Source organism: Gadus chalcogrammus, chromosome 23, assembly GCF_026213295.1.
Source record: "Gadus chalcogrammus isolate NIFS_2021 chromosome 23, NIFS_Gcha_1.0, whole genome shotgun sequence".
NCBI lineage: Eukaryota > Metazoa > Chordata > Actinopteri > Gadiformes > Gadidae > Gadus > Gadus chalcogrammus.
The window spans coordinates 8901845-9046023 of record NC_079434.1 but is presented as its reverse complement, the minus strand read 5'-3'; the positions used below and the strand labels follow the sequence as shown (position 1 = coordinate 9046023).

Here is a 144179-nt window from a genome sequence, read left to right as displayed (position 1 = left end):
ACCTGCACATGTCCTGGTCGGTCACCAAACAGATGAACAGCCTAACTGGCTCCTAGTTTCACTTTCTCACTATTTTTGACGCACTTTTACAATAATAAGAACAATGAAGAAATCAAAATGAACCTAGCACTTTTTATGAGATGTAAAAACATGTAAAAATAGGTTCTATGTTTTTATACTCTTTGTTGACATTGTGATAATGTCATGCATGGTTCCTCTGCATGTTAAAGATTTAGGTCACAAGATCCCACAGCTATGGGTTCTGACTTGGTGCCTGGTTATATAGTGTTGACTTGTCCTGATGGACTTGTCCTGTGTGCAGTGACACCAATCCAATATTCGGCCAGCGGTTCCTCTCTGAAGCCTAATCTGTGGTCCTACTTTTTAGGATTTGTTTAATCGTTGACTTGTTATTAAGTGACCTTTAAGTTCACTTAATAAGTTCATTAAGTGGAGCTCTGTTTCAATAAAACATGTATGCAAATAATGGGCCAAGAATCTCCGGCCTGGTTTGTGTTTGGTTGATAATATTAGTATTTATTAAAAAAATTGCTCAAATCAAATTATATAATTAACTTGTGTGATCTTTCATCAATCCCTACAACTTTAAGGATGATATAGATTGTTCTGCAGGCCATGTTCAGGGTCTGTCTTACTCTAACCACTCTCTGTTTGTGTTTGAAGCACCTACTGTGTGAAGGTCTGGAGTGCCTTTGAGCAAGCGTACGTGGACCATGACCCCTGTCAGGTCCCGCCGCAGGCCTACGATCACCTGCTGTCCATCGCGCCTCCTCTGCCCAAGTACAACTGGGTAAATATCCTGAGCACACTACTACTGTTTCTAACTCATGGTTAGGCTATACCTAGGCTGGTCGTTCATAAACAGGTGTTTTCAACAAATTTGTTCCAATTCCTTGACATAAGTAAGCTATTTATGTTAAGTGAGTCAGCAAGTAGTTGTACTTTAATCAATTTATTGTATTTTATGAGATTATATTATAACTTTAATGCAAACTAGTTTGTACCATATACTTTTTTTTTGTGTTCTGCATGCTTGACATGACCCCCACCCTCTTTACAAAGCAGTGATTACACTGATAAACGAACATAAGCTTTACTAATTATCACATTTGCAAGTAACATTTTGATAATTTTAGCGTTTATATAGCGTATGAATGAATAATTACTGCTCAACCTTACAATGACCTGCTCCCATTTTTAAAAAACTTTAGCTTGGACTAAAAAACAACAACACATTTGGATACAGCCTACACATTTAAAAACACACAACATTCCTGCTCTGACGTTGTGTATCTGTCCTCCGTTGAGAGGGGACTGCGACTGTTACTACCAAGTCTTTGGTAGATAAATATTGATAAATATTGATAAATATTAATAAATCAAACTGCTGATTGGTCAGATTTGTGGTTAAATTTTGGTAATTACCTCACGGCTTTTGGACAGCATAGAGCCAACATGTTGAAAAAAGCGAAAAGCTCCAGTTTTTTCCAGCTACCATTTATCTTCATAAGACTCAATGTAGCAGACTTTAAAAAATGTGCCGCTAGTTCAACATTGACTAGATCCACGATGGGCAAAACAAAAGAATATGTATTTATGATTCTGCTGCGATGGCATCATTGCTTTTATTGTGTCCTGCTTCTGCGTTTATAGTATTTGTATGGCTTTGTTTTATTTGAGTATTGCACAACGGTTCGATTTTTGTCTCGGTAAGGATGTTGTGATGTTGCTGTGTAAAGAGGGCGATCATCACCCGGGTGCTTTACCATAATTACAACACGCGCGCAGGTACATTTCAGTACAGTATATGACATACTGCTGCTGATGTTAACGCTGTTACCAGCTTGCAGATGCCCTGTGAATGCCTTTTTAGCTCGATCGGTTGGTCAGTCGGTTGGGCAACAGAAATACATGGTCGCGGCAGGTAAAGCGAATCAACCCTTGTTTCTATATCATTGCTGTTTTAGTAGAGGCTGTCTCAATGGGTCTGTGTATGCCAGTGCGCTGACTCTGTGCCCGCGGGCCATGTGATATTCCCCTCAACGCTTTTACACGCAAGCTTTTTTTGGTTTAAATGTAGCCTAGTTAATTTGTGTAATCAGTAAGGGGGCCTCACACAAACAGTAGCCTAAGGGCCACTGACCACTTTAGTCTGCCACTGGCGGTCAGTGGAGGAGGATTTTTATAGAATCGAGCGGTGCAGAAGTGCAGCAGTCCTCCCTCCACACGTGCCTGTGTGTGTTTGTGTGTGTGTGCATGTGTATATATTTATGTAGGTTTGTATGTATGTGTGTATATATATATATATTGTGGCAACCCCGATGATCGGCGGCTGAGTTTTTCAAAGGAGACACTCAAACAGGGTTGCGGGTCAGCGATTTTAATTTGTGTACCTCACGTGGAAAAAGGGAAAAACAAAAGAGGCTTCCATTCCATTGAGGAGAGGGAGGAAGATCCTCCTTAACATTGTTCAGAAAAAAAAAAAATTGAGATTGCCCAGACTACTGTAATGAATGAATGCCCTTAAAAACGACTACTTTAATGGCTTTGTTTTTTGTAGGGAGCACATCAATAAAAACACCTCCACTGACTCCCATTCATTTCCCCGAAAGTGTTGGCGGCTAGTGAATAACATGGGGTTCAATTGGAGAGAGGAGGAAATTTCTCAACTGAGTGGCTGTGACTAGCTAAGGGATCTCAATCTCGTCAACGTCTAGTCACGAATAGGCTGGAGCCCTGACCCTGTCTGCGCCAATAACCCACAAGTCTAGGCTACGATAACCAACGAACCCGCTCATTCGTATGCCTCGTTTCCACCGAGCGGTACGCTACTGTTTGTTGGGGTACAGTGCGGCTTTTTTGCTTATAATGCCGTTTCCGCCGAGCAGTGCGGTTCAGTGCGGCTCGCTGATATTGGCTTTCCACCGCAAAAAGTTGGGCACGGTCCCTAAATAAACGTGCTGAGCCTACCTATTTTTCGACACTCCTCCATTGAGTTACCAAGCCGTCTGAAAGGTTGGCGAAAACGTGGAGCTACACCCGCCGTTATTTAATGCACGTGTGTAGTTCGCCAGTTCGCCAAGAGGAGTCGTTCGCTAATCGTTCGTTCGTTCGTTCGTTCAGTCGAGTTTCCGGTAGCACTAACTCCACTGAGTCTGACTCAGCTGAGAACCGTGCAATGGCGTGCATTCCATGATGCGATTTACCGCTACCGGAAACCAGGCTGAACGAACATACTATTCGTGAACGACTCCTCCCAGTTCAGTCGACCGGTGAATCGATTCACCTGAAACTCGGTGGAGGAGTCGTTCGCGAATCAGCCTAGTTTCCGGTAACGGTGAATCGCATCATGGAATGCACGCCATTGCACGGTTCTCAGCTGAGTCAGTCAGACTCAGTGGTACCGGAAACTCGACTGAACTGGGAGGAGTCATTCGCGAATCGTTTGTTCATTCAGCCTGGTTTCCGGTAGCGGTAAATCGCATCATGGAATGCACGCCATTGCACGGCTCTCAGCTGAGTCAGTCAGACTCAGTGGAGTTAGTGCTACCGGAAACTCCTTCGTTCGTTCAGTCGCGGTGAATTCCGGTGAATCGAATGGTGAACGAGACGAACCAACGAACCAACGAGAGAGACGAACCGGTTCGGTTTGTTCGTCCTAAAGACTCATTTATTCGAACCGGTTCGCGAACGAACGAGCCAACACTAGGGTGTGTGTCCCAGACGTTGTTTTGGAGCGGGACCAGGGAGGTGGCCCACCAGGTGTCAGGGGGCTGCTACCAGACACTGGAGGACACCATGCTGGGATCTGTGCTGGATGGAAAGACCTGGTGTGGGAAGCAGGGGAGCAATGGTAAGACACCACTACCATATATACAATACTGGAGTAGGACATGTATATAGTGTAGATATATATAAAGCCCTTTATGTTTAGTCCTGCCAACTTATTTCCTGTTTAATGATCTGGAAACATCTGATTCTCATGCTCTGGTCTGTCTCTCTGCCTCTCTTGTGTCAGAAACGTTCGACTCTGGGTGTCCTGGCTGGACTCAATGTGTGAACAACCCGGTCAGATCCTTCTGGAGCAGAGCGTCTGCTGAGGTACGTCATCACGAGACAGTCGACTCACAATGTTTAGGCCTACATTGGAATGGATAAGATGAGCATAGCTTACCTTGTGTTGTGTAGCACCATTTGAATGCAGCTAACAACGTTCTTTACAAGACAATATCAAGATTCAACTGATTCAAGATTATTTATTGCATATCGTATACAGTATATGGCAGTACAAATTATTTAGTTCTGGTTCCTCGGTCTGGCAAAACGCACAGACACAGACACACACACGGGCATGCACACATGCGCAGACTCAGACCCACAGACAGAAATACACGTACACACTGTGGTATCCCGGGCCTCATTAGGGTGTCTCCCTTCCCCCCAATCAGCACAACGTCTCTGCTGCTTAAGCCAAAAAGGTATGTTTATTCAAACCAAACGAAGTATTCTACTCAAAATAACAAAAACATCTTGGAGGAATCCACAGTCCTGTGACTCCTGTCCATCCGGGTGGAATCACGTCACCAACGAAGACCAGCCTCTCCACGCCCGAGGACCGGGAGACCCCTGAATGCTTTTTAAAGCATGCCTCTCCACCTCCTCCTCAAGTCCGCTGCATCTTGCTGATTGGCACTGGTACCAATGTGCTCATTGGACGATCAGGCTTTCTGACACACCATCCGTTGTACTTATCCTGGATGGAGGGAAGCTCAGATCCACTGATGCGCTGGTTGACTGATAACCACTGCCGTGGCCGCCCCTGGTCATAACAATGCATGTGACATGTCGTGTGGTTCAGTTTGCAGTGGTTGCCTGCGGAGATGCTGCCGTCCTGCTCAACGGCTCCAGAGATACCCCCTTCGACCCTCACAGGTGAGTTACCGCGTTAACGTAACGACGTCTAACACTTCTAAGAGCTCGTAGATTAAAATAACCTGGGCATAGCTTCAGACATTCCCAAACAACAACCACTGTTTGGGATGATTACCAGCATAGCTTGAAGCCATGTTCATTAATGACCTTGTTTAGTGCCTGGCTCGAAGGAAACAAGGCAGGGCTTTTATTTTCTAAACAGGTTTTTTGTTAAAACAGTTCCTGGAAGTCTTTTCTATGTTATCTCAGAGAACTGTTACATATTTAAAAATAATTAGCATATAAGGCAGGACAAAAAGTAGGCATATCGCAATTTGCTCATTCAGGATTTAATTGACAAAACTCCCTTTTACTCCTAGAAAAAAACGTTTTTTATTGGTTTGAAAGTTATGGCCACATCCCCTCGACCGTGTAGACGCAAACACTGAATATATGTTGCAATACAACGATACATTGTTATAAGACAGGTATCTATCATTCTCAATGAGGAAACCTAACTCTTTTTTGGGGCACATAATTTGTAGTAATACTTTTGGCAGCCATCGAAGTCAAAAGTTCACACCCGGCCTAATGAAGGGGGCGCGTTTGTCTGTCGTCCTGGTAACCAAGGACAACGTTGGGTAAGGTTATTTACTAAGATCTCTTAATCCTTCCTAAATATACAAGTAGTTTTACAATTTTACATTCTTTCAAAGGGCGAACTGTACGGATGAATCTTTAAAGAACCTACAGAAGGAACTCAAACCTGGCATCAAGTATATTTGCAAGGAGAAGACAGAGTAAGTGTGTGTGTATGTGTGTCATCATCATAATCATCATCATATTCATATTTTCCCGCCATGCACAGTAGTGGCCTTGGGGCACTCCGGCTTTAACTTGTGGTCCAGCAGTCACAGGAACTGTGTTCTCTCCATCATCATTCTCCTGGCCTGCTGAACATCAATGTCCAACAGCCTCTCTATCCAAGTCCAAATCTTTCTTGACCAAATATAACCTGTTTCTGTAGTTTGCTATTGACTTTAGTCTGCATACCGGACCTACAAATACGTGCTTCAAAACCACCTTGTTCCATCTCTCGAACCTTTGCTAGGTAGCACACCATTGCAGAGTCGTATTGCTTTTTCCCAGCTTGAACTCTGTAATGCGAGATCGCACACACTTATTTAGAAACTTCACTCTAGCAACAGCCCTAGCGGTAGCGTTTATTCCATTAGACCGTTTCAGTTCATTACATTTCTGGAACCAATTCTTGGTGGAGGCAAGATGAGATGTTCTCAGAGTTTGTGATGGCATATTTGCAGGTAAAGCTCCCGACATTTTTTATATTTTTTCCTCAAACTCTCTTGGTCCATTAATCCTTCATCAACATTAAATATCATTGTTTCAGTCTTTTCACATGATATTTGCATGTTTAACCCTAATGGGCAGTAGAGTATTCAGATATGGACTAGTGACTAGGTTCGTAAGGAGGGAAAGAATAAAATGACAACACAAATTATTAACTGGAGCCACAGGTTAACTTTTAGATTAACTGTATTCACCTTGTACGAAAAATTATAAAATAGATTTCAGTGCAATTCAGAATATTCAGGAATTCCACAACTTAGACCCTAACATTAGGTCAGAAACGATTATCTTAAAACACCATGAATTGGCTGAAAATTGTCCATAAGGAAAAAATTAAATATAAACAAAAATAAATTCCTTGCAAGTGTTCCTTTAATTCCCTTGGTTAGGCCAGTTCAGCATACTTTAGTCAAAAAAGGGGAATGTCAAGTCAGAAGTCAAAAAGTAAAAGTCAATTGGTCATGTGTGGCGCTTCAGAGCGCTTTCACCTGATATGCTAAGTGAACAGGAATGGAAAGGAAGGTGGGATCCTCCTCGCACAGGTGATGTCGATCCACTCCTTTGGGGGGGAATAAGGAGGTATCGTCGCTAGCTTGCCACCCCTTCGTCAAGGGGAATCCGAATTTGTTTTTTTTTCCCGATTCCTCAAGGGTTTCCAAGGACTCCAAAAAAAAAAACCTAGCCAAGACTCATAAAACTCCCGGTGCTTGGTCATCAATTCCCTCTCTCTCACTTCGGTTTTGTTTCCCTTCAACTTTCATTCCGTTTTTATGCAGTTTATAACTGGACAACTGTTCTACAATTGACTCGGTGTTCCTCATCTCGTTTACTTGTCTGCTGGTGTAGTGTTACTGGGCTGCGCATTGAGTGACAGCTACGGGAAAAGGCGGGGGCTTACGTCCGATTAGGTCTGTATGCTTAGATACAGCCAATAAGAACTCCATGTATGAGCAAAATCACTGAGGACAGCTTAATAACCAACCGGTAATAACAATATTAAGGAATAGTACAGACAAAGTAAAGAAAGTGGAAACTTTGAGAAATAATTATAGAATATGGAAATAAAATAATCGAACAGCGCCCAACTTTCTACTGGGTTCCACATTCCTTACTGTTTAAAGGTGTTGTTGTAAATGGAGAGAATGCTCTGCTGAGTTGGCAAATATAACCTGATCATCGGCACAGAGAAGTTCTGTGATTTCGGCTTCAATGCTCTCTCTGGGATATACATATATATGTCTGTGTGTGTTTGTGTGTTCTGGGTTCTGAGTTCGAATCCCAATCTCCCCAAATCTGCTCTTTAATGGCATTTCTCCATTCACTGTAGGTCACTTAGGATTTAAGTGTCTCTGAATGGCTGATTCGTAAACAGATGATTTTCCGTGTCTTGCAGGTCTGAGCTCCTCACCTGCAAAAAGAACCAGGACCAGTCCTGTGTCCCCTGCTGGTGAACCACTCATCTGCTAGTCCTATAAGGCTGTGTTCCAATAGTCCTTCTAGAGCGATTCCTGCCTAAATCTCCAGATGTTGTCCTCGACCACCATGCACCTGCTGTTCCAATAGACGTAGTAAGCTAGCAAAAGCAGCCTGAAATAACATTGTTGGCTACAAATGGTTGAAATTGTCAAAATATCAATATTTAGCCACAATTATTTGTTTCAATATGGAGCGAATCAAACTGAATGCAAGCTAATGTTTCAACATTCGTTTTTTTGGTTCACACGAATACCGATTTTATGTTTCTTCTAAATCATGTTGGATTTTATATGAAAACTTCTTTATAGGGCTATCAAACGGGTATCAACTTATTGCTTGTGAACAAATAATTGTATTGTGTAATGACTGCATAAATAATGCTAACAACTTGAATGACTTTAGTGGGGGAAAAAAGCCAGTAAAAAGGATGCAAACCTTTATTTTGGTCTATTTTATACTAATATCTTTTTACTTCTATTTTTATAATAATTATGAATTGCTATTACTATTTTAGCCCCCAGCCTAGTTTAGAATATTTTAAGTCAAGTATGCTAAATTGTCGTGTACATAATTGTGTGAGTCAGCAAATGGACTGTTCTTGATTAACGACAGATATGCAGAAGTATCAAAATGAACACGATCAAAGTGTGACATAAATAGCCTAGACGGATGGGGAAGAGAGTCATGCTACGGGAATTACTGCTCTATTCTTCTCATCATTATTGCTTTTTTACTTGTCTTTTGTGTGCCATGATGAGGAATAGAAAACGCAGAGCCTGGTCGATGGAGGCCATGGTACTTCAATCAAACTCATCTGTTTTTTACCCCAAAATGTGCTTTGAGTTGCTTTCCAGTAGTTTTACATTTGAAACAAAAGTCCACAGTTCGGTGGATTTCCGCATCCATGGTCTGCTGAGTCAAAAGTTTCAGCCTAGTGAGAACGGAAAGTGCCTTTTTATAGTTATCAGGAAACAATCTTTTAATGCAGACATTTCCCATAAGCCAGGGTTCAAGTCGAGGTTCCTCTCTGAAGTAGTGTAGCCCTTAGATAAAACCACGGTGTGACTCTCCCATACACCTGACACAATCCTCCGTTACACCTTTCTGTCGTTCTTTATGAATGATAGCCTGTAGCTGCCAGTAAATGACCGGATGTATCATTTACATCGTTAGGATAAGGAAATTCAAGGGTTTACCAGCCAGGCTTTTGGAAATGGGAGCGGGTCTGGTCCTTGAACCTTGAAGGAAACCCAATCCAAGGTTCAAATAGGTACAGGGCGTGTACTCTCTGACACCTGACCTGGGGCTACAATGGGGGCATGGCCGCCGGTTTGACGTCACAATGGATCCTATTTATACCATACAATGAAGTCACTGCGCCTCACCCTGGATTCACTCACGCACTGGAGGTTTCATTCAGGTTCTAGTGGGATGCGGGAGAACGAAACGGACACGTGCAGTAAGTAGACAGCAATTTCCGACGGTTTTGCAACTTACTTCACCTTTCAATTGTGTAATATTTAGGTAATTGTTTGTCTTTATGAAGTTTGCCACAAAGCTGGTTAGTTGGTTTGGGTACTCGGTCATACAACACGCATGTGAGTCGTTGGTTTTTACACACACACACGTCCATTCCTCAGGTTTGACAGTGGACCTATGGAAAAACAACTGATCCCCGACACCACGAACACAGAGCAAGTGAACCTTTTATATCCATCACTGCTGATCTCAGCATGGTGGGTCAATTATTGTTGGATGGATTGCATATTTCTAGTAGCATATTATAGTCAGAGGCCCTGCTTGTGAACAGGCAAGGCAGGAATCCGCTTGGGGCCCCGGGATGCCAGGTGGCCCCCCAAGGGCTCACAAACTTTACTCTAGAGCGATGACCCCCCCCCCCCCCCCCCCTAAGGGTGCCCTATGTTGTCATTTCCATCAGTGTAGGGGTGCCCAATGCATTGATCGCGATGGGGCCCCTTTTGGGCCCCAACAGACTCTCAAATCGCCACTGCTCATTTCAAACCCCAAAAAAGATGCTGTTAATTGTTTTGTTAACCTCACGACTGAGTGGCAGTTATCAATGCATTTACTTTAACATTTCAGGAATTTAGCAGACAATTGTATTCAAAGCGACAAACAATTTGTCAGAAGAAAGAGAATAAAAAATATATCACTCTCAGTGCAGCACAGTTCATAAAACAAGTGCCAATCACTTACCATTAATAGGTTTACCCATTCCCTGTATACAACAACGATAGCTAGGATAAGATGCTACATGATGCTAAGTACCATTTTAAATTCCAGGATGTGCAACATACAATAAGTGCTTACATAAAGGGCTAGGAAGTTAAAACATATAATAAGTGCGTAAGAGGGGTGTTTTTAGGAGAGTAAGGGAGGAGAGGTATTGGGGGGTAAGAAGGGTGGCTAGGCAGAGTCCAGGCGAACTCTGAACAAGTGAGTCTTGAGTATCTTGGGGAAGCTGGTGAACGACTCTGCAATCCTGATATCTGCAGGGAGGTGAATGTCTGCTATGCGGTGAATGTCTGCTCAATTTTGTGATTTAGAATTTTTCTGTAATTTCCATTCTTCTTTGTTTAGGCTGAGGTTTACAAAGAAGACTTTCCGAAGGAGAGAAAGGACAGGGAGAGGCTCAAGGGCAAGTTTATGGAGATGGAGTAAAAGTACAGGAAGACCAACAGCGAGCTCCACACTCTGAAGTCCAAGGTACCAGATGGATAATAGTTTCAAAATAAAAGCTTGATCAACATGCTTGCTGTCAGTTTCCATTGCAAAATATCATAGTAGTTTGGGATAACAGTTTCATTTTGAAAGTAATGATTTAATGTGTGAAATCAGAAAATGTTAATATTTGGACCGGTTTACATTTAATGAATTATAAGACACATTATAGAATAATATACGTATCAAATTCCCTTGATTCAATTACGATTAATATGTTACCTTGAAAAATGTCGACCTGTCGCCATGTGTAACTGCCTAAACCAAGCCCCCCCAGCGAACAACTACAACACATATCCTCACACAGAGCACCAGCAGTTCTCCCATAAAGACTCATTCACCAAGAAATGCGAATAAAGATTTATTTGAAATGAAATAATGTCTTTGCATGATGAAGATTTGGCGGAAGCCCCATCACGGATCCAGGAAAACGTGTGGACTCGGCATGTCCTGCCAGGACTGGCTGGGGCGGAGCCTACACCCAAAATAATGGGATATAGCGAAAGGGGTGATAAGAAAATACATACCTGCCGTAGAGAAGGGGGCGAGGACCCATCCTGCTTCTGGAAGATAGACGGCATACCCAATGCACAACACATGTTTAGAATCAAGCATATTCCACATAATAAAACAGTTGAGCTTTAAAGGTCCCATGACATGAAAATCTCACTTTATGAGGTTTTCTAACATAAATATGAGTTCCCCTAGCCTGCCTATGGTCCCCCAATGGCTAAAAAAGGCGAGCTGTTCTGCTCGCCTTTGAAAAAACGGAGGCTCAAGTGCGCTGTCTGTATTTATGACGTCACCAAGAATCTCAGCTCCTCCCCTTACTCTTTGAGATTCATAATATCGGCTCACACAGCTTTTGGCCGTGATAATATATATTATATGATATAAATATCTATGTAGGCTATTTGATAATATTTAGATATAGAGCTCCAGGACTCCCGTGTGTTCTAGAATATTTACAGAACACGGCTAAAGGCTGTGTGCGCCTCGCCATTGCGATACATCCACTGTAAACAGAGCGCATGGTACCGTGGCTGCAAGCTGCTCAGGGCCACACCCCCACCCTCCTCCTTGACCCGCCTCGCTCCTCCTCATTTGCATTATAGCTACAGACACCAAAACAGCGCATTTGGGGGAAGCTCAATGTGCGACTGGCTCGGAGTGGCTGTAAAGGCCGATTTAGGGTCGTTTTAGACGCAGAGACGTAAGCACGTAATTTACACAAGGGACTTGTTTTAGACAAGTTTTGATTTACGGTTCCTTTAAGGTTCCTTAAGGATTGCGCGTGTTGCAAGGGGATTCTCCGCCAGAACAGTAGGGGGAGCAACGAACGAATCTGTGGGCGTGGAAGTGGAAATCACTGGCTTGTTTATATTTATGCACTTCCAGTATTTTCGACGAGAGTAGCAGTAGCTAAGTTTAGGTTAGCGGTCTTTTTCCACACTCTGAACAACCGGAAATGTGAGACTCCTGAAAGGATGTGGTTAGCTGGCCAATCACAGTCTTTGCGAGCTGCGTAGGGCCGTAGTGTTTTAGTCGCATAGTCAGGAATTTGGGGCGACGCACTTAAGCACGTAAGGGGGGATATTTTACCGCGCAAGGGGGGGTTATGTATCTTACGTGCTTACGTCTAAAACAGAGCATATATCGGCCTTAACTCTGCACCACGGCTGAATTTCGGGAACGTCTTTGAATACTGTGCGTGATCATTGAAAATATAGGGCACTCTCCGGGGTTGCTGCAAGTGAACCTTGAGTGTTTAGTGTTGAACCACAGAGGTGGTCAACGCACTCTCCGGGGTTGCTGCAGCGAACCTTGACTGTTTGATGTTGTGCCACCGACGTAGTCAACAAACTCACCAGGGTTGCTGCAGCGAACCTTGACTGTTTGATGTTGTGCGACGTAGTCAACGCACTCTTCGGGGTTGCTGCAGGCGAACCTTGAGTTTTTTTTTTTTATAGTCGTGCGTAAAGTGATAGCAATACCTTTCCATACAAGTTACGAAGCCAGATCTTACATAGCTTGAGTAATTAATAACCACCACCACCACCAGAAGTTGCAAGCATGTTAAATGAGTATAAACATTAATTTAACATAAATTACCATGAACATGAATTGCTTGAATCAAATTACAACTTTAAGAATAATGATGATGTACTTTATGAACAATAGATGGTTAAATTAAATGATATGCTTAAATCAAATTGTGAAGATGGAGATTGTGAAAGATACGGTATAAGACCACAGTAGCCTACAGATAGGGCTAATACAGCCTGTGAAGTGTTAACTGACCGAGACAGATGGTCAGTGGATAGTACCCAGTAGATGAGTTGAAATGGGGGAAGCGGCAAATGGAGGGAGACTCATGCTGAAAAGTCCATTTCTCTCCTTCCCTTTTGTGGTGTTGAACAGCTGGGTGCGCCCAGGGGACAAAGGACCTCCTCATCCTGTCCGTTTCGCAAGGTATTGACAGAAGTCTGACACTGAAAATGCTCGGCTGTTTGTTGAATGTGTTGTCCAGTGGGGGTCATTATCCAGGATTGCCATCATCCAGTTCAGTCTCTTTTTCTCTGCTATTGAAGTGATGCACATCAGATCTATACCCAAAACATAGCCAGCTTTCCTTAACAGCCTGTCCAGTCGCCCAGTATCCATCTTCCTAATGATTCCTCCCCACAACAGCATTTGGAGAGTACAATGACAGACTGGCAAAACATCCTGAGGCGCTTGCAGACATTGTGCAGACATTGAAGGACCACAGCCTCCTTTATAACAATAATAATAATAATAATAATAATAATAATAATAATAACTAGAAAATGCATTTCCTGCAGAAATGCGGTGAATGCTGTAATGCAAAGTGAGGTTGAAAATGTGTGTGTGTGTGTGTGTGTGTGTGTGTGTGTGTGTGTGTGTGTGTGTGTGTGTGTGTGTGTGTGTGTGTGTGTGTGTGTGTGTGTGTGTGTGTGTGTGTGTGTGTGTGTGTGTGCGTGATAATATAATTGTATCACGGCCAAAAGCTCTGCGCCTCCGGATGGCCGTATAGCACGGGGAGCTCTGTAGGGATTGTGCTTCGCGCGGGGTTTGTTTACCGGCGTTGCTATGGTTACCTAAATTATTATAAGCAACTGAAAACAATGCCAGTGTGGGTGTCAGATTGACTCGGATGCCGGATCGACTCAGGGTCCTAGATGCGCAATAATGACGCACTTCCTATAAGCGCTGTCTTTTAAATGTGCATGCGCGTTTCATTCATTCCCATGTTGTCCCATGTTCCCAAGTATTAACGATCTCCTTTGTATTCTAATTTATGAATAATAATCGAATGTACAAATTATTGTTGCCTATACTTGGGTAATATATAAAAGAAGAATCGGTTCAGAATCACTGAAGAAAACAGCGACCCACACGCAGACACTTCCGTTCTCCTCCTTCAGAATAAGAGTCCCTAACAGGAACTGGGTTACATATGCATTCATCAGTGCTTTTAGACGTGTTTCCAATGGCTTTGTTTGTGCGAAAGAATGGGCTGCGTTCAATGAAATAAAAACCAAAACGTATTGAGCCTTCGTTTTATGTCCATTGAGCCCCTTTTATAAACAACCCTTCCGGGTTTTGTCCGTTGGCTTGGTTCGATACGTCAAGTGTCGATACGTCATCTGTAAGCGCAGGACCCCGGGTTGATCTGGCAGCCGACTAGTCAATCTGGTACCCACACCGGTGATTCTGAAAAAGTTTAAATGATATCGAAATTCCGTTGAGATATTATGGAAGATACAAGTGTGTAGATTTGATAAATGGTTTGAACGATGGTCAACGGTTGAAAATTGATTTAGTTACGTTACTTCTACAGTTGAAGTACCAGAAGACGGCTCTGTCGTCCTCCCATCGACTCCCATGTTAAAAAAAAGATAATATTTTAAAAGAATATCTTCAAAGTTATAAAATATTTAAAAAATCTGAAAAGAATCGCGCGATTCCAAGCTATTTTAAATATTTTAAATTTTGACTGGTCTCTAGTTGAAAAATTGAGGAAGGAGATAGGTCCCAAAGTTTGTAGAGAATAATAAAGACATTTAGAAAGAAAGAATAAAACCTAAGAAGAACAATAGTTGAGCGCTGCAGGCAGCACTCACCTAATAATAATTTGTATCCTTTATTAATCCCCTTAATTGGGGAAATTCTTTCTCTGTATTTAACCAATCTGGTACTACTTCTATTACACCCGGAGCAGCGCGCAGCCAAGACCATCAATGGTTCAAGAATATATACTGTGAAAAAAATAAATAGGAAAAGGTGACCAAAACCAAACCTTTCACATTAAAAGCTGTGAGGGAGTTTTGAGGTGAGTAACAAAGGAATAAAGTGAATATTTTGGGGGAAATTTGGAAATGCAAAAGTTTGAGGACAGCAGCAGCTGCAATATTTTCAGCATTTATATACACCAACTATTTATGTAATGTGACAGGTGACAGGAGCCTGACGGAAGACTTCCTGAAGGGCTTGATCAGTTGGGCACCAATACCTACCAGTTGGGCAGTAGTATCAGCTGAAACTACCCCCCCCCCCCCCCCCCCCCGTCTAGCACGCTGCTTCTATTATATTTGATATATCTTTTGTATGCGTTTCATTCCAACTCACAACGTGAATTATTCCTCATCATATACTACCATCTACAGGCTAAAACCTGCAACTGCATTTTCATGCTCCAGACACTATTTTACTTCTAATGGAATTTAAAATAAGTTAAATGTGGGCATGTATTGTAACTTGCTCTAATATAAATGGACAGCCATGCAATATATCAAACTCCTCAATTGAAAAATAAAATCCTATAGAGATTCCAACCAACAGAAGAGCAGACAGAACTAACATAGCTTAACCTATTGTATCTCTCCATGTATGATTGGAATCCAACTTTTTATCTCTTTTATTGTTTTTATTGTACTCAGAAATAGCAATAAGCTGACTCATGTAATGCACAAATAAACAATACACTATAAATGAATGCTGTAGAAAATGTTTTACCCCACGTCCCTTTACGGATTCCGTAGATTCGCAATTTATGAATTTAAATATTTTCTGTTTAGTTTCATGTAGTTTTTATTTTGTTTCATTTTAGTTTTTATCAACCCCTCCTATAATGATCATGATATTCTTCATTATTAATTTCTACACTTTTTTATAATAAACTAATAAGATACTTAGTAATCCAAACAGCAACAAGAGGGAACTGTTAATGTCACATTCCTTAGTTTTAGCTAACTATTAGATAATAGCTGTTAGTAGTAGCCATAGTAGATTGTTGTCGCTAACTAGAAGAAGCTATAATAGTAGTTTAGGGTTAGTTAACTAGTAGTGGCTATACTATAAGATAGAATTAACTAACTAGTAGATGTAATTCGTATAGCCCTAACACAACTCCTGAAGTGATAGAATTTTTGCCATTTACTGTGATTAATGGTAATGTGTTTATTCATAATTTTTAACTAACACAATTGTATTATCCTTTATAGATCAATTAATCACATTTACAGCTGGGTCGAATATTGTCCTGTCTGTATTTTTGATCTGGCACAGAACGTGTTTAACTTAATTACGGAGCCCAGCTGTGTCCACGTGAGGTGGAGCCTGTATCCACGTGCGTGCGGAGCCTTTCTGCTCGGTGAACTTCACCGTCTTCTCCAGGAGCTCCGTCTGGATGACTGCCGCTTCCAACGCTGACTCCGGCCCAGTTTGATGACCTGCTAGCTAGGATCGGTGCCAGAATTTCTCGGTTGGATACTAACTACAGGCGTTCCATCTCAGCTTCGGAGCGCCTGTCCATCAGGTGGGTGATAGTTTCATAATTTGTGAGTCAAAATCGAAAGATAAACAGTCTACTTCAGGCTCACCCAGAAGCCGTTTCCATGGTAGACAGCGCCATTTAGTGGACAAAGCAGATAACAGATTATAATGTTTGATATCCTTTGCCGACAATAGTATAGGAAGTCAAATAGGCCTACAATAAATATATAAATTATATTGATCAATTATGACTCCTTCCTTGTAAATTGGGGTTTGTTATAAATAAACGTGGCAAAATTATTGTAAATGTAGAATTTTTACACCTATAGTAGCCTATCTTCACTACAACATTTCATTATATTAAACTAATTTAGCATTTAGGCTAATTTTATATAGCATCCTGTTAATTCCTATAATGAGATGTTGTATTTTAATTTCTCAGTTTCACCCTACTTCAACACACCATAAAGAGTAAACTGGAACGTGTCGTCTGCGTGGTTTGTTTGAGAGGAGTTATCTATCTGTCGACCCAGGCAAGGCGCTGGGGGTAGGGGACAGAACATTAAAACAACATCTTTCTGGCGGGCTCATCTTCCCACCTAGAGGAGGACGAGGACCGAACAAAGACGATGGAAGCCACGCTACGCATCCTAACGAAACAACTGCTTTGATTATCATGTCAATTAAGGACATTCAATTCAACATCAATATTTTGGGAACAGACTCAATAAGGATCAGTTAAAACCAGATCAAATTTTCTTGCTCGTCTAAAAAATCCTTTTTGCCGCTTGTGGATTGAAGACAACAACTCCCACCATGCACAGCTTCGCTGGCCACTCCCGCTGATCTAGATCTCCGCCTATCGGACACCTCGCTTTTCCATCTACCAAGCTGATTCCGCAAGGCTGCTTGAAAATCATTTCACACAACATTTCTAGTGAAGATCCAGTACCTTCCGCCATTGTACTTCAGTTTTATCAACAGCCTCTGTGCTTAGCTTCAGACGCTGTGGATGTTAGTTTCTGCTGGTGAAGTCCCACCCACTGGCACTGCTCTAATAGGTCTGTAGTGTCAGTGGATGGGGGTGGGACTAGTGCTTGTAGTCTTACGAGAATCCTCCCCTCTTACACTTCCTATTTAGCCTACTTCTACGCAAAAATCGTCATATTGCGTCATCTTAAACAAAAAGTGTTGGAGATCGATACGGAATTTTCCAGTCTCCAGAAAATAAGGGATTGATGCACGACCATTCAAAAATATGAGTGGGTTTCTAACGACACAAAGCTTAATGGAAATGGGTGAAGTTTCCCTTTAAGTACTACGTCTGGGTTAGCGGTAGCCTGGCTATTACCAGACCAAGCCAATCGTAGATTGCACGTTGGTCTGGGGAAGCTGCTGTCATTTTCTTCAGCACAAGAGGCGTGATCAACGGGCCTAGTTTAACTGACTCTTTACGCGATAGGCTGCTTGCCGTCGCTTCCCTGTCGTCATTGTGTTAAACCAGCCAACAGCGCGCCAAAGTGAAAAGCCAGCTCAGTGATTGGCTCCCGCAAAAACGAATCGGCAGCAGAAAGAAATGTATTGCTCTTCTGCAGACCCTTGTGCAGGGCAGACTCAATTCGCCGGAAGAAAGGGTGGGGCTACCTAGGCTAGGTTTGCGGTATATTCCTGGGTTTTCTCCGTCCAAATTTTGTGCGTCCAATCAGCGAACAGAGGGAGTGGCTGAGAACAATGACGTTAAAGTCAGCTCTTCTTGACGGATATCTTCACGACGGTGTTTGGTTTGTTACCCTACATGCCCACTGCACCGTCAGTCAACGGACGTGGGAAGGCGTGGCTGACGGATGGGGGAGTAGTCTTTGCAGAGGCATCCGTCAGCCAATCAAATCGCTTCGCCGGGTTCTTCCCGCTTCTTCCTGCTTGTTGCGATGCAAGATGACCCGCTTTCCCGCTTTCCCGCTTTCCCGCTTTCCAGTATCGTCAGAGCCCGAGTCGCATTAAAATCGAAGGCTATCGAACGGGTATCAAGTATTTGCTTGTGAACAAATATTTGTAGCGTGTAATGACTGCATAAATAATGCTAACAACTTTAATAACTTGAGCCAGTAAAAAAAAGCCATTCTTATTTCTATTTCATACTATTTTTTTACTTCTATTATTTTAAGTCAGTACTTCATTATATTTTAAGTCAAGTATGCTAAATTGTCGTTTACTTAATTGTGTAAGTCACCAAATGGACATGTTCTTGATGAACGACAGATATGCAGAAGTGTCAAAATGAACACGATCAAAGTGTGACATAAATAGCCTAGACGGGTGGGGAAAAGAGTCGTGCTGCGGGAATTACCGCTCTATTCTTCTCGTCATTATCGCTTATTTACTTGTTTTTGTGTGTCATGATGAGGAAAAGAAAACACAGAGCCTGGTCGATGGAGGCCATGGTACTTCAAACTCATCTGTTTTTACCCCAAAACGTGTACTGGAACGTGAACGTAGTGCCTTATAATGCTCAATATGTTTTTCTCCTTTATATTCCTCTTCTAGGTCAGAGGCTTTTACATTTTTTTATGAAAAACATCGAAAGACTTGTTTCAATCAAAAAAAAGAAGAAGATTGATTTAAAACAAAATAAAAACATTACTTATTTTACTGAAATCTTTTAAGTATTTTTCATATTATGGCCTGCTATGTTAATTATCTAAGCGTCCATATGACCACAAGGACCCTCACACACGCACACACTTATGGGAAGTCGATGCTTCGAGTTGCTTTCCAGTAGTATTACATTTGAAACAAAAGTCCACAGTTTGGCTGATTTCAACATCCGTGGTCTGCTGAGTCAAAAGTTTCAGCCTTGTGAGAACAGAAAGCTCAAAAACGTCCCTTTTTATAGTTATCATAAAAAAATCTTTCAACGCAGACATTTCCCGTAAACCAGGGTTCAAGTCGAGGTTCCTCTCTGTAGAGAAACATGCCTGTAGTGCAGCCCTTCGAAAACCCCACGGTGTGACTCCCCCATACACCTGACACAATCTGCCGTTACACCTTTCTGTCGTTCTTTATGAATGATAGCCTGTAGCTGCCAGTAAATTACCGGATGTATCATTTACATCGTTGGGATAAGGAAATTCAAGGGTTTACCAGCCAGGCTTTGGAAATGGGAGCGGGTCTAGTCTACTTGAGGGAAACCCAATCCAAGGTTCAGATAGGTACAGGGCGTGTACTTGGCGACACTTGACCTGGGGCTACAAGGGGGGCGACGTCCTACGGGAAGTTTAAGTTGGGGCGGGAGAAAGAAACAGAAACGTGCAATGAGTAGACAACAATTTACGATGGTTTAGTAACTATCTTGACTTTACAATCATGGAATATTTAGGTATTTGTTTTTCTCAATGAAGTTTGGCGCAGAAATTATTATTTGGTTTGGGTACCAGACCATACAATGCGTGTGTGAGTCGTTGGTTCTTACACACGCACGTCGATTCCTCAGGTTTGACAGCTTACCGATGGATAAGCAACTGATCCCCGACAGAACGAACACAGAGCAAGTGAACCATTTCTATCCATCCATCCATCTCAGCAAGGTGGGACAATTATTGTTGGATGGATTGCATATTTCTGGTAGCCTATTATAGTCAGAAGTGTTGCTTGTGAACAGGCAAGGCAGGCAACTGCTTGGGGCCCACAAGGGCCCCCATCTTTACTCTACAGCGATGACTCTTAGTAACTGCAGTGACTGCATCGCCCTCTCAGGACAATTTCAACGACACAAGTTGGAAAACACCCCTAAGGGGGCCCTATGTTGTCATTTCCATCAGCGCAGGGGTGCCCAATGCATTGATCGCGACCACCATTTTTAAAAATTATTAATTATTATTTTTTTTATATAAGTATCAGCCCGCTTTTACCACTTGATTGATGAAAATTATCTGCCAGACTTTGACAAACTGTTCAAAGTCAATCCAATCGCTACATTTATGTGATAAAAAAATTATATTTGATCTCCTGGACACGTCTGCAGTGGAAGAGGAGATTTTGACAGTACAAGCTGATATTGATCTTAAGTCCAGGGCTCATGGACAATTTCGGAACTTAGTCACAAAGAAAAAGTATCGAAACATGAGGAAATGTGCTAACTCCTTGACTGCATGATTTGTCTCTAGTTATTTTTGCCATTCAGCCTTTTCCCACAGGAATATTAGTAAGTTCAAGTTCAAGAGTGTCATTTGGAAGTCTGCTTGAGATTAGCTACCAGCAGCTACTTTCCGGACTGTGCAAGCCTGGCTGACCCCATTCAGTGTGAGTCTTCAAGAGTATGTACTCAATTTATATAAATGAATATATGTTTAGCATTTTTTTATGTAGGTAGATCATTTTGACCTGGTCATTTTGAAAGTAGCTTGCATGCCGAAAAAGTGCGGGCACCCCTGAGCTAGGGCAAGCATTTGCCCATCACATGCAATTGAACAGCAATTTCAGTTTGCTTGCTGTCACTTCACACCTCTGTTAGGTGTGCATTTTATACTGGTACAGGTATGCAGTTGTATTCTTCTATATTTGTATTAATATAGTGCTAACTAATTGATGTGAACACAGACTCTTTTTCAGTGGGTTGCATATTCAATACCTTTTGAGCAGCATTTGCACTAGCCATGGCATGTAAAACTGCATTTGCTAAATAAATACTTTATGTATGGATGAACACTGGCCTTAATACTGTTTTGGTCAGATTATTTATAACATAATGGTGATGAACATTGGTTGGAGGGGCCCCCTAGGAGTTTTTGCCTAGGGCCCCAACAGACTCTCAAATCGCAACTGCTCATTGCAAACCCAAAAAAGGATGCTGTTAATTGTTTTTATTTTCTATCCAATTTGATCCAAAGCGACTCACAATTTGTCAGCGGAAAGAGAAGCAAAAATATATCACTCTTAGTACGGCACAGTTCATACAACAAGTGCCAAGCACATACAATTAATAGGGTTACCCATTCCCTGTATACTACAAAGATAGCTAGGATAAGATGCTCCACGATGTTAAGTACCATTTTAAATTCCAGGATGTACAACACACAATAAGTGCATTCATTAAGGGGCAGGACGTACAAACGTACGTGCGTTAGAGGGGTGTTTTTAGGAGAGTAAGGGATGAAAGGCATTGGTGCGTAAAGAGGGAGGCTACGCAGAGTCCAGGTGAACTCTGAACTCTAAGTCTTGAGCCTCTTGCGGAGGCTGGTGAGGACTCTGCAGTCCTGATATCTGCAGGGAGGTGAATGTCTGCTATGCGGTGAATGTCTGCTGAGTTTAGTGTTTAAGAAAAAAATTGTAACGTCCGTTCTTCTTCGTTTGGGCTGAGGTCTACAAAGAAGTAGTGAAAGTAATGAGTGATTACAGGTACATAAAAATGCATGTACCTATAGGGTACATTCCGGCCTACTCGTTTTACACACATCCTCTCGATCAGATGGCCAAAGTTCTTTCCTTTATCGTCTTCCCAGATCACATGGGCTAAACTCACTTGGGTTTGCTGTGTGTGTGAAATTAAACTGAACTCAACAAACAAGAAAACCGATTGGGATAGTATCGTTGTTGGTGTCTGTCTCCAAGCAGAAAGTTTCTGGGTTCAAACCCCGATGCCCACAGTTAACCATTTGAGGAGGTGGGCCCGGTTCACGAAGCTGTCCATCAAACTTCCTGTCAATATTGTGTAGGCCATAAGGGCATCAATGATGCGTAGAGTAAATGTTGTTGAGATGTTTTCATACCCAGTGTGTGCAAAGCTGGCTTTGCAGGTCATTGCAGTCCTACTCAGCCCCTCCTCCTGTCCTGTCACAATTAAGATTGCTGGCGAGTTTATTCATAATCAAACCGTGCATACAGTCAGTGTCGTGGTGCCTAAATGAACAAATGTTGCTGTGATTGCTGTAATTAAGCGAAAATCATGTTACAGTGATTACACTAATGCAGCGTGTTAGCCTGAACCTGTGATATCAGTCATAGAACTTGATGAAAGATGTTTGAAACAACCCCAACACTAAACTAAACTGCACTCCTGTCATGATTATTAGGTATCCACAAAGTGTCTGTGGTTACCTATTGTTATTCTAGGGTTTATGTATTATTATATTGGATTGGTAAAATCTCATCCCCTGATTGCAAAAAGTTTTTTTTTTTTTTTTTTACAATAGTTGTATTCCCGGTAAACAGGTCTTCAAAAATTCGGGGCCATTTCTCCCATAGGGACCATTTCTGGAGTGAATTCTGATACGTGTTATTAAAGAGCAGGTAGTGGTTGTGGCATTTTGCTCAAGGAGGCCTAAAGGTGGGCTGCAGACATGGGGTTCAAACCCAGAACCTTAACACATGGTTATTATTAAGGACAATATTTGACCCAGCTGTATGGAAGCATATATGTAGCAAAATTCAAATGGCAATGCAATTTGGAATTCCATTATGCATTTGACAATGCATTATGCAATTGTATAATGTAATTTGTAAATACGTTATTCAAAGTGTATTTTAAAATGCAAAGTGACAATGCAATCCTCAATTAAATTTGCAAAAGTTCTAACAATACAAATAGAATAACATTTTGTCAAATTCTTTGAGTTCCTTTATACAAATTGAAAAGCTATAGCGTCCCCGTGATTGCAATCCACTTCGCCACGCTCCGTGTGTTGCGATATTCAAATGACATTTCAATCCGCAAAACGGAATCCAAAACGGAATCCAAAGAGGGAATCCAAAGAGGAATCCAAAAAGTCAATATGCAAAGTGGCAAACGTATCAGCCAATCAGCGTCTGGGCGGGAACTACGTCACTTGCTCGTAATTTCCTTGTTCACTTCTAGTTCGTATGTGTCAGGTACATGGTCACCAATGGTGATTATTGATACGCTCCGAAGTTTGGCCGATGATGTGGAGAACAATCGTGTTGAAGACACAGATGCAGTAGATAGAGTGCGTGTTCTGGGAGATAGGATAGACGACTTATCCTCACGGGTACGTTTTGACACCAGTGTGGTAAACACAAAGATTTCCAAAGTGCTACAGGCACTGGGTGCGAAACATAGGGTCGGGAGACCCACCGTCTCCACCCACTCCTCACCTACAAAGCTCTCCACAACCTAGCCCCCAGTTACCTCTGCGACCTCCTCCAAGAATACACTCCCTCCCGCTCCCTCCGCTCAACCTCTGCTGGACTACTATTTATCCCCACATCACGACTCATTACGAATGGGTGCCCGGTCATTCAGCTGTTCAGCACCCAGGCTCTGGAACTCCCTCCCCCCACACATAAAACAGTCTGACACAATAGAAAGTGACGTAGTTCCCGCTGGTGGCTGATACGTTTGCCACTTTGCATATTGACTTTTTGGATTCCTCTTTGGATTCCGTTTTGGATTCCGTTTTGCGGATTGAAATGTCATTTGAATATCGCAACACACGGAGCGTGGCGAAGTGGATTGCAATCACGGGGACGCTATAGCTTTTCAATTTCAATAAAGGAACTCAAAGAATTTGACAAAATGTTATTGTATTTTTATTGTTATAACTTTTGCAAATTTAATTGAGGATTGCATCGTCACTTTGCATTTTAAAATACACTTTGAATAACGTATTTACAAATTACATTATGAAATTGCATAATGCATTGTCAATTGCATAACGTAATTACTTATTGAATTGCAAATTGCAAATTGCATTGCCATTTGAATTTTGCTACATATATGCTTCCATACAGCTGTCCAGTAAGTGTGATGAATTTATCGATCAATTATAATTCAATTGTGTCAAATTGTTAATTGTAATAGTTTCATATTAGGAATATACACATTACAAGCCATTCATCTCATTTGATTTTAATTTTTTGGAATTACTAACTATTTAATTGCGGCCACTAGAAACTATACAGTTTCTATTAATAATTAAATGTACTACCAGCTAATATCATAGCCACTACTCTCTATCTACCCTACTATTATTACTTATTATATCCACTTTTATAGCCACTACTAGTAAGCTACTTTCTAGGTATCTACTACTCACTACTATTATAGCTACTACCAGTTACCTACTACTATCTACTATTATAGCTACTACTAACAGCTGTTATAGCCAATAGTTAGCTCTACTAACTGCTATCTTCTCGATATTTTGATTGCACGCTTTGATTGATGTCAGCCTAATTATCGTTTTGGATGAAAATGTGTCTGCTGAATGACTAAATGTAATTGTAAGTAATTGAAAACCTAAACAAAAAGATGTGTTTCAAAGTTTTCGTTTTTTATTGGTGCAATTATAGCAGCAACGGGTTCCTGGTCATTTTAATGAACAAAAGTCTCAGAGAGTGTTCCCTTTGATAGCGGTCATCGCCTCTGTCCGTCCATCCGTCCTCCGCTCTTCCTCTGACATTATCTTCTTCGTCGTCGCTGTCGTCGTGGCAACCGTGATTTAACTAAGCTTAATGGGTAGAGTGGAAGTCCGTTGTAAATCGCTTTAAAAGTGCTTTTGCACCGTGCATCGTGAACAGAAGTCATACTTGTAGTACTTGCAGAGAGCAAAGGGGGGGGGGGGATATAACATTGGCAGTTCCCTCTTGTTGCTGTTTGGATTATTAAGTATTTTAGTGGTTTATTATAAATAGGTGCAGATATGAATAATGAAGAATATCATGATTATTATTGGAGGGGTTGATGGCGATGTGCAGTAAAAAAAATCGACATGAAACAAAACATAAAATATTTAAATGCATAAATTGCGAATCTGTACCAGGTGCTACATTTATTGCGCGTTTCCATCAGCGGTTGTGGTTCGGTTAATTATGAAAAGGTGCGGAATGGTTCGCGTTTCCACGAGTTGGGTCTGTCTGCGTCCCGCAAGACGGAGGCGTAACTTGTAGTAGGAGGCGTAACTTGTAGACGGAGGACGCGTAACTTGCACTAGGAGGCGTAACATGTAGTCGGAGGCGTAACTTGTAGTGGGAGGCGTGTCTAGTACTTTTCTAAATCGCGGAAGTGATCTGTATGTAGCAGTGGTGCGCGGGTACATAAATGACCGCAACTCGGACCTCAAATATTAGGCCTTAAATTGACTTACCGTCATGAATATCGGAAGATCCGACTTCAATGAAGATCTCGTGTGAACCGTGATTTACAACGCTTTTTATTTACCGCGAAAAGAGAAAGATCTTGCGTGGACGCGATTTAGAAAATAACAAGTTACGCCTCCTAGTACAAGTTACGCCTCCTACTACAAGTTACGCCTCCGTCTTGCAGGACGCAGACAGATACTATTGGTTTCCACCGCTAAAAGTGGGCGGGGTCCGGACTTAGCCGTGATTAGCCCTACTTATCTCTCAGTACTCCTCCGTTGTAGCCTGGCTGTTGCCAGACCAAGCTCAATCATAGATTGCATGTGGGTCTGGGGAAGCTGCTGTCATTTGCGTCAGCACAAGAGGCGTGATCAACGGGCCAAGTGTATGCCAAGAAATGTATTGCTCTTCTCCAGACCCTTGGAGTAGGGTCTGTCTGCGTCCTGCAAGATGGAGGAGTAACTTGTAATGAGCGTAACTTGTAGTAGGAGGAGGCATGTCTTGTACTTTTCTAAATCTAAATCAAAATGTTCTAAAGTCAGGTGCATTATTTTTATATAAGGCCTAATATTTGAGGTCAGAGTTGTGCTCATTTATGTACCCACGCACCACTGCTACATACTGATGACTTCCGCGATTTAGAAAAGTACTAGACACGCCTCCTACTACATGTTACGCCTACTACAAGTTACGCCTCCGTCTTGCAGGACGCAGATGGATACTATTGGACCCTTGTGCAGGGCAAACTCAAATCAACGGCAGAATGGGCGGGGCTACCCAGTTTACCTCTGTTGGGGTACCAAGCGATGATTGGTCAACAGAATCGTCACTTTCGGGTGACAGATAAAACAACAGCAAAAAACACAGTACCCGCAAGATAATTCTGGACAACGGCGAAAGCTTTGTTTATTGAAGAAAATGGTGCGCAAAAGTTTGGCCTTCTTCTTGGACATCCTACATTGTTGCTCTTAGTTTATTTTGTCGCGTTGTTCTTTTTCATTGGATTTATTAGCAGGTTACACTGTTTCGGGCTGCTATGAGGTCAGGATGCTTACGTAGCTGCCGCGGCTAACGCCGTCCGGCGTAAAACCCAACCCTACCATAAAGGTACTGTTGGCGGTGGACAAGCGAGCCGTAACTGAGCTGCGCCTAACCGCACCTACATTACCGGAACTAATCATTGGCCGATAGCACCCGCCGGTGGAAACGCGCCATTAGTAGCATTGGTTTAGAACAGGTGACACATCGGAACCGAATGCTAACGTGACTGAAAAATGCTAACGTGATTGCTTATACTTGCATGTCTTTACCTTTGAACAGATAAATATGTTAAATACATTCTTTAGAAGTATTTGTAAAATTATTAAAAAAAACTGACTTTATAATCATCATCATCATCCTCATCCTCACCATCATCTACCACGCGGGGAGGAAGAATTGCACACCTTGTGTCCAACCAGTCCGGGCGGCGCGGCTAAGCTAACGCCACCGCGAAGCAGGAGTTGAAAAAAAAACATCCACTTGTCAGAAGGGGGGGCAGGGACTCGAACCCAGAACCCAGAACCCTTTCACCACCGTCGCACTCAGTAGAACGCCGGGTTGGTGTGTTCGATGACGCAGCGTCGGCAGTGGCGCCGCACGAAGCGCAGCGCCTCTGGCGACACCTCGCAGTCCTGCACGTTGAGCAGCTGCAGCTCGCAGCAGTTAGCCGCCAGCGCACGCAGCCCCCGGCCGCTCACGCTCTCGCACGCCCGCAGGCTCAGCCGCCGCAGACCCTGGCAGTACAGCGCCAGCTGCTCCAGCCCGCCGTCCGACACCAGTGGACACTTCCCAACGTCCAGGGACTTGAGCTTGGGGCAGCTCCGTGCCAGGTGCCCCAGGCCGTGGTCGGTCAGACCCTCGCAGCCGCGGGCATTCAGGTAGCGTAGCCGCGGGCAGTAGCGTGCCACGTAGCGCACGCCCACGTCGGTGATGCGCGGGCAGTGGGCCACGCTGAGGTAGCGCAGCCGGCCCTCCAGCCGGGCCACCTCGCGCAGCCCGAAGTCCCCCAGCAGGCGGCAGTCGCTGAGGCTGAGCTCGCGCACTGAAGGGCAGTGGAGCGCCAGGTGGCGGAGCGACTCATCCGTGAGGCGCGGGCAGCGGCGCAGGTAGAGGTGGGTGAGGCGGGGGCAGTGGCTGGCGATGATGCGCAGCCCCTCGTCCTCCAGAGAGAGGCAGTCGCTCATGTCCAGGAAGCTGATGGAGATCTGCTGGCCGTGCACCGGAGCCAGCTGCAGGGACGCCTCCTCGGTCAGGCTGATGCAGGTCACCTTAGAGCAGCCTGTAGGGGGCGCATGGGAGCAGGGAGGGTCAAGTACTTGTACCTTTTCTTTTTTTAATCTGATATTGACTTTTGTTGAGCACGTTGTTTATTGAACAGCAGTTCAAATGCAGGCAGAGCAATGACAATGAACAATGTTCTCAATATTGGGAGATGGTGTAGAACGCTCAACAATAACTAGTTTCCTACTCAAGTCAATGTTCAGCAGATGGTATTGTAAAGTGGAGTATAGAGTTTTGGGGAAAGTTTTATAAGAACCCTTATCACAATAATTATTCTTATTAAATTGGATTATTATTACTGTATAAATGGTCATATGACTTTGCTTTAAGTCATTTTACCATTAACTCAAGAAGCAGTTAGTAAAAGCAGATCTATTCCAGATGGAGCTTGTTTAATTAAATTTACTGCTTCAGTTACGTTCCTGTGTATTCGTATTCAAAGCTTTGCTATGCCATAATAGGCCACTAGAGGGCACTACAGCCAACTAGGCTATATTTGGACAAACGCCCAAACTGAACCAATCTGAACTCATCGACCAACAACTCAGAGAGAACTGAAAAAAAAACGCTTGAAAACAAAAAATAAAAAAGGGGAAAAATTCACTGTACATCTTTTCCAGTTAAATAAATAGTCCTCATATAAAGACTCGGCCCTCCTCACATAAAAACACACTCATTGATTAAAAGGCCTTTTCTTCCTTTTCCAATGAGAGGCGTATTTCCCTTCAGAGTGCAGCACCAAAGACCTGTCCGAATGAACGTTTTATTCGTGTCACTTTCTTAATGAAAGCAGCAGGCCAGACCTCTTACTCTCGCTGAAGAAAGACTTTCTTCTACCAGATGGGAGATTAAGGTTGGCAGAGCTTCCCCCCGTTCCCCTAATGGCTTTACCAGCTTCTGGGGAAAACGGCTGAGAAGAACCCAGAAGAATGACTCTTTGATTCAGAACCCAGACTGGTGACCCAGGTCCCAAGATATGTGTGTGTGATGTAAAACCCAAGCCACTCCTCAAATAAAAGCGCATTAATCTTAATCCTTTAAGGTCAATTCAACAATTGAAGGTGGTTAATGTTTCCTATCTGGTGAGCAGACGAGTTCGGGGGTCTCCAAACGTCCTCTTGTCAAGGACCCCCTAAAATATGGCTAGGGCCCTCCGTCAGCTAAACCAAGACTATTCATATTTTAAAAACAAATTCTCCAAAATACAGCCCTGTAAAACAATGACATCTCTTAAGGTTCTGTTATACGTTTGTCCTCAAAGCATTATGATACTCTATTCTGTATATTTGTACTATTTGTTCTCCTTAAAGGTGACATGTTACACCCCCAGGTGTGAGTGTGATTAGCCTTTAAAAGTGTTTTTCTAAATCGGCCACTTATGACATCACAAGTGGGCGTGTCCACCTAGATATAAGAAGGAAAGATGAGCAACGTTTGCTACAGTCCACTGGGTAGGCCGGTCGACTGATCTATCCAGCTCACATCTAGGTGGACACGCCCACTTGTGATGTCAGAAGAGGCAGATTTTCAAAACGGCTAATCACACCAACACCTGGTGGTATAATATGTCACCTTTAATGCTCGCTTGTGGCTCAAGTCGAACCTCCCCATCATACATCTCGGGTACGTGCTCCCATTTGTGATGTCACAAATGGCTAAAACCATTCCCCCAGAAAACAAGATCCCTCCATCCCGATTCGGGGGGGGGGGGGCACCCACCTGCCAGGTTGAGGTGCTCCAGGTTGGGGCAGCGCGACACCACCTCGAACACGGCCTCGTTGGACACGTTGTAGCAGCCGGCCACCTCCAACCGCCGCAGCTCGGGGCAGCAGCGCGCCAGCACGTAGAGGCCGCGGTCCGTCAGCCGCTTGCAGCCGCTCACCACCACCGTCTCCAGGGTCAGGCACACGCTGGGGGTGTCCTGGCACAGCCGGTGGGTCAGGATGCGGATGGCGCGGTCGGCGTGCAGCAGCTCCCCGCTCAGCCGGATCGAGCTCCAGAGGCGCGGGTCCCACGCCAGGTTGTACCAGCGCCGGCTGACGCGGGCGCAGCGGCACAGCTGGTTGGTCGGCAGGTGGGCGAAGACCTGCAACAGGGCGTGGTCGGGGAGGAGGTCGATGGGGGAGGGGCCGGAGGAGGAGGAGGAGGAGGAGGAGGAGTGGTGGCCCTTGGGCTGGCGGGCGGAGCGGGCGTGGGGGCCGGCGCCGGGCGTGGCGTGGACGACGGCGGAGGTCTCGGCGCGGGCGGAGGAGGAGGAGGAGGAGTGGGTGTCGTGGCCGTTGCTGCTGAGCGCCGGGGAGGATAGGGAGGAGGACTTGGAGGGGAGGATGAGGCCGGGGCTCGGGGTGCTGAGGGTCCGTGTGCTGGAGTCCAGGCCTGGGCGAGAGAGAGGGAGAGAGAGAGAGAGAGACAGGGAGAGAGAGAGAGAGAGAGAGAGAGGGGGAGAGAGAGAGAGAGAGAGAGAGAGAGAGAGAGAGAGAGAGAGAGGGGGGGAGAGAGAGAGAGAGGGGGGAGAGAGAGAGAGAGAGAGAGAGAGGGGGGAGAGAGAGAGAGAGAGAGAGAGAGAGTCAATTAGATAGAGAGTTTATTTTATGAGGTTGATTACATTATGTTTTACAGATGCTTTTCCCCCACAGCAAGAAGCAGAGAACAACAAAACATGCAATCAAAATTGGAGTATCTGCAACTAATTTCAACCGAGTGCAGAGTAGCTGTAATCTATTTATATTCTACTGCACATTCCTGTTGGGCCTGTTCTTGACGTTTCCAGTTAAAAAGTGTTTCCTCGTGCCAATAAAGCTCTTTTAAATTGAACGTAATCATTAAGCGAGAGAAGTGAGAGGAGAAGAAGAGGGAGAGAGTTCCAGTAAAGGGGCGTGGATCACAGGACAGCATCCTTCTGAACTTCCTTCCTGCACGCGATGAGAGGCCCTCCGTGTCATGCCTTCTCCATCAGCCAATCAAAACAAACGCCTGTTTCGCCTAAACGCTTCTATCAGCCCACCCGAGAAAAAATAAACAGAACCCAACCAGGCAGCCAGCGTTGCCATGGCTGTCCCGGTGTGTTCCCAGAGACGGGGGGGAGAAAACACAACAAACGCGTGAGGAGTTGAGTGTGTGTAAAGTGTTATCTCCTGCGTGCTGATTGGACAACAGGGGGGCCTCTTCATCAGGGGAGCTGGCTCCCCACGACGGTTCGCTCAGCCCCTGTGTAAACACTCGGGGCCCCCTCCGACAGATTGCGGCTGATTACAGACACGTTTAGGGGGGGGAATCTTCGCCATCTGTGGGGGCGACCGGGCGTCGAACCATTGGCAGGCTGAACGCCACGGAGATGACGTGCGTGCGGCGGAGCGAACGCCGATCACATGGCTTCACATCTGATTGGCTGAGGGATCAAATGCATCAGCGCCGCCGCCGCCACTAATGCCATCAGGCTGCAGGTTACATGTGTCTGGTCTCTACGGAGATCACCTGCAGAGAGGTCGGACGGCCTCCCTGCTAGCGTGCTAATGCTAATGCGCCTCCATTTTGTGGGGTCCCGTTGGGGGGCTTACAGTCTCATAACAACAAGGTCTCGGTGTCTCTGTCCGACGGAGGAACGCTCCCTCCAGGGGAACCTGGCCGGGCCAGGGATACTTCTCCTACATTTAATTAAATCACTTTGTTATTCTTATCTGATTTTATCAGATTCTCGTCTCCCAGCCCGCCCAAGCAAATTGAGTTAAACATTCCTTGCATGCTTTTCTTACAGACATGGATGAATGTCTTAATTTCCCAAAATGCCTGAAGTTCATTTTGTGATTCCCTTTTCTCTCGACTTCCCGAAGTGATGAATTTGTCATTTTGAGAAGCAATGAAATCCTGTTCATTCTTCCAGGGCCCATGTGGATAGCATTTGGGCCCCAGGCACCAATCTTGGCCCTCCCGGCGGTTTGATCCAGCTTGAGGTGAGATAAGCATCGCAAGTTTACATTTCTTTTTCCACCCCAAAACACTTCGAGCAACCGTCTGTCTGGAGGCATGTGATGTCTATCAAACTCCACGGAATGTGTTGTTCAACTGAAAAAGGCCCTTTCCCTCTCGGCTGCCGCTAAACCCAAAGCTGGCCCCTAGTACTAAATATTTGCGGCCCAAAACAACATATTGTATCACTTGTATTGCCGTATTAGTAAACTCTGAAAAGTAAGCAAGCACTAGACGGAGACAACAGAGACAGCACAAGTAACAAGAAACTGATTGGCTCAAATTGGTGCAAAAGCTTTCTCTGCATGCCCGACGGATAACGGGACTAATCGGAATCAGTTTAGACACCTTGACCTTCACTCATTTCCTCCTGCATGATCAGCTTTCTCTGTGACTGTGGCACCAAGTCTTTCCAGTCCAATTGTCTATAACATTGATAATAATTTCGATAAAACACCACTGAGATGTCCTCAAAGTGCTCCTGCCATCACAAATAAACTCCTGATCCACGACCACGCTTTTTTCCTGATCGCCTCAACACGAAGGTGAACAGCTGCCGTCGGTAAGCATCGGGCCTCTACAGTCGGCGCTTGCATTCAAGGATCTGTGTCTGTGATTTGGAGATAGTTCTGCAAAAGTGGAACTCAGTGATGTCTGGTGATCTTCATGACATGAAGACGATGTGTTTGTTCTCCACTGATCAATGACTCAAACGGAAAACGTAACAGGAACGCCGCAGCAGGACTTCAGCCTCCCTGGCGCGTGGCCGATGCGTACACTTTCCTACACTTTCATCGCTGACTTTTGTCCTTTTGACCTGAAAACGTGTTTAATCCTACTGCTTTCCAATGTCAAGCCAGCACAGATCCATCCAACGGTTCCACACGGAACAACCGGACGAACGGGTCCTGTAAAATATCTCTCTATCTCCGTGACGGATGGCCCTGTCATGTCGGCTCGCACGGGCAGGAGTGACAGAGGGGGGGGGGGGACGTGTGTATGGAGGGGGGGGGGCTGTGGTGGATCTCTATTCCAGGCCTGGGATGGATGGGGAGGGGAGGGGGGGGGGGGGTGTCTGGGGTCGATCCGTCTGTCCGTCCCATGGTGATGACATCAGCAGATGTCACCCCCTCCCCCCAGGGGAGAATGTCCTCGCTATGACGGATTTAAAACTAAACTGCTCTTTAAAAATAAACACATATGGACTGACAAGCACACACAAACACAGGAACACATGCACAGACACGCACATACAGACTACACGCGGCACACACACACAAAAACACATGCATATGTACAGAAATCAATGCTCGCACACGCACAGACACACACATTATACCAACACAAACACATTGATTGTCCCTCACATAGTGAATTTACCAGTGGTTTGAGAAGATATGTTGCTGATGGAGATAGTAGTGTTGGCTACGGATGTTTTGTTTTACTTGTACATAAGAGCACCAGTCTTTGAGATTATTTTCAGCTATGGTTTATATCTCAGACTGATTCATCCATAGCGTGTTTTACCTGACATGGGATGGATGTTAAACATGCACACCAGTTACCCCACTTAAATCCTTCCCATCCAACACCCAGTTGGCCGGGAACACTGCCTGCCTCCAACTGACAAAAAAACACATTTCACTCCATGATCACCCTCATGAACTGAAATAAGGTATTTCTAGTTCAGTTATTACTCTCCTGTCTGAATATTTCACCCTGGCAGTGTGGCTTCTGTGTTTGCCTAAGCGCTTTATAAATATTAAAAGATTCCTGAGTGAATGCTTGGTGATTCTTGGGTTAGCGGAGCCGTCTTGCTCTTGTTTTCCTCTCTACAAAGAAAAAACGTAACATTCCCCGGATCGGTCCATTGAATAATATGTGGATATTTCTACAATATTAGCATAATACTGAAAACCATACGCCGTCGTTACAACAATTTGAGTTAAAACAATTCTCCCATTTTTCAGACCTTTATGGTTTTGTTAACTTATCCAACCCAACATGGCATCAACAACAGTAAACCAGTTTCCAGTGGGACGATGACTGCAAATGCTTAATGGGGAACAATATTTATCATCATTGTTAGTAAGGGACTGACGAGGAACTGTTTGAACGAGCTTGATAGCAAGCTAGTATCTGCCCCCGGCCAATGAGCAATTTCAATGTCCACTCACTCAGAAATACACATACCATCAATGAAGGTTTGCTTATTTGAATTGTTTGCCCTCCCTGTTTTCTTTCTTTCCTAAGATCCAGCGTCTCTAACTGGTGTGAGCCTTTTGATGTAAAGACAGCTTGGCTTTGTTTCGATTATTTCTTTTTTTATTTCACCTCAAGCCTTGGAAGGTAGAAGCGATTCAGTCTGAAAGATCGGAATCTATCTAATAACTGTCCCCTACCGCAGTGTTGAAAGGAGAACTGAAATGATGTGTATATACCTTGCGTATGTACATTGGGCATTGCAGTCAAATAATCGTTACTTTCATATCTGCTCCAGTAGAATGCTATGAAATACATACTTTGATTTGAAAGATAATTTTACCCAGTACTAATCCGCTATTTTCTAATAACTGAATCTTAATAATCCAAACCACTTTATATGATGCTAGCTTTATGTGTGTGTCCATTCATTACCTAGACCTACTACCCTCCAAACCATAGGAGGTAACACTGTTCTGTGTTCCTCCTCAAGGTTTCCTCCATCTGGGTCTTGGGGACTTTGTGTCCTTTAAGAGTGCTTGGGTCGGGGTGTGTTGTATAAAGTGTGCCCATGAAGCCCTCTGAGACTGTAACTGTGATTGAGGGCTAAACACATAAAAATGACTTGACTTCTTTCACGGTTTTCGCCAAGGCACTTAAAATGAACAGGCTCGGTAATTATGGGATGTTGAGTTTCAGAGTAAACTGTGGAGGCCCAGCACAGGCCTCAGTCCATACTTTGCTAGCCAGACCATGACCCGTAAAACCTGACCCCTTCAATGGCTCGAGACATGGTCCCTGCTCTACAAGAGTTCAGGAACGCTCAACTCCCGTCCCAAGAGTGAGACAAACACAACCTGTCTCTTAAAACAAACCCTGTTCTTCAAACCCCTAGCCAACTTCATTATTATTCCACTGCACGCTAGCCCTCACCACAGCCAGGGTCTGAGGCACAGAGTGGATGCAGACAAAGATCTGGCAGGAATATCACCCGAGACCACAGCCAAGCCCCGATCACCTGGAGAAACCGCCGTTCTATCTGTTTTTCTCCTCGAAAACTGATGCTGAGCCCTCATCCTGCACTCTTTGAGTTGACCCTTATTTGAAAACAGCATTTCCTCCAGGAACTCACTCGGTCATAAATCATTTTAAAAAGTGTTAATACACACCAATCTTGTGATTCCTCCTAGGTTTATTCCCAACTGCCATATTCTGTATCATGAAGGATACCAGAAGAACGTATTGGCTCCATCTTGAAGATTAAGTATTGGATAACAGGCGGGCAATTTAGATCCACTGGTGAAGATCTTTCCTGAAACCCCAATGTCTGCAGACTAAGCTATAGGTGTCTGCAGATTAAGGACTTTAGAGTAACACCAAAGTCGACCCACAGCAACAGCACCACCTCTAGGAAGTAACAGATACTGCAACTGCTGTGCACCTGAATGTTTTTATTATGGCAAGAAAAACTGTTATGATGTAGTCAGAGAGGCAATGTTGCCCCACTTTTCCACTTCAGAAGAAGTAACCAGAAATACATAGATCCTCACTGCTTAGCTAGCTCAGTAGTTGAGCTAGTTATTTCAAGCAATCCCTTGATTAACTGTTGCTACCAATTTTCCCTTGGAGGTGAATCAGCCGTTTCCATCTCTAATGTTAGTCACCATAACCGTCGCGAGCCAGCTCTCATCGTTTGCAGAACAAATACACCACAGCTGGATAAACCATGTCGGAGGGTTGTTTTGAGTGCAGATGTTGCAAGACTCATTTGGGTTAGGAGAGGAAGTCAGAAGGAAACAGATTCAAACATCTGGTCGTTACATCGCAACAAAGCAGGCATCAGAGCTGAAATGAAAGGGAAAGTCATGCGTTGTGAATGTGGCTGCGGCCGCAGCAAGGCATACCGGCATAAATGAAATCATCAGGCCGCTAATACCCGGATCTGAGATGAGCTCCAGTGGCCTGTCAGCGGGACCTTGTTAACGCAACCAACCAGAACCTCCTAGAACCAACCAGAACCCCTCTGGAGCAGCCAGCCTTTGATAGCAGAGCTGGAGCTGGATGGGAATCAACGGCTCTGTGATGGTGGTTTGGGTGAGGGGACGACGGCCCCCCCTGAGGACAAACAGTGAAGCTGTGTGTTGTGGGCACCGGGAAGGGGGTGACAAACACAAGAGCACATCAGGGGGATTGCTATTGACTGTTTAGTCTCGCAGCAGATGCTTTTATCCAAAGCGAAGCGACCTACAGTAAATCCAGATACAGGAGCAGATAGGGCTTAGGGTCTCTTACAAGAGACCCTAAGCACCCTTAGGATGCTTACCAGAGGACTGTGAACAATTGGACTCGAACCCAGAGCCTTTCCTTCTCCCCCCTCCCTCCCTCCCCCTCCTCTACAGTATATATTCCTTGTAATGGCCGATGCAGGGAAATCAATAGTCATCTCAGACACATGAACGCACGCCAAGGTGACCAGCGCCAGGGAGGAGGTGGAGGAGCCGGGAGGCTTCCAGCGGCTCGGGGGAACGCTTCCAGAGTCCCTGGAAGCCAGCGGAGAAAAACAAACGATGGAGAGAAAGAGAGAGAGAGGAAAGATGAGCTGCCAGGCGGGGGTGATTGCAAGTGGAGAGCCCAGACGAAGACGAATGGACGACCGGGGTGCGGTGGAGGGCCGGTGGGAGCCCTGGAGGGACTGGATCAGGGTTTATAAGAGCACCGTGAAGACCCGGTCAGAGCCGGCCCCTGGTGGGGGATTATCAACCGTGGTTCTGGCTGAGCAGAGAGGGCCATTAGCTCACTATGACCAGACACCCACCTCCAAGGACTGAGACATGCGCTGGTGGTGTGTGTGTTGGTTAAAGAGAATGTAAAGGCATGTATGCATTAGCGGCGTGCATAAGTGAATGAGTGTGTGTGTGAAATGGATGTGTGCGTAAGTGAATGCCTGTGGATGTGTGTAGTGTGAGAATACGCGTGTGAATGCATACTATGAGTTAGTATATATGGTTGTGTGTGTGTGTATATGTGTGCATGCATGCGTGAGTGTATGCATGTGTGTGTGACGGTGAGCTGAAAGAAGGGTTTCATTGTTCCAGAGACCACCAGACACACATTAGGGTCGGCTGTCGGCGGGCCCTGCAGCCTGTAGGCAACCAAACACCAACACAACACGAGCTGTGTGTGTGTGTGTGTGTGTGTGTTTGGGTGTGTCAAAAACGTAGATTGCTGTGATTAGTTAACAACATACTTGTTTGTTAACAAAAAATGATACACTCTTTACCACATCTCTTTTCAAAATCAACAGAAAGGGTAAAGGTTCTTTGAAATGGCAGTTTCACTCCTACTCTTAAAGCTCAACAATAAAATAAAATAAAAAATGATCTTCATTTCCCCACAGTGGCACAGTGCAGAACAGAAACAACCAGTTCTACGCTGGGCTGGTTTGAATGGACGGAAGCTCGTACAGCTCAGGACCCTCCTGTCAGAGGAAGTTGTGACATCACAACCACGCAGCCAGACAATAGGCCCCTGGCCTTCGCTCACAATATCCACATTGAGGCCGGAAACCTCCACTTCTGCCAGCTCCTCCACCCCTCCTCTTCTTATTGCTCTGACCGCTCTTATCCAAGGCCACACCCACCTCCTCCTCCTCCTTCTCCTCCACCATTTCCACCACCTCCTCTGCCCCTCCTCTTCTTTCTCCACCTCCTCCTCCACCCACTAGACCACAATTTCCCTTAAACGTCCTCCCCCTCCACCTTCTCAATACTATGCCTCTACTATGATTCTATTCATGTGCATCTCCCCTCATTACCCCTGTCCTCTGGGTATGCTCCTAGCGCTGGTTAACTCCTACTGGTCTCCCAGCCCTCCCAGCACTGGTCTCCTAGCCCTGCTGGCTTTGGTTTCCTAGCCGCTCTGATCTCCTAGCCTCCTTCCTTTTTTCTCCTAGCCTCCTACATTGGTGGTCTGCAAGCTCTAGTATCCTAGCCTCCTAGCCCTTGTCTCCTAGCCTCCTAGCTCTTGTATCCTTTCTTCCTAGCTGTGGTCTCCCTTCCGTGGGTAAGCTCACTTTAAATTTAATCAGTTCTGCAGTATGTACTCATACACAACATAAAAACTAAATCTGCTACAACTCATGTGTGTTTGTTTGTGTGTTTGGCTTTGTGTTTGTGTGTTTGGTTTTGTGTTTGTGTGTGTGTGTGTGTGTGTGTGTGTGTGTGTGTGTGTGTGTGTGTGTGTGTGTGTGTGTGTGTGTGTGTGTGTGTGTGTGTGTGTGTGTGTGTGTGTGTGTGTGTGTGTGTGTGTGTGTGTGTGCGTCTGTGTCTATTTAGCTCAGTGCTAATTTGCGGAATGGAGAGGACATTCCAGACTCTGAGCAGTTTGGCACTGAGGGACAAAATGGCCTCCAGTCTCCTGCAAGACGGCCGATGCAGAAACCAAAGAAGGTAACAGAAAATGGAGGACGGCTAGTGTTTATCAGGTGGCTACAGGGTGAGGAACAGCAGCTGAACCCAATGCATGCGCTAGGAAGAGTGGCCCCCTTGATAGGTTTCAACTTCAAAGTCTTGTGTGTGTGCGTGTGCATGTGCTTATGTGAGTGTGTGTGTGTGTGTGTGTGTGTGTGTGTGTGTGTGTGTGTGTGTGTGTGTGTGTGTGTGTGTGTGTGTGTGTGTGTGTGTGTGTGTGTGTGTGTGTCTGAATTGTGCATATGCGTATTTATATGTGATTGTGTGTTTGTGTCTGTCTACGTGTTTGTGTGTGTGTGTGTGCACGCGCACACAGAGTGACGACCATGTGAAATGACTCACGGTAAATAGTGGACACCGCACACACAAACACACATACAAACACACACACACACACACACAAATATATATATATATACACAGGACTGGAAAAGTGTGCGCACAGGCCCAGCGAGCTGATTGGTGTCTGATGAGGAGCAAATGTAGTGATGTCATGCGGTCATGGCACTGGAAGCACGGAATAATCCGGAATATTCCAGAGCTGCATGCGACTGGAACGCACATGTGCGTGCCCAGGAACACCGACGCAATTTTACGGAATTCCAGAAGGGAATTCTATACCTCTATATATAGAATCACAAATACACATACAGATTCATTTATAAAGCTACAGACATCCAAACACCCATATACTATCTATTACTGTTTAGTCCCTTCACTGTTGTTTTTTTCCGAGAAGACTAATGGTCATTTTACACTGTAAGACTCCAGGCACAAAGACAGGTATTCATATCAACTGTTGAAACTTCCGATATTCAAAAGTAGCAATGTGTGTTGTCTGTGCTGTGGGGAAGTGGGAAAAGTTCAAAGGTCACATCAACTAAAGTGTAGCCCCATTGTTCTCTTTCTTTCCCACAATGCATCAGCAGGTACACTTCCAGCTGTCGTGTGGTGGAATATTAAATGCCAAACCACAGACTGAGAGAGAGAGAGGAACAGGTGAAACCCAGGGCGGCCATTAACACCAGAGCCTGCGGCAGCCGTCGGACCACCACAATAAAAGTCCCATAATACCAGGTGTACAACCCTCCTAACCAAACTTATCCCAGCTCAACAAAAGGGTAGTGAGAGATATAGTGAGGGGGTGGCAAAGAGCGAGACAGAGAGAGGGAGAGAGAGAAAAGTAGAAAGCAGGAGTATCTTAAGGGTGACAGAGGGAGAAAGTGAGAGAAAGAGGAAGAGAAAGAGAGTGAGAGTGAGAGTGAGAGTGAGAGTATCATTAAAAAACCGGGACCAATTAAAACAGAAGCAGTTGGACCGCCACAATAAAAGACCCTCAGACAAGTTGTATGCCATTCCATCACCTCAAACCAACCCAGAGCCAAACCGTCCCTCATTACAAGCCCGGAGTGCACACACACACACACACACACACACACACACACACACACACACACACACACACACACACACACACACACACACACACACACACACACACACACACACACACACACACACACACACACACACACACACACACACACACACACACACAAACACCCACACACCCTGCCACCAAGGCATATTTTCCACCACACCCCGTCTGTCCAGCGTTCACTAGGCTTTGAACGACTTCACAGAGTCAATGTATTCACTCAGAGGAACCAAATGGCACGCGCTGGCGGGCCCAGCGGGGCTGTGTGTTAAACTCCCCGAGTGAGGGCGCGCCAGGCGGTGATCACAGATGAGTTATGGGAGAGAACCTCCACAACTCCCCTTCCCTTTTACCCATGAGCCTCTATTGCAGGACCTCTTGGCTGGTTGTTCCCACTACTCCGAATGCATGTCATGCTGGTGAGCATCTTTGTGTTAACTCGAATTTCCGTACATTGGGAAGGAGGGAGGGAGAGAGAGAGAGAGTGAGATGAAGGAAGGAAGGAGGGCGGGGGAGAGGAAGCTGAGAAAGAGGGAGGAAGGACGTTTAGAAATAGAGAGAGGAGACAGAGGGACAGTTGGAGACAGGAGTGACGGAGTGATGGAGGGAGTGAGGGAGGCAGGGAGGGAGGGAAGGAGGGAGGGAGGGAGGGAGGGAGGGCGGAGAGGAGACAGTAGGTAATGAGTATGTCCAGACAGTGTTAAAACAGCACAGGATATTCCCAACCAACACTTATCTACAAACATTTGGTTGCAACATTGCAGCCAACATTGGTCACAGAGTTCAGCCCTTTCGAGCAAGTATATAAGCACAAACGTTATCATGTTTTTTTTTACCCTCGCTAAGCTAGTGAGTTAGCACGCTAGCACTAGTAGCGCGTCACCTGTCACAACCGCCTGGCCTCCGGAAGCGTTGGGGAATTTCCTTCCTTTCGACAAAGTCCTTGTCGTGTTTCAACGCCCATCACCACCACAGCTGCTTCCCCCCACAGAACCAATGGACGCTAGCGTCTACTAGGTGTCTGCGAGCCGCTCCTCGACTAGCGGACAACGCACATGGCCCACGGGGCTATAAGTAGCCCCGCCGACTGAATGATGGATGAACGTTTGATTCGCCGTCTCATCCCGCCAATGACCGCCGAGGGGCCAGACGTTCATTCGCCGCCGGACATGAAACACGATGCTTTCGTATAAATATCGGATATCATGAGGCCGTATATCCCTGCTCATCAAGATGTTACGAGGGCGGTGGGGGGGGGGGGGGGGGCTTCGTTTAGCAGGTGAAGGCTAAGGCGCTAGTTTTGTTAGCGTCTTTTGCAGACGATGGGTGATGGTGGTCACACTGTGGTTTGGAGTGAACAGATGACCTCAACACTGGCCTTGCCGCAACGCAACCTTCCTCCCCCGCAGACCCCCATAGGGGAGGTCTGACGGTGGGGAAGGGGTGTGGGGGATTCGAAGCAAACAGCTGGGTTTCAGGAGGCTGTTCCATCTAAAGCCTAGTAAAGATTTCCAATGTGTTCCGAGTAATCGTTTATTCAAAATGAGGGCCAGTAACAACCACATCATTGTAGATTGTCGATATTATTATTGGTTGCTTCTGGCGGAGTAGTCTACGACTAGGCCCTAGACCAGGGGTGGGGAACGTCCGGCCTCCGGGCCGTATACGGCCCGCGAGGCCATTTCAACTGGCCCGCAATGCAATACAATTTTTATATTTTATATATGCATACATGAATAAAAAAAAAAATCAGGAAAAAAAATATATCGCCCGTCATTAGTTTTCCGAGAGAGAGTCCTATGTCCGAGTCAACGTCCGGGTCAGTGAATACAGCATGTGATGTACGTACCACTGCATTGGGTCGGAGTGACTGACACATGACAAGTACCGACACAGACAAGTGATGAATCATGGCGACTGTCAAGAAAAGGAAGGTGGACGCAGAATGCCGCGTATTTCAGGAAAAATGGACAAATGACTTTTTCTTTGTTGAAGTGAAAGGCAAGCCAGTGTGCCTAGTTTGTGGCGAGGCGCTTGCGGTGATGAAAAAGGCCAATGTCGAGCGCCATTACAGCTCGAAACATGCTAAACTCGACGAGTTGAAAGGACAAATGCGTTTGGATAAAATTAACGCTCTTCGTCGGAGTTTGGGTGCTCAACAAGCAGCTTTCACACGGCCACAGACTGACGGAGAGAATATTACGCGTGCAAGTTTTGTGGTGAGTGAACTGATAGCCACGAAGCTGAAACCTCACGCTGAAGGAGAGTTCGTGAAGGAGTGCCTCGTAGCCGCCGCGGAGCTGCTCGCGCCCGACAAAGTGAAATTATTTCAAAGCGTCAGTTTGTCCCGGAGAACCGTTTCAGAAAGGATTACTGATATGGCGCAAGATATTGAAAAAACACTCAAGAACACTGCAAGAGACTTTGAGTATTTTTCTCTGGCCTGTGACGAGACAACAGACATCACACACACAGCGCAGCTTGCCATTTTTCTGCGTGGGATTACGTCTGAGTTTGAAACAAAGGAGGAGTTGCTGTCTTTGCAAGCCATGCATGGCACTACTAAAGGTGAGGATTTGTTCAATCAAGTTATTGTGGCCATGAACAATTTTGAACTGCCATTTGAGAAGTTGAGCGGCATCGCCACTGACGGAGCTCCCGCAATGGTTGGCGCGCAAAAAGGATTGACTGCTTTAGTCAAAAAAGAAATGAGCCGACTGAGTCTGGATCCAAGTGATTTAGTTGTATGCCACTGTATCATACATCAAGAGAGTTTGTGTGCACATTCCCTGAAGCTTAACAATGTGATGACAACAGTTGTGTCCACCATAAACTTCATTAAAAGCAGAGGGCTGAACAACCGCCAGTTCAAGGAGTTACTCAGCGAGCTTGAGTCAGAGTATGGTGATCTGGTTTATCATTGTGAAGTGCGATGGCTGAGTCGTGCAAATATGCTCGCACGGTTTTATACACTGCGGGAAGAAGTCAGACGCTTCATGGAGATGAAGGGTAAACCTGCCATGGAGCTCAGTGATGGCAAGTTCCTCCGTGATCTGGCCTTCATGGTGGACATCAGCAAGCACCTGTCAGAGCTAAACATCAAGCTGCAAGGTCCCAACCAGCTCATCAGCTCTCTGCTTTCAAATGTGAAATCATTTGAAGTGAAGTTAAGGCTTTGGCAAGGACAGCTGGAAAGGGGAAACACTGTGCACTTTCCCACCCTACAAGAACAAAAGCCTGATGTTACGACTGAATATGCTGGTGAGTGTGCAAAACTCATCCAGGCATTTGATGAGAGGTTTCATGATGTGAAAAATATACAAAAGGAACTCGACGTGTTTGCGACACCATTTAATGTGCAACCGTCTGATGTGCCAGACAACCTCCAAATGGAAATAATTGATCTGCAAAACAACAACGAGCTCAAAGCCAAGTACCACAACCTTTCTCTGCTGGACTTTTACAAACTGTATGTTCGTGCTGAGGATTTTCCCATCCTGAGGAGACATGCCCTGAAGTTTGCATCTCTGTTTGGGACAACGTATCGCTGTGAACAGTTCTTTTCAAAACTGACTCTTGCAAAGAATCGCTTCCGCTCAAGACTGACTGACTCAAACTTGGAAAACCAGCTTCGAGTAGCATCATCATCACTGCCAGCTGACATCAGACGCCTTGCTAGAGAAAAACAGTTCCAGCCATCACATTAGGTGAGTCTAGAAATGCAGCAAACATGAGGCTTAGTAACACAGCAGTTATAGACTTTTTTTGTCTTTTTTTTCATCTTTAGTTATGTGTTCATAATGGTATGGCCCTCTGAGGACTTTGGAAAAATTGAAATGGCCCTTGATGTGAAAAAGGTTCCCCACCCCTGCCCTAGACTAACCTGCTATCCGGGCCTCAAAGGTAGCCTAGTAAGCAAAGCGCCACAAATATCTGTGTGATTGTAGACAAACTACAATCTCGTTGTGTTGTTACTAGCACTCATTTGGAATTTACGTATAATTTTGAAAACATTGGAAATCCATGGAAAGTAATTATAAGTGTTATCCCCTCCAAATAACAGGAGCTAGGCTACTCTTACTCTGCAAGTCAACGGAAGCAGCTAACAGAACAAAAATAATAACGCTACTCATCTTCTGGACGCAACAAGATGAATTTTCGAATTAAACAACTCTGGGTAAGGCAGGTAAACCCCGACCTACAGATACCTTGTAGTATCCCTTTTAGGTAGTACTTGATCCATAAGCCTATACCCTGTTATCTTAGTCCCTGAAATAATAAAAGAACGCGCACAGGACGTCCTTCACCACCGCACAGACTATTCATGGGTAACTATGACACATTCTCAGTGCTAACCTCGGTCATCAGAGGACCGGCTGACTCCTGCAGAGATTAAGAACTCTGAGATTTACCGCTGCAGGTCACCGTGATGTGCGCCCGGGGGGATAAACATGTCTACCTGCCGATCGCTAAACGGTGTTATCTGGTGTGAAACACAGATTCATTCCTGGCCCCCACCTCGCTGTGCCGGCGGACAGGAAGTGTGAACGTGAGTAAGCCGTGTTCCCACGCATTGACCGGCGCACCGCGACCTTCCTGCTTCCCCCAGTGATGGATGACAGGGGGCTGGGGGGGGGGGGGGGGGGAGTGGGGGGGGGGGCTCCCCTCGCCCAGGCGTCGTGATCTGTCAAGGGGGTGGCATTTGACCCGGACTCTCGCGGATAATGCCCCACATGTTAAAGTGTTGTGTGACTCTACTACATGCGTCTTGGGTCGTACATGCAGCCCTAGAGACGTGTGGGTCCTCTACATACAGTCAATATGCGTGTGTTTGTATCTACACATTGTTTAAATGTTTCAGTTTGTGTCTAGAAACACTCATAATGTCTGTGTTTGCGTCTAAATACTGTTTAAATGTTTGTGTTTTGAGCCAACATACAGTCAAAAAACTTGCTTTTACAGTCTACACTCTACAGTCTACATGTCTGTTTGAGGCTACAGTTAACTTTACAAGTGTGTGTGTGTGTGTGTGTGTGCGTGGGGGTTTGAGTCTATAGTCTCCACGCGTGTGTGAGCAGTCGTGCCAAACAGGAATCCTCAGAGGCCCCGACACAGCAGGGAGGTCAAGGGGTCATCCCTGCGGTGTGACGCTCAACTCCGTCCTCCCCTAGGGGAGGATTAACTGTACGGCGCCTGCAGTTCCCGCCTGCCGCTGACAGGGGTTAGCCAGGCTACGCTGGGCTACGCTAGGCTAACTGGGTCAGCATTCCCCCAGTACTCGTTGTAAATCTCACTCCGAAACAGGAGAAAAAGATCTAAGATGGCTACCCAACTGTTCTCTGAAACGTAACATTTCATTGGACCTTCGACTTTATTTTCTGGTGGAATCAAATCCACATTAACCATGAGACTATCTGAACAATAATAAGTAAAGATGCCACACATAGATAATTATTACAAATCCATCAGACGGGCGTTCCCTCCTGAGCATGAATGAGATGTGAACGTGGGGGGGCATGGATTATGAATCAGTAAAATGTACTTCATTCTCGGTGGATTAGTGGGCAATTAATGTGTGTGGGTGGACAGTGTGTGATTGCATGCGTGTGTGTGTGTGTAAGTGTGTGTGTGTGTTTTCCTTCAATGCCTGTGTGTAGTGCTTGTGTGTGTGTGTGTGTGTGTGACTGTGGTTGTGGTGGGTTTACACATTGTAATTATTCCCTCCTAGCAGCAGAAAAAATAACAATTTGGGTTAAAACATGGAGGGGGGGAATTATGGTCTTGTAGCCGCCGGCCACAGTCTAGAATCATCTATCTATATATATATATATATATACCGATCTGTCTATCTGTCAATTTGTCTGCCTGTCTCTCTTGCTTGTCTGTTTCTCTATATGCTTGTTCCTCTGACAATCAGAATCAGAATCAGAATCAGAATCAGAATCAGAAATACTTTATTGATCCCCAGGGAGAAATTGTTGAAATCTGTCTATTTGCCTGCTTGTTGTACTGTATGTCTATCTGCAGGTCTTTCTCTCTCTGTCCCTAGTCTTTCTCTAACCTCTCTCTCTTTGGCTATCGCTGTCCATCTGCCAGTCCGGCCATCTGTCTGTCACTCATTCCGCCCGTCTGTCTGCAAGTTGTTCCTCAACCATACACCAACACCGGGACCAGGACTCTTGCCTGCCTCTCATAATAACACAGGGGTTAGGGTTGCATCGCCACGGAGATATCCTGGTGAGTCAGCATTTCCGCGGGCAACAAGGGCAACTAGGGGAGGCCGAGGAGGGGCGGGGGGGGTATTGAGTCTCTGGGAAGATGCAAGCCTCGTGTTCATGTCTTTAATCAGACAGACCTCCAGGAAACAGACCATCACACACCACCCTCTGAGTAGCGGCCTCAAACCTCCAACTCCACCACCAACAACCGACCTACCCGAGTCCCCTAATGGCTTCAGCCCGTCTGTGCTTCTGGAAAATGGGCTTCTAAACCTTATTGTTGTACCAGAGGTACTGGGTTTGATTCTACCATGTCTGCAGTCTAACGCTAAGTAATCCCTGAGCTATGCTTCTAAGGCCTTCCTGCTACTTGATGACCTGTCTGTGAACTCTCTAACCCCTACCTGCTCCTTAATGACCTGAATCTGTACTGTCTGACCCCTACCTGCTCCTTAATGACCTGAATCTGTACTGTCTGACCCCTACCTGCTCCTTAATGACCTGAATCTGTACTGTCTGACCCCTACCTGCTCCTTAATGACCTGAATCTGTACTGTCTGACCCCTACCTGCTCCTAAATGACCTGAATCTGTACTGTCTTACCCCTACCTGCTCCTTAATGACCTGCATCTGTACTGTCTTACCCCTACCTGTTCCTTATTGGTATGCATCTGTATTCTCTATCCCCTACCTGCTCCGTATTAACATGTATCTGCACTGTCTAACCCTAACCTGATTCTTAATGACATTTATCCTACTCACTATAAGTTGCTTTGTTAAAAGTATCTGCTAAATAACTACATTTATCCTGCACGGCTTTAATTGTCAGTGTGTGTGCGTGTGTGATTGTGTATTTTTGCGTGCTTGGGTGTGTTTGTCCCTTCAATAGCTGGACGACAGGCCTGGTTTAGCATTCAGTTTATTGTTTCTGGGCACATTTCACCACAACAATACAGTGAGTCACCAAACATTTACCATGGTTACACAGTGTTGCAATGAGGAGCTTGGGTGACTTTGAGTGCTTGTGAGTGTGGTTGTGTGGGTGTGTGTCGATGTGTGTATGTGTGTCTATGTGTGTCTGCGCATGTGTGTGCATGCTTGTATGTATGTATGTGTGTGTGTGTGTGTGTGTGTGTGAGTGTGTGTGTGTGTGTGTGTGTGTGTGTGTGTGTGTGTGTGTGTGTGCACGGATGTATGTATGGTGTGTGTGTGTGTGTGTGCGTACTTGTGTTTGTGTGTGTGTGTGTGTGTGTGCATGCTTGCATCAAACTCTGTAAAGAGTCTGAGCATTAAGCTCTAACCATAATGTTACAGCACGTCAGGTCCAGTCAATTAAAGGGAGCATGAAGAAAGAATGTACAGAGGAAATGACTCAAGTGAAGACAAATTACTAAATATTAGCCACAGAGTTCGAAATAAAAGCCCCCATCTCATTCCCCTTTGAAAAAAAGAACTGCTAGTCCCTCATCTCGTCCACATCTGTCTCCCGGAGGCTTCAAAGGCCACCGTCCACCACAGAGAAGCTTAGAGAGATGCTCTGCGCTACACACACACACACACACACACACAACCCACACACACACACGCACACACACAACCCACACACACACACACACGCGGACACACACACACACACACACACACACACACACACACACACACACACACACACACACACACACACACACACACACACACACACACACACACACACACACACACAGCCCACCACCACCACCACCACCAGGCTCTTCCATGCTCTGTGTTGCCTGCTTGGAGGGCTGCCTGGCCTGGCTTGGCCAAGGCCTGGATGTGGGGAAGAGATGGAGGTGGAGAGAGCCAATATTCCCTGTCTCTCTCTCTCTCTCTCTTTTTTTTCTCTCACTCCATCTTCTGTCCTTTGTCATGCACACTCTATCTTCGTGTCCCTATTTCGTCTTTCCGCCCTTATCTGCGTCTATATCTGCCTCTCGCCATCTTTTCTCCATTTCTGTCTGTCTCATCCATTCTTTCTGTACCTCGTTTTGATTCGCTTTATCTTATTCACCCCCTGGCAACTACCTCTGTCTCTATCTCATTCTCTCTCTCTCTGTCTCCATCACATTCTCTCTCTCTCTCTCTCTCTCTCTCTCTCTCTCTCTCTCTCTCTCTCTCTCTCTCTCTCTCTCTCTCTCTCTCTCTCTCTCTCTCTTGCTCTCTCTCTCTCTTGCTCTCTCTCTGTCTCCATCACATTCTCTCTCTCTCTCTCTCTCTCTCTCTCTCTCTCCCTCTCCCTCTCCCTCTCTCTCTCTCTCTCTGTCTCTCTCTCTCTCTCTCTCTCCCTCTCCCTCTCCCTCTCTCTCTCTCTCTCTCTCTCTCTCTCTCTCTCTCTCTCTCTCTCTCTCTCTCTCTCTCTCTGTGTCTCTCTCTCTCTCTTGCTCTCTCTCTGTCTCCATCTCTCCCACACACGCTCCTGTGTAAACTGAAACATCTTGATTGTGACGAATGACTGAATTGAGTGTGGCTGAATGATTGTGAGTATAACACGGCAGATTCTCTCTGGCTTTCTCTTGTAGGAATTGCAAAAAAGTTCACCGCTCTCAATCTCTTGGTCTAAAAAGTTTGGGCCCTGGCCCTAAATGTGTTTTTATTTATTCAATGGAAGTCTGTTTCTCTCTGTCGATTTTATCAACTCAAATTACAGAGTTGTGTTGGCATGATAAGACATTCCTCGAACCCTCAAAGCAAATGTCTGCACAGGTTGAAATCTGCGTCACTCTCTCTAGACGTCTCCCCTCTCTCTGTATGTTTCTAAATCTCTCTCTATCTTTTACACGTGTTCATCCTTTTGAGAATCTTTCTGCATCCTGAAACCTTCTCTTTCTCTGTTTTTCCCTCTCTCAATTTCTTTCCCTGTCTCTCTCACCATCCAACCCCCTCTCCATCTCCCCATCTTATTCTGAACCTCTCTCGTTTTTATGTCTACACTGTCTACCTCTATCCTTCTGCAAGTCTCCATCTCTCTCTCCAACACTTTATCTGTCTATCATTCTGCATCTCTCTCTCTCTCTCTCTCTCTCTCTCTCTCTCTCTCTCTCTCTCTCTCTCTCTCTCTCTCTCTCTCTCTCTCTCTCTCTCTCTCTCTCTCTCTCTCTCAATATCCCCCCGTCCTTCCACACATCAATCTCTGTACGTTCTCCCTGCTGCCCCCTTAGCCATGACATTAACCACAGTTTAGACAAGCATTCTTCTGCAATGAGAAGCCCCAAAAAAGTGTTTCTCCTCTCTCCCTCCCCCCTCTCTCCTTCCCTCTCTCTCTTTCTATCTCCCTCCATCTCTCCCTCTCTCCCTCCCTCTCGCTATCATTCTCTCTCTTTTTCCCTCCCTCCCCCTCTCTTTCTCCCTCCCTACCTCCCTGCTTACCCCTCTCTCCCCCCCTCCCTCCCTTCTCTCTCTCTCTCTCTCTCTCTCTCTCTCTCTCTCTCTCTCTCTCTCTCTCTCTCTCTCTCTCTCTCTCTCTCTCTCTCTCCAGCTCCATTTTCTGGCGAACAACGCTAAAGAAGAATAAGAGAGAAAATAATTCCTCTGGCTCTTGGTACGAGGAGGGGCGCCGTGTTTGTTTTCGGTTTAAGGTTATCCCGGGAACACGCGAGTTTCTCCAAAAATAGGCAGCAGAGATGGGAGATGAGGGGAGGGGAGGGGGGGGGGCTCAGAGTATGGAGGAATGGTGGGTGTGGGGGTGTTAGGGGAGGAGGGAAGGGGGAGGGAGGGAGGGAGGGGTGGGGTCCTGGGGTAGGGTAGGAGGGGGTTTGAGTAATGAACAGCAGATGCCGTATACCTTCGCTGGTAGTCGCATTCTTCGGAGCTCTGGTGGGAGTGTGATCCGTTCCCGAGCTTATGTCAGAGAGGGTGCTAGAGCTCTGCTTACCTGCAGGAGAACAACAGCTTTAGGGGAGACGGTACACCAGGGAACAGCTTTAGGGGAGACGGTACAACAGGGAACAGCTTTAGGGGAGACGGTACAACAGGGAACAGCTTTAGGGGAGACGGTACAACAGGGAACAGCTTTAGGGGAGACGGTACAACAGGGAACAGCTTTAGGGGAGACGGTACAACAGGGAACAGCTTTAGGGGAGACGGTACAGCAGGGAACAGCTTTAGGGGAGACGGTACAACAGGGAACAGCTTTAGGGGAGACGGTACAACAGGGAACAGCTTTAAGGAAGACGGTACAACAGGGAACAGCTTTAAGGAAGACGGTACACCAGGGAACAGCTTTAGGGGAGACGGTACAACAGGGAACAGCTTTAAGGAAGACAGTACATATAGGGAATAGCTTTAAGGTAGACAGTATAACAGGGAACAGATTTAAGGTAGACGGTACAACAGGGAACAGCTTTAAGGAAGACAGTACATATAGGGAACAGCTTTGAGGAAGACAGTACATATAGGGAACAGCTTTGAGGAAGACGGTACAACAGGGAACAGCTTTGAGGAAGACAGTACATATAGGGAACAGCTTTGAGGAAGACGGTACAACAGGGAACAGCTTTGAGGAAGACGGTACAACAGTGAATTGCTTTAAGGAAGACAGTACATAGGGAATAGCTTTAAGGAAGGCAGTACAACACGGAATAGCTTTAAGGAAGACGGTACATAGGGAATAGCTTTAAGGAAGGCAGTACAACAGGAAATAGCTTTAAGAATTGACATGGGTAATGGATGAGTTGTACACCAGACCATGCTTTGAACTTAAAAGTTGACTTTGTATATCGATAGACCCTAAACTAGACAACTAACTTTGTAATCGTACACCCCAGCCCGCAATGTTTGTAACGTTGCATAATTTATAATTAAATAAATACAAACATTGTAAATGACTTAAGTCACTTCATATTTTACATTTGAGGTATCAACCAGACACTCTCCAGTGTCAGTGTCTGATGTCATGTGTTTCACTACCCTCGCTAGTGACCTGTTTCACAAGTCGGTTAGTAGCCGTCATCTAGTGTCCATAAAGACCACTCTCTCTCGCTCCCTTACTGCCTGCCTTTTTCTCTGGATGAAACACGATTGGTTGGAGCCGGGAGGGGCTTCCCGAGTGTCCTCAGTGTCATGACCCCAGAGAGCCATAGGATCTACTTCAGCACCCCACCCAATCCTTAAAAACATGAACTGCAGTGCTAGAGCAGCACTATCTGTTCTCGTCTAAATCAGTGCACGGCTCTCGCATCCACCACCGCCTGCACACCAGATGTACAACTGACTGGTTTAAGTTATCGTGAAGATGCTTGTACTTATGATGTTTAGAGGCATGGTGTTTGTCGTTATGATGTTTGCACTTCAGTTGCAATATCAAGAGTTGCTCATTCATATCTGCTAATCACGTTTGCGTTTGTCGGTTTGGAAAATAGCAAGTGTCATTTTGATGCGTTTTTGTCCCATCCTGATGTTAGGAAGAAAAATCGCCTGAACGGAAATCCCATTTAACTTGCTTCCCTCATAGTGAGCCAGAAACTGTCCTGTAAATGAGAGATGTGCATTTGCCTTATTTGATGTATGATTACCGCTTCATGTGTCATCAACAGAATACTTCATAAGTCACTCTGCCTGCTCGATGTCTTTGTTTTATTGCCTCAGCGTTGATTTATCTTTTGTCTTGATGGAAACGGGAACGTGAATGCGCCGAAGCTTAGTCCTCCCATAATTCAACAGGAAACGAATGTCAAACAGGCGCTATGTTTGAGTCGGCTAGCTCAGTGAGCGCTAGGCTGATACGGCTAACAACTCATGAATACTGCTTTGCAATTGGGTCATTTAGAAGACACTTTTCATCCCAAAGTGATTTAGGGTGAGTACAAGATCCTGCTCAATAAAGCTGTGGACGTCTGGGATCAAACCCACAACCTTTCATGGTGGGAGCTACATGGTGCTACTACACCACGTTTACCAATAAATGTTTGTATTTATTTGGTTAGTTTGATATTGTAAGGCAATATCAAATTTCATATATTTGCAATAGTCAATGTATGGTGAATATGTGCTGCTACTACTACTTCTACTACTACTACTACTACTACTACTACTACTACTATATTTTAGCAGACGCAGTGTGAATTGACAGTGAATTTCCTTTTTAGTTACAGGTAATTTAAGTTCAGGTAGGGGTCAACGACGCCTACAGGTAGACTGTGGACATTGGGGGGTTCAAACCCAGAACCTTTCTGCTGAAAGTGAAACACCCTAAAGCCCAAGGGTTAGGGAGACGCATATCTGAAGTGAGGACGGTGTGTATCGCGGAGCTTCGAGCAGAGCAGACAGTAAACGGTTGGGTGAGGAGCCACGTTCCTCTCTCCATTCACGAGTGTGTCTCCTTGGCTTTCCTAAGCCAAAATTTGTCTCTCTCTAGCAAAACCCCAACCTTGACCACTGAGCTCCCAATGCGACCTGGTCTAAATAAAACGAGACGACGCAGTGGTAACGACCGACTTCTGCGAAAGCGTCTGAGTAATGGAGCCAAGAAATGATAGACGCCGGGTTTTTCTGGTATGGAATGTGGTAATGTTTCAGAGATTTCGAGACGACGAAGTTTGCTGAAGGTTAAACAACGTCATTCCATCACCCCTCGCCCTTTTCAGACACAAACACACACTCAACCATGTAAACACACACACATACATGCATAAATGTTCATATATATACGTGATACACAAGACAAACATCAACACACAAACTACATTCAATACAAACTCACACGCACACAAGGTACAGTGACATGCAAACAAACACACACACACACACACACACACACAGACATACTAAGTCAAATTACACAATTAACACACATTAACACATTAAATCAACGCACCGCCAACAACACCACCCCTAATTACAACATTGTAAACGATACACTACACTAACCAATAGATATGTGTGTGGCCCCTGATAACAGTATGCCATGACATCACTCGAAGGGAGGGCTGTTCATCTGGCCTGGGCTGGAGATGTTGGACAGCAGAGAGGAGACCTCCTCCTCTCCACCACACGAATCCGTCTCGCTCCTCCACGTAGCCGTGATGTTGCTTTACCCAGAAATAACTGTTGTTGTTTTGCTCAATTTAACATCTCCTTCTCCTCCTCCTCCTCCTCCTCCTCCTCAGCTGCCGTCTCCCCGGGCAGTGCACACACGTCCAGCAACAGCGACAGCACCGTTATATCATAGGCTTACTTTTTTTATTTTGGGGCAGTTACTTTTTTTTGCAAACCAGTAGTTTGCTTTGTGTATAAATAACTTGGCACTGCCGTCCATCCCTGCTGTAAAATGGTCATTAGACCCGTGGAGGTTCCTTCCTGTGTGATTTACATTGCAGGCCAGGGTTACTGGGTGAGGGCATGTGAGTCGAATGCTTTAATGAGCACGCGAACGTAGAACTGTTTCAATGGCGATCGGCGTGAAAGGCTACCGACAGTCCACTTCCTGTCTTTCATATGTCCGGAGTGATCAGAATTGCTTAGGAGATTTGCCGAATGTTTGTGACAAGTGTGTGATTGATCTGTCTCAATGCCAGGGAAACAGGATGTGTAATTTGATGAACTTTGAAAATATTGATCATATTATCCATTTGATTGGTTAGACTGAGTATAATTCTGTCTGCAGGTTTGTAGAGGGTTTTTTAGTGTGTGTACGTGTGGTTGTGTGTGTGTATATGTGTGTGTGTGTGTGTGTGTGTGTGTGTGTGTGTGTGTGTGTGTGTGTGTGTGTGTGTGTGTGTGTGTGTGTGTGTGTGTGTGTGTGTGTGTGTGTGTGTGTGTGTGTGCAGTGGGAGGGAGCTAGCTAACATGGAGGAGCCCCGATGTGAACACACGGACATCAGAGTATGCTAACTCCACCCGGGTTAAGAGACCCACGCTGAGAATCGAACCCGGTTCACTGATGCTTTGAGCCAATAGAAGATAGAGACTCATAGTAAGTCTTTGGGTTGAGTTCATTCATAATGAAACCTTAACCTGTTATAATCCACTTCTTGTACTAGGCCAATTTGGAAATGTGTGACGTCACACTCACAAGTAGATTGGACCTATTGTGGTACAATATGCAAATATATGCAAATTACCGGTAGTTTTACCTGAAACTTAAAGAGTTGCATATTTATATTGTTATTTCTATTTCCCTCTGTATTGTCAAATGCCAGATATGAATATTCACAAATTGGCTCATTATTGCTTTTTAATATTTGTCTTCGGTCGTCTGCAGGAGTATTAAGCCTATTTAGTGGAGTATGTAAAGGCAGACTAGAAGCTTCGCTACAGCAAAAGACATCAACTCTAAATTACAAGTAAACAACTTTGATGATGATTGGAGGTTATTGTAGCCTTTGTAGACAGACTAATTTGTACAAAATGGCTACCTTTCTTGACCCATGATAAAATGATCCCTATTCAAAAAATCCTTTAGCAGTTATGACATTGGGACTGTGCTCTGTCATGTTGACAATGCACATTGGCGTTATAAAAAAGTCATGTCGTTTAGTGGGGAGAAACAAAGGAGCCATTGAGAGCAGGACTGGCTGGAGGTGAACAGACGCTGGACTCAGGATCTTTGTTCAGACATGTGTCACAACTTTGTTGTGCGCTTCACATTAATCCGGTATAGAAGGCTTCATAAAACAACTTTGTTCTTAACAAATGTTAGACTTGAACGAATCCAGGCCTTTGTGAAGTAGGATTCAAACAGTCTACCAATATGTATTCAGTTTTAAATAACGGAAAAGGAATAGCCTATAACGCAATGTAAAGCTAACGGAATCAAATAAAGAAATCAATTTCAGATTTGAAAATAGAAAACATTCCCATCCCTGAACTTGCTATACCGACACATTAGACCCATTATGATATTGCCAGGCTCCAAAAGGAAAGTGATCATGCCAGATAGTCCCACTCAAAACAGAATCATTCAAAAACGCCAGATGTGGAGGCGACAGATAACGTACCTTCGCTTCCATACTGTTTTCCATTGTTGGCACCCATCTTAAAGAATACATAATCTATTAAAAACGAGTCAATATCCACAGCGGGCAATTGTTTTCGCCAAGGAACCGGACGAGCCTTGCACGGAGCGGGCTTCTGTTCCTGGGCCGCCGACTCCCCCCGATAGTTAATCCAGATGTTGCATGATCGCAGCACGGCTGAACATGACGCAAACTCAACATCCACGCTCCTGCGAGGACCCGAAGCGACGGAGTCTCGCCCGCACTGTGCTACATCCTCGGCCCCGCATTGTTTCGGATGTATCCAGATTCGCGTGTCTCCTTTTCGAAAACTTTTTCAGCCCGCCGTAGATGGCAAGCAGCTGTGGATCAGGTTGAGCGCTCGGCAGTGGGAGCTGCCAAGCCGAGCGAGCGTCTGCAACACGCACAGCGCTGGTCCGGAGGATCTGGATTTAAAGAGACCGCAGACCAGGGTGGAGAAGACTAGAGCGTTCAGAGCAAACTGCACACGAGATCCAAACTGCACAACCACCAGTAGAATTGAAGGACTAAATCACTGCGATGAGCAGAAAAGCAATGTGTGTGTGTGTGTGTGTATGTGTGTGTGATAAACGTTTCAGTTTGACAGTTCTGACTTGAATTGTCAAAAAATACAACAACCAAGACAAGATCAATTAAAGGTTTCCTTATTGTTTAAATGTGAACCAATAGTGACACTGACAACCATCACGTATTAACAAGGGAAACGGGAATCACACCTTTGAACACAATATGAACGTTTTTTTTTTTTATACCAAAGGCTTTTCTTACCACAAAGTAAAATGTGCTCTAAAATGTGATAGATCGACACCCTATTGCGGCCAGTCTTCTTTATTTAGTTTTTAAATGGACTTTCTCTTCGAACACACTACACAAAAAAGATTCAAACTCTCTTGGCTGTCTGATTGAGGTCAGATGCCAAGGACAACGTAATAACCAGTTTACGGCTTGTTTACATAGGTGGAATAGACGACCGATGACGTCTACTCCTGCAAACTTAAAGACGCACGTTATCAATCCGTGACGTGCAATAAAAAAGCAGAATATAAGACAAAATTAATCTTTTATTAATTTAAACAAGAGAAAAAAACACAGAAACAAAAAGACAATCAATCAAGAAAGAAAGTAGCTCTTCAAATTGTGATGTCAAAAGTAGTTTGGATCTATCACGGTCCATAATGCAAACATCATAAAAAAATAATGTAGGTTTGCCTCAATATCGTGGTATTTAAATATGCAGATTTATGCAGATGAGCATTCTTAATGAGTGCCTAGTTAGCCAACGTAGCACAACGCTACGTTACATGAGTTCTGCTATTGGGCAGTCAGTGCTCATCCAATTGGAGTACTCGCCCATGGGTACATCGCTCGCGTCACAGGGTGACGTTGTCATGGGAACTTCAGCCACCTGCTCCGGTGTGGAGGTCGCACCCGTGAAATAGTCTGACCCGTACACCGGATGCTCGTCCTCTGGTGCCAATGCATTGTGGGAATTGTAGTACGGCGGCAAGGACGCGAGGAGGGTCTCGGAGGAGGATGGGGTAGGACACGGAGTGACACCGTCACCTCCTGTCTGGGTGTGGAGGGGGTCCGGGGGAGGAGGGACCGATGAGGAGGAGGAGGAGGATGAAGAGGAAGAGGAGATCTTCTCCAGCTTAGCACAGAGCGCCCTCATGGTCACTGGGATGGACATGCACCTGCACACGCAAAGCTTGGGTTGGGTAGTTGACATGGATGTGCGTGTTGAGAGGTGTGTGTGTGCGTACATGCGCGCATACGTGTGTAGTCTGGGCATCCTCCCATCCACAACGACTCACGTCATTCAAATACGTTTTGTTTGGACTCTACAAACGTATGGAATAATTAGTGCATCCATTTTTTTGTAAGTAAATAGTTACATTCAATTACTATTAAATCCTTTATCAGATGCTTTATCCCAAGTGACTTGCAGTGAATCTGAACATGTCATTAAGGAGCAGGCAGCGGTGAGGTCATGAGGTGACCCGCCAACCACTAGACCGCGTCCTCGTCATAGGATACCTCAGACCTCTTGCGGTGGACCACTTTAGCATCGTACCTGTTGATGACCCTGCAGGTGTACTCTTCCAGGGAGACCTCTCTGGTCCCGGCGGTGAACAGACTACAGCTCAGTTCACCAGAGAGCGGGATCTCCACCACCACTGCAAACACACAAAGAACCTTCCAGAACCTCTGCTTGCATCCCCCTCTACCCTGACTGCCATGGACTGTGGTGAACCAATAGAAGGTCCCATCTGCGGGCCCCTGATGCATATGTATGACGCCAACCTCGAGGCCTCTACCCAACTGAGCTTTGGGGCCAATTGGTCAAACAGACAGCGCTCCCTCCACTGATGAACCGCAGTATGCCTTATACTGGCCAAAGGTTCCCTTTCCCACCTGTGGTACTATGTTACAAGCCACTCCGTTTCTCTTTAATATTTCCCTTTACTGTGCTGTCCGTAAAGGCGCCAAGGCCATCAAATCACTTACGGATAGCGAGAGAGTCAACGTCTGGTCTCTGGAAGGTCACGGCCAGGCTGGTCTCCGACTGCATGAGGATCTCAAACACCAGGTCCACTCCTGAGCCGCCTGTATGTTTAGGATAAACAACAGCAATATACAAACGACGCAAATCATTTATTTAAACACAGATAAAATGGGGGTTACCTGCAAAACCCATTTGTCCCGTCACTCTGGAATTAATCTTCATCTTCCACATATTCATTTGTTATTGTCGACGACAATCTCTCAAAAAAATTTTAATTGTCGCCATAATGTTTTGCAGTACCACCACCGTTACCATCATAACATGCGATGACATCATCTTCCTGTGTGATGACCTCTCCAGCAACACAACGGCACGTCCTTTACCATTGCACCCAGAGCTCATACCCCCTCTGCCCCCCCCCCCCCCCTTACGTGGACCAGCCGTCTGGGGGGCGAGGCAGCTGGCCAACAGGGTGTTGATGACACACTGGTGGCGAAGGACCTCCAGCAGGTCGGGGACGTGGCCGGGTCGAGAGAAGGGGAGGCTGCCCACCACGGTGCCCATCAGGGCGGGCATCGCCCACGCAGCGGCTGGGAGCACGTAGCGGTGCTGGAGGTCACCGGGAAGGGACTGTGACGCAGACAGAGAGAGAGCTTTGGAAAACTGAATGCTTTGATAGTGGTAAACAGGAGGGACTTCATAGATATACATTACAGACTGATGATCGCCCCAATGCAGTTTTAAGGAGTTATAAAACAGGTGAAATGAAGCAGGTGAAATGGCCACTCCTATACCCCAACAAGAATGTAAAGAATAGTCATTTATGGGAAATGCTTTCTTTAAGGTCATAGCAGGTGAATGTCGAGGTACCACTTTAAATTCTCGGTCCAACTGGTCCAATGCCTCGTCACCACTACTGGAGTCGCTCAAACCTTTCATCAGAATTGTATGAAATGGCGCCCACTGTAGGTCAACATCTGGTACTGCCATTTCTATATGGTAAAACCAAACAAACGCATTTAAACAAAAGTTAAAAAGGGTCAACTTAGCTTTAGACTGATGTAAGACTGATGTTGGACTGATGTAAGACTGCAGACTTAAATCCTTAGCTATGAATCATATAAAAAGAATAAACAAGTTGAGTAAGTAGGTAATAAGTACTAAGATATAAGTTGAAATGTCAACAGACAGAACTACCGTTAATGGACAGTATCACCCAGACCTGTCATTTTGCCGATCTTGGTCAGAAAGGAGGAGAACATGGGCAGGGGTGGGTGTAACCTAAGCACAAAGCATGCTGGGAAACTCTCGCTGGGTATTTCACTCAATGGCATAAACACTGGATTACTGCCAAAAGACATAAGAACCACAATTATAGAATCAAATCAAAAGGTAGTTAATGGAGCATTACATACACGAGAGTAAGCAATCTGATAACAATATTAAGAATGTAGTCATAGAGCACAAGCTTTTATCCAAAGTGAAGGGGTTATACAGACATGTCTTTAACAAGAAGATAGGGGTTAGACAATGCATACAGAGACGGGTAATAAAAGAGCAGTTAGGAGTTGGACATTATAGAGCCACGTCATTATGGAGCATTTAGTACGCAAGGGAGCCTCTTGCTGTATGATGTCTACAGGTTAGGCTGCAGACATTGGGGGTCAAATCCAGTAGTTTTTGGGTTAGGGTTAGAGTCAAACATCCTACCCACTCCCCTATCTATTCATCTGTCTGTATCTCACAATACAGTTTCCTCAGATAAGGCCTTATACACGTGAACGATCTCGTAGGGTACTACTAAAATGGGATTATTCCGGAATTTATATTCTATGTCCATTACTAAGATATCATTACAATTTATTAATTGTCCCTTCAGATTAAAACGATTCAAAAAAGGTGCAGTGTGTAGGATTTAGCGGCACCTAGCAGCGAGGTTGCAGATTGCAAGCTTACACTGCCCCTTTAAGAGTAATTGTTCTGGTTTTGCTGCGGTTTTATGATGGTAATGAGATGATTTTACAATAGCAGTAGTAGAGACATGTTACCCCTGTGTATCAAGCTGTGGGGGAACTGGAAGCAGGGAAGCCATCTGCAGAACATGGACCACATCACTGAGACCTACCATCACCTGGCCCACCTGGCCTACCTCCTCCATGTCCCAAACATCTGCATGAACAACATAAAAAAAACAATAATGTCCACGGTCAGTGGCAGGAAAATGTTTTTCATGGGGTGCTGTACAATCAACAGCAACGAGTTAAAGGTAGCCTTTGCAAATTTGAGAAACTAGCCAGAGTAAGTACAAAACCCATTACTAGCTTGCTAGCTTTAGCAATAGGTCTGCAATAGGTCTTCTGGAAGACTACGGTCATGCACAACAAGGCCCGGGCAGAATGCTCGCTGCTTCCAGAAGACCTATTGCAGACCTATTGCTAAAGCTAGCAAGCTAGTAGGAAGGTTCACAGACAGCTAGGTTAACCAACTTACTTGAACTTGAAGCTTTGAGCACATCGGAGGGACTGACGTAGAACTGGATGGTCAGAGGGCAATCTGAAAGAGCCGTGTTTTCGGATCAGTTTATTTAGTTACATCAATAACTTTCGAGGTTGCATTTAAACGATGTCCTCACGCACCTTCCTTTCCTTCAGTTAGATACCCAGTCTTGCCGTTAAGTATCGTGTCCACTCTGGTGTTATAATCCTTGATATGTCTGACGGGGAAATACCATAACATACAGTATTATTTTACAATGTATTCCTCTGTGAGTGTCGATGCCACTCCTCAGTGAAACTCTGCTTCGTAAAGTGACATGCTATGTACGGTAGCATGAGTAGCCTACAAGTGCCTTGTAGGTTGCCTAAAAGGCCCAATACCCACACTGACCTTGGTAACCGAGAAATCTTCAGCAGATCCTTTCCCAGGTACTGTAGCGACGTGAACAACTTTATTTTGTCTTCACTGGAAAGAACCGAAAACAATTAAATGGGTAAAGTGTGTAGGACCTTGATCAGGACCATAGGTCGAGGCTCACCTTTCATTCCCAGGTACGTTGTAGAGAGCAGCAAAGCCCTCCAACTTCTTGGAAAACGCCACAAAATTCTTTGACCTGTGTGACAACCAGGTTAGCTGTTTTTTGCGACTTATAGTTATGGCTCATGGTAGTGAATCCGGGGATACCAAACAAACCAAATCTTGGCCTAGTAAAAACAAACTGAAAATGTGTTTATAATATTTAAATACATTTACGATACACAACTCTTCTTCAACAAATAACATTGATTTATACTGGTACCTCAAGAGCACCAGCAGGGATTCATTGGACTGAAGGGAAAACAAAGGGAATACATTAATAATCATCAGGATAATTATGATCTGATTCAAACTTTGATCATCCATCAGCCAATCAAATGGTTGCCTCCAAATCCATCCGGTTTATAAGGACTCATACCAATTAGCCAATCAAATTAACAAGTTGAGATAACATGAGCTAACATTAGTCTGATCATGACATATCGTTCTCACCATGGGGGGCTGTCCGTGGGGGGCCACCTTGACGTCCTGAACCCCCCCCTGGAGGGACAGCGCCACCTCCAGGTAGAAGAGGTCTGCTGTCAGGTAGCATGTGGCCTCAGAGAAGTGGAAGCCCATCCTGAGGAGGAAGTGAAAATGGTGATTATTAATAAATTACATTTGTAGGAGCCAGAAGGGTGGGTTTTGTTTCTCATATTTGACGGGTGGTTGTAGTATTCCGATGCATTTTACATGCAAAACCAGTTGGCCTCCTACTAATGAACTCCAGATTAACTCTGGAGAATCAGGTCCGGGGAGATCAGGAGTTGCCCTTTCACACATGCAACACACAACCGGAGATAAGCCGCATAAGACATGTTGACACATATTGGAGATACTCCATATACTTTAGGCAAGGGGTGGTGCCTCGGTAGAGCGTGTGGGAGGCAGAACGTGACACAAAAAGTATGCAGTGGAATTGCATTGGAGTTTTGTTTAAAACACATTGAAGATGGCTGCTGAGTCCATCCACTCAGTAATGCTGACTCTTCTTGCTTTGAAATCAATACTGCGTTTATCTAGGCGTATCCACAATATCAAAAGAGTGGAAAGCAGAAAGAGGTTATTTTCTGGCATTTACCCTCGTTGCTGGGCTATCTTCTCAAGATGGGACATCATGGCATTGAGTGAGAACACTGAAACACACAAGGTTAAGTATGATGGTAGTGTATTGAAGTGTTTGGTCAGGCATTGGGTTACGAGTTAAAACTGGGTGTCCACAGATTAATGGACCCGATAAACAGCGTATCTTTTGTTTTCTTACCATTGAGAGCTCTGAATTTCTCAAGACATCGAACCAGCGGCTCACAAGGTTTAGTCTTATCCCTCACTTTTTCCTGAAAGAAACAAAACAAACAAGATATAATATTTTCCATGCTCCTCCTAATCATCAAGACAGAATCAGCTAGTACTAAACATTTGGTCATTTTTCACCCCAAGAACGGGGTGGCTGTTAAAACCTCAGGGGTCTGGATTCTGTTAACACCTGGTCTGCAAAGAGCAAAAAACAGTTCATACACAGCACTCTTATAAAGAAGGCAAAGGCCATAACAACATGTTTGAGAGGTTCCAAGTCAATTAAGGTGCAACCATTGGCAGCCGTCAGAGAGGATCAACACATCAGTTTGATCTTCCTAATCAAACTCAATCGTTAAGGTCACCCACTTGTGTCCTCCTCCTCAGCCAGATCATACACAGCAGGTTCAATAGCTGCCCCCCCAACCCTACTCTCTCATGATCTATTTACATTGGCTCTGACTCATGTCAATCATGATGTGCATGAATGAACTCAGAAGTAGAACGAACAAAAGCCTCAGAATGCCTCCAAACTTCTTGTTGTCCACCTAATAATTATTATTTGATGCTTGCCACTCTTTGTGAGCCCATCCCTTGAAATTCACCCGAGTCAACCACTGACAGAGCACCTGCCTATTCCACCATGAATCACAGCTCCTCACAGCCTGATTAACAGGCCAACGCCTCTGTGTCAGCGCTATAAAAGGAAGCTCAGCACAGCACGGGTTATTCACTGCTTAGCTTTGCCTCAAAACAACATGATTGTGAGCTAGAGGCATCACTTTTAACGTGTTTGCGCCCATGGCTACATAATTATAAATAAAAGGTCTGGTACAACTTGAATATCTTCAATGAGCCATCAATGACCCTTTGTATTTTAATTATAACCATACACACCACACATAAAATCAGTGGAACAAGGCCCCATCTTTCACAACAAGTTTGTGGCGTCCAACATTTGGTACCAATAAACAACACTGTATGAAGCCGTGTGAGTAATCTGCTCTGGCGATGCAAACCGGTTTCAAGTTCCTTCACTGCCTCCTGCAAAACGCGCAGCGGTTGATGACAAACGATCTCGGAGGAGGAATCGACGGACAAACGGACCCAGCGTGTTTATTACCCAGAGACAAGATAAATGTTTCCAGGATCACCACAACAATGACATCATCATCTTAATGATCCTGTCGCCTGGTTACTTTACTTCCCTCATTGATCAGCATTTCAAAACAGATGACAAAACCCTTCAGTGAAGAGCATCCCTCTCTGATAAATGCTTATTGGTTATGTAAATATAATCAGTCTTCATAAAAACTGCAAACCTTTGCGTTTGAAGGTAGAAAGGGTTTGATGTTGGGTAACTGTCCTGATTGTTGTAAGGACGGCAGGATTCTGATGTGTGGTATATTAAGACATGGTTGTAATATGATGAGGTAACGTGGAAAGCACTTGCACATAAATGGTGAACTGTTGATGTAATGATAGAGGGCAGGAAAACAAAGCAGGGTTATGGTTATCATGTGGTGATGCAATTCCACTAAAATGCGTTTTCTCTCACAGTTCCAACTTCCAGCAGTTAAATAATGAATCATCATGAGAGAATCCGTAGGAACCTTGTATGCATTGTTATAGAATCCCTCATTATAGCCTATAGAGAAATTGTCAACAGATATCTTCACAAATAGTCATAAGTTAATTTGTTTGTTAAATCCCAATAGGTTTCTTAGGTTTACCATGCATCTGCGAACAAGCAGGAAGGTCTCGTTCCAGGTCTTCTCTCCAAATTTGACGTGCAGGTCAGGGATTATGTTTCGGGTATTCATCCCTGACTCACAAACGATAAGATGTGGATGAATTATGCTTTTCGTTGACAGATTTGGAAAATTGAAACCGACGACTGGCTACTTTTAATGGCATAAATCGAAAGTCAACAAAACAAACTATCTGGATCGACGTAATCCTAATAATTCTATTACCATTTACTTTACAAATGTAAATATCGGGGGGAATCGAGGCCTATGAAAATCTTTACTAATCTGCATGCAGCATGAGGGATGAGTCTCCGCTAATGGGCCAATTAATCAATCACCTGTCGGCGATCGATCCACTGTCTGCCTAAATATAAAACCCAAATCCCGTTTAACAACAATCACGTTATACACAAATCCCACACCTTACCTACACAAAACACCGTGCCAAGAATAACACAAACGATACAAGAAGTAGGCTTGGTTTCAACCGTGTTTTTTGCTGTGTCCCCGGTGGGCGGGCGTTGTCTGTTCCGTCAGACTGAGCCGAGCCCAGGGCATGCAGTCTGCTAGGGACCTGTCTCGGGAGTTACCTCGGAGGCTAGTCATGAGCTAACAAGTATACAATTTAGGTCTTCTCCCCCCCAAACGTAACCACTATAGCCCAGCGTTGACGTCTGGAGGCAGTGCGAAGGTAAGCCTGGTTCGACTCACCTTTAGTGGGTATTTGTTTTATTGGAAGCGGGGCTCTCGGCTTGAATGACAGTGGGAGGCGGGCTTACCCGATCCGCTGTCAGTGCATCGTCTGGGGTTAAGCTGTGTTCACGCCTTATGGGAATTTGTATATATTACCTTACCCTTCCGAATTGTGAATAATGTCCGAACCAAAATTCAAATTGAAATAACAAGAATGAAGATTGAATCTTTTTCTAAAAAGGTCCGTAATTATCCGGCTTTATGGAAAACATTTCCCATATGACGTGAACGCATCATCATGCCGTGTTCAGGTCTCGTGGGGATAGCAGAGAGTGGCGATGGGAAAGCGGAGTTGCCTGTGCTAGTTGGCTATTCCGGCTCCGGAGCTAAGTAGCTAGGTAGCCTATACACTTGACACAGACCGTGTGATTCCCATGACACGATCGACCGAGCTGCGGACGAGAGGTATCCTGCTGTGTTTTAATAATTCTCCGTTATGATGACATGGAAATGTGTCTCCCTCCTCGCATAATTTGCTTTGTGCTCAGCCGGTTAGCTATAACCACTTAGAGTTAACTAGTCGTTTTTATCGCGGCTTATCTGATTTAACTAGTTAACGTGGGTTAATTATGTGTTATTTCTGGAAAACAGCCATGGGTTTAACTAGTTACCGGGGCATTAAACCGGCTCACCCCGCCGAGCGGTTCAGTTCGGAATGCGATTGACGGTGTGCCCGACATACTAATACATCTCACCAGCCATGAGTGTTTTTAACCTGTTAGTTGACACATGTTGTACAGGTTAGTAAGCCCCCGCCAAAGACGACGCCTATCCGCTCCATGTACGCAATTAACTTGGCGACATGTTGTGTTGGGCGAATAATGCATTGCTTCTTTTACAGTGGTTAGGAATAAGGGTGTGTGACTTGACATTTGCATGTAGTCCTATTTGAGGGAAATACACCTGACTCCATGCTGTGTTGTTGTAGAAACCTGTAATCCTCACCCTTGGTTTTAAAATGTAATAATGTACATTTCGTTTCAATAATATAGAATATATATACTGGACCACTGTAGTGATCATCAATGTATACGTTAAATAATGCAGCAAAGTTTCTACCAGATAATTTTGCACTTATCTGGAATGGTCAATAATGTATGGTTCAATAATGCAGCTATACTGTAATGTCTACCTTATGTTTGTTATGTTTACATTCATTGTCTTTACATTTAAATTAGTTTAATTCCTGTTATTTTGTATTTTCTACTGCCACCAGTCTATTATTATCTTGGTTAAATTGACAGAAGAAAAAAACAGAAGATTTACAATCGTTATGAAAGATCTCCACTAACTGAACGAAGTGTGCGTCAATATTCTTGTCAATCTCTCTTGGTCCTCATATTTCTCTGAAATATTTTTGTGGTTTTGTGATCTATTAGGTTCACGGGAAACTATTTAATAACTCCCCAGTGAAAGGGGTAGTCTTGAAATCATTAAGAAAAATCCCCCAACTGCTGTTTTATGAAAGCCATATCGACCCTGTTTGTAAATACAATGTGAGAATTTAGAGAATTGTATAGACCAAACTGTGAATGTGACTATGTTACAATGACATTCTCTCAGGAGTATTTTGATGTAGAAGATGCTTTATGCACAGTAACAGCTGCTGAATAAAATATTCAAAACGTTATATTGTACTTGCTTCCCCCCACAATAAAAACAAAACAAAATGTCTTGAATAATGAAAAATAAACAATCAAATCAAACCCTGATAACACAATCTAATGTTTAGTTTCCTCTTCCCATGTCTCCAGGAATTGCAACCCCGCCTCATTGCAGCTGGAGAATCTGGTCAATCTCGCTCGCTCCCTCTCCCCATCCTCTCCCAGTAGTCCTCCACACTTCCTGTCCAGAGCTTGCGCTCACCTCCTGTCCCCTGCTGCCAAGCGCTGGGTGAGCAGAGCCATGGCCACCGCGAAGCCCAAGGGCCAGAACTCCCTGGCCCTCCACAAAGTGATCATGGTGGGGAGCGGCGGGGTGGGGAAGTCTGCCCTCACCCTCCAGTTCATGTATGACGAGGTGAAGACACACACACACACACACACACACACACACACACACACACACACACACACACACACACACACACACACACACACACACACACACACACACACACACACACACACACACACACACACACACACACACACACACTTTTTTTTAACTTCAACGTATTGCTGTGTCAGATTCACTCTTGGGACAACATGACCCTTCCAAATACCTTTTTTTGATGTCCCTAGTTTTTACCTGTAGGGCATTAAAGATAAACAGTCAGATCATGGTTGGGATGTCTTCTAACTAAGTATTCCAACTGTCGACAACGAAATCCAGCAGGGGTGTGTAGTTCATTGATCATAACCAACCGGTCAGATTATTAGCTGGTCATGTCCAGCTCAACTAACATAGTCATCAAAGATAAGAACTATAAATGGCTATTGTTGGAAAATGTAATCAATCAAACTTTATTTATATGTGAATTATTTAGGATCCCTGCAATACAAAGTGCTAAAGAAGGGATACTACCCAATTTGAAGAAATTACATGTAAAATGTCTTAAAATATCAGATTTCTTCCACATAGGGATACACTTTACAGGTTGATTTGAAGAAAAATTATGACATGCAATATACAAACCAAGGATGAACTTTATAGGAAAGCAACATTCTTAAGATGAAGGCGTCAACTAATATGCTGCGGATTACGAGCACACCGTACAATTTAAAATCTCAATGTGGGCTCCCAGTTTGTGGAGGACTACGAGCCCACCAAGGCGGACAGCTACAGGAAGAAGGTGGTCCTGGACGGTGAGGAGGTCCAGATAGACATCCTGGACACGGCGGGCCAGGAGGACTACGCCGCCATCAGGGACAACTACTTCCGCAGCGGCGAGGGCTTCCTCTGCGTCTTCTCCATCACCGAGCTGGAGTCGTTCGCCGCCACCGTGGACTTCAGGTGACTGAGATCCCAGTCATGTGGGCACTGCACTTTTTTACTTGAGTCTCATACGTGCCTTAACAGCTTCCAGAACAGGCTGTGAGAAGGCGGGTCCGTGTCTTGGGTATAGTGAAGGATAGTATGGCCACTGGCGAGGGTGTTTGAAGGTCGAAAGGCCTTGCGTTTAGTCCGCTGCCTAACCTGCATGTATTCCGGAGCAGGATGCCGTTAAGCCTACCTGCTCCCATAATAAACAAACATGATTTAAACTTGATTTAATTATATTTAGTCATTTAAAGGTACGCAAGGATTTGTATACCGCTGTGTTGGTTGTGGCGCTGTTCCCTGTGTTGTCCACCCTTTTTTCCTATGCATCTGCTTGCGAGAGAGACTTGTGTGTGGGTACATTGCATTGCCGGTTGTATGTATCAGAAGCCAATCTTCTTCACCGTTCACATTGTGTAGGAACTTGTTTCTACACGTGTGTTAATTCAGGCCACAATTATTATGCAAACAAATAACAGGGAAAAATCCACCGCTGCATCTTTAAGAGACGCTTTATCCGAAGCGGCATAGAGTGAATTGAGATGCATCTCATTGATTAGCAGGTTGTGGTTGTGGCGCCTTGCTCAATGATGTCATGTAAGACTAGCGACGTCAGGGATTGAAATCCGCTACCATTCGGTTTGAATCACCCATCACTAGCCACAAAAATAGACTTATGTATACATTTCTTTGGGGTATTGTCTTCATTGACCTGTATTTTCTTCCTTTTGTATTAGATTTGCACAGAATAGTAATCTTACAAGAGACTTAAAAAATATAGATTTGGTTGAAGGTGTGGAGGTTAGCCCTTTAAAAAACCGAAGGATCTGTCCGTCGGTTGTCACTGCCAACCAGAGTCTGTATGTCGAGATGTGGAGGTCGGTCCGGTGGACCGCCCATATCTGTCCCCGGTGACTGACCACGGTTCCCCTGTGTTCCCGCCTCAGGGAGCAGATCCTGCGTGTGAAGGAGGACGAGAACGTTCCCTTCCTGCTGGTGGGGAACAAGTCGGACCTGGAGGACCGGCGGCAGGTCAGCGCAGAGGAGGCCAAGGCCCGCGCCGAGCAGTGGGGCGTCTGCTACGTGGAGACGTCCGCCAAAACCCGTGCCAACGTAGACAAGGTGAGAGCCCTGCGCCAGACGACTTATCCAACGAGGGCCGTCATTAGCTCAAGTCCCAGAGACGGGCTTGTTATCCTACTTTTACGTAAAGCCTCTTGACTCACAATAAGGGTAGGCTTCGACGAACCATAGATATAGCTTTTTGCTGATCTCGGTTATAGGATGCAATAACCAGCCTGCATCTCACCGGGCTTCATCCATTTTTGTGTCCTGGAAAAACCTAGACATTTCGTTATGCCCACATCCACATGTTAGTTTTAATAATTACCGGAGTATGTCTAACCTTTTACAACATGGCTGCTCCCCTCCTATTCCCTCTGCTTCATGTGAAACTCACTTTTTTGCCCTGCCGCTTTACGGTAGATAAGCGAGAGTGATCCCCCTAACTCTAGACGGCGTAACCAAAACATTACATATAGCCAATGATAGAAGCCATAGTTCTTTCATGTAAAAATAGTTCATACATGTGAGGCGAAGCTCTTCTTGAAACCTAGACTTCATAACAGCTGTCAGATGCAGCTGGAGCCCTGGTCTGAGCTGCTGAGTGAAGCCCAACACAGCGCTCCTTTCATTGGCACGGACGTCACACAGAGTCTGTGTTTTATGCAAATACAGTACGCTCTTCCTCTGCATGCTGGCATTTTAAGTTGTGTCAATTTTTTTTTTTTTTTTGTTCGATTTATTTGTCCCAATGACACGTTTCCAAATTAAATCCCAATTAATGAAGAGACTAACCTGGTTGACTCCTTAAAATTCTAACACACGAGACCGGCAGCCTTTTAAAGCGCTGCGGTTGTGTATCTGGAAAATAGGTTGGCAGCACACATCACAGGTAGCAAAAAGTAGGATACTAACATTAGCATGTCCTATGTAGCCTACACAAGAAGTTGCCGATCGCACCATCTCCACAAACAAGCCAGATTTGTCTTTATTCCAACTTCCTTTTACTGCGTGTGAAGCACGCAGTAAAAGTTTATTCATTTATTTGTTTATTCCATACACACAAACAATACAATCAAGTCATTATTTGTTTTGCAAAGCTTACTAAATCCGCTTCTTCCCGGTAGCTGTACTTTTCTCTGCCTGTGAATATTGAAACGTGCAGAGCGTGGCACACGCGATACTGTTACACTTGATGACTGGATGGTTGGATTAAATCTGTGTTGTGTGTTTATTATCCAACTAAATCAATTTTCAACCATTTATCTTTGTTCAAACCATTTAACAAATCTATCCATTATCTTCAATAATAGCTAAACAGAATTTCGACATCATTTAAACTTTCTTCAGAATCACAGTTTTAGCTTCATACCGGCTTTGTTTTCAGCCGTTTTCATTGAAGACGTCCGCCCATTCTGACGCTCCTACTTCTTAAGACATCGTAACTCAATCATTTTTCAACCATTTGTTCAAACCATTTAACAAATCTACACAAATCTACACACAGTTTTAGTTTAATACCGGCTGCGTCTTCAGTTGGTCTCATTGATTTACGTTTGCCCCACTGCTTTTTTCCTCCTGCTTGACAATGACTTGACTACCGCTCGTATCCTCGAGGGCATAGTGAACGAGCAATGGGAAGGAGGATGTCGGAAATGTTTTCTGGAATTGACATTTTAATGAACATTGATGTTTGTTTGGCAGGTCTTCTTCGACCTGATGAGGGAGATCCGAGCCAGGAAGATGGAGGACAGCAAGGAGAAGAACGGGAAGAAAAAAAGCAAAAGTTTGGCCAAGAGGATTCGAGAGAGATGCTGTATTTTATAGTGGCAAACGAAAGCAGCCCTGACTGTTTAATTGTTTGTGTGTGTGTGTGTGTGTGTGTGTGTGTACGTACGGATGTATGTATGTGTGCGTGTATATTTATGCATAAATACATACAATATGTATAAACATACACATACACACACACATACATGTCTCAGACTTTTGCATTTACTTTGTGCCCGCACCTGACAGAAACCTCCTCGTTCCTGGACCTCAGGGGGCCTGGGCCACGGCCTTCCATTCAACGCTCCACCTCCCTGTTAATGTGCTCACACTTCAGACGATCAATGTCACACCTCCATTCTCTGTCTCTCCCTTACTCTCTCTGTCCGTCTCTTGATTTCACTCTTTCAATCTCGGTCGTTCTGCTGTCTCTGACTCCGTCTCTTAAACTCATGTTGAGACGGGGTTTTCATTTAGGGCAGACTTTTTGCCCCAGAAAATACAGATAGGGTTATTCCCAAATGTTGTTTGGTCGTGTTAACAATTTGGTGTGTATTTATCGAATGTGTCTTAAGACCAGGTTAAAGTCAAAAGGGGTTAAATTGTTGGTAGAGTTTGCTGTAGGAGGACGTTCGTACCTCGGCTTATTTGCTCGGTTAAAGGCGCCTGTGTGTTTTTAGGTAGCTAGGGTCGTGTGACGTAAAGCCAGAGTTATCCTTTTCAGTGCGACCTTTTAGAGCCGACATTGCACTGATGCATTTTAAGAAGGAAAGAAGCGTTGAGTCCTTTAAGCTACCTGTGGCGTTGAAATGCCATTCCTATATTTTTAGATATCAAGTTTATTATGTGCTATGGATATATACACACTAACATTAAATCTATTCACTTTTATTTAGCGTTGAATGAATCCCAGTTGAAAGTAAGCACACTACTAACGTTTATTCCCGTGGAGGGGAGACGCCCCCTCCATTACGCAGCAAGGTTTGAGGTCTAGGATGAATTGTGACATATTTAATTCTAACATTTCAGTTTTTACCTCACCTGGTTGAGTAGATTTCATGGCGTTTTGTTTACATCCTGAAGGTGCTCTGACGAAAACACTAATACAGAGTTGTTCACAAGTCTGACCGGGAATAATATATTGACAAAACAATGTAAAAATATATATATTTTCCGCCCCTTGCACTGAGTCGTCATTGCTAACAACCCAAACGCCTCATTTTATTTCCTTTTGCAGATGTTTCCTAATAATATTTCACGGTAAATCGGAAATGCAATGTCAAATGAACATGTCCTATGAGTTAAGATCTATCTCTCCTGTCACAAAACCTCCTGTAACATTATAATTGAAAGGCATACCAATGCATCTTTTATTGATATGACACCCAGCTTTTGTTATTCCTAAATTCTGGTGAAAGAGGTTAAATTGGTTCCATTGCTTAACCAGGAATTTCAATTAAGTTTGTTTAATTTGCTTATCCTTGTGCGTAGTTGCCTTTTTGGCCATACTGAATGTGATTGACCTTCTCTGTTTTAAGCGTTCTGTCAGCAGGATGCATTGTCAGAGAGTCTAAAGGTTATGCACAAGGTTATGTTGGCGAGAATATCTGTTACACTTTGAAAGGTGCCCTTGTGTAATTCCTCTGTAACCACAGCCCTCTCTGAAATGGATACTTCAATGTGTATTTAACATGACCAAGACTTTGTGGTTTAAATTTTTATCACAGATGAGTGACTACTTAAAAATAGTAAAATCGAATTGAACCCAAGTCTCAAACAAAGACTTTTTCTCCTCCTAATCCCTCATGTCATCTCATGGGGTGCACTTCATTAAACAATTGGTTTCCAATACCAATCATATCGCCTGATAAAATATAATATGCAAATTAAACATTTGAATGGCACAGGCGAAGAGTCCAGAAATTATTTACATGGATTCCAGAAAATTATCATGTATAACAAAATTCTCTTATTTGGCATGGCACAGAATGTCCCATATCAATTATAGATCTAAACTCTTCAAATTATATTAAATGTTGTAGTTATGGCCTGAAATAATTCCTTCCTATTTGGCTACATGGACGTCTATTAAGTGTCATCAATCATGTGCTAATTATTGTATTTTTGCTCTCCCAGATAGTTCATATTTAGAAGGACCTGAAGCCAGATGTGTCAATTGGTACAACCAAGATGCAACAATACTTGTATAAAGGGCAGGTAAAAATGCATTGTTTGACATGACAGCTTCCTACCCTATTAACACAAATTTCTGTAATGTAAATGAAAAATCAGTCTTCATGTAAAGATTAAACGTAGTTAGACCATTTGATAATTTGATGCAAGATTCAACTTAACCTTTTGTCAGACATGTGTATTTGTTGGAGCAATGACTACATTATTTTGGTAACATGAATTAAATTGCCTTTGACCTAACCTTAGGGACATACATTTTAGTTGTTTAGCCAATGGCATCTCAATTTGTTATTTTCTTTATTTAAACCAAACCACTAATGTAGCTTCTGTGTCGCAACAAATGAAAATAACATTGAATTCATTTTGTGAGCTATTTGCAAATAACTAATAAAGTGAAAATTACTAATAATGGTTTATATCTATTGACTCTTTCCCCACTTACCGGCCCCTCCACTCATGCTTCTCCACACATAAACACACCGTTTTCATGTTACGTATTCAAAACGGTTATATTCTATTAATCTTATTTGTATCATACTAACTGTCAGTCAATCGCTGAAATTGCATATTCCACACAACAATTGAAATAAAATAAAAATATATAATTCAACTTTCTCGGATTTTACAATTTACCTTTTTTTTGTGTAAAGTGTATGGAGTTTCCTCTGTAGCCGACGTCACTGCTAATCTGGATTACGCACACGACTGTGATTGGCTGACCGAAAAGCACAAGGCCTACAGTTTGAAAGCTCTCGGGGAGTGCAGCGAACAGCAAACGCTAGCTACTTTGCGAACAAAGTTTACGATTTCTTTTTGAAAATCAAACATATTTATCAGTCCCACTTGAACCTGAAATTGCTCTAAAACGCTTTGTCGGACGCCCCGGCTGCCAAACAGGAATACCGTCTCGATCGGATATGCGGACGCAAATGTGCTTTTGAATGGCATTGTTGTGCTGTATCTCGCCGGAGTGGACTTGAACTCCACGCCAGGAGAAAGGAAGGCTAGCTTAGCGGATGCTAACTTGCTCGCGACCTGCCACAGGCAACCTACAGCCAGCTCGCGTGCTACTCTACTTCCTGGTTGCACACTGGGAGCGTGTTATGGGAGCCGTGAAGAAGTTTGTGGACCGGGAGCATGTATTTTATTCACTTTAACTCCGCGTGAACGAATGGATTCTACGGTCTCTGTGTGCCGCGTCGTGGCGTGAGAAGCCCGTGTGTGTGTGAGATCTGAAAGCTCTTCGGGCCCTGAGTGGAGCGGAATGCGACTGTCTAGTTTGGGACACAATTGCTAGCTAGTGTGTGGCTAGCTAGCCGGATCGGCTAGCCGACAGCTTGTCCACGAAGCAGAGGTGCACAATGATTGTATTGTTGTGGGTTTGACTCGACTTCTTGGTAAACTTGATTTGCAAACCGAGGCGATGCTGTTCCTGTGTAGAGAGTGTGGAGGAACATCAGTAGATCACTTCATAGGGTCAGCGGCTATCCTCCAGTGAGCTACTTTAGGAATGCTATCGCTAGGCTACCACTCGGCTAGCTGGGTGGCTGTGTGATTGTTAATTTGCTGGAAGGTTAGCAGCTAGCTTGCTATACGGCTGGCCAAATGTTGTGCTACGTGCGTTGGGGAGTTTAGTTGAGTGGGCAGAGACACTACGGAGAACAACCGCCCCCCCCACAAGCCGTGAGTGTATCTTATATTTTCTAAATAAATGCCTAACACAGAGGTACTCCGGGAGGCTCGGGGGAGAAGCCCCTCTTCACAGAGGAATGCTAAGCGACAGGAGAGGCGCAGTAAACCTGGAGGCGGCGGCGTGGAGCGAGAGGGGCACCGAGAGAAGAGGCGCTCGTCAGTGTCTCGGAAGAAGAAACGCCGACAGCCCAGGGACCCGCTGTCCGTCGGCACGTCAGAGCTGCCCGTCAGCGGACGGAAAGGCACTTTGGAAAGGGAGAGCGAGCTCCAGACTTTGGTGGAGTACGACGACGTGAGCTCGCAGTCGGAACGCTTCTCTGGAAGCCCGTCTCCCAAACTTGACCCGCATGCTGATCGACTCTCTGTCGACCGGCACAGCGAGAACGACTTCGAATATAACGGACCTGCGTCCCCTGGTCGGAGGCACCAGCGGGACAGGGACGCAGTGCTCCCGGCAAAAGACGCCCCGGCGGCCAGGGGCACCTCAGATAGGACTAGGCCGGAGAAGGAGCCCCGAAGAAAGGAGCGACAGAGTCACGAACGGGACTCCTCTAAAGTTCGGGGTGGGAGTGCGTTGAGTGGCTCTAAAAACAGGGACTCTTCCAGGAGTAGTGACAGAAATGGCAAAAAGTCAACGACAGCCCAGCCGACCGTGGTCCCCGCGGAGAAAAGGGATGTGAAACGACACAAAAGCGCAACGAGGTCTGACAGACCCGAGAAGGAACCGCCATCTGCGTATAGAGAAGCTCCACAGTCTTACCGGGATGACCGGGAAGAGGTCAGGGGTTATCGGAGGAGCCCCGTTTTAAAGTCTGAGAGCCCCTACGGTACTTCGTATCCTTATGGTTACCAGTCCCCCAGTGGGTACAACCAGCCGATCTCTAGGAGGAGCCCCACGTACGGCAACAAGAGGCTTTCCCCGAGCTCTGCGTACTACAGCCGGGACCCGGATTTCTACCAGAGCTACGGCGCATCCAAGTCTCCCAGCTCGTATCCGAGCAGCAAGAGGAGGCGGTCTCCGACCAGCCCTGCCACCTGGCGTAGGTCACCCAGCTTTGGACGCCACAGTCCCTACGAACAGGGAGAGTTCGGCAACAGGAAGTCCCGGAGCCCGTACAGAAAGTCACGGAGTCCGAGTCCCGAAGTCAGGTGAGCATTCTTGTGTAAGGTGACTCTGTTTTAACTACCAGCTCTGTGGTTAGATCTGATGTTGATTAGCTCGATTTCAGAATCGAGTCTATTAACGTCTGGTCGGTAGACGGCACCCTTCATCTTGGTAAAATCTGCCACTTGTCATGTCACCACAGGGTCGATTTCGAAGCTTCTTGTTGAACAGCTGTGGGGTAATATATGCCAGGGGACCGTTTTAAATGCATGTCTCTTTCAGGGTTCCTCCATGATTGCATGTCAGCATTTGTAATCACTTTTTTTTTTAATGAAAGTAATGATGGGATCAGGTGGACGGAAAAGGGTAGACCTATTGCCGTCCTAACCTGAAATGATGCTCTCCCCCATTCTCCTCCGTATGGAAACAAACTGGAGATATAGTGAATACCTTTCTTACACAACGAGTATTACAACTTTGAGGAGCAATGCAGGTTTTCAAGAAAGGTTTTCAGATGACAATCCATTCCTGAGCTTTAAATATGTTACTAGTTATGCATGGAATCCATTGCAATTTCTACAGCCAATCCTGCAGATGTCGTTTGCCGAATCCTTATAGCGGAGTCCTGAATGCCTGGCTCAGCCAAATCAAGTATACATTCCTAACACAACATACTATTGATTTGCTGTCAGCATCACTTTTCTGCCCGGGCTTGTGGAATCATTTGGTATGTTAGCAGCCTGGAAGGCCTCCACGGCTAACCGGGTTCATATCCAGAATTGTTTTTTGCTTAAAGAAGAGCCAGTTCACGGTTGTTTGTTTTTAAAATGTTTTTATGAACTGTGGCCTTGAATTGGGTGCTGTCCCAACGCAAACACGCTGTCCAACTCCCGTATTTCGTCGGAGGTTAATAGAGAACATCTTCTCATCCCTGCAGGCGCCCGGCGAGGTCCCGCAGCAGGAGCCCGTTCGCGTCGACGCGACCCTCGCGGTCCCGCAGCCACCACCGCCACTCGCGCTCCCGCAGTCGGCCCTCCAGCCTCTCCCCCAGCACCATCACCTTCAAGACCAGCCTGGCGGCGGAGCTCAGCAAGCAGAAGAAGGCCAAGGCCGCCGAGGCCGCCGCCAAGGCCAAGACCTCCAGCAACGCCTCCACCCCCACCAAGGGGCACTCCACCTCTGCGGCCCACCAGCCCAGCCCCAAGACCAACCAGCACACCTCCAGGAAGGGTCGGCCGCCCTCGCCGCCACAGCCTCCGCAGGGGCCCAAGACGCCCCCGTCCAGCCAGCCCCAGTCCCCCGCCGAGCGGCCCGCCAAGAGGAGCGCGGAGCCCCCTAAGGAGCGCGAGAGGGAAGGGAAGGGGAAGGAGGACAAGAGGAAGGCGCCGCCGGTGTTGATGAAGGACAAGCAGGGGGCCGCAGCGGGCCCACTCCTCGCCGCGCTGGCATCTATGCCGCTACCCCACGCTGTTGTCGAGCACATGGACAAAGGAGAAAGGTACACAGAGGTGGCAGGGTCTGTGGTGGATGTCCTGGACGGCTTTACAATTATTTATCTTTTGATTTACCCATTAAACCGTGTAGATTTAATGTAAGGCAAGGGCTTCTGATAAATCATTTGATACTCGTCCCCACCTCACTGTTTCCTCCTTCCCACCCGCAGCCTGAAGGACGGCACGCTCTCAGGAAAGAAGAAGCTGGAACGCAAATCCCGCCAGCTTCTGACGGACCTGCCCCTTCCCCCCGAGCTTCCCGTGGGCATCAGCTCCCCCGCTTCGACCCACAGCCCCGCGGAGGAGAAGAAGAACCATCTCCCGCGCCGCAGGCCCAAGTATGGTTCCATTACGTCTGCCTGTTCTAGTCCGCTCCCCGGCGGTACATTGTAGTGATGGCCCAGATTGGGTGGTGAATGTCATGGAGGTTAGCGCACTGGAGTTGTCGTACATGGTAAGCCTTCTGAAGGGCTGCAGTAATTTAGCTTGGCGGTGACGACGCTCGCCTTCCAATCCCTGGGTTGCCGTCCCCTGGCACGTCTCTCCCCATGGTGTGAGAGAAGTGGGTGTAGCACCGGTCTTGCAGACCTCATGGTTTTCCCCTTGAGAGTTAGGAACTCGTGTTATTATTCATTTCTTAATATCTCTTTCTTCACCAGGATCTGTGGATCCCGGTTTGGTGAGATCAAAGAGACGGAGATCGACTGGGGCAAACGCTGCGTGGACAAGTTTGAGATCATCGGAATCACGGGCGAGGGCACGTACGGCCAGGTGTACAAAGCTAAGGACAAGGACACGGGTAACACACAGAATCCCTTTTAGACTCGTTTCTAATTCAAACATACTCGTGTAAAACCTTTCTACCCAAGCCCTGTATGCGTGTGAGTGTTTCTTGACGTTGTCCTCCCTCTGGTTCTCCAGCTGAGATGGTGGCTCTGAAGAAGGTTCGCCTGGACAACGAGAAGGAGGGCTTCCCTATCACCGCCATCAGGGAGATCAAGATCCTCCGACAGCTCAACCACAAGAGCATTATCAACATGAAGGAGATCGTCACGGACAAAGAGGACGCTCTGGACTTCAAGAACGACAAAGGTATCGGGTGGTGCCCCCAATAGGGGAATGTTATTGTGTTCACACACACGATATTTTGCGCTCCACTGCTTGGTGTAAAAGCCCGACTGGTAATCCTGACTGCGGATACGAGGTCCTGATGGAGCAACTAGTGGCCTTCTTTCTAAAGTACCCTGTTCACTAGACCAGCCAGGGGAACATGTAGCCTAAGGGGTTCATGAGCAGGCTCCGGGGGTTAGCCTAACATTTTAGCTTTTTACCGAATTGATCAATGCAAAAGAAAGATTACTGTAAAATATGAATTTGTTGTGTTTGATCCCACTCTGGCCAACTCTTGCTCTACATCTGCCCCCTCTCCCCAAACCCAGGTGCGTTCTACCTTGTGTTTGAGTACATGGACCATGACCTGATGGGGCTGCTGGAGTCCGGCCTGGTCCACTTTAACGAGAACCACATCAAGTCGTTCATGAGGCAGCTGTTGGAGGGGCTGGACTACTGCCACAAGAAGAACTTCCTGCACCGAGACATCAAGTGCTCCAACATCCTCCTCAACAACAAGTGAGTCCGGATAGCGTCCCAGCAGAGAACGGATTTTAATGCTCTTTCTTTAGTATGAAGGAGGATGGTGTTATTGGGGCTTTATCCAGAGCGCGACCTAAAGAGGATTTTTTGATGCTTGCCATTTAGGAGATGGAAGTACTGTATCTTAGCACTGTGTATCTTTTAGGATGCAAACATTGGGGTTAGAACCTGGTCTCTTTCGGCTGGGAGCAACTCTAGACGCAGCTGTCTAAATTTATATTACCAGCCACCTTTTTTTTTTAAATGTTTTTCTATTTTCTTCTGTACATCAGGGGTCAAATCAAGCTGGCGGATTTCGGTCTTGCTCGACTGTACAACTCAGAAGAGAGGTGAGTACTCTGCCCTGCTGTCTGCTCAATCGCACTCCATCCCGTTGTCTTGGTTTTGCGTAGCAACGCCCGCCAACCACTTCTTCCAAGGGGAGTTCCAGCCCCTTAGTGCCTCAGGAGAATAACAAAGAAGGGGCCTCAGACCACAAAACTGTACCTTTGCATTAACCTTGCGAGGCAGCTGGATTCTCGAGATCCAGGTCATGCCAGCATCAGCAAGAGGACCAATCAGCGTCCTATGAGTCTACTACCTGAGAAGTGATAGACAGATGGTTCGTCCAATCACCTGCCAAGTATTTTTTGGAAAGGGCCTGCCCTTATTGAAACAGCTTCCAAGGACAACTTCCCAGATGGTTCTGTGTATAATACCATCTGGCACGTCATAGCAGTATGCATAACGCATACTTGTCTGATATTGATTATCTGAGAAATAAAATATATTGCATCCCAAATATGAACATTATCTTATGGGCCATCACATTAGATGTCCCTGGACTAGTTTTGTAAAAATCATGAATTTAGCTGGGCTGGTCAATAACAAGTTGACATGCCCCTGGGTAGGGGGGTGGGAACTCCCTAGCAACGACACTCTCCTCCATGGCGACCGTATCACGACCCTGTCCTCCAGGACGCGGCTGCTGCTCCCTGTGTCCGGGGAGCCGCTCCCCAGGGTCTCCTCTGAGCCGTCAGGACTAAGCGTGTGTGTTGGGTTTGTTTCAGCCGACCGTACACCAACAAGGTGATCACCCTGTGGTACCGGCCCCCGGAGCTGCTGCTGGGGGAGGAGCGCTACACGCCGGCCATCGACGTCTGGAGCTGTGGGTAAGAACCGCACCAACCCTCCACCCGCGCCCTACCGGCTGCCGCATAATGGACATGGAAACGTACAGATCAGCTGCTACCTCTGATGACCACATTAATGGGGATTGGTGGAAATGGGATACCTTGTTGTCATGCATTTTTGATTATAAATCATTTATCAATTCATATATTGGGTATTAACATCAACAAAAGTTTAACTGCCCAATCGTTGGATATCAATCATTCATCTGGACCCTTCCGTTTGTGGTGTCGCTAATGGTGAGGTTAAAATATGTCTGTCATGGCTTATCAACATCCCACCTGCTCGTAAATAAGGGGCGCTTTGATCAACAAATGTTCACGCTGCTCGGTGTTCACATCCCACTTCCCCCTTCTCTTTTCTAGATGTATTCTGGGGGAACTGTTCATTAAGAAGCCCATCTTCCAAGCCAACCAGGAGCTGGCCCAGCTGGAGCTCATCAGGTACCGGAGACGTTCACCTTCGTTCAGTTGTGGAGTTGCTTAGGCTGAAGTGGTCCAATTCATAAACTCCTGAGCTGCGTGAACCTCACATTATCTGATATTTTCTTATGGGTTTTGAAATCTGTTTGAACTTTTATGCGGTTTGAATTCAGATTTCTGATCAAAATGTAAACAGTTAAGGCAATAGATCAAATCTGAGTTAAACTTTACACTGTTGCAACGCCTGACTGATGATGTATCCTCACTCTTTAAGTAATCAAACTTCTCTTTCGTCTCTCAGCCGTATCTGTGGCAGCCCCTGTCCCGCCGTGTGGCCAGATGTGATCAAACTTCCCTTCTTCAACACCATGAAACCAAAGAAACAGTACAGAAGGCGCCTACGCGAAGAGTTTGCCTTGTAAGAAACTATTCATAAATATATAATACTATTATAATGGTATGACAGGCTGTGCCTTTGACCAGTGGTTGTTTCCGCCATGGGGTATAAGTAGGTTAGGCTCATCCACCCATCCTACATCAGGATAGACACTGCCATTTGTGATGTCAGAAATGGTGGTGTCCATCCAGATGTAGGACGGGTGGATCAGCCTCCTGCTAGTCATAAGAGCCCACTGGGTAGGTGGAACTCTCTGTCGTATATCTGGTTGGACACGGCCACTTGCGATGTCACAAGTGGGACATCACAAGGGAACAGCTCCTCCAGGTCCCACCTGGTGATGGGATGTTGAACGATGTCCCTTAACCTCTCGCCCCCCTCAGCATCCCGCCCTCGGCGCTGGACCTGTTCGACCACATGCTGAACCTGGACCCCAGCAAACGCTGCACAGCGGAGCAGGCGCTGGGGAGCGAGTTCCTGAAGGACGTGGACCCCGACAAGATGCCCCCGCCAGAGTACGCCTCGCACACCACTGGGGTTTCACACCGCAGAGGGGCAGGAGAGGGGCTATGCTGGGTTTTATGCCCAAAACGTCAGCCAGCTCTTTTGAGATGGAGCGACTTGTATACAACAATGCCACTTTTATTTATATCATGCATTTATATTATAACTTATGTTGAAGTTATTTGTATGAATCCTCTTTTCGTAAATCGATCGATCCGTATTTGCATGTTGCTACACTCAAAAAGAGGTTATGATGACAGCGAAACACCACAACAGGAAAGGACAAAACGACATAGATAGTTGAGAACGTTGAATTCGTCCGTTCCACGGTCCCACCGGTCAAAGTGACTAATGATCCCCCCCCTCCCCTTCCGCAGCCTCCCCCTCTGGCAGGACTGCCACGAGCTCTGGAGCAAGAAGCGCCGGCGTCAGAAGCAGATGCCCGAGGAGCCGGCGGCCCCCAAGGCCCCGCGGAAGGAGCTGGGCCTGGACGACAGCCGCAGCAACACGCCCCAGGGCTTCCCCGCACCCGGGCCTCTCAAGGCCCCGGCCGCGGCTGCCTCCGCGCTGCTGGGTGAGGGCCCGACCACACACACGCATCAATCAATGTCTGGCTTTACGCTTGTGAGACTGGGTCAGGATAGCGGAGAGGTTTAAGGCTTTTGACTCCCAGCACACAAGGTCTGGTATAAGTTGTATTGGCCGTCAATCTGTGTCACCTTAAAGAACACCCAATATCGATTTTGATCACATAATAAACCACCTATCCTTGTATGCTATTATCCAAAGGGACTTTGATCATGACGCCAACCTAGGAACCTTATTCAGTTTGGAGGTGTTCTGAAGGCGTTTGACGTTCCCCCTCCTCTCCCCCCCCCCCCTGCAGACCCCAAGGGCCCCAGCTCCCAGCTCACCCAGGAGCAGCTGGCCGTCCTCCTCAACCTCCTCGGCCAGCCCAAGGGCGCCGTCAACCCCGCCCAGTTCGTCCAAGCCATGAGTTCAAAGGTCAACCAGGAGACCCTGCAGCAGCTGTCCAAGGCCCTGGCGCCGGGCGAGCCGCCCGCCGAGTCGGCCCCGCCCCCCCCTCCTCCACCCCCCCAGGGCCTCCCCGTCAAGCCGCCGCCGTCGTCCTCCTCCTCCGGCGCTCCGAGCGGAATGCCCCGCACGCCGCCGCTGCCCAAGCCCCCGTCCACGCCACCCCCCCCCTCCTCCTCCTCCTCCTCCTCGATGGCGTCGGCCCCCGAGGGGGAGGCGGCGGCGGCCACACAGACGGCCATGACCATGCTGCTGGCCCAGCTCCTCCAGGCCCAGCAGGGGGCCCCCAGGCCCGAGCCCCCCGGGGAGGGGGCGGAGCCGCAGGAGAGCGCCGCCCCCCCCACCTCCTCCTCCTCTTCCTCCTCCAGCAGCTCCGCGGGGGCAGGTCCCGGCACGGCGGCGCTGCCTGCCTTACAGGACGCCAAGCGGCCGCCGGAGCCCCGTCAGGTCTCTCCAGGTACTGAGGACCATACCTTTTATTCATACCATGCTTATTGTCATGAGTTGTAAAATATTATTACAAATAATGAAGTATTGAGGAAGAGCGCTGTTTTCAACCCCCTTTGAACTCGGAATAACCCTCAAGCGTGTGTGGAATTATTCAGTAGATGATGAACTTGGATGAACCAGGTTTCTAACAGCGGATTGTACTTAAGTCTATATTGAATTAAGATATGAAATACAGGTATTGCAAATATGACACACCTTAAATATGCGAGTCATTTGCCCCTCCAGTTTCTTTCTTCATGTCGGTTTGTCATTTAGCAAGCACTCTAATGCACAAGAGCCTTACTGTGAAGTCAGACATGCTTCAGCAGCAGGGAGGGGGGCGTCTTGATAAGGGCTGCCTACACGGGGGATCGAACCACAGCCCAAAGACCCCATAGTTAACCAGTGGTTTACCAGTGCACCAAAGTTCAAATCTGTACCCAAACGTCTCCTTGTCTTCCAGTGTCTGAGGTGGGGGCTATGCCGATCCTCCCTCCAGACCAGAGACCCCCAGAGCCCCCGGAGCCCCCACCCCACGCCGACCTGGACTACCGCCAGGCCCCCCCGGACCTGAAGACCACCCAGCCCACGGCCCCGGTCACCCCCGCCGGGTTCGGGGACAGCTACATGGGTCACCTGATGGGCGGCGGTCTGCCGCTCCACGCGCTGAGGGAGGTGTTCAGCGGCGCCGGCCCTCCTCCCCCGGGCCCCGCCTCCTCCTCCTCCTGCAACACGGCTCTGTCGTTGTCGTCGGCCGGCGGGGCCCCCATGGGGGTCCGCCCGGAGCCCTACCCCCAGAACCCCGCCGGGCCCCCCGGGGGCATGGTGTTCACCGGGGACAAGGACCACCGCTTTGAGTACAACCACAGCCCCGGGGAGGGGCCGCCCTGCGCCCTCCCCCCCCACCTGTACAACCACGCCTTGGGCCGGCCCGACGGCCCACACGCCCCGGCCTGGGGCTCCCCCTCCCAGGCCGGGGCGCCCCCCCCGTCCCTGCCCCTGCCCCTCGGCTACGTCCCGCACGTGAACTCGACGGCCGCCCTCAGGGGGCGGGGCCTGCCGTTCTGATAGGACGAGAGGGGCGAGTGAAGGGCGGGCGACATCCAGGCGGCAGGGCTCTGATTTAAATGGAACGTGAGGAGGACTCGACCCGAGCACATGGAGCCTCTGAGGCGCGGGGAGATGCGTTCTTGATTTGTATTAACTTAAAGGCGGCGGCGTGTCTCTCCTCCCGTGTGGCCACGGAGGGCGCGGCCACACACACAGGCGGGCTTTTCTTGCTCGTAACCATTTTCATATTTTTTTGTAATCTATTCTGCTGTCTTTTAAATTAAACTTTTACCTACTTTGAGTGTACATTTACCATGCCAGGCATATTTTAAACCTCTCTAATTGCCCAGGGGCCGACTAGTATTAAAGGTTTTGCACTACTGACCCAAGTAGGCGGAGAACTATTTTAGCTATGAAAGGACGTGAACGGGATGAGATGACCCAACCACATGTTCCCCCCTCCCTCTTGGGACGCGGTTGTCAAGGCGACCCGCCGCCTCCATATGGATCCACTCCACTGTTCAGGGCGAATCAAGTGCAAGCGAAAGGTCCAAAACGAATGTCCAATCGGCTACTAATACGCCGAGCCCAGCCCTCCCCCACCCACCCATCGGAGTCAAACAACGCTGCTTTTTTTTTTTAAACCGGAGAGAGTGGAGGACAAGGTGATCAATGAGTTCTGATGGTGCTATTAGTGGGAGTCAAGTGTGACGGCACATCGTGAAGGAGCTGCTGGGCAGGGGTGGGCTCTGAAACACGTCTGTCTGGTCCCGCGTCGACAGGGAAGAAGCGGCAGCACTTGGGACCACTTGGAAGAACCAGTGGCTGCTGAATGACTCGATGGAGGAGGGCTGGATTTGTACTGGTTTTTTGATTCTGTTGTAAGTGGACCCAACACATGAATTATGACTTTCAGACAGACACGCAGGCAATGAAAGGTTGTTTTTGTTTTTTACTAAAAGTGTTTGTCCCTCCCCTGCCCTACCTCTTCCTTCCTTGGCAAATGTTTATTAAAGAAATGCCAACGACGTTCTGTGGTAGTGCATTTACTCAAGCATCTTTTTGGGGGACGATTTATTGCGTGGAATCAGAAGAATGAGGCAAACGGTATGAAAAGAAGGTAGTATTCTCAAATCTAGGGCTCCATAGTGTATGTGTAGTAAAGAATAACATTTAATTAACGTACCAGGTAAACTTAAGCATGGGGACATGATGGTTGAGTCAGAATAAATGGTTTCAGCGTCGTTATGTATGTGACGCAATAAATCCTCTAGAGGGCAGTGACTGTCGTTTCAAAAATTAACGGCATCGACAATCGCAAACTTGATATCTGTAGAGATGATTTTGCTTTGGGTCATCAAAAAAAAAGTGTAGGTCTAGGCGGCGGTGGCATGTGACACCCCTCACCAACCCGCAGATTATCTCCGCAAAATGTTGTTAAATGACCAGTAACAACTCATTGCCAAAGCAGGGTAACAATAAAATAAAAGGTCAGGTATATAGTATAATATAAGTATAAAACGTTAAATACAATATAAATCCATATCAGATATAATACTACGCTATCTATTTTCGCGAATGGTCTGACTTTTGACTCTATACCGCTGCTTCGATTTCCGGTGGTATTGCTCCGTTTCTCCCGGAGCACTCCGGATTCGTAAGCTCAGAGGCGACGGACCCATTGACGGACGACACACCTCCGGGACCGGACGAAACGGTCCGTTTCCGTATTTACCGTAGGGTGTGAACGGGGTGAGTTGTAACGCCACCAATTCCACCAATCAGGGATAAGATATGAGTCATGTGAAAGTTTCAGTCCCTATACGATCACTCATGGACATGTTCCACTAGTTGGTGTCATTTTTCAAGGAGTTCCGAGAGAAATCCAAATTTTAAGGCAAGAAAGTAACTATTTTTTTTTACTGATTGTTTTCTAGTACTTTTACCGTTGTAGATAAAGTCGTATGAGTTATATCAGGTCAAACTATAGTTTCTCTAGCAAAGAATGGTGTATCTCTCCCTTGAAAACGTCAAGCACCATGCCAATACAGCTAGTTTAGTAATGGATGACAGGGCGGGGTAGGTTGTAACGCATGGTTTGAAAGTGTTCCAACCATCCCCTTGCATACAAAGTTGTTCCAAGAGAAGATGTTGAAGATGTAGCCCTGTTCTCAAAAAAACAACAATGTTCAGCTCTCTCTCTCAAGGGACACAAATGCACACACAAAATATAAATGTTATTATTTTTACATTTTGTTCATAACATTAATATGATCTTTATTCTCTATGGGAAGAATGGATTGTATGTTATATGATTAGATTTGTTCAGTATCCCCATATGTTTTATTCGATACATTTCAACAGTGTTACCCCTTATGGGTCTTCATGACGACAGATACAAAACGACAGTGTTACCCTTTACGTTTCATTTGATAAAACGAAAGTGTTACCCCTTATGTTTTTTTCCCATGATGACTGATGAAAAACAACAGTGATACCCCTTATATTTTATTTGACAAGGACAATTTTTTTTTTTTTCAAATATGTTTTTTTTCACGACGACCAATAAAATACGACAGTGTTACCCCTTATATTTTATTTGACAAAGACAACAGTGTTACCCCTTATGTTTTTTTTCTCATGACGACCAATAAAAAACAACAGTATTACCCCTTATGTTTCATTTGATAAAAACGACAAGTGTTATCCCTCATGTTTCATTTGATAAAATCGACAGTGTTGCCCCTTTTTTTTTTTTTCATGACGACCAAAGAAAAACAGTGTTAACACCTATGTTTTATTTGAAAAATATCGACAGTGTTACCCCTAATGTTTATTTCATGACGGCCGATAATAGACGACAGTCTATTGGGGATCTGTCGACGTTATTGCGGGGATCCGAACCTGAGCTGTTTAGAGTGTTAACCTCCGAACTTATAAATGCACCATCAAGACACCGAATAAGGCATCACAATGGTTATACTCGACTTTATAATGTTTTTTTCATGACGACCAATAAAAAACAACAGTGTTACCCCCTATGTTTTTTTTCATGACGACCAATAAAAAAAAACAGTGTTACCCCTTATGTTTTTTTTCATGACGACCAATAAAAAACAGCAGTGTTACCCCTTATGTTTTTTTTCATGACGACCAATAAAAAACAACAGTGTTACCCCTTATGTTTCTTTTCATGACGACCAATAAAAAACAACAGTGTTACCCCTTATGTTTTTTTTCATGACGACCAATAAAAAACCACAGTGTTGCCCCTTATGTTTTTTTTCATGACGACCAATAAAAAACGACAGTGGTACCCCTTATGTTTTTTTTCATGACGACTAATAAAAAGCGACAGTGTTACCCCATATGTTTTTTTTCATGACGACCAATAAAAAACAACAGTGTTACCCCCTATGTTTTATTTGATAAATATCAACAGTGTTACCCCTTATGTTTTTTTTCATGACGACCAATAAAAAACAACAGTGTTACCCCTTATGTTTTTTTCATGACGACCAATAAAAAACAACAGTGTTACCCCTTATGTTTTTTTTCATGACGACCAATAAAAAACAACAGTGTTACCCCTTATGTTTCTTTTCATGACGACCAATAAAAAACTACAGTGTTACCCCTTATGGTTTTTTTCATGACGACCAATAAAAAACCAGTGTTGCCCCTTATGTTTTTTTTCATGACGACCAATAAAAAACGACAGTGGTACCCCTTATGTTTTTTTTCATGACGACTAATAAAAAACGACAGTGTTACCCCATATGTTTTTTTTCATGACGACCAATAAAAAACAACAGTGTTACCCCCTATGTTTTATTTGATAAATATCAACAGTGTTACCCCTTATGTTTTTTTTCACGACGACCAATAAAAAACAACAGTGTTACCCCTTATGTTTTTTTTCATGACGACCAATAAAAAACAACAGTGTTAACCGTTATGTTTTTTTTCATTACGACCAATAAAAAACAACAGTGTTACCCCTTGTGGTTTTTTCCTTACGACCAAAGAAAAACAACAGTGTTACCCCTTGTGTTTTTTTTATGACGACCAAAGAAAAACAACAGTGTTACCCCTTATGTTTTTTTTCATGACGACCAATAAAAAACAACAGTGTAACCCCTTATGTTTTTTTTCATGACGACCAATAAAAAACGACGGTGTTACCCCTTGTGGTTTTTTCATTACGACCAAAGAAAAACAACAGTGTTACCTCTTACCCCTTTTTTCATGACGACCAAAGAAAAACAACAGTGTTACCCCTTATGTATTTTTTCATGACGACCAAAGAAAAACAACAGTGTTACCCCTTGTGTTTTTTTCATGACGACCAAAGAAAAACAACAGTGTTACCCCTTATGTTTTTTTTCATGACGACCAATAAAAAACAACAGTGTTACCCCTTGTGTTTTTTTTCATGACAACCAATAAAAAACGACAGTGTTACCCCTGATGTTTTTTTTCATGACAACCAATAAAAAACAACTGTGTTACCCCTTATGTTTTTTTTCATGACGACCAATAAAAACGACAGTGTTACCCCTTATGTTTTTTTTCATGACGACCAATAAAAAACAACAGTGTTACCCCCCATGTTTTATTTGATAAATATCAACAGTGTTACCCCTTATGTTTTTTTTCATGACGACCAATAAAAAACAACAGTGTTACCCCCTATGTTTTATTTGATAAATATCAACAGTGTTACCCCTTGTGTTTTTTTTCATGACGACCAATAAAAAACAACAGTGTTACCCCTTATGTTTTTTTTCATGACGACCAATAAAAAACGACGGTGTTACCCCTTGTGGTTTTTTCATTACGACCAAAGAAAAACAACAGTGTTACCCCTTACCCCTTTTTTTCATGACGACCAAAGAAAAATAACAATGTTACCCCTCATGTTTTTTTCAGGACGACCAATAAAAAACGACAGTGTTACCCCTTATGTATTTTTTCATGACGACCAATAAAAAACGACGGTGTTACCCCCTGTGTTTTTTCATTACGACCAAAGAAAAACAACAGTGTTACCCCTTACCCCTTTTTTTCATGACGACCAAAGAAAAACAACAGTGTTACCCCTTATGTTTTTTTCATGACGACCAATAAAAAACGACGGTGTTACCCCTTGTGGTTTTTTCATTACGACCAAAGAAAAACAACAGTGTTACCCCTTACCCCTTTTTTTCATGACGACCAAAGAAAAACAACAATGTTACCCCTCATGTTTTTTTCAGGACGACCAATAAAAAACGACAGTGTTACCCCTTATGTATTTTTTCATGACGACCAATAAAAAACGACGGTGTTACCCCCTGTGTTTTTTTCATTACGACCAAAGAAAAACAACAGTGTTACCCCTTACCCCTTTTTTTCATGACGACCAAAGAAAAACAACAGTGTTACCCCTTATGTTTTTTTCATGACGACCAATAAAAAACGACAGTGTTACCCCTTATGTATTTTTTCATGACGACCAATAAAAAACGACGGTGTTACCCCCTGTGTTTTTTTCATCACGACCAAAGAAAAACAACAGTGTTACCCCTTACCCCTTTTTTTCATGACGACCAAAGAAAAACAACAGTGTTACCCCTTATGTTTTTTTCATGACGACCAATAAAAAACAACAGTGTTACCCCTTATGTTTTTTTTCATGATGACCAATAAAAAACAACAGTGTTACCCCTTCTGTTTTTTTTCATGACGACCAATAAAAAACAACAGTTTTACCCCTTATGTTTTTTTTCATGACGACCAAAGAAAAACAACAGTGTTACCCCTTGTTTTTTTTCATGACGACCAATAAAAAACCAAAGTGATACCCCTTATGTTTTTTTTCATGACGACCAATAAAAAACGACAGTGTTACCCCTTATGTTTTTTTATACGACGACCAATAAAAACGACAGTGTTACCCCTTGTTTTTTTTCATGACGACCAATAAAAAACGACAATGGTACCCCTTATGTTTTTTTTCATGACGACTAATAAAAACGAAAGTGTTACCCCTTATGTTTTTTTTCATGACGACCAATAAAAAACAACAGTGTTACCCCCTATGTTTTATTTGATAAATATCAACAGTGTTACCCCTTATGTTTTTTTTCATGACGACCAATCGAAAACAACAGTGTTACCCCTTTTGTTTTTTTTCATGATGACCAATAAAAAACAACAGTGTTACCCCTTATGTTTTTTTTCATGACGACCAATAGAAAACTACAGTGTTACCCCTTGTGGTTTCTTCATTACGACCAAAGAAAAAATACAGTGTTACCCCTTGTGGTTTTTTCATTACGACCAAAGAAAGAAAAACAACAGTGTTACCCCTTATTTATTTTTTCATGACGACCAATAAAAAACAACAGTGTTACCCCTTATGTTTTTTTTCATGATGACCAATAAAAACAACAGTGTTACCCCTTATGTTTTTTTTCATGACGACCAATAAAAAACAACAGTGTTACCCCTTATGTTTTTTTTCATGACGACCAAAGAAAAACAACAGTGTTACCCCTTATGTTTTTTTCCATGACGACCAATAAAAAACCAAAGTGTTAGCCCTTATGTTTTTTTTCCATGAAGACCAATAAAAAACGACAGTGTTACCGCTTATGTTTTTTTTCATGACGACCAATAAAAAACGACAGTGTTACCCCTTATTTTTTTTTTTTAAGACGACCAATGAAAAACGACAGTGTTACCCCTTATGTTTTTTTTCATGACGACCAATAAAAAACAACAGTGTTACCCCTTACGTTTTCTTTCATGACGACCAATAAAAAACAACAGTGTTACCCCTAATGTTTTTTTTCATGACGACCAATAAAAAACAACAGTGTTACCCCTTATGTTTTTTTTAATGACGACCAAAGAAAAACAACGGTGTTACCCCTTATGTTTTTTTTCAGGACGACCAATCAAAAACGACAGTGTTACCCCTTATGTTTTTTTTCATGACGACCAATAAAAAACAACAGTTTTACCCCTTGTGCTTTTTTTCATGACGACCAATCAAAAACGACAGTGTTACCCCTTATGTTTTTTTTCATGAAGACCAATAAAAACGACAGTGTTACCCCTTATGTTTTTTTTCATGACGACCAATAAAAAATGACAGTGTTACCCATTATGTTTTTTTTTAAGACGACCAATAAAAAACGACAGTGTTACCCCTTATGTTTTTTTTCATGACGACCAATAAAAAGCGACAGTGTTACCCCTTACGTCTTTTTTCATTACGACCAAAGAAAAACAACAGTGTTACCCCTTACGTCTTTTTTCATTACGACCAAAGAAAAACAACAGTGTTACCCCTTACCCATTTTATCATGACGACCAAAGAAAAACCACGGTGTTACCCCTTATGTCTTTTTTCATGACGACCAATAAAAAACAACAGTGTTACCCCTTATGTTTTTTTCATGACGACCAATAAAAAACAACAGTGTTACCCCTTATGTTTTTTTTCACGACGACCAATAAAAAACAACAGTGTTACCCCTTATGTTTTTTTTCATGACGACCAATAAAAAACAACAGTGTTAACCGTTATGTTTTTTTTCATGACGACCAATGAAAAACAACAGTGTTACCCCTTATGTTTTTTTTCATGACGACCAATAAAAAACAACAGTGTTACCCCTTATGTTTTTTTTCATGACGACCAATAAAAAACGACGGTGTTACCCCTTGTGGTTTTTTCATTACGACCAAAGAAAAACAACAGTGTTACCCCTTACCCCTTTTTTCATGACGACCAAAGAAAAACAACAGTGTTACCCCCTATGTATTTTTTCATGACGACAAATAAAAAACAACAGTGTTACCCCTTATGTTTTTTTCATGACGACCAATAAAAAACGACAGTGTTACCCCTTATGGTTTTTTTCATGATGACCAATAAAAAACAACAGTGTTACCCCTCATGTTTTTTTCAGGACGACCAATAAAAAACGACAGTGTTACCCCTTATGTTTTTTTTCATGACGACCAATAAAAAACGACAGTGTTACCCCTTATGTATTTTTTCATGACGACCAATAAAAAACAACAGTGTTACCCCTTGTGTTTTTTTTCATGACAACCAATAAAAAACGAAAGTGTTACCCCTTATGTTTTTTTTCATGACGACCAATAATAAACAACAGTGTTACCCCTTATGTTTTTTTTCAGGACGACCAATAAAAAAAGACGGTGTTACCCCTTGTGGTTTTTTCATTACGACCAAAGAAAAACAACAGTGTTACCCCTTACCCCTTTTTTCATGACGACCAAAGAAAAACAACAGTGTTACCCCTTATGTTTTTTTTCAGGACGACCAATAAAAAAAGACAGTGTTACCCCTTATGTTTTTTTTCATGACGACCAATAAAAAACGACAGTGTTACCCCTTATGTTTTTTTTCATGACGACCAATAAAAACAACAGTGTTACCCCTTGTGTTTTTTTTCATGACAACCAATAAAAAACGACAGTGTTACCCCTGATGTTTTTTTTCATGACAACCAATAAAAAACAACTGTGTTACCCCTTATGTTTTTTTTCATGACGACCAATAAAAAACGACAGTGTTACCCCTTGTGTTTTTTTTCATGACAACCAATAAAAAACGACAGTGTTACCCCTGATGTTTTTTTTCATGACAACCAATAAAAAACAACTGTGTTACCCCTTATGTTTTTTTTCATGACGACCAATAAAAAACGACAGTGTTACCCCTTATGTTTTTTTTCATGACGACCAATAAAAAACAACAGTGTAACCCCCTATGTTTTATTTGATAAATATCAACAGTGTTACCCCTTATGTTTTTTTTCATGACGACCAATAAAAAACAACAGTGTTACCCCCTATGTTTTATTTGATAAATATCAACAGTGTTACCCCTTGTGTTTTTTTTCATGACGACCAATAAAAAACAACAGTGTTACCCCTTATGTTTTTTTTCATGACGACCAATAAAAAACGACGGTGTTACCCCTTGTGGTTTTTTCATTACGACCAAAGAAAAACAACAGTGTTACCCCTTGCCCCTTTTTTTCATGACGACCAAAGAAAAACAACAGTGTTACCCCTCATGTTTTTTTCAGGACGACCAATAAAAAACGACAGTGTTACCCCTTATGTATTTTTTCATGACGACAATAAAAAACGACGGTGTTACCCCCTGTGTTTTTTTCATTACGACCAAAGAAAAACAACAGTGTTACCCCTTACCCCTTTTTTTCATGACGACCAAAGAAAAACAACAGTGTTACCCCTTATGTTTTTTTCATGACGACCAATAAAAAACAACAGTGTTACCCCTTATGTTTTTTTTCATGATGACCAATAAAAAACAACAGTGTTACCCCTTCTGTTTTTTTTCATGACGACCAATAAAAAACAACAGTTTTACCCCTTATGTTTTTTTTCATGACGACCAAAGAAAAACAACAGTGTTACCCCTTGTTTTTTTTCATGACGACCAATAAAAAACCAAAGTGATACCCCTTATGTTTTTTTTCATGACGACCAATAAAAACGACAGTGTTACCCCTTATGTTTTTCATACGACGACCAATAAAAAACGACAGTGTTACCCCTTGTTTTTTTTCATGACGACCAATAAAAAACGACAATGGTACCCCTTATGTTTTTTTTCATGACGACTAATAAAAAACGAAAGTGTTACCCCTTATGTTTTTTTTCATGACGACCAATAAAAAACAACAGTGTTACCCCCTATGTTTTATTTGATAAATATCAACAGTGTTACCCCTTATGTTTTTTTTCATGACGACCAATCGAAAACAACAGTGTTACCCCTTTTGTTTTTTTTCATGATGACCAATAAAAACAACAGTGTTACCCCTTATGTTTTTTTTCATGACGACCAATAGAAAACTACAGTGTTACCCCTTGTGGTTTCTTCATTACGACCAAAGAAAAAATACAGTGTTACCCCTTGTGGTTTTTTCATTACGACCAAAGAAAAACAACAGTGTTACCCCTTGTGGTTTTTTCATGACGACCAAAGAAAAACAACAGTGTTACCCCTTATGTTTTTTTTCATGACGACCAATAAAAAACAACAGTGTTACCCCTTATGTCTTTTTTTAATGACGACCAATAAAAATACAGTGTTACCCCTTATGTTTTTTTTCATGACGACCAAAGAAAAACAACAGTGTTACCCCTTATGTCTTTTTTTAATGACGACCAATAAAAAATGACAGTGTTACCGCTTATGTTTTTTTTCATTACGACCAAAGAAAAACAACAGTGTTACACCTTACCCCCTTTTTTTCATGACGACCAAAGAAAAACAACAGTGTTACCCCTTATGTTTTTTTCATGACGACCAATAAAAAACAACAGTGTTACCCCTTATGTTTTTTTTCATGATGACCAATAAAAAACAACAGTGTTACCTCTTCTGTTTTTTTTCATGACGACCAATAAAAAACAACAGTTTTACCCCTTATGTTTTTTTTCATGACGACCAAAGAAAAACAACAGTGTTACCCCTTGTTTTTTTTCATGATGACCAATAAAAACCCAAAGTGATACCCCTTATGTTTTTTTTCATGACGACCAATAAAAAACGACAGTGTTACCCCTTATGTTTTTTTATACGACGACCAATAAAAAACGACAGTGTTACCCCTTGTTTTTTTTCATGACGACCAATAAAAAACGACAATGGTACCCCTTATGTTTTTTTTTCATGACGACTAATAAAAAACGAAAGTGTTACCCCTTATGTTTTTTTTCATGACGACCAATAAAAACAACAGTGTTACCCCCTATGTTTTATTTGATAAATATCAACAGTGTTACCCCTTATGTTTTTTTTCATGACGACCAATCGAAAACAACAGTGTTACCCCTTTTGTTTTTTTTCATGATGACCAATAAAAAACAACAGTGTTACCCCTTATGTTTTTTTTCATGACGACCAATAGAAAACTACAGTGTTACCCCCTATGTTTTATTTGATAAATATCAACAGTGTTACCCCTTATGTTTTTTTTCATGACGACCAATCGAAAACAACAGTGTTACCCCTTTTGTTTTTTTTCATGATGACCAATAAAAAACAACAGTGTTACCCCTTATGTTTTTTTTCATGACGACCAATAGAAAACTACAGTGTTACCCCTTGTGGTTTCTTCATTACGACCAAAGAAAAAATACAGTGTTACCCCTTGTGGTTTTTTCATTACGACCAAAGAAAAACAACAGTGTTACCCCTTGTGGTTTTTTCATGACGACCAAAGAAAAACAACAGTGTTACCCCTTATGTTTTTTTTTCATGACGACCAATAAAAAACAACAGTGTTACCCCTTATGTCTTTTTTTAATGACGACCAATAAAAAATGACAGTGTTACCCCTTATGTTTTTTTTCATGACGACCAAAGAAAAACAACAGTGTTACCCCTTATGTCTTTTTTTAATGACGACCAATAAAAAATGACAGTGTTACCGCTTATGTTTTTTTTCATTACGACCAAAGAAAAACAACAGTGTTACCCCTTACCCCCTTTTTTTCATGACGACCAAAGAAAAACAACAGTGTTACCCCTTATGTTTTTTTCATGACGACCAATAAAAAACAACAGTGTTACCCCTTATGTTTTTTTTCATGATGACCAATAAAAAACAACAGTGTTACCCCTTCTGTTTTTTTTCATGACGACCAATAAAAAACAACAGTTTTACCCCTTATGTTTTTTTTCATGACGACCAAAGAAAAACAACAGTGTTACCCCTTGTTTTTTTTCATGATGACCAATAAAAACCCAAAGTGATACCCCTTATGTTTTTTTTCATGACGACCAATAAAAAACGACAGTGTTACCCCTTATGTTTTTTTATACGACGACCAATAAAAAACGACAGTGTTACCCCTTGTTTTTTTTCATGACGACCAATAAAAAACGACAATGGTACCCCTTATGTTTTTTTTCATGACGACTAATAAAAAACGAAAGTGTTACCCCTTATGTTTTTTTTCATGACGACCAATAAAAAACAACAGTGTTACCCCCTATGTTTTATTTGATAAATATCAACAGTGTTACCCCTTATGTTTTTTTTCATGACGACCAATCGAAAACAACAGTGTTACCCCTTTAGTTTTTTTTCATGATGACCAATAAAAACAACAGTGTTACCCCTTATGTTTTTTTTCATGACGACCAATAGAAAACTACAGTGTTACCCCTTGTGGTTTTTTCATTACGACCAAAGAAAAACTACAGTGTTACCCCTTGTGGTTTTTTCATTACGACCAAAGAAAAACAACAGTGTTACCCCTTGTGGTTTTTTCATGACGACCAAGAAAAACAACAGTGTTACCCCTTATGTTTTTTTTCATGACGACCAATAAAAAACAACAGTGTTACCCCTTATGTCTTTTTTAATGACGACCAATAAAAATGACAGTGTTACCCCTTATGTTTTTTTTCATGACGACCAAGAAAAACAACAGTGTTACCCCTTATTTATTTTTTCATGACGACCAATAAAAAACAACAGTGTTACCCCTTATGTTTTTTTTCATGATGACCAATAAAAACAACAGTGTTACCCCTTATGTTTTTTTTCATGACGACCAATAAAAAACAACAGTGTTACCCCTTATGTTTTTTTTTCATGACGACCAAAGAAAAACAACAGTGTTACCCCTTATGTTTTTTTCCATGACGACCAATAAAAACCAAAGTGTTACCCCTTATGCTTTTTTTTCCATGAAGACCAATAAAAAAACGACAGTGTTACCGCTTATGCTTTTTTTCATGACGACCAATAAAAAACGACAGTGTTACCCCTTATTTATTTTTTTTAAGACGACCAATGAAAAACGACAGTGTTACCCCTTATGTTTTTTTTCATGACGACCAATAAAAAACAACAGTGTTACCCCTTATGTTTTTTTTCATGACGACCAATAAAAAACGACAGTGTTACCCCTTATGTTTTTTTTCATGACGACCAAAGAAAAACAACAATGTTACCCCTTATTTATTTTTTCATGACGACCAATAAAAAAATATAGTGTTACCCCTTATGTTTCTTTTCATGATGACCAATAAAAACAACAGTGTTACCCCTTATGTTTTTTTTCATGACGACCAAAGAAAAACAACAGTGTTACCCCTTATGTTTTTTTCCATGACGACCAATTAAAAACCAAAGTGTTACCCCTTATGTTTTTTGTCATGAAGACCAATAAAAAACGACAGTGTTACCCCTTATGTTTTTTTGCATGACGACCAATAAAAAACGACAGTGTTACCCCTTATGTTTTTTTTAAGACGACCAATAAAAAACGACAGTGTTACCCCTTATGTTTTTTTTCATGACGACCAATAAAAAGCGACAGTGTTACCCCTTACGTCTTTTTTCATTACGACCAAAGAAAAACAACAGTGTTACCCCTTACCCATTTTATCATGACGACCAAAGAAAAACCACGGTGTTACCCCTTATGTCTTTCTTCATGACGACCAATAAAAAACAACAGTGTTACCCCTTATGTTTTTTTTCATGACGACCAATAAAAACAACAGTGTTACCCCTTATGTTTTTTTCATGACGACCAATAAAAAACAACAGTGTTACCCCTTATGTTTTTTTTCATGATGACCAATAAAAAACAACAGTGTTACCCCTTATGTTTTTTTCATGACGACCAATAAAAAACAACAGTGTTACCCCTTATGTCTTTTTTTCATGACGACCAATAAAAAACAAAAGTGTTACCCCTTACTTTTTTTTTCATGACGACCAATAAAAAACAACAGTGTTACCCCTTATGTTTTTTTCATGACGACCAATAAAAACAACAGTGTTACCCCTTATGTTTTTTTTCATGATGACCAATAAAAAACAACAGTGTCACCCCTTATGTTTTTTTCATGACGACCAATAAAAACAACAGTGTTACCCCTTATGTCTTTTTTCATGACGACCAATAAAAAACAAAAGTGTTACCCCTTACTTTTTTTTTCATGACGACCAATAAAAACAACAGTGTTACCCCTTATGTTTTTTTTTCATGACGACCAATAAAAAACGACAGTGTTACCCATTATGGTTTTTTTTCATGAAGACCAATAAAAAACGACAATGGTACCCCTTATTTTTTTTTTCATGACGACTAATAAAAACGACAATGTTACCCCTTATGTTTTTTTTCATGACGACCAATAAAAAACAACAGAGTTACCCCCTATGTTTTATATGATAAATATGAACAGTGTTACCCCTTATGTTTTTTTTCATGACGACCAATAAAAAACAACAGTGTACCCCTTACGTTTTTTTTCATGACGACCAATAAAAAACAACAGTGTTACCCCTAATGTTTTTTTTCATGACGACCAATAAAAAACAACAGTGTTACCCCTTATGTTTTTTTTAATGACGACCAAAGAAAAACAACGGTGTTACCCCTTATGTTTTTTTTCAGGACGACCAATCAAAAACGACAGTGTTACCCCTTATGTTTTTTTTCATGACGACCAATAAAAAACAACAGTTTTACCCCTTGTGCTTTTTTTCATGACGACCAATCAAAAACGACAGTGTTACCCCTTATGTTTTTTTTCATGAAGACCAATAAAAAACGACAGTGTTACCCCTTATGTTTTTTTTCATGACGACCAATAAAAAATGACAGTGTTACCCCTTATGTTTTTTTTTAAGACAACCAATAAAAAACGACAGTGTTACCCCTTATGTTTTTTTTCATGACGACCAATAAAAAGCGACAGTGTTACCCCTTACGTCTTTTTTCATTACGACCAAAGAAAAACAACATTGTTACCCCTTACCCATTTTATCATGACGACCAAAGAAAAACCACGGTGTTACCCCTTATGTCTTTTTTCATGACGACCAATAAAAAACAACAGTGTTACCCCTTATGTTTTTTTCATGACGACCAATAAAAAACAACAGTGTTACCCCTTATGTTTTTTTTAATGATGACCAATAAAAAACAACAGTGTTACCCCTTGTGTTTTTTTCATGACGACCAATAAAAAACAACAGTGTTACCCCTTATGTCTTTTTTCATGACGACCAATAAAAACAAAAGTGTTACCCCTTACTTTTTTTTTCATGACGACCAATAAAAAACCACAGTGTTACCCCTTATGTTTTTTTTCATGACGACCAATAAAAAACGACAGTGTTACCCATTATGTTTTTTTTCATGACGACCAATAAAAAACGACAATGGTACCCCTTATTTTTTTTTTCATGACGACTAACAAAAAACGACATTGTTACCCCTTATGTTTTTTTTTCATGACGACCAATAAAAAACAACAGTTACCCCCTATGTTTTATATGATAAATATGAACAGTGTTACCCCTTATGTTTTTTTTCATGACGACCAATAAAAAACAACAGTGTTACCCCTTACGTTTTTTTTCATGGCGACCAATAAAAAACAACAGTGTTACCCCTTATGTTTTTTTTCATGACGACCAATAAAAAACAACAGTGTTACCCCTTATGTTTTTTTTAATGACGACCAAAGAAAAACAATGGTGTTACCCCTTATGTTTTTTTTCAGGACGACCAATCAAAAACGACAGTGTTACCCCTTATGTTTTTTTTCATGACGACCAATAAAAAACAACAGTTTTACCCCTTGTGCTTTTTTTCATGACGACCAATCAAAAACGACAGTGTTACCCCTTATGTTTTTTTTCATGACGACCAAAGAAAAACAACGGTGTTACCCCTTATGTTTTTTTTCAGGACGACCAATCAAAAACGACAGTGTTACCCCTTATGTTTTTTTTCATGACGACCAATAAAAAACAACAGTGTTACCCCTTACGTTTTTTTTCATGACGACCAATAAAAAACAACAGTGTTACCCCTAATGTTTTTTTTCATGACGACCAATCAAAAACAACAGTGTTACCCCTTATGTTTTTTTTAATGACGACCAAAGAAAAACAACGGTGTTACCCCTTATGTTTTTTTCAGGACGACCAATCAAAAACGACAGTGTTACCCCTTATGTTTTTTTTCATGACGACCAATAAAAAACAACAGTTTTACCCCTTGTGCTTTTTTTCATGACGACCAATCAAAAACGACAGTGTTACCCCTTATGTTTTTTTTCATGAAGACCAATAAAAAACGACAGTGTTACCCCTTATGTTTTTTTTCATGACGACCAATAAAAAATGACAGTGTTACCCCTTATGTTTTTTTTTAAGACAACCAATAAAAAACGACAGTGTTACCCCTTATGTTTTTTTTCATGACGACCAATAAAAGCGACAGTGTTACCCCTTACGTCTTTTTTCATTACGACCAAAGAAAAACAACATTGTTACCCCTTACCCATTTTATCATGACGACCAAAGAAAAACCACGGTGTTACCCCTTATGTCTTTTTTCATGACGACCAATAAAAAAACAGTGTTACCCCTTATGTTTTTTTCATGACGACCAATAAAAAACAACAGTGTTACCCCTTATGTTTTTTTTAATGATGACCAATAAAAACAACAGTGTTACCCCTTGTGTTTTTTTCATGACGACCAATAAAAAACAACAGTGTTACCCCTTATGTCTTTTTTCATGACGACCAATAAAAAACAAAAGTGTTACCCCTTACTTTTTTTTTCATGACGACCAATAAAAACCACAGTGTTACCCCTTATGTTTTTTTTCATGACGACCAATAAAAAACGACAGTGTTACCCATTATGTTTTTTTTCATGACGACCAATAAAAAACGACAATGGTACCCCTTATTTTTTTTTTCATGACGACTAACAGAAAACGACATTGTTACCCCTTATGTTTTTTTTCATGACGACCAATAAAAAACAACAGTTACCCCCTATGTTTTATATGATAAATATGAACAGTGTTACCCCTTATGTTTTTTTTCATGACGACCAATAAAAAACAACAGTGTTACCCCTTACGTTTTTTTTCATGGCGACCAATAAAAAACAACAGTGTTACCCCTTATGTTTTTTTTCATGACGACCAATAAAAAACAACAGTGTTACCCCTTATGTTTTTTTTAATGACGACCAAAGAAAAACAATGGTGTTACCCCTTATGTTTTTTTTCAGGACGACCAATCAAAAACGACAGTGTTACCCCTTATGTTTTTTTTCATGACGACCAATAAAAAACAACAGTTTTACCCCTTGTGCTTTTTTTCATGACGACCAATCAAAAACGACAGTGTTACCCCTTATGTTTTTTTTCATGACGACCAAAGAAAAACAACGGTGTTACCCCTTATGTTTTTTTTCAGGACGACCAATCAAAAACGACAGTGTTATCCCTTATGTTTTTTTTCATGACGACCAATAAAAAACAACAGTTTTACCCCTTGTGCTTTTTTTCATGACGACCAAAGAAAAACAACAGTGTTACCCCTTATGTTTTTTTTCAGGACGACCAATCAAAAACAACAGTGTTACCCCTTGTGTTTTTTTTCATGACGACCAATAAAAAACAACAGTTTTACCCCTTGTGCTTTTTTTCATGACGACCAATAAAAAACGACGGTGTTACCCCTTGTGGTTTTTTCATTACGACCAAAGAAAAACAACAGTGTTACCCCTTGCCCCTTTTTTCATGACGACCAAAGAAAAACAACAGTGTTACCCCCTCATGTTTTTTTCAGGACGACCAATAAAAAACGACAGTGTTACCCCTTATGTATTTTTTCATGACGACAATAAAAAACGACGGTGTTACCCCCTGTGTTTTTTTCATTACGACCAAAGAAAAACAACAGTGTTACCCCTTACCCCTTTTTTTCATGACGACCAAAGAAAAACAACAGTGTTACCCCTTATGTTTTTTTCATGACGACCAATAAAAAACAACAGTGTTACCCCTTATGTTTTTTTTCATGATGACCAATAAAAAACAACAGTGTTACCCCTTCTGTTTTTTTTCATGACGACCAATAAAAAACAACAGTTTTACCCCTTATGTTTTTTTTCATGACGACCAAAGAAAAACAACAGTGTTACCCCTTGTTTTTTTTCATGACGACCAATAAAAAACCAAAGTGATACCCCTTATGTTTTTTTTTCATGACGACCAATAAAAAACGACAGTGTTACCCCTTATGTTTTTCATACGACGACCAATAAAAAACGACAGTGTTACCCCTTGTTTTTTTTCATGACGACCAATAAAAAACGACAATGGTACCCCTTATGTTTTTTTTCATGACGACTAATAAAAAACGAAAGTGTTACCCCTTATGTTTTTTTCATGACGACCAATAAAAAACAACAGTGTTACCCCCTATGTTTTATTTGATAAATATCAACAGTGTTACCCCTTATGTTTTTTTTCATGACGACCAATCGAAAACAACAGTGTTACCCCTTTTGTTTTTTTTCATGATGACCAATAAAAAACAACAGTGTTACCCCTTATGTTTTTTTTCATGACGACCAATAGAAAACTACAGTGTTACCCCTTGTGGTTTCTTCATTACGACCAAAGAAAAAATACAGTGTTACCCCTTGTGGTTTTTTCATTACGACCAAAGAAAAACAACAGTGTTACCCCTTGTGGTTTTTTCATGACGACCAAAGAAAAACAACAGTGTTACCCCTTATGTTTTTTTTAATGACGACCAATAAAAAATGACAGTGTTACCCCTTATGTTTTTTTTCATGACGACCAAAGAAAAACAACAGTGTTACCCCTTATGTCTTTTTTAATGACGACCAATAAAAAATGACAGTGTTACCGCTTATGTTTTTTTTCATTACGACCAAAGAAAAACAACAGTGTTACACCTTACCCCCTTTTTTTCATGACGACCAAAGAAAAACAACAGTGTTACCCCTTATGTTTTTTCATGACGACCAATAAAAAACAACAGTGTTACCCCTTATGTTTTTTTTCATGATGACCAATAAAAAACAACAGTGTTACCCCTTCTGTTTTTTTTTCATGACGACCAATAAAAAACAACAGTTTTACCCCTTATGTTTTTTTTCATGACGACCAAAGAAAACAACAGTGTTACCCCTTGTTTTTTTTCATGATGACCAATAAAAACCCAAAGTGATACCCCTTATGTTTTTTTTCATGACGACCAATAAAAAACGACAGTGTTACCCCTTATGTTTTTTTATACGACGACCAATAAAAAACGACAGTGTTACCCCTTGTTTTTTTTCATGACGACCAATAAAAACGACAATGGTACCCCTTATGTTTTTTTTCATGACGACTAATAAAAAACGAAAGTGTTACCCCTTATGTTTTTTTTCATGACGACCAATAAAAAACAACAGTGTTACCCCCTATGTTTTATTTGATAAATATCAACAGTGTTACCCCTTATGTTTTTTTTCATGACGACCAATCGAAAACAACAGTGTTACCCCTTTTGTTTTTTTTTCATGATGACCAATAAAAAACAACAGTGTTACCCCTTATGTTTTTTTTCATGACGACCAATAGAAAACTACAGTGTTACCCCCTATGTTTTATTTGATAAATATCAACAGTGTTACCCCTTATGTTTTTTTTCATGACGACCAATCGAAAACAACAGTGTTACCCCTTTTGTTTTTTTTCATGATGACCAATAAAAAACAACAGTGTTACCCCTTATGTTTTTTTTCATGACGACCAATAGAAAACTACAGTGTTACCCCTTGTGGTTTCTTCATTACGACCAAAGAAAAAATACAGTGTTACCCCTTGTGGTTTTTTCATTACGACCAAAGAAAAACAACAGTGTTACCCCTTGTGGTTTTTTCATGACGACCAAAGAAAAACAACAGTGTTACCCCTTATGTTTTTTTTCATGACGACCAATAAAAAACAACAGTGTTACCCCTTATGTATTTTTTAATGACGACCAATAAAAAATGACAGTGTTACCCCTTATGTTTTTTTTCATGACGACCAAAGAAAAACAACAGTGTTACCCCTTATGTCTTTTTTTAATGACGACCAATAAAAATGACAGTGTTACCGCTTATGTTTTTTTTCATTACGACCAAAGAAAAACAACAGTGTTACCCCTTACCCCCTTTTTTTCATGACGACCAAAGAAAAACAACAGTGTTACCCCTTATGTTTTTTTCATGACGACCAATAAAAAACAACAGTGTTACCCCTTATGTTTTTTTTCATGATGACCAATAAAAAACAACAGTGTTACCCCTTCTGTTTTTTTTCATGACGACCAATAAAAAACAACAGTTTTACCCCTTATGTTTTTTTTCATGACGACCAAAGAAAAACAACAGTGTTACCCCTTGTTTTTTTTCATGATGACCAATAAAAACCCAAAGTGATACCCCTTATGTTTTTTTTCATGACGACCAATAAAAAACGACAGTGTTACCCCTTATGTTTTTTTATACGACGACCAATAAAAAACGACAGTGTTACCCCTTGTTTTTTTTCATGACGACCAATAAAAAACGACAATGGTACCCCTTATGTTTTTTTTCATGACGACTAATAAAAAACGAAAGTGTTACCCCTCATGTTTTTTTTCATGACGACCAATAAAAAACAACAGTGTTACCCCCTATGTTTTATTTGATAAATATCAACAGTGTTACCCCTTATGTTTTTTTTCATGACGACCAATCGAAAACAACAGTGTTACCCCTTTAGTTTTTTTTCATGATGACCAATAAAAAACAACAGTGTTACCCCTTATGTTTTTTTTCATGACGACCAATAGAAAACTACAGTGTTACCCCTTGTGGTTTTTTCATTACGACCAAAGAAAAACTACAGTGTTACCCCTTGTGGTTTTTTCATTACGACCAAAGAAAAACAACAGTGTTACCCCTTGTGGTTTTTTCATGACGACCAAAGAAAAACAACAGTGTTACCCCTTATGTTTTTTTCATGACGACCAATAAAAAACAACAGTGTTACCCCTTATGTCTTTTTTTAATGACGACCAATAAAAATGACAGTGTTACCCCTTATGTTTTTTTTCATGACGACCAAAGAAAAACAACAGTGTTACCCCTTATTTATTTTTTCATGACGACCAATAAAAAACAACAGTGTTACCCCTTATGTTTTTTTTCATGATGACCAATAAAAACAACAGTGTTACCCCTTATGTTTTTTTTCATGACGACCAATAAAAAACAACAGTGTTACCCCTTATGTTTTTTTTCATGACGACCAAAGAAAAACAACAGTGTTACCCCTTATGTTTTTTTCCATGACGACCAATAAAAAACCAAAGTGTTACCCCTTATGCTTTTTTTCCATGAAGACCAATAAAAAACGACAGTGTTACCGCTTATGCTTTTTTTCATGACGACCAATAAAAAACGACAGTGTTACCCCTTATTTATTTTTTTTAAGACGACCAATGAAAAACGACAGTGTTACCCCTTATGTTTTTTTTCATGACGACCAATAAAAAACAACAGTGTTACCCCTTATGTTTTTTTTCATGACGACCAATAAAAAACGACAGTGTTACCCCTTATGTTTTTTTTCATGACGACCAAAGAAAAACAACAATGTTACCCCTTATTTATTTTTTCATGACGACCAATAAAAAAATATAGTGTTACCCCTTATGTTTCTTTTCATGATGACCAATAAAAACAACAGTGTTACCCCTTATGTTTTTTTTCATGACGACCAAAGAAAAACAACAGTGTTACCCCTTATGTTTTTTTCCATGACGACCAATTAAAAACCAAAGTGTTACCCCTTATGTTTTTTGTCATGAAGACCAATAAAAAACGACAGTGTTACCCCTTATGTTTTTTTGCATGACGACCAATAAAAAACGACAGTGTTACCCCTTATGTTTTTTTTTAAGACGACCAATAAAAAACGACAGTGTTACCCCTTATGTTTTTTTTCATGACGACCAATAAAAAGCGACAGTGTTACCCCTTACGTCTTTTTTCATTACGACCAAAGAAAAACAACAGTGTTACCCCTTACCCATTTTATCATGACGACCAAAGAAAAACCACGGTGTTACCCCTTATGTCTTTCTTCATGACGACCAATAAAAAACAACAGTGTTACCCCTTATGTTTTTTTCATGACGACCAATAAAAAACAACAGTGTTACCCCTTATGTTTTTTTTCATGATGACCAATAAAAAACAACAGTGTTACCCCTTATGTTTTTTTCATGACGACCAATAAAAAACAACAGTGTTACCCCTTATGTCTTTTTTCATGACGACCAATAAAAAACAAAAGTGTTACCCCTTACTTTTTTTTTCATGACGACCAATAAAAAACAAGTGTTACCCCTTATGTTTTTTTCATGACGACCAATAAAAAACAACAGTGTTACCCCTTATGTTTTTTTTCATGATGACCAATAAAAAACAACAGTGTCACCCCTTATGTTTTTTTCATGACGACCAATAAAAAACAACAGTGTTACCCCTTATGTCTTTTTTCATGACGACCAATAAAAAACAAAAGTGTTACCCCTTACTTTTTTTTTCATGACGACCAATAAAAAACAACAGTGTTACCCCTTATGTTTTTTTTCATGACGACCAATAAAAAACGACAGTGTTACCCATTATGGTTTTTTTCATGACGACCAATAAAAAACGACAATGGTACCCCTTATTTTTTTTTTCATGACGACTAATAAAAAACGACAATGTTACCCCTTATGTTTTTTTTCATGACGACCAATAAAAAACAACAGAGTTACCCCCTATGTTTTATATGATAAATATGAACAGTGTTACCCCTTATGTTTTTTTTCATGACGACCAATAAAAAACAACAGTGTTACCCCTTACGTTTTTTTTCATGACGACCAATAAAAAACAACAGTGTTACCCCTAATGTTTTTTTTCATGACGACCAATAAAAAACAACAGTGTTACCCCTTATGTTTTTTTTAATGACGACCAAAGAAAAACAACGGTGTTACCCCTTATGTTTTTTTTCAGGACGACCAATCAAAAACGACAGTGTTACCCCTTATGTTTTTTTTCATGACGACCAATAAAAAACAACAGTTTTACCCCTTGTGCTTTTTTTCATGACGACCAATCAAAAACGACAGTGTTACCCCTTATGTTTTTTTTCATGAAGACCAATAAAAAACGACAGTGTTACCCCTTATGTTTTTTTTCATGACGACCAATAAAAAATGACAGTGTTACCCCTTATGTTTTTTTTAAGACAACCAATAAAAAACGACAGTGTTACCCCTTATGTTTTTTTTCATGACGACCAATAAAAAGCGACAGTGTTACCCCTTACGTCTTTTTTCATTACGACCAAAGAAAAACAACATTGTTACCCCTTACCCATTTTATCATGACGACCAAAGAAAAACCACGGTGTTACCCCTTATGTCTTTTTTCATGACGACCAATAAAAAACAACAGTGTTACCCCTTATGTTTTTTTCATGACGACCAATAAAAAACAACAGTGTTACCCCTTATGTTTTTTTTAATGATGACCAATAAAAAACAACAGTGTTACCCCTTGTGTTTTTTTCATGACGACCAATAAAAAACAACAGTGTTACCCCTTATGTCTTTTTTCATGACGACCAATAAAAAACAAAAGTGTTACCCCTTACTTTTTTTTCATGACGACCAATAAAAAACCACAGTGTTACCCCTTATGTTTTTTTTCATGACGACCAATAAAAAACGACAGTGTTACCCATTATGTTTTTTTTCATGACGACCAATAAAAAACGACAATGGTACCCCTTATTTTTTTTTCATGACGACTAACAAAAAACGACATTGTTACCCCTTATGTTTTTTTTCATGACGACCAATAAAAAACAACAGTTACCCCCTATGTTTTATATGATAAATATGAACAGTGTTACCCCTTATGTTTTTTTTCATGACGACCAATAAAAAACAACAGTGTTACCCCTTACGTTTTTTTTCATGGCGACCAATAAAAAACAACAGTGTTACCCCTTATGTTTTTTTTCATGACGACCAATAAAAAACAACAGTGTTACCCCTTATGTTTTTTTTAATGACGACCAAAGAAAAACAATGGTGTTACCCCTTATGTTTTTTTCAGGACGACCAATCAAAAACGACAGTGTTACCCTTATGTTTTTTTTCATGACGACCAATAAAAACAACAGTTTTACCCCTTGTGCTTTTTTTCATGACGACCAATCAAAAACGACAGTGTTACCCCTTATGTTTTTTTTCATGACGACCAAAGAAAAACAACGGTGTTACCCCTTATGTTTTTTTTCAGGACGACCAATCAAAAATGACAGTGTTACCCCTTATGTTTTTTTTCATGACGACCAATAAAAAACAACAGTGTTACCCCTTACGTTTTTTTTCATGACGACCAATAAAAAACAACAGTGTTACCCCTAATGTTTTTTTTCATGACGACCAATAAAAAACAACAGTGTTACCCCTTATGTTTTTTTTAATGACGACCAAAGAAAAACAACGGTGTTACCCCTTATGTTTTTTTCAGGACGACCAATCAAAACGACAGTGTTACCCCTTATGTTTTTTTTCATGACGACAAATAAAAAACAACAGTTTTACCCCTTGTGCTTTTTTTCATGACGACCAATCAAAAACGACAGTGTTACCCCTTATGTTTTTTTTCATGAAGACCAATAAAAACGACAGTGTTACCCCTTATGTTTTTTTTCATGACGACCAATAAAAAATGACAGTGTTACCCCTTATGTTTTTTTTTAAGACAACCAATAAAAAACGACAGTGTTACCCCTTATGTTTTTTTTCATGACGACCAATAAAAAGCGACAGTGTTACCCCTTACGTCTTTTTTCATTACGACCAAAGAAAAACAACATTGTTACCCCTTACCCATTTTATCATGACGACCAAAGAAAAACCACGGTGTTACCCCTTATGTCTTTTTTCATGACGACCAATAAAAAACAACAGTGTTACCCCTTATGTTTTTTTCATGACGACCAATAAAAAACAACAGTGTTACCCCTTATGTTTTTTTTAATGATGACCAATAAAAAACAACAGTGTTACCCCTTGTGTTTTTTTCATGACGACCAATAAAAAACAACAGTGTTACCCCTTATGTCTTTTTCATGACGACCAATAAAAACAAAAGTGTTACCCCTTACTTTTTTTTTCATGACGACCAATAAAAAACCACAGTGTTACCCCTTATGTTTTTTTTCATGACGACCAATAAAAAACGACAGTGTTACCCATTATGTTTTTTTTCATGACGACCAATAAAAAACGACAATGGTACCCCTTATTTTTTTTTCATGACGACTAACAGAAAACGACATTGTTACCCCTTATGTTTTTTTTCATGACGACCAATAAAAAACAACAGTTACCCCCTATGTTTTATATGATAAATATGAACAGTGTTACCCCTTATGTTTTTTTCATTACGACCAATAAAAAACAACAGTGTTACCCCTTACGTTTTTTTTCATGGCGACCAATAAAAAACAACAGTGTTACCCCTTATGTTTTTTTTCATGACGACCAATAAAAAACAACAGTGTTACCCCTTATGTTTTTTTTAATGACGACCAAAGAAAAACAATGGTGTTACCCCTTATGTTTTTTTTCAGGACGACCAATCAAAAACGACAGTGTTACCCCTTATGTTTTTTTTCATGACGACCAATAAAAACAACAGTTTTACCCCTTTTGATTTTTTTCATGACGACCAATCAAAAACGACAGTGTTACCCCTTATGTTTTTTTCATGACGACCAAAGAAAAACAACGGTGTTACCCCTTATGTTTTTTTCAGGACGACCAATCAAAAACGACAGTGTTATCCCTTATGTTTTTTTTCATGACGACCAATAAAAAACAACAGTTTTACCCCTTGTGCTTTTTTTCATGACGACCAAAGAAAAACAACAGTGTTACCCCTTATGTTTTTTTTCAGGACGACCAATCAAAAACAACAGTGTTACCCCTTGTGTTTTTTTTCATGACGACCAATAAAAAACAACAGTTTTACCCCTTGTGCTTTTTTCATGACGACCAATAAAAACGACAGTGTTACCCCTTATGTTTTTTTTCATGACGACCAATGAAAAACGACAGTGTTACCCCTTATGTTTTTTTTCATGACGACCAATAAAAAACAACAGTGTTACCCCTTGTGTTTTTTTTCATGACGACCAATAAAAACGACAGTATTACCCCTTATGTTTTATTTCATGACGACCAATAAAAAACGACAGTGTTACCCCTTATGTTTTTTTTCATGACGACCAATAAAAAACGACAATGGTACCCCTTATGTTTTTTTTCATGACGACTAATAAAAAACGACAGTGTTACCCCTTATGTTTTTTTTCATGACGACCAATAAAAAACAACAGTGTAACCCCCTATATTTTATTTGATAAATATCAACAGTGTTACCCATAGACATCTTATAGGTAGACGGAGCATTGGCTGCTGGGACGCGAGAAATACGGCCGCCATCTTGGAGTGGTCAACCGGGAGCAGCAACAGCAGTAGAAACAGGATGCCGGGCTGTTGTTCAGCGTATTCCTGCTCAAATCGGAGGACAATCCATAATAGGAATCGGGGGATTACTTATCACATGCAAGATTTAACAAACACGCCAAACCATGTGGCCTTTATCATAGCTACACGTATGACAAAAAACCGCATGAAAATCTGTGGTATACAGTGAGGTAGGATTAATTAAATGCGCTGACAGTTCATTGCTCCAGCCAAACGGATTACACTGAGCGGAGCGGGTGACCACTCCAAGATGGCGGCCCCGCGTCTCGTCAGCGCCAGTAGGCGGTAGCATTCGATGCTCCGTATACCTATAAGATGTCTATGGTGTTACCCCTTATGTTTTTTTTCATGACGACCAATAAAAAACAACCGTGTTACCCCTTACGTTTTTTTTCATGACGACCAATAAAAAACTACAGTGTTACCCCTTGTGGTTTTTTCATTACGACCAAAGAAAAACAACAGTGTTACCCCTTGTGGTTTTTTCATGACGACCAAAGAAAAACAACAGTGTTACCCCTTATGTTTTTTTTCATGACGACCAATAAAAAACAACAGTGTTACCCCTTATGTTTTTTTTCATGACGACCAAAGAAAAACAACAGTGTTACCCCTTATTTATTTTTTCATGACGACCAATAAAAAACAACAATGTTACCCCTTATGTTTTTTTTCATGATGACCAATAAAAAACAACAGTGTTACCCCTTATGTTTTTTTTCATGACGACCAATAAAAAACAACGGTGTTACCCCTTATGTTTTTTTTCATGACGACCAAAGAAAAACAACAGTGTTACCCCTTATGTTTTTTTTCATGACGACCAATAAAAAACCAAAGTGTTACCCCTTATGTTTTTTTTCATGACGACCAATAAAAAACGACAGTGTTACCCCTTATGTTTTTTTTCATGACGACCAATAAAAAACGACAGTGTTACCCCTTATGTTTTTTTTAATGACGACTAATAAAAAACGACAGTGTTACCCCTTATGTTTTTTTTCATGACGACCAATAAAAAACGACAGTGTTACCCCTTACGTCTTTTTTCATTACGACCAAAGAAAAACCACAGTGTTACCCCTTATGTCTTTTTTCATGACGACCAATAAAAAACGACAGTGTTACCCCTTATGTTTTTTTTCATGACGACCAATAAAAAACAACAGTGTTACCCCTTATGTTTTTTTCATGACGACCAATAAAAAACAACAGTGTTACCCCTTATGTTTTTTTTCATGATGACCAATAAAAAACAACAGTGTTACCCCTTCTGTTTTTTTTTTTGACGACCAATAAAAAACAACAGTTTTACCCCATATGTTTTTTTTCATGACGACCAAAGAAAAACAACAGTGTTACCCCTTGTTTTTTTTCATGACGACCAATAAAAAACCAAAGTGATACCCCTTATGTTTTTTTTTCATGACGACCAATACAAAACGACAGTGTTACCCCTTATGTTTTTTTATACGACGACCAATAAAAAACGACAGTGTTACCCCTTGTTTTTTTTCATGACGACCAATAAAAAACGACAATGGTACCCCTTATGTTTTTTTTCATGACAACTAATAAAAAACGACAGTGTTACCCCTTATGTTTTTTTTCATGACGACCAATAAAAAACAACAGTGTTACCCCCTATGTTTTATTTGATAAATATCAACAGTGTTACCCCTTATGTTTTTTTTCATGACGACCAATAGAAAACAACAGTGTTACCCCTTTTGTTTTTTTTCATGATGACCAATAAAAAACAACAGTGTTACCCCTTATGTTTTTTTTCATGACGACCAATAGAAAACTACAGTGTTACCCCTTGTGGTTTTTTCATTACGACCAAAGAAAAACAACAGTGTTACCCCTTGTGGTTTTTTCATGACGACCAAAGAAAAACAACAGTGTTACCCCTTATGTTTTTTTTCATGACGACCAATAAAAAACAACAGTGTTACCCCTTATTTATTTTTCATGACGACCAATAAAAAACGACAGTGTTACCTAGGGATGGGAATCGAGAACCGGTTCTTGTTCAGAACCGGTTCCGAGTCAACCGATTCCTTGGAATCGTTAGCAAGCCTGCTTAACGATTCGGCTTATCGGTTCCGGTCGCGGCAAATGCGTCGTGACGTTACACACACGCTGCTTTGATTTGGTTCAGAACGCAGCAAACATGTCGCCGCCGAGGAAGAATCGCATTGTGCGTTCACACCAAACGCGACGGGGCGACAAGATCCCATAAAAAGTGAACGTAGAGACGCGTATAAGGGCGAGTTTTTCGCGGGAGAAAACCGATGACAAGTTTTTGTCGTGATGACAGCCAATCAGCGTTCAACAGCGTGATAACTGAGTGACATGTGTAACGTAACAGCCAATCCGCGTTCAGCCGTCAAACTCAGTGCAGTGCAGTCCGGGTGAACCGCGGAATGGAGGAGAAAGTGATTGTTGCAGTTTGCGACTCCCGGAGCTCTATATATAATAGTACGTAATATATTATATACTATATTATAATTGTATATATAATATCACGGCCAACAGCTCTGTCGCCTCCGGATGGCCGTAGCGTGGGGAACTCTCATAGTGATTGGGCTTCTCGGGGTTTGTTTACCGGCATTGCTATGGTTTCCGGTCTTGTGTGTTCCAACGGTTTATTAGGTAGGCCCATCTAATAAATCTCTGTCTAATCAATGCTTCATTTTGTTTATGTCAGTTTAATTTTGTTACAAGTTGAATGCAAATGAGCACTGTTAGAATTCCAAAAGGCACAAGCTCTTACTTGGCTGTTTTCAGTCTGTGTTTTTAGTTGTATGGCACATAATGATGGCATTTGGGCTTAAAAAGCGAAACATATATCTTTTCGTCTAGACCAATTGATTTGAAAATGTACAATTTCCTAATACTAGAAGCACTTCTGATCAGATATTAAAGAGATGTAATGCAAACAAACACATTTATACTTATTTTCTCACCCAATGAGAATCGATAAGAGAATCGATAAGGAATCGGATCGATAAGCAGAATCGGAATCGTGACATTCTTATCAATTCCCATCCCTAGTGTTACCCCTTGTGTTTTTTTCATTAGACCAAAGAAAAACAACAGTGTTACCCCTTGTGGTTTTTTCATGACAGACCAATAAAAACAACAGTGTTACCCCTTACGTTTTTTTTCATGACGACCAATAAAAAACAACAGTGTTACCCCCTATGTATTATTTGATAAATATCAACAGTGTTACCCCTTATGTTTTTTTTCATGACGACCAATAAAAAACGACAGTGTTACCCCTTATGTTTTTTTTTTTATGACGACCAATAAAAAACAACAGTGTTACCCCCTATGTTTTATTTGATAAATATGAACAGTGTTACCCCTTATGTTTTTTTTCATGACGACCAAAGAAAAACAACAGTGTTACCCCTTATGTTTTTTTCATGACGACCAATAAAAAACAACAGTGTTACCCCTTATGTTTTTTTTCATGATGACCAATAAAAAACAACAGTGTTACCCCTTCTGTTTTTTTTCATGACGACCAATAAAAAACAACAGTTTTACCCCTTATGTTTTTTTCATGACGACCAAAGAAAAACAACAGTGTTACCCCTTGTTTTTTTCATGACGACCAATAAAAAACCAAAGTGATACCCCTTATGTTTTTTTTCATGACGACCAATAAAAAACGACAGTGTTACCCCTTATGTTTTTCATACGACGACCAATAAAAAACGACAGTGTTACCCCTTGTTTTTTTTCATGACGACCAATAAAAAACGACAATGGTACCCCTTATGTTTTTTTTCATGACGACTAATAAAAAACGAAAGTGTTACCCCTTATGTTTTTTTTCATGACGACCAATAAAAAACAACAGTGTTACCCCCTATGTTTTATTTGATAAATATCAACAGTGTTACCCCTTATGTTTTTTTTCATGACGACCAATCGAAAACAACAGTGTTACCCCTTTTGTTTTTTTTCATGATGACCAATAAAAAACAACAGTGTTACCCCTTATGTTTTTTTTCATGACGACCAATAGAAAACTACAGTGTTACCCCTTGTGGTTTCTTCATTACGACCAAAGAAAAAATACAGTGTTACCCCTTGTGGTTTTTTCATTACGACCAAAGAAAAACAACAGTGTTACCCCTTGTGGTTTTTTCATGACGACCAAAGAAAAACAACAGTGTTACCCCTTATGTTTTTTTTCATGACGACCAATAAAAAACAACAGTGTTACCCCTTATGTCTTTTTTAATGACGACCAATAAAAAATGACAGTGTTACCCCTTATGTTTTTTTCATGACGACCAAAGAAAAACAACAGTGTTACCCCTTATGTCTTTTTTTAATGACGACCAATAAAAAATGACAGTGTTACCGCTTATGTTTTTTTTCATTACGACCAAAGAAAAACAACAGTGTTACCCCTTACCCCCTTTTTTTCATGACGACCAAAGAAAAACAACAGTGTTACCCCTTATGTTTTTTTCATGACGACCAATAAAAAACAACAGTGTTACCCCTTATGTTTTTTTTCATGATGACCAATAAAAAACAACAGTGTTACCCCTTCTGTTTTTTTTCATGACGACCAATAAAAACAACAGTTTTACCCCTTATGTTTTTTTTCATGACGACCAAAGAAAAACAACAGTGTTACCCCTTGTTTTTTTCATGATGACCAATAAAAACCCAAAGTGATACCCCTTATGTTTTTTTTCATGACGACCAATAAAAAACGACAGTGTTACCCCTTATGTTTTTTATACGACGACCAATAAAAAACGACAGTGTTACCCCTTGTTTTTTTTCATGACGACCAATAAAAAACGACAATGGTACCCCTTATGTTTTTTTTCATGACGACTAATAAAAACGAAAGTGTTACCCCTTATGTTTTTTTTCATGACGACCAATAAAAAACAACAGTGTTACCCCCTATGTTTTATTTGATAAATATCAACAGTGTTACCCCTTATGTTTTTTTTCATGACGACCAATCGAAAACAACAGTGCTACCCCTTTTGTTTTTTTTCATGATGACCAATAAAAAACAACAGTGTTACCCCTTATGTTTTTTTTTCATGACGACCAATAGAAAACTACAGTGTTACCCCTTGTGGTTTTTTCATTACGACCAAAGAAAAACTACAGTGTTACCCCTTGTGGTTTTTTCATTACGACCAAAGAAAAACAACAGTGTTACCCCTTGTGGTTTTTTCATGACGACCAAAGAAAAACAACAGTGTTACCCCTTATGTTTTTTTTCATGACGACCAATAAAAAACAACAGTGTTACCCCTTATGTCTTTTTTTAATGACGACCAATAAAAAATGACAGTGTTACCCCTTATGTTTTTTTTCATGACGACCAAAGAAAAACAACAGTGTTACCCCTTATTTATTTTTTCATGACGACCAATAAAAACAACAGTGTTACCCCTTATGTTTTTTTCATGATGACCAATAAAAACAACAGTGTTACCCCTTATGTTTTTTTTCATGACGACCAATAAAAAACAACAGTGGTACCCCTTATGTTTTTTTTCATGACGACCAAAGAAAAACAACAGTGTTACCCCTTATGTTTTTTTCCATGACGACCAATAAAAAACCAAAGTGTTACCCCTTATGTTTTTTTTCCATGAAGACCAATAAAAAACGACAGTGTTACCGCTTATGTTTTTTTTCATGACGACCAATAAAAAACGACAGTGTTACCCCTTATTTTTTTTTTTAAGACGACCAATGAAAAACGACAGTGTTACCCCTTATGTTTTTTTTCATGACGACCAATAAAAAACAACAGTGTTACCCCTTATGTTTTTTTTCATGACGACCAATAAAAAACGACAGTGTTACCCCTTATGTTTTTTTTCATGACGACCAAAGAAAAACAACAGTGTTACCCCTTATTTATTTTTTCATGACGACCAATAAAAAAAATATAGTGTTACCCCTTATGTTTCTTTTCATGATGACCAATAAAAACAACAGTGTTACCCCTTATGTTTTTTTTCATGACGACCAAAGAAAAACAACAGTGTTACCCCTTATGTTTTTTTCCATGACGACCAATTAAAAACCAAAGTGTTACCCCTTATGTTTTTTGTCATGAAGACCAATAAAAAACGACAGTGTTACCCCTTATGTTTTTTTGCATGACGACCAATAAAAAACGACAGTGTTACCCCTTATGTTTTTTTTTAAGACGACCAATAAAAAACGACAGTGTTACCCCTTATGTTTTTTTTCATGACGACCAATAAAAAGCGACAGTGTTACCCCTTACGTCTTTTTTCATTACGACCAAAGAAAAACAACAGTGTTACCCCTTACCCATTTTATCATGACGACCAAAGAAAACCACGGTGTTACCCCTTATGTCTTTCTTCATGACGACCAATAAAAAACAACAGTGTTACCCCTTATGTTTTTTTTCATGACGACCAATAAAAAACAACAGTGTTACCCCTTATGTTTTTTTCATGACGACCAATAAAAAACAACAGTGTTACCCCTTATGTTTTTTTTCATGATGACCAATAAAAAACAACAGTGTTACCCCTTATGTTTTTTTCATGACGACCAATAAAAAACAACAGTGTTACCCCTTATGTCTTTTTTCATGACGACCAATAAAAAACAAAAGTGTTACCCCTTACTTTTTTTTTCATGACGACCAATAAAAAACAACAGTGTTACCCCTTATGTTTTTTTCATGACGACCAATAAAAAACAACAGTGTTACCCCTTATGTTTTTTTTCATGATGACCAATAAAAAACAACAGTGTTACCCCTTATGTTTTTTTCATGACGACCAATAAAAAACAACAGTGTTACCCCTTATGTCTTTTTTCATGACGACCAATAAAAACAAAAGTGTTACCCCTTACTTTTTTTTTCATGACGACCAATAAAAAACAACAGTGTTACCCCTTATGTTTTTTTTCATGACGACCAATAAAAAACGACAGTGTTACCCATTATGGTTTTTTTCATGACGACCAATAAAAAACGACAATGGTACCCCTTATTTTTTTTTTCATGACGACTAATAAAAAACGACAATGTTACCCCTTATGTTTTTTTTCATGACGACCAATAAAAAACAACAGAGTTACCCCTATGTTTTATATGATAAATATGAACAGTGTTACCCCTTATGTTTTTTTTCATGACGACCAATAAAAAACAACAGTGTTACCCCTTACGTTTTTTTTCATGACGACCAATAAAAAACAACAGTGTTACCCCTAATGTTTTTTTTCATGACGACCAATAAAAAACAACAGTGTTACCCCTTATGTTTTTTTTAATGACGACCAAAGAAAAACAACGGTGTTACCCCTTATGTTTTTTTTCAGGACGACCAATCAAAAACGACAGTGTTACCCCTTATGTTTTTTTTCATGACGACCAATAAAAAACAACAGTTTTACCCCTTGTGCTTTTTTTCATGACGACCAATCAAAAACGACAGTGTTACCCCTTATGTTTTTTTTCATGAAGACCAATAAAAAACGACAGTGTTACCCCTTATGTTTTTTTTCATGACGACCAATAAAAAATGACAGTGTTACCCCTTATGTTTTTTTTTAAGACGACCAATAAAAAACGACAGTGTTACCCCTTATGTTTTTTTTCATGACGACCAATAAAAAGCGACAGTGTTACCCCTTACGTCTTTTTTCATTACGACCAAAGAAAAACAACATTGTTACCCCTTACCCATTTTATCATGACGACCAAAGAAAAACCACGGTGTTACCCCTTATGTCTTTTTTCATGACGACCAATAAAAAACAACAGTGTTACCCCTTATGTTTTTTTCATGACGACCAATAAAAAACAACAGTGTTACCCCTTATGTTTTTTTTAATGATGACCAATAAAAAACAACAGTGTTACCCCTTGTGTTTTTTTCATGACGACCAATAAAAAACAACAGTGTTACCCCTTATGTCTTTTTTCATGACGACCAATAAAAAACAAAAGTGTTACCCCTTACTTTTTTTTTCATGACGACCAATAAAAAACCACAGTGTTACCCCTTATGTTTTTTTTCATGACGACCAATAAAAAACGACAGTGTTACCCATTATGTTTTTTTTCATGACGACCAATAAAAAACGACAATGGTACCCCTTATTTTTTTTTTCATGACGACTAATAAAAAACGACAATGTTACCCCTTATGTTTTTTTTCATGACGACCAATAAAAAACAACAGTTACCCCCTATGTTTTATATGATAAATATGAACAGTGTTACCCCTTATGTTTTTTTTCATGACGACCAATAAAAAACAACAGTGTTACCCCTTACGTTTTTTTTCATGGCGACCAATAAAAAACAACAGTGTTACCCCTTATGTTTTTTTTCATGACGACCAATAAAAAACAACAGTGTTACCCCTTATGTTTTTTTTAATGACGACCAAAGAAAAACAACGGTGTTACCCCTTATGTTTTTTTTCAGGACGACCAATCAAAAACGACAGTGTTACCCCTTATGTTTTTTTTCATGACGACCAATAAAAAACAACAGTTTTACCCCTTGTGCTTTTTTTCATGACGACCAAAGAAAAACAACAGTGTTACCCCTTATGTTTTTTTTCAGGACGACCAATCAAAAACAACAGTGTTACCCCTTGTGTTTTTTTTCATGACGACCAATAAAAAACAACAGTTTTACCCCTTGTGCTTTTTTTCATGACGACCAATAAAAAACGACAGTGTTACCCCTTATGTTTTTTTTCATGACGACCAATGAAAAACGACAGTGTTACCCCTTATGTTTTTTTTCATGACGACCAATAAAAAACAACAGTGTTACCCCTTGTGTTTTTTTTCATGACGACCAATAAAAACGACAGTATTACCCCTTATGTTTTATTTCATGACGACCAATAAAAAACGACAGTGTTACCCCTTATGTTTTTTTTCATGACGACCAATAAAAAACGACAATGGTACCCCTTATGTTTTTTTTCATGACGACTAATAAAAAACGACAGTGTTACCCCTTATGTTTTTTTTCATGACGACCAATAAAAAACAACAGTGTAACCCCCTATATTTTATTTGATAAATATCAACAGTGTTACCCATAGACATCTTATAGGTAGACGGAGCATTGGCTGCTGGGACGCGAGAAATACGGCCGCCATCTTGGAGTGGTCAACCGGGAGCAGCAACAGCAGTAGAAACAGGATGCCGGGCTGTTGTTCAGCGTATTCCTGCTCAAATCGGAGGACAATCCATAATAGGAATCGGGGGATTACTTATCACATGCAAGATTTAACATTACCGTACTATTGGTAGAATTAGTATTGCATAATAAAACACGCCAAACCATGTGGCCTTTATCATAGCTACACGTATGACAAAAAACCGCATGAAAATCTGTGGTATACAGTGAGGTAGGATTAATTAAATGCGCTGACAGTTCATTGCTCCAGCCAAACGGATTACACTGAGCGGAGCGGGTGACCACTCCAAGATGGCGGCCCCGCGTCTCGTCAGCGCCAGTAGGCGGTAGCATTCGATGCTCCGTATACCTATAAGATGTCTATGGTGTTACCCCTTATGTTTTTTTTCATGACGACCAATAAAAAACAACAGTGTTACCCCTTACGTTTTTTTTCATGACGACCAATAAAAAACTACAGTGTTACCCCTTGTGGTTTTTTCATTACGACCAAAGAAAAACAACAGTGTTACCCCTTGTGGTTTTTTCATGACGACCAAAGAAAAACAACAGTGTTACCCCTTATGTTTTTTTTCATGACGACCAATAAAAAACAACAGTGTTACCCCTTATGTTTTTTTTCATGACGACCAATAAAAAACGACAGTGTTACCCCTTATGTTTTATTTCATGACGACCAAAGAAAAACAACAGTGTTACCCCTTATTTCTTTTTTCATGACGACCAATAAAAAACAACAATGTTACCCCTTATGTTTTTTTTCATGATGACCAATAAAAAACAACAGTGTTACCCCTTATGTTTTTTTTCATGACGACCAATAAAAAACAACAGTGTTACCCCTTATGTTTTTTTTCATGACGACCAAAGAAAAACAACAGTGTTACCCCTTATGTTTTTTTTCATGACGACCAATAAAAAACCAAAGTGTTACCCCTTATGTTTTTTTTCATGACGACCAATAAAAAACGACAGTGTTACCCCTTATGTTTTTTTTCATGACGACCAATAAAAAACGACAGTGTTACCCCTTATGTTTTTTTTTAAGACGACTAATAAAAAACGACAGTGTTACCCCTTATGTTTTTTTTCATGACGACCAATAAAAAACGACAGTGTTACCCCTTACGTCTTTTTTCATTACGACCAAAGAAAAACCACAGTGTTACCCCTTATGTCTTTTTTCATGACGACCAATAAAAAACGACAGTGTTACCCCTTATGTTTTTTTTCATGACGACCAATAAAAAACAACAGTGTTACCCCTTATGTTTTTTTCATGACGACCAATAAAAAACAACAGTGTTACCCCTTATGTTTTTTTTCATGATGACCAATAAAAAACAACAGTGTTACCCCTTCTGTTTTTTTTAATGACGACCAATAAAAAACAACAGTTTTACCCCTTATGTTTTTTTTCATGACGACCAAAGAAAAACAACAGTGTTACCCCTTGTTTTTTTTCATGACGACCAATAAAAAACCAAAGTGATACCCCTTATGTTTTTTTTTCATGACGACCAATACAAAACGACAGTGTTACCCCTTATGTTTTTTTATACGACGACCAATAAAAAACGACAGTGTTACCCCTTGTTTTTTTTCATGACGACCAATAAAAAACGACAATGGTACCCCTTATGTTTTTTTTCATGACAACTAATAAAAAACGACAGTGTTACCCCTTATGTTTTTTTTCATGACGACCAATAAAAAACAACAGTGTTACCCCCTATGTTTTATTTGATAAATATCAACAGTGTTACCCCTTATGTTTTTTTTCATGACGACCAATAGAAAACAACAGTGTTACCCCTTTTGTTTTTTTTCATGATGACCAATAAAAAACAACAGTGTTACCCCTTATGTTTTTTTTCATGACGACCAATAGAAAACTACAGTGTTACCCCTTGTGGTTTTTTCATGACGACCAATAAAAAACAACAGTGTTACCCCTTATTTATTTTTTCATGACGACCAATAAAAAACGACAGTGTTACCTAGGGATGGGAATCGAGAACCGGTTCTTGTTCAGAACCGGTTCCGAGTCAACCGATTCCTTGGAATCGTTAGCAAGCCTGCTTAACGATTCGGCTTATCGGTTCCGGTCGCGGCAAATGCGTCGTGACGTCACACACACGCTGCTTTGATTTGGTTCAGAACGCAGCAAACATGTCGCCGCCGAGGAAGAATCGCATTGTGCGTTCACACCAAACGCGACGGGGCGACAAGATCCCATACAAAGTGAACGTAGAGACGCGTATAAGGGCGAGTTTTTCGCGGGAGAAAACCGATGACAAGTTTTTGTCGTGATGACAGCCAATCAGCGTTCAACAGCGTGATAACTGAGTGACATGTGTAACGTAACAGCCAATCCGCGTTCAGCCGTCAAACTCAGTGCAGTGCAGTCCGGGTGAACCGCGGAATGGAGGAGAAAGTGATTGTTGCAGTTTGCGACTCCCGGAGCTCTATATATAATAGTACGTAATATATTATATACTATATTATAATTGTATATATAATATCACGGCCAACAGCTCTGTCGCCTCCGGATGGCCGTAGCGTGGGGAACTCTCATAGTGATTGGGCTTCTCGGGGTTTGTTTACCGGCATTGCTATGGTTTCCGGTCTTGTGTGTTCCAACGGTTTATTAGGTAGGCCCATCTAATAAATCTCTGTCTAATCAATGCTTCATTTTGTTTATGTCAGTTTAATTTTGTTACAAGTTGAATGCAAATGAGCACTGTTAGAATTCCAAAAGGCACAAGCTCTTACTTGGCTGTTTTCAGTCTGTGTTTTTAGTTGTATGGCACATAATGATGGCATTTGGGCTTAAAAAGCGAAACATATATCTTTTCGTCTAGACCAATTGATTTGAAAATGTACAATTTCCTAATACTAGAAGCACTTCTGATCAGATATTAAAGAGATGTAATGCAAACAAACACATTTATACTTATTTTCTCACCCAATGAGAATCGATAAGAGAATCGATAAGGAATCGGATCGATAAGCAGAATCGGAATCGTGACATTCTTATCAATTCCCATCCCTAGTGTTACCCCTTGTGTTTTTTTCATTAGACCAAAGAAAAACAACAGTGTTACCCCTTGTGGTTTTTTCATGACGACCAAAGAAAAACAACAGTGTTACCCCTTATGTCTTTTTTCATGACGACCAATAAAAAACAACAGTGTTACCCCTTACGTTTTTTTTCATGACGACCAATAAAAAACAACAGTGTTACCCCCTATGTATTATTTGATAAATATCAACAGTGTTACCCCTTATGTTTTTTTTATGACGACCAATAAAAAACAACAGTGTTACCCCCTATGTTTTATTTGATAAATATGAACAGTGTTACCCCTTATGTTTTTTTTCATGACGACCAATAAAAAACAACAGTGTTACCCCTTACGTTTTTTTTCATGACGACCAATAAAAAACAACAGTGTTACCCCTTATGTTTTTTTTCATGACGACCAATAAAAAACAACAGTGTTACCCCTCATGTTTTTTTTAATGACGACCAAAGAAAAACAACGGTGTTACCCCTTATGGTTTTTTTCAGGACGACCAATCAAAAACGACAGTGTTACCCCTTATGTTTTTTTCATGACGACCAATAAAAAACAACAGTTTTACCCCTTGTGCTTTTTTTCATGACGACCAATAAAAAACGACAGTGTTACCCCTTATGTTTTTTTTCATGACGACCAAAGAAAAACAACGGTGTTACCCCTTATGGTTTTTTTCAGGACGACCAATCAAAAACGACAGTGTTACACCTTATGTTTTTTTTCATGACGACCAATAAAAAACAACAGTTTTACCCCTTGTGCTTTTTTTCATGACGACCAAAGAAAAACAACAGTGTTACCCCTTATGTTTTTTTTCAGGACGACCAATCAAAAACGACAGTGTTACCCCTTGTGTTTTTTTTCATGACGACCAATAAAAAACAACAGTTTTACCCCTTGTGCTTTTTTTCATGACGACCAATAAAAAACGACAGTGTTACCCCTTATGTTTTTTTTCATGACGACCAAAGAAAAACAACGGTGTTACCCCTTATGTTTTTTTTCAGGACGACCAATCAAAAACGACAGTGTTACCCCTTATGTTTTTTTTCATGACGACCAATAAAAAACAACAGTTTTACCCCTTGTGCTTTTTTTCATGACGACCAAAGAAAAACAACAGTGTTACCCCTTATGTTTTTTTTCAGGACGACCAATCAAAAACAACAGTATTACCCCTTGTGTTTTTTTTATGACGACCAATAAAAAACAACAGTTTTACCCCTTGTGCTTTTTTTCATGACGACCAATAAAAAACGACAGTGATACCCCTTATGTTTTTTTTCATGACGACCAATGAAAAACTACAGTGTTACCCCTTATGTTTTTTTTCATGACGACCAATAAAAAACTACAGTGTTACCCCTTATGTTTTTTTTCATGACGACCAAAGAAAAACAACAGTGTTACCCCTTGTGTTTTTTTTCATGACGACCAATAAAAACGACAGTGTTACCCCTTATGTTTTTTTCATGACGACCAATAAAAAACGACAATGGTACCCCTTATGTTTTTTTTCATGACGACTAATAAAAAACGACAGTGTTACCCCTTATGTTTTTTTTCATGACGACCAATAGAAAACAACAGTGTTACCCCCTATGTTTTATTTGATAAATATCAACAGTGTTACCCATAGACATCTTATAGGTAGACGGAGCATTGGCTGCTGGGACGCGAGAAATACGGCCGCCATCTTGGAGTGGTCAACCGGGAGCAGCAACAGCAGTAGAAACAGGATGCCGGGCTGTTTTTCAGCGTATTCCTGCTCAAATCGGCGGACAATCCATAATAGGAATCGGGGGACTACTTATCACATGCACGATTTAACATTACCGTACTATTGGTAGAATTAGTATTGAATAATAAAACACGCCAAACCATGTGGCCTTTATCATAGGTACACGTATGACAAAAAACCGCATGAAAATCTGTGGTATTCAGTGAGGTAGGATTAATTAAATGTGCTGACAGTTCATTGCTCCAGCCAAACGGATTACACTGAGCGGAGCGGGTGACCACTCCAAGATGGCGGCCCCGCGTCTCGTCAGCGCCAGTAGGCGGTAGCATTCGATGCTCCGTCTACCTATAAGATGTCTATGGTGTTACCCCTTATGTTTTTTTTCATGACGACCAATAAAAAACAACAGTGTTACCCCTTACGTTTTTTTTCATGACGACCAATAAAAAACTACAGTGTTACCCCTTGTGGTTTTTTCATTACGACCAAAAAAAAACAACAGTGTTACCCCTTGTGGTTTTTTCATGACGACCAAAGAAAAACAACAGTGTTACCCCTTATGTTTTTTTTCATGACGACCAATAAAAAACAACAGTGTTACCCCTTATGTTTTTTTTCATGACGACCAATAAAAAACGACAGTGTTACCCCTTATGTTTTTTTTCATGACGACCAAAGAAAAACAACAGTGTTACCCCTTATTCATTTTTTCATGACGACCAATAAAAAACAACAGTGTTACCCCTTATGTTTTTTTTCATGATGACCAATAAAAAACAACAGTGTTACCCCTTATGTTTTTTTTCATGACGACCAATAAAAAACAACAGGGTTACCCCTGATGTTTTTTTTCATGACGACCAAAGAAAAACAACAGTGTTACCCCTTAGCCATTTTTTCATGACGACCAAAGAAAAACCACAGTGTTACCCCTTATGTCTTTTTTCATGACGACCAATAAAAAACAACAGTGTTACCCCTTATGTTTTTTTTCATGACGACCAATAAAAAACAACAGTGTTACCCCTTATGTTTTTTTTCATGACGACCAATAAAAAACAACAGTGTTACCCCTTATGTTTTTTTTCATGAGGACCAATAAAAAACAACAGTGTTACCCCTTATGTTTTTTTTCATGACGACCAATAAAAAACAACAATTTTACCCCTTATGTTTTTTTTCATGACGACCAAAGAAAAACAACAGTGTTACCCCTTATGTTTTTTTTCAAGACGACCAATAAAAAACCAAAGTGTTACCCCTTATGTTTTTTTTCATGACGACCAATAAAAAACGACAGTGTTACCCCTTATGTTTTTTTTCATGACGACCAATAAAAAACGACAGTGTTACCCCTTATGTCTTTTTTCATGACGACCAATAAAAAACAACAGTGTTACCCCTTATGTTTTTTTTCATGACGACCAATAAAAAACAACAGTTTTACCCCTTATGTTTTTTTTCATGACGACCAATAAAAAACAACAGTGTTACCCCTTATGTTTTTTTTCATGATGACCAATAAAAAACAACAGTGTTACCCCTTATGTTTTTTTTCATGACGACCAATAAAAAACAACAACTTTACCCCTTATGTTTTTTTTCATGACGACCAAAGAAAAACAACAGTGTTACCCCTTATGTCTTTTTTCATGACGACCAATAAAAAACAACAGTGTTACCCCTTATGTTTTTTTTCATAACGACCAATAAAAAACGACAGTGTTACCCCTTATGTTTTTTTTCATGACGACCAATAAAAAACAAGTGTTACCCCTTATGTTTTTTTTAATGACGACCAATAAAGAACGACAGTGTTTCCCTTTATGTTTTTTTTCATGACGACCAATAAAAAACGACAGTGTTACCCCTTATGTTTTTTTTTAAGACGACCAATAAAAAACGACAGTGTTACCCCTTATGTTTTTTTTCATGACGACCAAAAAAAAACAACAGTGTTACCCCTTATGTCTTTTTTCATTACGACCGAAGAAAAACAAGTGTTACCCCTTACCCCTTTTTTCATGACGACCAAAGAAAAACAACAGTGTTACCCCTTATGTCTTTTTTCATGACGACCAATAAAAAACAACAATTTTACCCCTTATGTTTTTTTTCATGACGACCAATAAAAAACAACAGTGTTACCCCTTATGTATTTTTTCATGACGACCAATAAAAAACGACAGTGTTACCCCTTATGTTTTTTTTCATGACGACCAATAAAAAACAACAGTGTTACCCCTTATTTATTTTTTCATGACGACCAATAAAAAACAACAGTGTTACCCCTTATGTTTTTTTTCATGACGACCAATAAAAAACCAAAGTGTTACCCCTTATGTTTTTTTTCATGACGACCAATAAAAAACGACAGTGTTACCCCTTATGTTTTTTTTTACGACGACCAATAAAAAACGAGTGTTACCTTATGTTTTTTTTCATGACGACCAATAAAAAACGAGTGTTACCCCTTGTGTATTTTTTCATGACGACCAATAAAAAACGACAGTGTTACCCCTTATGTTTTTTTTCATGACGACCAATAAAAAACAACAGTGTTACCCCTTGTGTTTTTTTTCATGACGACCAATAAAAAACGACAGTGTTACCCCTTATGTTTTTTTTCATGACGACCAATAAAAAACAACAGTGTTACCCCTTGTGTTTTTTTTCATGACGACCAATAAAAAACGACAGTGTTACCCCTTATGTTTTTTTTCATGACGACTAATAAAAAACGACAGTGTTACCCCTTATGTTTTTTTTCATGACGACCATTAAAAAACAACAGTGTTACCCCCTGTTTTATTTGATGAATATCAACAGTGTTACCCCTTATGTTTTTTTTCATGACGATCAATAAAAAACAACAGTGTTACCCCTTGTTTTTTTTCATGACGACCAATAAAAAACTAGTGTTACCCCTTATGTTTTTTTTCATAACGACCAATAAAAAACAACAGTGTTACCCCTTATGTTTTTTTTCATGACGACCAATAAAAAACAACAGTGTTATCCCTTATGTTTTTTTTCATAACGACCAATAAAAAACGACAGTGTTACCCCTTATGTTTTTTTTCATGACGACCAATAAAAAACAAGTGTTACCCCTTATGTTTTTTTTAATGACGACCAATAAAAAACAACAGTGTTTCCCTTTATGTTTTTTTTCATGACGACCAATAAAAAACGACAGTGTTACCCCTTATGTTTTTTTTCATGACGACCAAAAAAAAACAACAGTGTTACCCCTTATGTCTTTTTTCATTACGACCAAAGAAAAACAAGTGTTACCCCTTACCCCTTTTTTCATGACGACCAAAGAAAAACAGTGTTACCCCTTATGTCTTTTTTCATGACGACCAATAAAAAACAACAATTTTACCCCTTATGTTTTTTTTCATGACGACCAATAAAAAACAACAGTGTTACCCCTTATTTATTTTTTCATGACGACCAATAAAAAACAACAGTGTTACCGCTTATGTTTTTTTTCATGACGACCAATAAAAAACCAAAGTGTTACCCCTTATGTTTTTTTTCATGACGACCAATAAAAAACAACAGTGTTACCCCTTATGTTTTTTTTTACGACGACCAATAAAAAACGAGTGTTACCTTATGTTTTTTTTCATGACGACCAATAAAAAACGAGTGTTACCCCTTGTGTATTTTTTCATGACGACCAATAAAAAACGACAGTGTTACCCCTTATGTTTTTTTTCATGACGACCAATAAAAAACAACAGTGTTACCCCTTGTGTTTTTTTTCATGACGACCAATAAAAAACGACAGTGTTACCCCTTATGTTTTTTTTCATGACGACCAATAAAAAACAACAGTGTTACCCCTTGTGTTTTTTTTCATGACGACCAATAAAAAACGACAGTTACCCTTTATGTTTTTTTTCATGACTAATAAAAAACGACAGTGTTACCCCTTATGTTTTTTTTCATGACGACCATTAAAAAACAAGTGTTACCCCCTGTTTTATTTGATGAATATCAACAGTGTTACCCCTTATGTTTTTTTTCATGACGATCAATAAAAAACAACAGTGTTACCCCTTGTTTTTTTTCATGACGACCAATAAAAAACTACAGTGTTACCCCTTGTGTTTTTTTCATGACGACCAAAGATAAACAACAGTGTTACCCCTTATGTTTTTTTCATGACGACCAATAAAAATCAGTGTTACCCCCTATGTTTTATTTGATAAATATCAACAGTGTTACCCCTTATGTTTTTTTTCATGACGATCAATAAAAAACAACAGTGTTACCCCTTGTTTTTTTTCATGACGACCAATAAAAAACTACAGTGTTACCCCTTGTGTTTTTTCATGACGACCAAAGAAAAACAACAGTCCTCATCCTCATCCGCTTATCCGGGGTCGGGTCGCGGGGGGAGCAGCTCAAGCAGGGGGCCCCAGACTTCCCTTTCCCGGGACACATTGACCAGCTCTGACGGGGGGATCCCGAGGCGTTCCCAGGCCAGTGTGGAGATATAATCTCTCCACCTAGTCCTGGGTCTTCCCCGAGGTCTCCTCCCCACTGGACGTGCCTGAAACACCTCCCAAGGAAGGCGCCTTAAAAAAAACAGTGTTACCCCTTATGTTTTTTTTCATGACGACCAATAAAAAACAACAGTGTTACCCCTTATATTTTATTTGACAAAGACAACAGTGTTACCCCTTGTGTTTTTTTTCATGACGACCAATAAAAAACAACAGTGTTACCCAGGGACGCGGGAAGGTTAGGTTTGGTTTTAATGATTTGTTAAAATGGTAACAGGCTCCAAGTTATTGTTGCAAGCTGGAGTAATGGGTTGGGTTCTGATATCTTCAGTCTTCTTTCATTCTACTCTCCTGAGCTCTGCATCTTCATCACATAAGTGTTGCTTTACTGATGAGGGTGTGGTCTGAGTGAGCAGAGGTACATACTGGGATACAGAGCTGTCTGAAGTCTACAGGTCTGTAGACTTGCATGATTGTTTGGGCTTTTATGGCTCAGTGGTGTGTGTGTTTGGGTTTGACATGAGATGGAAGATTTTTGAGCATCGCTAGAGTTCTACTGTGTGTGTGTGTGTGTCTCCCACTCACACCTGGCATGGGGTTGTACGTGCCTGTCCTGGGTTCTATGTGTGTGTGTCCGGCTTGCTTTGACAATGATAATGTTCATACGGGGGTCTGTTATAGGCTTGGGATATTGGAATGGTCAACTAAATCATACCTGATGGACGGCCACACGTTTACTTAAGGGCCTCCAGTAGACATGAAGAGCCCTGAGCAACGCTCCGGAGCGATATCCAACACACTGGGCAGGAGAGTATCGAACTCAAGTGTTAAAGGATGCAAGCGGCGTGTTCAGATCAGTGACTTCAAACTAGGACTACACCAATCAGGGTCAATGGAGGATGGACACCAAAAGGAATTCCACAAGGAGAGTCTGACGTTGGAAAGGGACCTAAATGGATATTCAAGATGACCTTCAGACCCGTAATGAGACGGCTCTTCCTACCTTGCTGGATTGATGGAGAGCCCTGTGGACAGGACTAGCTGAATGATTGGTTCCCTTAAATCAGAACCAATCCGGGAACTCCAGCTAGTGCGCTCTTCGAGCTGAAGTTGTGCTCTTCAGCTGTGGAGGTTAGGAAACCTTCACTGGTTTCCTAACCAGTGAAGGTTAGGTGTAAAGATGAGAATGTTTCAAAGTGTTCCATGGTACTATGATGTAGACCGTTGTTGTGTTCCACTGGCTGAGAGGAAGAACCCAAACATCTTCCTCTTGGCCTTTCTCCTCTGAGAATCCTGGCGCCATCTTAAAGGATATTCCAGCTCATGTAACTGATGTCACGACAGATTCTCAAACACTTGGTTTCTCCTGAGGGGAGTGTCTATAGAACTGAAGACTTCAGACAGCACTGTATCCCAGCATGCATCTCTGCTCACTCAGACCACACACCCATTAGTAGGATGCAACACTCTAGTGATGACGATGTAGAGTTTTATAAGTAACGAGGGAGCAGACTAAGGTGATTAGAACACAATGGAATGTGAAGTCTGTAAATCTTTAAACCATGAAGATAATAATAATACATTTAATTTAGAGGCGCCTTTCAAGACACCCAATGTCACCTTACAGAGCATATAGTCATCATAAATCGTTTTAAAAAAACAAGACATTGTGGAATAAAAATTAAAAATAAATAAATAAACATAATAAATAAGAAATAAATAAAACAAAAACAAGACAAAAAAAAACAAACAAACAATCAAAACAGTGATCAGTTAGACCTTGTGTGCGAGTTTGAACAGGTGAGTTTTGAGTTGTGACTTGAAGGTTGTAATGGTGTCTGACTGTTTTATGTGTGGTGGGAGGGAGTTCCAGAGCCTGGGTGCTGAACAGCTGAATGACCGGGCACCCATTGTAGTGAGTCGTGATGTGGGGATACATAGTAGTCCAGCAGAGGTTGAGCGGAGGGAGCGGGAGGGAGTGTATTCTTGGAGGAGGTCGCAGAGGTAACTGGGGGCTAGGTTGTGGAGAGCTTTGTAGGTGAGGAGTAGGGTTTTGTAACCCTGGATCATCCAGGGTGGGTCATCAGAGGGGGTGCGAGATGAGGCCAGTTGTTGGTGAATGGTGTTGATTTTAGAGCTGAAGAAGTCCAGGAACGCAGTGCATTGGGTGGTGGAAATGTCTGGAGGGAGGGATTTAGGAGGCTAAAGTAAGTGGCTGACTGTTGAGAAGAAGACTCTGCTGTTGCCTGTACCAGTGTTGATGAGGTTGGAGTAGTATGAGGTTTTGGCAGTGGTGAGGGCATTCTTGTAGTGATGGAGGTGGTCCGAATACATTTGGCGGTGTACAGTGAGTTGAGTCTTATTGTAGAGTCTCTCCAGTCGACGACCAGTGGCTTTGAGCTGGCGCAGATGAGGAGTGAACCAGGGAGCAGTGTGGGTGAATGAGACTGAACGGGTTTTCAGGGGGGCCAGGGTGGTGAGGGAGAAGGAGAGGCAGTTATTGTAGTGAGTCACCAGGTCAGTCAGGGAGGAAGCTGGGGGAGGGTTGGGGTAGGAGCTGATCATGGTGGAGAGGTCTGTGGTGTTGATAAGTTTGATGTTTCTGAAGGAGATGGTCCGTTGTTCCTTGGTTTTGTGTAGTTGGGTATGAAAGTCAAAAAGTACAGCTTTGTGGTAGGAGATGGGGAAATCAATGACATCAAGGTTAGTGGGAGTGATGTCAGTGCAGCAGATTAAATCCAGAATGTGACCTTTGTTATGGGTTGGGAGGTTGACATGTTGTGTGATGCCAAGACAGTCCAGAAGTGATGTGAAGTCATTAGCAAAAGTACAGGATGGGTTGTCAATGTGGATATTGAAATCAACAGTGGGGGACATTGCACATACAGATGTAAATAGTGATGAGAATTCATTGAGGAAAACGGCAGAGGGTTTTGGTGGTCTGTAAATGGTGACAATGATAGTGGGTTTGGGGCCTGAGAGTTTTACAGCTAGACATTCAAAGGAGGAGTGAATGGGGACTGTGACAGTAGTGACTTTGATGTTATCATGATGGAGAGCAAGGCCACCCCCCCTCCCATTAACCCGGGGTTTACTAATAAAATAAAAACCTGGTGGGACAGCCTCATTTAGATGGGAGAAGTCATTTGGTTGTTGCCAGGTCTCAGTGAGGCAGAGAATGTCTAGGCTCTGGTCAACAATAAAGTCATTTATCAAAAGGGCCTTATTACTGAGTGATCTGGTGTTCAGCAGACAGAGTTTCAGACAGGTGAGTGGAGTGTAGCACGTTGCTTTGAGCAGAGGGGACAGCACACTGTGATGTACGGGCTGTGCCCGGAGGGGGGCGGGGCCCAGTGGACCAGAAGGAGCAGATGTTTTTGTTGCTGGTGTGAGTGTAATTAATATATATATATATATATATATATATACACACACACACATATATATATACATATATATACACGCACATATATATATATATACACACATACACACATACACACATATATACAGTGTTTCCCCTATATGCACTTAGTAGCGGCGGTACGCCACTGCTGAAATAGGACCGCCGCTGCTGAATTTCTTTTTTTTAACGAGGAGAGGAGAGCTTCATATTAACGGAGGAACTTCCGCAGTTTCGGAGTTTGTGTTTCAATAGATCATCAGTGAAACATCGTTGCGACACAATTGATATATAACCCAGAGAACCAGCTACAACATAGTTTTCATCCAAACAAGCCGTCTTTAGCGAACGGTGAATTGCATTGGCTTCTACGAGCAGTCGGCTTTCAGCCGCGAGCTTGGGGACCGTCTGCAAAGTGCAAAACTGAAAACGACCAAAATAGTACAATTTCAATAGCGTCGCCATTATTGACTCTAGAGCCCCAAAACTTGTTCCATAGAGGCATGGCCTCTTCATCGTCCTACTACAACCTTTAGTTTAGAAAAATGTATCTCTTATTTTTAAAGATTTTTTATTTAGGAACAATTTCAATAGCGTTGCCATTATTGACTCTAGATCCCTAAAACGTTTTACATATGCATGGGCTCTTTATGGTCTTACTACAACCTTATGTTTTGAAAAATATCTCTCTTATTTTTAAGAAATTTATTTTTAGCAAAAATGTCAATATGCATATTTTTTAGCAACATTTTCAGTAGCGTCACCATTATTGACTCTAGAGCCCCAAAACTTGTTCAATAGAGGCATGGCCTATTTATGCTCCTACTACAACCTTTGTGATGGGGAGAGGGGAGGGAGTGGGAAACATTGGTTTGAGGCACAGACCTTTTCGATTGTTGTAGTATTTGGGTTAGGGGATTTTAATGTATAGGGTGGTTGTTGATATAAAATATTTGTTGTTAAATAAATGTAAATAATGTTTTTAAAGATTATACTTGTAATACGTTCAATCTCTCCTTATTTCCCCTGCTCACTGTGCAAATCAAATGTACTGTATGTATGTTGCCAGCAGACACATAGAAACCTCCCGGCAGGGTGCGCTTTGCGAGCACACAAAAAAATGTGCGCGCGAAAAACATAACATTTCACCTCCGCTGCTGCAACTCCATCCTAGGGGAAACACTGACACACACACACACACACACACACACACACACACACACACACACACACACACACACACACACACACACACACACACACACACACACACACACACACACACACACACACACACACACACACACACACACACAATGAACCATAACCTCTACTTAAAATGAAATCAAGGATGATAACCATTAATTAATTATAAGCTCACAGTAGGCCTATTGTCCACAATAATTGCACAATTAAAAAGAACGGTTTGCATTTATTGATTTATCCTTAACGGTTATGATTTAACGGTTACACGTGTAGGGCCTACACGTGCACACCCCTAGTTAAAATATATACTTTACTAGAGGTTACATTGAACAGTAATAATAAAAAAAATTAAAGCCGTTCACAATATCAACCCAATCATATAAAGTGCTTTGTATTAAAACAACATACCTGGCTCCTCCGCCTGCCATGGGTGCGACACGATGCCGAGGGACGGCATATTAGGCTTCATTCACCAGGGCTGTGTTCCAATACCCGTACTTCCATGAGTACACTTAAAGGAAGTACACTATCTGCACTATCCGTACTCACTTGAGTACGCTAATTTTTCAGATGTGAGTGCTGTTCCAAATCGAGTACTCTGTGGTGCACTTACCGGAAATGACGATCACGACTGCCGCCGCGGCTCCTCCCCCGCAATAAACATCCCGCTTTGAACGGTGAACTCTTTACGCCTAGCAGCTATAAAAAGCTATAAAAACTACAAAATGACTCTATTAATGCAGGCTATGTGGAAAATGCGCCGACTTTGGCTCAGCCTGGCTCCGCCTCTTCCGCTACGTAGCTAAGATGGCTGCCGTTGAGTACGGAGAGTGTCCTTCGATCCACACTTCACGATTAGCCCATTTTGAGTACGGCATCCGGGTCCTTGAAGTATACTTATTTTCGCCAGATCTGAATTGGAACGTACTGCGTACTCAAATTTTGAGTACGCAGTACGGACAGTACGGGTATTGGAACACGGCCCAGGTGTTCATGGCATGGATCACTGCTAGCTTGTTAGCTTGCTTCATACAAACTGTTTTCGTACCAAACGCATAGAAATGCATGTAAGACACATGAACTATCAACATGCATACAAAGTATTTGAATACGAACCCCACATAAATATAGAAGAAAGACAGTATTTAAATTGTGTGAAAACTTACGTTTTAACCGTGAGTCACGGCACGCATGATCGAGTGAGTGGCTGTTGGCGTCTGCTCAGACCTGCGCAACTATGACGCGCATCTTGCTGAGTGCACAAAATACTGCACAAATGCTGTGCGCTAAGCAAGACGAGCGTCATAATTGCGCAGGTCTTAGCAAAACGGCGAAATCTCAAACGAGGCTAATGTTTCATATCTTTTTATAATATTTAATTAATACATTTTGATTAATCTATATGCCTGATTGTATAGCCTTAATGCAAAATTCCTTGGCTTGAGGCTGAAGACGAGGTTGTGTTGGCATAGTTGCAGTTCAATAATACCTGCAACATGTTTGAAGTAATTAATGCATTGATGTTTAATTTGATTTTATAGACTTCACCGGGAATAGAGGACAACTTTTGAAAGGTAAGTCTGTTTCACATGATGTATTCATAATTAAATAAATAATTAAAATAATTAATAATAATATAATACATTATTAATAAATAATACATTAACAAACCATTTTCTTTTTCTTTAGAACTCACCATTGAAAAGATGCTGGCAGAGGTCTTGGTGACTGTGAAAGAGCTGTCCAGGGAGGTTAATTTTTTTTTAAAAATGAGCTAGCCGACATTAAAACCACCCTGGGCGAGAGTCAGGGCTAACCCGATTTGGCCCCAGCAAATAAACTGCCAATGCAGTCAATGGAAGACTTCAATGAGGTTCAAACTTCATTGAAGTCAGACGTTTCGGCCCGGCAAAGATGGTAATTTATTTTACAAAACCAATTGTAAAATTTAGAGAAAACCCAACAGTCTGCATGTATCATATATATATTAAAACAATTACATATAAAGTCAATAACAGCAAAGTATCAGCCATTCCTTCTCCTCACTCTTTGGAAATAGTTAGCCTACTTAACAGATCAGAAGACAATGTTAACTTGGGCGCTCCAGGTGGCGTAGTGGATAAAGGCACGCACCATATTGGCTCCGGCCTTCGTTGCAGTGACCTTTACTCATCCCCCCTCTCTCTCTGTCTCCCCATTTCACTCTGAACTGTCAATAAAGCTTGAAAAATGCAGAAAAAAAAAGTAAATGTTAACTTAAATGTTTAATTAAGCCAACATTATAACAACATTTTTTCATTCTTGTCTCTTTAGATTGCTCGTTTGGCTTCAGTGGGGGGAACCTCATCTGAAGCCATGATTCGAAGAATGCTCGGTTCTTCTATAAGCAACTCCCTGGCATGTGACTTCAACTGGGCAGGAAAAGGGACCAAGCAGGCATTTAGCCAAACCATTATCCAGGACTGCATGTTTGGTGGGTTTGCTCCTCTGGTAACGGTTTACTGACTACGTTTTGCCTAGTAACCCTAAAAACTGCAATGATGTGTAGGCTATAACTGGATAGAAGCACTGATTGTAAAAATAACCATATCTCTGTTCAAGAATTCCATCAGGAATCTTCACTGAAAAATATTTATGTTTATGTGACGTTACGGGGTCAGGGTGCAACATTCCATGCATCGAGAATCGTTTTAAGCCAATGACAAGTCGATTGGAGAACTTTAGAGGTGCAAAAACACAGATTGTATTACCTTTGGAAACAGCTGTTTCCCCCTTTTTACAGTCTTTTTATTTTATCGCATATCTTCTTATGTTACTGTACAGATGAGTGGTAGTCTAGGCCTATATTGTGTTTTCTACTGTAGCCTAAGTCTTTTATTTACTTGTAGGCTATAAATAAGAGAACGTTTTATTTATCTTTTATTCATTTAGTTTCTTGTCTCTTTCAGCCGCTGCAAGACAGTAGGCCTACGATAAAAAAAATTCTCATTTGGACTTCTCCAATACTGTAAAACGGTGGCTACGGTACGCTCCTGAGCGGGTGGGAGGGGTGAAGAGGACACCTACTTCACCGGTGGAAATATGAATTTGAAAAGGCAGAAGGAGTGTTTTATGGTCTCACTGTCCAAATAAAGTTTAAATTAATTAATGAAAGTGTGATTGGTCTTATTTGATTTGATTGTTGCCATTCGTGTGGCCGAGAACCGTGAATAAATATCATCTACAACATGGTTTTGTGACAAATGAGTTTGAAAAAAACATGCTTACCAACTTTCAGGTTTCCCTGCATTTCGTTTCAGTCTTCTTCGCCTCAAATAAAGCAGCTGACAAATGTTTAAATGATGGTTGAATCAGTAACATTGTTTCAATACTAAATCAACCTAAATGAGAGGCTTACCATTGTTTAGATTATGGTTGAATGATGGTTGAATCAGTAACACTGCTACAACCTGGCTCAACGGTTGTACCATTGAAGGGGAGGCCACACATGGTCTTGTATGAACTTAATGAATTTATTAAAGAATACCGTGAACAAACAAACATAACAGAAACTAAGGATCGGGCTGCAGGCCAGGAAGAGACAGAGTCACTTGATCGGGCTGCTTTATAGGCTCCTGAGCCCAGCCTGCTCAGGTGAGCTGCATCTCGTTAGGTGATAATCCACCAACCAGCAACCTGCAACACAGAACACACCAGAAGCAGCACCACCACCACACAAGGCAACCCTGTGACCGTCACACATCCCCCCATAAGACAGGAGTTCTACCCCGTACATTCATAAAGGGCATAAACTCCTGTACAATGCAACAGAATACACACTTTCAATTTCACTTTGTGAGTTACAAAGGCGCACGGGACAAAGCATCCGCCATGACGTTGTGGGTGCCCTTAATATGACGGATGTCTAGGTTGTACGGCTGCAAAAACAGAGCCCACCGCATAAGCCTCTGATTAGGGTTCTGCAAAGAATTCAAGAAGGTGAGAGGGTTATGGTCAGTGAATACAACAATTGGCATTCCAGAATCGAGGTACACATTGAAATGTTGCAGAGCCAGAACTAATGCCAATGCTTCTTTTTCGATAACTGAGTAGTTCAGTTGGTAAGCGTTGAACTTCTTGGAATAGAAGCTAACCGGATGTTCGATACCTTTTCCATCAGCCTGGAGGAGTACCGCACCTGCTCCAACATGGCTGGCATCAACATGTAGTGTAAATGCCTGATCCAGTCTGGGAGCTAGGAGGACTGGCGCAGAGCATAACAGGGTTTTAACAACAGTGAAGGCTTGCTGACATGAGGTGGACCAGATGTATTTAGACTTGATCTTCAACAAGTCGGTCAGAGGGGCCACCACTGTCGAGAAATTACGGCAAAAACAGCGATAATAGCCAACCAATCCTAGGAACCTCATTAATTCTTTTTTCATAGTGGGAACAGGGAACTCCTCAACAGCAGTCACCTTTGCATGAACTGGACGCACATGACCTTGGCCCACTACTTTGCCAAGATATGTCACCGTAGCTTTTGCAAACTCACATTTAGCCAAGTTTACTGTCAAATTCGCATTTGCAAATCGTTCAAACAAAGCCCGGATGCGACTTAGATGATCCTCCCAGGTGTTACTGTAAATCACGACATCGTCCAAATATACCGTACAACCTTCAAGTCTGTTAACAACCATATTCATTAACCGTTGAAATGTAGCTGGTGCGTTGCGCAAACCAAAACCCATAACAGTATACGAGAACAGGCCGGACGGTGTAATAAAGGCAGATATTTCCCGAGCTCTTGGAGTTAATGGAACCTGCCAGTACCCTTTTAACAAATCAAATTTGCTTACAAACTTTGCTGCACCAACCTGGTCAATACAATCCTCCATCCGAGGCAGTGGAAAGGAATCAGACTTGGTCACTGTATTCACTTTACGAAAATCGGTGCAACATCGAGGTGATTTATCGGATTTCTTAACTAACGCGCATGGAGATGCCCAACTGGAAGAGGAGGGTACTGCAATTTGATTGTCCAACATGTAGTTTACTTCACGGTCCAATATTTTCCTCTTCTCTTCAGAGACTCTGTCAAATCTCTGCCGGATGGGCTTAGCGTCGCCAACGTCGATATCGTGCTCCACCAGATTTGTCCTAGACGGCGTGTCTCCAAATAACCCTGGATAGCTTGCAATCAGTACAGCTAACTCAGTTCGCTTCTCAACAGACAAATGAGACAACAAGCCATCCATATTCTTTAGACAGAGTTCTTCAGACGACCATGCAGTACAGAATCATCTGGCACTGCCACCTCCTCTCCCCCACCAAAACCTGATTGCATCACTGTACCAGCAGACAACACTGGGCTCACTTCAGATGGATTGTGTGAACCCTCAGATTCATTCTGGGGACATTCACGACCATAATATGGTTTCAGCAGATTTATGAGGCAAAGTTGGTTTATTTTCCTGTGATCTGGAGTGGATATTAAGTAGTTTAGTTCACTGAGTTGACGTTCTACAGTATATGGACCCTTGAATTTAGCTTGAAATGGTGACCCCACAATTGGTAGCAAAGCCAACACTTGGTCACCCTTACTAAACTGTCGTCTCTCAGAACATCGATCATACAAACGCTTCATTTTTCCCTGTGTTTTTTCCAAGTTCCGTTTTGCCAATTGGCCAGCCATGTAAAGCCGGTATCTGAACCCGTTTACATACACTCTCAAATTGAACGGAGGTTCCTCTGTGTACCACTCATCTCGAAGCACTGCCAAAGGACCACGTACTCGGTGACCAAAGACCAAATCGTTTGGACTGAATCCAGTACTTTCTTGACACACCTCCCTTGCTGCTAAAAGCAACCATGGCAGACCTTCCTCCCAGTCCCTCTGCATCTCTGTACAATAAGCTCGCAATAAAGACTTCAGAGTTTGATGAAAGCGTTCTAAAGCTCCTTGGCTTTGTGCATGATATGCAGATGCTTGACTATGTTTGATGTTAAGTTGCTTTAGAACTTGGGAAAACAAATTTGAAGAAAAATTTGACCCTTGATCGCTCTGAATAATCTTTGGTATGCCGAATATTGTGAAGAACTGAGTTAAAGCCTTAACTACAGATTTGGCTGTAATTGTACGCAACGGATAGGCGGCAGGATAGCGTGTAACCTGACACATGACAGTTAACAAATACTCTGAACCAAATTTTGACTTCGGCAAAGGTCCAACACAATCAATTATTATGTGTTCAAATGGGTTATCCACTGCAGGGATTGGAGAGAGTGGGGCAGGCTTAATTGTCTGATTGGGTTTACCTGTAAATTGACAAGTATGACAGCTCTTGATATACCCTGCCACATCACGCTTAAGACGAGGCCAAAAGAAATACCGCAGAATGTGACAGTACGTTTTCTTAACTCCCAGATGCCCAGTCTGGTCATGAGAACACTGCATCACTTTATTTCGATACTTAGTTGGTGTTACTACTTGGTAAACTGGATCACCAACACCATCCATGCCCTGTGGGACCCACTTACGGACCAATACCTCATTCTGCAGAAAGTACCCACTAGCTGCACTCCGAGCTTCAACGCTAGGCCGCACCTGATCAAACAGTTCACTCAACGAAGCACCCGCCTGTTGTTCAGTGATAAGTTCCTGCTGGGAGATAGACAGAGAATCCGGTACATGCAAATCCCTCCCACAGTCCAATTCTTCATGGTCAACGGCAAAATCTTGAGGTTCCGAATCTTTTGCCGCCATTGCCCGTGTTACAGCACAAGCGGTAAATACCTCAGGGAATTCAATCTTACAATCAGCTGGGTTATTCATCAACGGAGTATATGTATCAGGTGGGGCACCATCAACCCAGCCATGATTGCCAGCTAAATCATTACCAAGAACAACATGGACTCCACTGAGTGGCAAAGCAGGACGAACCCCGAGGTGGACATCACCAGTCACAAAGCCACAAGCCAAACTAACTTTGTGCAAAGGAACACTGAGAGTTTCTAAGCCCATTCCCTGCACTAGCAGACAGTCACCTGTGTCAGTGTCCTGAGAAAACTTCACAACAGAAGATAATATGAACGAGTCCTTTGCTCCTATATCTCGTAGAATTTTTACTGGCACTTTATCCCTACCACCAGACACAGATACAAATCCATCCGAGACAAATGCTCCAAAACCAGAAAAATTCCCATTTCCAGTTTTAACTGCCTCAAGAACTTTATCAGAAACAACTGGAAGGTTCCTAATTGGAACACTTAAGGCAGCTGGTTTAGGAAATGTATTGCCTCCTCGGTTAAATCTGCTCTTCAGCCAGGTGCAATCCGCTTTCCAGTGTCCTCGCTCACGGCAGTAATTACAAACATCATCAAAGCCACCTGAACGTGAACTACGGTTCGGCTTTGCAGACTCCGACCACGACATTTTAGCAGAGCGGCCAATGTTCTTAGTCTGCACATCTGGAATACGGCTTCTCCCCAACTTTCCTTTTCGAGCCATAATATATTTATCTGCCAGAATTGCTGCTTCATTAACAGTTTTCACTCCACGCTCATCAATATGAGTGGCAACTTCCGATGGGAGACAATCTCTGAACTGTTCCAATACAATGAGGTCACAGAGATCTTTAAATGTAATGACCCCTACTGCTGAACACCATCTATTGAAATGTTTAGACAACTCTCTTGCAAATTCCACGTTTGTCTGTTTATCAGCCTTTTCCCAGGACCTGAAGCGTTGCCTATAAGCATCTGGCACCAACTCGTATGCTCTAAGAACTGCATCTCTTACAGTGGAATAGGTCTGACACTCCACTGCACTAAGAGCGGAATAAGCTTCCTGGGCTTCTCCGGTGAACACTGATTGTAACATAACAACCCGGTCAGTTTCAGGCCAACCTCTCATATCGGCTACACGTTCAAAAAGGATAAAAAATGTGTCTGGATCTTTCTCGTCAAACTTTGGTATAAGACGCAAATTACGAACCACATCAAACCCTTTTACCTGTGCTGTAGCGGGTTCTTCAGACGATCCTGATCCCTCAGCATTACCCACAATCATTCCTGCTTTAATAAGGGCTAATCGGTACTGTTGCAACCCCAATTTTTCCTTTTCCAAAGACTGTTTTAGATGTTCTTTCTCCATCTCCGCATTTAATTTATCCTTTTCCAAAGACTGTTTTAGATGTTCTTTCTCCATCTCCGCATTTAACTGATCCTTTTCCAAAGACTGTCGTAGATGTTCTTTCTCCATCTCTGCATCTCTGCATTTAATGTCAACAGCAACAGCTCCTTCTGCTGCTCAAATGTTAGACCTACAGGAGGAGAAACAGACTCAACCGCAGCATTACTTTGCACTGTGGCTGGCTGGCAACACACCACTCTCAATTAAAGAAGCCCTCAATGCCCCTTTAATTTCCTCCTTTAACTTTTCATCCCCAATGTCAACACCATAATGCTCCACGAGCTTCAAAAGTTGGTCTTTTGTGCAACTATTCAAAATTGCCTCAACGGGAGACTGAACAAAACTACTGACAGAAGCCATGACAAGACTGTTGATTATTGGGATGCAAATAGAATTGGAACTTCCCCACTAACTGCCTATCCAAAACTAAATAATCCTGACCGTAGTGTTCATGCAGCTTGCGGTGGGTATTTATGCACTGTAAACCAGCCGGTTTGAAAGGCGATCTGCTAGCAGACAACCCCCAAGATCCTTCAGACGTGCTCCCGAGACAATTGTCCGAAAACAATTGACACTAACCACGTTGCCACAGCACTACCAAAAGGATTAAACAAACGAAACAAAAATAATTCACGCAACCCAAAGGGGAAACGCAACTGAAGCCTAACAGGGGAAGTTCAAATTCCGACATGTGCTCACTGGACAATCAACTGTTTAGCCTAACCTCAGAAAGACGTCTACCCTTTTGCAACTCCAAAATCTTAGTTGTAGTGTTATGAAAATAGCTTTTGAGGCAACGATAGGGGGAAGTTTGCTGGCCAGACTCTGTTTCGGTAGTTAAACATAGCAAAACCTTGACTTCGTCACGGAACAGGTGCGCACTGGCCCTGTGTTCACACAGACTGTGTGTGTGTATTTAAAACACTTGGTGCATTAAAGTCGCATCTCTCAAGATCACACAGAACTGTGAGAATTCAGGAAAATTCCACATTTCAATGTGAATTGTGTGATTTTAAAGAGATTTGCAGTGAAAAAGCTTTTTGGAACCACCTCGGGCATCATATAAAGCAACGAGAAACTGTACCATGTCCCATTCGAAGATGCAACTTTAAAACGAACACTTGCTCAACCTTCAGTTCTCACAGAAGTCGAAGCCATAAGAATTGTACGCTTAGGGATTTTCGATCAATAGCAAGAGCCGATACTGAAGATGTTGGAAATGATGGTGAACAATCTGATGGTGAAACTGGGACTGCATTGCACAATAGTGTGAGACCAACAGAGGTTGAAGAGTTTCCGGAAGATGTGGATAGTGAGACACTTCAGCATAAATTGGCCTCTCTTTTTCTATGTATGCAAACTGTTTTACATGTGTCAAGGAGTTCAACACAAAAGATTGTAGAGGATTTGCATAACCTGCCGTCTTTTTCTAACATTCATACTCTCAACAGTGTGAAAGATATCCTTTCAAAGCATAACATTGAAGTAAATGATTCTGTTCTGCAAGAAATTTCTAATGCTATAGTTCAAACTAATCCACTCCTTCTAACAACATCAGAGAAAGGTTTGCTATCTACAGATTACAGAAGGAATTCATATTTCAAGGAAAAATTTTGTTTTATAGAACCCATAGAATATCTTTATAACAGAGATCATAAAAATGCTTTTGTTTATGTTCCTGTCACTAAGGTACTTGAGACTTTACTAGGAAGGGCAGATTTTTTGGACCAAATTGTATTTAATCAAGAAAGTTTATCCGGACACTTTAAGTCTTTTCAAGACGGCAAGTATTACAAGGACAATAAGTTACTGGGACAGAAAAACATATGCATAAGTTTGGCATTGTATATCGATGATTTTGAAATTTGCAACCCTCTGGGTACATCTAGAAAACTTCATAAAATAACTGCAGTATATTGGGTTGTTCTAAATGTACCAGCCAAATACCGTTCAAGTCTCACTTCAATTCAATTAGCTCTATTTGGTAAAAGTGAGGATGTCAAACAACATGGTTATGAAAAGTTTCTAGAACCATTGATCAAAGATATACAGTGTCTAGAACAAGAAGGAATCTTTGTTGAAATTTTAGGTCAGTTTGTTAAGGGTGCAATATTTTGTGTGTCTGCAGATAACCTTGGAGCACATAGTCTTGCAGGCGTCTATGAAAGTTTTAATGTTGAAAAGTTCTGTCGGTTTTGTTTGATAAGTCGGGACCAAATTGCAACCACTGAAGTGAATGATTTTCAATTGAGGGATATTAATGAACATGACACCTTTTTGGAAGAGCTTAGGCAAAATGACAACCTCCAAAGCATTAAAGGGGTGAAACGGGAATGTGTTCTGAGCAAACATCTGGCGTTCTTTCATCCAGTCACTGGATTTCCTCCAGATGTCTTGCATGACCTTTTTGAAGGTGTCATACCTGTCGAATTGTCTTTGTGTTTAAAAAAGCTGATCTCAAGACGCTTCTTTACATTTGATGCATTAAACGACTGCATTAAATCATTCCCATACAAGGACTCGGACAAAGTTAACAAACCACAAAAAATTCCAAAAGCAAGCTTTGTTAAAGGAACTGTTGGTGGTAACGGACATGAAAATTGGACTCTAATGCGCCTACTTCCTTTTATAATTGGATGTAAGATACCAGAACAGGAGCCTGCATGGGAGATTTTAATGGACCTTAAGGAAATTGTTGACATTGTTGTGTCTACCAGACTCTCAGAGGAAGCATTGTGTTATTTATCCTGTAAACTACTGGATCATCGCAAGTTGCTCACAACTACCTTTCCGGACTTCAGATTGAGGCCAAAACATCACTTCATAGACCACTACCCACATCTCATCCGCTGCTATGGGCCTTTAACGGAGTTGT

The 144179-nt window shown here is 42.1% G+C and overlaps 6 protein-coding genes across 14 annotated transcripts in view; 4 read left to right on the top strand and 2 right to left on the bottom strand.

Moving 5' to 3' along the window:
- LOC130377181 (ADP-ribosyl cyclase/cyclic ADP-ribose hydrolase 1-like) overlaps nt 1-8214 on the top strand; it is a 9408-nt gene extending 1194 nt beyond the window's left edge. Inside the window, exons 2-8 of the mRNA XM_056584204.1 lie at nt 685-811; nt 3745-3874; nt 4040-4122; nt 4880-4953; nt 5481-5573; nt 5649-5732; nt 7694-8214. Of these exons, the coding sequence (XP_056440179.1) occupies nt 685-811; nt 3745-3874; nt 4040-4122; nt 4880-4953; nt 5481-5573; nt 5649-5732; nt 7694-7751 (649 nt within the window). The 3' untranslated portion in view covers nt 7752-8214. The remainder of the gene's footprint in view (nt 1-684; nt 812-3744; nt 3875-4039; nt 4123-4879; nt 4954-5480; nt 5574-5648; nt 5733-7693) is intronic.
- Nucleotides 8215-23902: 15688 nt separating this feature from the next.
- On the bottom strand, nt 23903-55423 carry si:dkey-192l18.9 (F-box/LRR-repeat protein 7). The gene is made up of 4 exons (XM_056584173.1): nt 54992-55423; nt 49840-49929; nt 29449-30105; nt 23903-27727 (listed from the first exon to the last, which is right to left on the bottom strand). The coding sequence occupies exons 1-4, from the start codon at nt 55026-55028 to the stop codon at nt 26991-26993; spliced, it is 1521 nt and encodes a 506-aa protein (XP_056440148.1). The 5' UTR covers nt 55029-55423; the 3' UTR covers nt 23903-26990.
- Nucleotides 41437-43675, top strand: LOC130377161 (general transcription factor II-I repeat domain-containing protein 2A-like). Its single transcript, XM_056584166.1, has one exon. It carries the CDS (start codon nt 41715-41717, stop codon nt 43509-43511), a length of 1797 nt encoding a protein of 598 aa, XP_056440141.1. The 5' UTR covers nt 41437-41714; the 3' UTR covers nt 43512-43675.
- Nucleotides 55424-56075: 652 nt separating the features above from the next.
- On the bottom strand, nt 56076-65107 carry zgc:111976 (uncharacterized protein LOC553663 homolog). 8 transcript variants are annotated; one of them, XM_056584160.1, is made up of 17 exons: nt 64083-64356; nt 63638-63729; nt 61873-61945; nt 61690-61744; nt 61062-61188; nt 60832-60860; nt 60571-60645; nt 60423-60497; nt 60173-60249; nt 60027-60089; nt 59585-59705; nt 58759-58883; nt 58407-58528; nt 57968-58166; nt 57539-57637; nt 57105-57207; nt 56076-56724 (listed from the first exon to the last, which is right to left on the bottom strand). In XM_056584160.1, exons 2-17 carry the CDS (start codon nt 63725-63727, stop codon nt 56328-56330), a joined length of 1830 nt encoding a protein of 609 aa, XP_056440135.1. In that variant the 5' UTR covers nt 63728-63729; nt 64083-64356; the 3' UTR covers nt 56076-56327. The 8 variants fall into 8 exon arrangements, with proteins under 8 accessions (XP_056440135.1, XP_056440139.1, XP_056440137.1 ...); XM_056584164.1 differs by lacking the exon at nt 64083-64356 and adding an exon at nt 63881-63982; XM_056584162.1 differs by lacking the exon at nt 64083-64356 and adding an exon at nt 64367-65107 and having other exon boundaries at nt 56124-56724; nt 63638-63733.
- ralaa (v-ral simian leukemia viral oncogene homolog Aa (ras related)) lies at nt 64043-72979 on the top strand. 2 transcript variants are annotated; one of them, XM_056584207.1, is made up of 5 exons: nt 64043-64346; nt 66163-66427; nt 67155-67363; nt 68338-68512; nt 70157-72979. In XM_056584207.1, the coding sequence occupies exons 2-5, from the start codon at nt 66314-66316 to the stop codon at nt 70277-70279; spliced, it is 621 nt and encodes a 206-aa protein (XP_056440182.1). In that variant the 5' UTR covers nt 64043-64346; nt 66163-66313; the 3' UTR covers nt 70280-72979. The 2 variants fall into 2 exon arrangements, with proteins under 2 accessions (XP_056440182.1, XP_056440181.1); XM_056584206.1 differs by lacking the exon at nt 64043-64346 and adding an exon at nt 64412-64813.
- Nucleotides 72980-73134: 155 nt separating this feature from the next.
- On the top strand, nt 73135-86639 carry cdk13 (cyclin-dependent kinase 13). Its single transcript, XM_056584147.1, has 14 exons — nt 73135-75256; nt 76150-76710; nt 76876-77043; nt 77365-77504; nt 77627-77797; nt 78145-78334; nt 78631-78687; nt 79408-79509; nt 79894-79971; nt 80252-80368; nt 80731-80862; nt 81229-81425; nt 81738-82343; nt 82839-86639. The coding sequence occupies exons 1-14, from the start codon at nt 74127-74129 to the stop codon at nt 83441-83443; spliced, it is 4254 nt and encodes a 1417-aa protein (XP_056440122.1). The 5' UTR covers nt 73135-74126; the 3' UTR covers nt 83444-86639.
- Nucleotides 86640-144179: the final 57540 nt, after the last annotated feature.

Bases quoted from the DNA above. Each gene is read 5' to 3' on its own strand.
- si:dkey-192l18.9 (XM_056584173.1), bottom strand. From the start codon at position 55,028: ATGGGTGCCAACAATGGAAAACAGTATGGAAGCGAAG. The intron at 49,930-54,991 runs GTACGTTATCTG...GTTCTCCTGCAG, and splicing joins AAAACAGTATGGAAGCGAAG to GTAAGCAGAGCTCTAGCACC. The intron at 27,728-29,448 runs GTGGGTGCCCCC...CGCCCCCTACAG, and splicing joins GGAGCACCTCAACCTGGCAG to GCTGCTCTAAGGTGACCTGC.
- LOC130377161 (XM_056584166.1), top strand. From the start codon at position 41,715: ATGGCGACTGTCAAGAAAAGGAAGGTGGACGCAGAATGCCGCGTATTT.
- zgc:111976 (XM_056584157.1), bottom strand. From the start codon at position 63,499: ATGATGATTCATTATTTAACTGCTGGAAGTTGGAACTGTGAGAGAAAA. The intron at 61,946-63,226 runs GTTTGCAGTTTT...TGTTTCTTTCAG, and splicing joins TTCTACCTTCAAACGCAAAG to GAAAAAGTGAGGGATAAGAC. The intron at 57,638-57,967 runs GTAAGGGGGGGG...CTAAACATACAG, and splicing joins CCCCCAGACGGCTGGTCCAC to GCGGCTCAGGAGTGGACCTG.
- ralaa (XM_056584207.1), top strand. From the start codon at position 66,314: ATGGCCACCGCGAAGCCCAAGGGCCAGAACTCCCTGGCCCTCCACAAA. The intron at 66,428-67,154 runs GTGAAGACACAC...GTGGGCTCCCAG, and splicing joins TCCAGTTCATGTATGACGAG to TTTGTGGAGGACTACGAGCC. The intron at 68,513-70,156 runs GTGAGAGCCCTG...TTTGTTTGGCAG, and splicing joins CCCGTGCCAACGTAGACAAG to GTCTTCTTCGACCTGATGAG.
- cdk13 (XM_056584147.1), top strand. From the start codon at position 74,127: ATGCCTAACACAGAGGTACTCCGGGAGGCTCGGGGGAGAAGCCCCTCT. The intron at 77,798-78,144 runs GTATCGGGTGGT...CCCCAAACCCAG, and splicing joins GGACTTCAAGAACGACAAAG to GTGCGTTCTACCTTGTGTTT. The intron at 79,972-80,251 runs GTACCGGAGACG...TTCGTCTCTCAG, and splicing joins GCCCAGCTGGAGCTCATCAG to CCGTATCTGTGGCAGCCCCT.